Source organism: Pelecanus crispus, chromosome 12, assembly GCF_030463565.1.
Source record: "Pelecanus crispus isolate bPelCri1 chromosome 12, bPelCri1.pri, whole genome shotgun sequence".
In the NCBI taxonomy this organism is placed as follows: domain Eukaryota; kingdom Metazoa; phylum Chordata; class Aves; order Pelecaniformes; family Pelecanidae; genus Pelecanus; species Pelecanus crispus.
In genome coordinates, this window is record NC_134654.1 from 19,669,250 (window position 1) to 19,809,586 (window position 140,337).

The 140,337-nt window shown below is 52.1% G+C and overlaps 1 protein-coding gene across 1 annotated transcript; it reads left to right on the forward strand.

The window, feature by feature from the left end:
- The first annotated feature begins 29,701 nt into the window (after window positions 1-29,701).
- On the forward strand, window positions 29,702-103,712 carry SEPTIN9 (septin 9). Its single transcript, XM_075719480.1, has 11 exons — window positions 29,702-29,756; window positions 44,955-45,614; window positions 85,445-85,636; window positions 89,702-89,830; window positions 90,245-90,326; window positions 91,004-91,141; window positions 97,760-97,877; window positions 100,362-100,457; window positions 101,322-101,418; window positions 102,453-102,504; window positions 103,322-103,712. The coding sequence occupies exons 1-11, from the start codon at window positions 29,702-29,704 to the stop codon at window positions 103,455-103,457; spliced, it is 1,755 nt and encodes a 584-aa protein (XP_075575595.1). The 3' UTR covers window positions 103,458-103,712.
- The last annotated feature ends 36,625 nt before the right edge of the window (window positions 103,713-140,337 follow it).

Sequence of the window (140,337 nt, forward strand, 5' to 3'; positions counted from 1 at the left end):
CCGAAAAAAGGGACGGCCGTGACACGCGGATGCTAAATATATCCCGTAGTAATGGAGAGGGACCGGATTTCAGGTAGGCTATTGATCTTTTAATATGTTATATTCTGCCTCTGCCCTTCTACCTTTCCAGCAGCTTCTGCACTTTAAGAAGAGAAACAGCCACGTTCCGGGTGGATTTCAGCCGATTCCTTTATTTTTTTTTTTTTTTCCCCCCCAACACTTCCTTTCTGCATTTCTTCCCCCCCCCCCGCCCCCTCCCCCCCCCCCCCCCCGTCCTCCTGAGCCCTCTAGACAGAAGGTGGTTCCAGCAGAAGCCGGGGCGGGGGGTGGTGGGGGGGAAGAAACTGCTTTCTAGGTCTGGATTTCATTTGAGTCTCTCTCCCCCCCTGCTCTGCTCCCATGTGCTGCACAGCGCAGGGGGATGAATGCTGAGCCTGTTAGCTCAGAGCTCCGAGCCGGGGAGAGGGAGGAAAATAGCCGAGCTCTTGGCATGGAGACGCGTTTCTGCTCCGAAGGTTGGATCCTGAATTTGTGTGTGTGTTGTGGTTGAGCTTTCCTTGCTTGCCAAAGTATCTTCCCCTGTCTTTTGCCCTCCCATCCTGCCTGCCTGGCTGGGCAGGAGGTGCCAGCGTGTCCTGTGGCCGTTCCTTGCGTGGTGCCGGAGCTGGTGGCCGGCGACCCGCTGGCGTGTGCTTCACCTTGCTGGCCACGCGTGCGGGTGTTGGGGTAGGGGGGGGATGGAGGGCGGTAAGCGGAGGAATGAATAACTCCATTTAATTCCCTGGCTTCCCTGCAAATCCTGCCTAATGGTGCATGTCTGAGTGGTTCCAAAATCTGCTCCTGGGTACGTCGAGCTGTCGGGGAGCAATGTTGCAGCGAGCTGCTTCTGGGATGGCCGTGACCGTAGCCGTTTGCAGGCAGCAGGGACAGGCAGCGTGGCGTCACCCATGAGACTCGCGCTTTGCATGCATGAGCAGGACGGCCAGGATGAAAGAGGGGAAGCGAGGGAGGGGGTGTGTCGTGCCAAAATTGGCAGAGCTGGTGTGCTGCAGCCCAACGGTGGGTCTCTCTCCTCCCGCCCTGCGTGGCACGGTGCAGCTTGCCCTCTTCCGGCATGGCAGCCCTGGGGAGGCACGAGGCCTCTTCTCCTGGGCGTTCCCAGCCAGCTGCTGGGCATCGATGCTGGGAGGGAAACCACAGGGATGAGAGGAAACACTCAAGCCAGGGTGGAGCGAAACTGTGGCCAGAGAAAGCTGCTCCCATGGCTGGCCCATACCATACCCTCAGGGCCCTGTCCGGGGGCGTGCTGAGTGCACCCGGTGCCCCTGGATGAGGACTTACCTGCGGGATCATCCTCCACTCTCCGCTGCCTCTGGAGAGCGCAGATGGCACCTTCTCGTCCCTCTCTCCATCTCTTGCTTACGCTTTCTCCTCTGGTTTGAGCCACTTCAAAGCATTCCTGAGAGCTGCTTGTAACTCAGAGCCTGGCGGGTGTTTCAGCAGCACAGGGCTTTGGGCTGGGTAGCCTCTGCTGCTGTGTGCGGGCCTCCGCTAGGCGCGGATGGTTTGGTCCCACTGTGGTTTGGCTTTTTGCATCTCCTGTTACATCCTTAGTGGAGCGCTGGGTCCCTTTCCTCTGCGCAGAGGCAGCGGGAGGCTTTGCAAAGGGTCGCTGGTGAGAAAGGGGACTCCTTAGTGATGGGATCTGGGGCTCTTTGTTCCAGAAAAGCATCCAAGGTGGGTTTTTCTCAGCCCTTGAGCTGCACATTGTGTTCAGCTGCTGCGAGGAGGAGAGACCCCTCATGCCTAGGATGGCTGTCACCCACTCCTGGACTGTGCAGCACCCAGGGACCCCACGGGCAGGAAGACCCTGTGTGAGTGGTTTTGTGCAAAGATGCAAGAGCTCTTGCTAAACCCCGGGAGCATGTCTGCAAAACACTGATGTCAGAGTGCGTACGTGTTCCACTGACCTCTGCTGGAACTGGCTTTTCTGTGGGTGGTTCAGATGCGGCTGAGCTGTGGGCAGGGAGTCAGGCAGGGCACACGGGTGGTGTATGTAAGCATGGCGTATGCCTTCATCTAAGGCGGTTGTGCCTGGGGGCTTGGTGTGGGATGCTGAAGGCAACCCACTCCGCCCTCACTCAAGCATGAGTGGGTTGTGTGCTGTGAGGGACCCCAGAGCCACGTCCTCCATTTCGGTAGTGTTTCTGATACGCAGCTCCGGCTGCATATGGGGGAAATAGGTGGGCAGAAAGGCTGGTCTTGGGTCTTTTCCACAGACTCTGGCTTGGAGGGGTCAGTGCAGTCAGGGAAAGCCGCTCAGCAGGGCAGAAACAGAGGGAATGCAAAACCCTTGTGTGAGGGCAGAGGAAAACGGTGCTCAAGGAGATTTGGAGCACAAAAGTGACAATATCATCAGGTCATGCTGTTGGCTTCCAGGTCCATGGATTCGTAGGGCAAGCCACTTGGCTCACAGTGGTCCTGCTGCTGCCAGCTCGTGAGTGGGCTGTGCCAGCTGATGTACCTGGGGGTCTCGTGGGGCCACGGACTCCGGCACTGCTGCACTGGTGGAGAGGAGCAGGGAGCAGAGCTCAGCCTGCCCCAGGCTCCCCCCGCCGTGGCCTTGCAGGCAGCGGGACAGCTGGGGCTCTGACTTTAGTGACTAACCAAAAGATGACTCAGATGAAAGCAGATCTGTGCAGCCCTGGGGGCCATGTCCCAGTCACTGTTCGGGCCCTAAACATGCTTTTAATTAATACTCTGCTGTGGGTGGGAACAGCTGACTCCTGAGCTGAGTGTGTGGCTGTAGGATGGGGTGAGGGCACCCCAGGGCGGGCGGGAATTGGGCCTGGCCTCTTCTTTGAGGGCTGCTTTCCCACAGCTGCTAGAGCTTGGCCTGTCCCACAGGGTCCCCTCTGCCCAGGGAGAGCTCAGGCTTTCTTGCACAGAGCGGTGTCCCTGATCCAGGATCTGGCAATGACAAGCACCTCATGCTTCAGGGGAAGGCATCGAAGGTGCAAGGTGATGCTGTAGCTCTGCGCCTGGTTCACTGCCTGCTCTGGGGCAGCGAGGGTCTTCCTCAGTCTCGGTAGCACAGTACCAGTCTCAGGTGGTTCCTTTGGGTGCTCGGATAAGAAACACAATCTCATGTAACATGCTAGTCCCTTTTACTCTGGTTAAACCATGTCTCTCACATTTCCACAAGCTAATACTGCATGAAAAGCCTTAGCTCTAAATTAATTTATTTCCAGGCATCATTCTCCAATGATTTTGGGGCCAGGGAGCTGTGCTCTGGCGCTGCTGCGTTCCTCGCATCTGCCGCTCCTCTCTGCCTTGCCAGATTGCTTTGGTGGCAGCAGCCTGGAGATGGCTCTCCTGTCTTTCCCTAGCAGATGGCTCTTTTGACTAGTCCAGATCTTTCAACAAAGCCTTACTTGTTAATGCCATGGGGCTCTTTACATCTTCTGAAAAGAAAAGGAAGGGTCCGTAGCACCCTGGGCAGTGGGGGTTTGGTTAGTGCAATGATGGGGTGGCAGGATGGGTGCAGCGCTGATGGGAAAGGAGGTCTGATCTCCCAGGTAAATTATTAATGTTACCTTTAAAATTGTGCTGTGAAAACTCATTTTAAGAGTTAACAAATGATGAGTAAGTAATTGTAACATCTGACTGTGAGTGGTGTGTGTTAAGCAGGGCCCAGCAGCAGGCGGCTGGGAGTGCTGTAGGTGCTTGCAAGCAATCTGCTGAACTCCAGCAGGAAGCATGAGTTGTTTGTTAACCCATTGGTGATCATCCTTAATCTTTGTTATATATATCCACTATGGATGTGTTTGTGTGTGCATATTCGTACAGAGTTTAACATGGTTTTAACCATCATACTGCGCACCTAAATGATTCGAGCAGCGAGGAGACAGCCTCTGTTTGCAGCATGCAGCTTTTGGAGGCTGTGCAGGCAGCAGCTCTCAGACTAAATGCATCAAGGCAGAGCATCCTCAGTGGTCCTGAGAGCCGCCTGGCAAGTACCACGTGCCTGGACTGAGCACTAGGAACGGAGAGTAGGGACCCTTTATGTGAATGCTGGAGGTGTGAAGGGGTTTTGCAAGGCAATTTGCTTGTTTCTTAATTTTTTTGGTTTTTTTAATAGAAGTTAATCTTTAAAATGTGTGTAGCAGGGCGGAGGGGTTGGGGTTGCTTCTAATCACTCTAGCTATCTTTTATGTCTCAGGTTTCTTGGTGTCCCTGTTATTCCTAGGAAATGGCAGTTAACAGCCTGACATGTTTCTTTTTAGTGGTCTTCTCACAGCTTTGCGTCTTCTTTTACCAAACATTTTTCTTTTTTCTCTGGCTTGCAGCATGTCACACGTGTGGGATGCCAGATTGGGCGTTTACAGTCTGGATGGTTCTACCTCCTGTTAGACCCCACTGCATCCATCCAGGCCTGGCCCCCAGGGACACCTTCCTGTCTGTCCTGCTTTTGCTGGTAGCTGTTGGTCTGTCCTTAGTCCTCCCTTCTGCTGTCAGTGTCCTGCTGCTCGTGTCCCTACCTGGTGCTGACCCCCGTGGTTTGCTGTGGTGTGCGATGCCCTGTCCCCCGAGGCTGTGGGCTTGCATGCTATGCACTGTAAAAGCTACCTGCAGCTTTTTTCCCCCAAGTTTCTTGTTCAGGCATTTACCTTTATCCTAGACGTTGTGTAGTAACCTGTTGTGACTGCAGGTTTCAGCTCATTTAATAGTAGGTCCATGCAGGCCTTCTCTCAGGGAAGGGTTTGGGTTTCATGAGGCTGCGCAGTTGCCTCCGCAGACGGTTGTGTTTGCAGCATGCTCTGTGCTGCTCCCAGCCTGCTCTTGGCTGCCTGCTCCTGCCTGGCCAGTGGATGCATTCTCATCGTTGTCTGAGGCATGTCAAGGTATGAAGCATTATCCATTTCCTGATGTCTGCTCTTAAATCTGCTGGAATTTCTGCTCATCTCCATTAAATACAATCCTGTTGTGGGGCACAACTCATCTTTTGCCTGACAGCACAAGTAATGCTTCTTGACACCACTGTTGAACCTGGCTAACCCCGGGGCGGGAGCTCCTTTGCTACCTGCCCTCCTGCTTCATACTGGATGACTTGGAGCCTCCCAGCAGAGCAATTCCTATGCTGCTGGGGTGAGGGAGGACGTTTCTCATGCAAGTCAGGGCGCTTCCAAGGTCCAGCATACCATAATGCTGAGTAGGAGCAAGTACGTAGTTAGGGAAGTATGTCTGGGTCAACACATGTCTTCTGTTGCCTTAATGATCTCAGAAGCACAATATCTATGTCCTGTTGGCTTCTCCATGTGATACTCGCAGCTGGAACTAATGGACAGAAAAATTTGTTAGAGAGCAGTGATGCCTTGTGCTGGGACCACTGTAGTCAGGCTCAGGGCTCTGTGGCTGGACCCTGGCATATGGGCAGTAGGGAAGGTCCTGATGGGCGGCGAGTCCTATTTCAGGGACTGTCTGATACCTGAGAAAATTTAGGTGAAATTTCTTGCTCTGCCCCAGATTTTCTCTAAGTCCTTGGGAAAAGGCATTTGTGCTCCCATTGCCCATTGATTTTGGGTGAGCATCTGGTGTTTGGGTCTCCGTGCTGAAGTGCTCTGTAGGCAAAGGGGGGATTGGAGCAGTGCCTGCCAGCGTGGGGGAGCTCAGAAGTGCAGCTGGAAGCTTGAAGCTGTTCTGACACTGCAGCAAAGGGAGTTGTGATTCTCTAACACAGGTGCGTGCATGCGATCTGAAGCAGTTCCACCAGGAGTAGTAGTGCTTGATGGCCACTCTGAAGAGCTGATGGAGACAGCATCCTTTACATATGTGGTTAACCAGTGTCCATGGGTAATGACCTCTTTATGCTGAGTTTCTTGGGCTATGCCCACCGCTTCTTTCCAACGGCTTCTGTTTGCAAGGGCAGCTTCCTTGCCTAAGCACCAACACTGAAAATTAATTTCCCCATTGTCATCTCTGAGTGGGATACGGCATCCCCTCTGCCTCTTCGCTAATACTTCAGGCTGCTGTTGTTATATTTATTTGTCCTGTGCTAGCGCCTGGGTATGCGTCCCCAGCACAGGAAGACTCAGAGCCCTTGCTGCTGGATTGAGCTGCTGTTTGAGTGGGAGGTGAAATGAAATAGCCCTTCAGTGTAACATTCAGAAGAGCGATGGGATGCCGATTCTAAGAGTGTTGTTAGAGACTTATAAACAGCTCTGTTTTGTGGCTTGGGGGAGAATGGGCATGATTTTACAGGTGAATAAAATGCATTAGTTTTACAAGCAATAATCACGCAATAAACCTGAAAGTGCATTTTTTCATAGAATCATAGAGCAGCCCAGGTTGGAAGGGACCTCAAAAGATCACCTGGTCCAGCCTTTTGTGGGAAAGGGAGCCTAGATGAGATTATCTAGCACCATGTCCAATCACATCTTGAAAACCTCCAAGTGATGGGGACTCTACCATGTCTCTGGGGAGGTTGTTCCACTGACTGATTGTTCTCACTGTAAAAAAAAGTCTGTCTTGTATCAAAAGGAAGATTTTTTTTTTTTTTTTTTCCCCCTTGGTCTGGTCCATGTCTGTGTGAAGCTGGTGCTACATAAACAGGTCTGTATTAATTTTGTGATTACATCATTACCAGATACCTTATAAACTAAAGCAGTTGTTCTTGGAGCAAATTCTGGTTTCCAGTGAAACAAATTTGGGGCGCAGTAAGTGTGATTGGATACAGGATTTGTGAGGGAGCCTGCCATTAATTAGCTCTGCAACATCTCCAGGTTGCAGCTTTGACCACGAGCTGGCAGGAAGGTTGTAGCTTGAGGCTGCGGAAATAAAGGTTTGTTTGCATTTCACTCCTGGCTGTCTGATCCAGAAAATTAAACCGTATCATCAAGACAACCAAGTTTGATCTCTGGTGCACTGGAGCAGAGAAATACTTACATTTGGTTCTTTTGTTGTCTGAAATGTTGATTCTTCAAAGTCCCATTGGCTTTGGAGAAGTGGGGTCAAGGCACAGAAGTGTGGGCACCCTCTGGTGTGGCTGCTAGTGAAGGTATTGCTCCATATATTCAGAAATTACTCGCTCCCTGATTCCCCCTGTGCTGGGCCCTCCCTCTGTGGCTTCCCCACCTGGGGCAGCATCTGTATACAGCTGTGGCACCCCCTTGCTGGCAGCCCACCCCTCTCCCTTCCTTACTGATGAGTGCAGGACATGCTTTTTTTTATTGGTTTCAGTTGCTTTTTCTTTCCAGGGCTATGTGCTTCAAGTTCTTAGTCATGGTGCTGGAGCAGGGGTTGTGGTGATGTAGGCAAGACCTTGCTGACGCGGAGGGAGGCTGACATGGGGGGTTTTGGGGCCAGGGGCACGTGCTCGGTAGGCGCTGGGTGTTTTCTGAGTGCCTGATCCCTTGCAGTGGCAGGGACCACCAGGCCTGCCCAGCATACACGGGATGGAGGGATTCACAGTGGCTGAGCATCTCTGATGAAGCCAGAGCCTTTGTCGAGGGCAATGTGTGTTTGAGTCCATCTGGGTGGTTTAGGGGGGACAGATGGAAAGAGTTAAAATCCTGAATGCTTGGCAGGGATGCTTGCTTTGAGGGGCACCTAGGAAGCTTGAAGGCAGCTCCTAGGGAGTCGAGTGGTGTGAAGCTGCAGGTTGAGAAGACTGGATCAGGACTTGGATCCAGGCTTTGAGCCAAGGACCTGTTTCTGCTTTACCATCAGACTGGTGAGAGCAGCCGTGCTGGGCAGAGCTGCACAGCGGTGTGGGTAAGGCTGCTTTCGGTGCCTGGGTCTGGGATTTTGTCCCTGTGCTGCTGAGTTGTGTGAGCTACAGCAAGTCATGGGCTCCCTCTGTTTTGCTGTCTCCAAGATGTTTGCTTGGACTTTGAGGTTTGGGCAGGTCCCTATTTGAGATCAGGGGAACCGCCTGGTCCTGTGTGAGGGTCTGTATCTCTGCACTTTCCTCAGAAGCACCTGGTGCTGACCAGTCCATGAGCTGTTGTACCAGCTGGTCCCTGGCTCTACCCAGTCTATAAGCAAAGAGCTTTCAAGATCATCTTGTCTAAGCATATTGGGAAATACAGGGCATCGTACTGCATACCCCACTGCTTGGCCAGGTGGGAATCCTGGCTTGGGAGGCTTGTCCCAGACCATGGTCGTGCTTTCTCCTGCACAGGAGTGTTTTGGTGGACTGCTCTGTTACTGAACTACCTGAAAGGAGGTTGTAGTGAGGTGGGTCTTGGTCTCTTCTCCCATGTAGTTAGCGATAGGACGAGAGGAAATGGGCTTAAGCTGCACCAGGGGAGGTTTAGGTTGGAAATTAGGAAAAATTTCTTTATGGAAAGGGTGCTCAAGAATTGGAACAGGCTGCCCAGAGAGGTGGTGGAGTCACCATCCCTGGAAGTGTTCAAAAAACAGGTAGATGTGGCACTTTGGGACATGGTTTAGTCTAGTCTACCCTTGATTGGTTTAGAGTGGACTTGGTAGTGTAGGTTAATGGTTGGACTGGATGATCTTAAAGGTCTTTTTTCAACCTAAACGATTCTATGATTCTATGATGTTGCTGTGACAGTGCTGTTGGGACCCAGCTGTGGTCAGAGTTTTTGGGTGATGACTGCTGTAAGTGCACCTGGAGACAAGGTCCTGAAGACTTGTACAGAGACAGAGTGAATTGCCTGCGACTGCGCAAGGGATCAGCATCAGATCTCCCGCTTCCCAGTCCAGAGACCTGTTTCCTTGACTACACAACCTGTAAAGGAGAAAGAAGAGGCTTTTTTAACTGCTTCACCTGGCCTTTGCAAACCTGTACCCCTTAAAGAGTGCTCCAGAAACTCCTTGCTGCTTTTTTTAGCACATATGTGGAGGGGATCCCTGTGTAAGAAGCACCTTGGTTGGCTTCACTGACCACCTGAATGCCTCCGAGAAGTAGGTGCCTCCTGGGGCCAGCGGACTGAGGTCCCTGGAGTGACTTTACAAGACCCCAGCGGGGGTCATTCCGCATTTCCAGTGAGGTTAGCAGCAGCTGTATCCCAGCGGCCTTGGTCGCTGGTTTCCAGTGGGCTAAGGGCGGAGATCATCGTCCCCAGAGGCTTCAGCCTTGCATCTCTTCGAGTCTTTCGCTCCCAGTGACTCGCCCCCATCCCCATCCCCAGGCCTGCGTCGGGGCTGGGAGCGGGTGCCCGTGGCCGGGCAGCTCCTGGGGCCGCCGGGCGGGGCGGGGAGGCGCCGGGTGCTGCCCCTTTCCCTGCCAAACCCCGGCTCCGGAGGGGCCGGGCCGGTGCCGGTAGGGGGCGCTGTCCGCTGCCGGGCCTCGGGGGCGGGGGGCAGCGGGGCTGCCGGCCTCCCCCTGCCCTGCCCCGAACCTCTGCCCGCCGCCGCGCCGCTCGTCCCCTGCCCCGGCGCTGGCGGGTCCCCCGGGAGCTCCCTGCGCCCGCCGGCTTCAATTGCCCCTCGAAGCAGGCGTGGGACTGCGGTTGTGTTCAGCTGTAAAAAGGCAAATAGTTGCTGAGGGTTACAGCAGAGGATAATAAATTCTGATATGTGCATATATGGAGGGATTTCATTCAGCAAAAAGCGATAGTTTTTTCTTACTACATTGCTAAAAGCATCTGGTTGCCCCTCTCCTAAACAGATCAGCTTTTTGGCACATCTTTTATTTACCAATGAGTCAGGATTTAAGCTGCACCGGGAGGGAATGATCTCGTGGCAATTAGAAGCTGGGCTGTTGGAGTCCTTTTCCTGCTCTTCCACTAAATTGCTTTGTATCCTTGCGTAAATCATTTAACACATGTGCTCTAACTTCCTATATGGAAAATGAAGTAGATACTTTCCGCTTTTCATAGGCACTTCAGGATCCTCTGCTAGACAGCTGTGAGGGATTTGTCATGATAAGGCTGGGAATTTGACCCCTTAGAGACGCCGGCACCCCTGTGCAGGGCTGGGATGAGGCTCCTTACAGGGTGGAGGCGATGGCTGGTGCTAATCTGAGATGTGGAGCTGGGGAGTAGCTGAACATCAGGCTGGAGACTTGAATAGTTCTCACTGGATCCATTGCTGCTGGGGAGCATGGGCCAACGAGCAAGAACATGGGATTTATTCCCAGGCCGCGATGTCCATCCTTCAGTCACCGCTGGCATGGCAAGTGCAGGCAGAGCTTCTTCCAGTGGGACTCTGGTCCCAAGTGGTGCAATGTCACCTGCCAGTGCCATGTTCACAGCTAGAGCACCACCAAACAGCAGCTGATGTGTCTCTTCTCTGCCCCACTTGTCAGCAAGAGCCATCTGACTCTCCTCTGTTCACTGGGGAGGTGGAAGGGTGTATAAACCTGTTTGTCTTTCCCTGCTGTCTTTAAATATTGCCCCCTCTCCCCCTGGAGGTGATGATCTTCTCCTCGTATAGGCCTGCCATTTCCCCCAATTTGTCTCCCTGATTCCCCCTCCCCAACCCTGAAGCATTTAGCAGTTTTGCTTTCTTGCTTTCCTTCTCCCCTGTGGCTTCTCTCGGCTCTGTAAGGTCAATGGGACTTGGAATAACAAGGCTGGAGTGGCCACTCCAGAAACGCTCACCAGGAGGGCTCATGTTTAAGTAAGCATTCACTGATTTATCAGGATATAGGCAAAGAAGGAAGTCTTGAGAGCAGATGAACTCTTGGGCCAGGAAGGGGTGGTCTTCAGCACCTAAAATATTTACCATTTCTTCCCTCTGTTGCATTCTTGTCTTGGGTTTGCGTGGCAAGGTTTTGGTAACGGGGGGGGTACAGGGGTGGCTTCTGTGAGAAGCTGCTAGAAGCTTCCCCTGTGTCTGATAGAGCCAATGCCAGCCAGCTCCAACACGGACCCACCGCTGGCCAAGGCCCAGCCAGTCAGTGACAGTGGTAGCACCTCTGGGATAACATATTTAAGAAGGGGGAAAAAAAACAACCAACCAAACAAGGGGACACAAACTGCAGCTGGCGTGAGAACGTGTGAGAGGAACGACTGCAGACACCAAGGTCAGCGAAGAAGGAGGGGAGGAGGTGCTCCAGGCACCAGAGCAGAGATTCCCCTGCAGCCCCTGGTGAAGACCATGGTGAGGCAGGCTGTGCCCCTGCAGCCCATGGAGGTACCCGGTGGAGCAGATATCCACCTGCAGCCCGGGGACGACCCCACGCCGGAGCAGGGGGATGTGCCCAAAGGAGGCTGTGACCCCATGGGAAGCCCACGCCGGAGCAGGCTCCTGGCAGGACCTGTGGACCCATGGAGAGAGGAGCCCAGGCTGGAGCAGGTTTTCTGGCAGGACTTGTGACCCCATGGGGGACCCACGCTGGAGCAGTCTGCTCCTGAAGGACTGCACCCTGTGGAAGGGACCCACGCTGGAGCAGTTCGTGAACAACTGTAGCCCCTGGGAAGGATACATGTTGGAGAAGTTCCTGGAGGACTGTCTCCTGTGGGAGGGACCCCATGCTGGAGCAGGGGAAGAGTGTGAGGAGTCCTCCCCTGAGGAGGAAGGAGCAGCAGAGACAACGTGTGATGAACTGATTGCAACCCCTATTTCCCATCCCCCTGCGCCGCTCAGGGGGAGGAGGTAGAGAAAATTGGGAGTGAAGTTGATCACAGGAAGAAGGGGGAGGAGTGGGGGGGGAAAGTGTTTTAAGATTTGGTTTTATTTCTCATTACCCTACTCAGTTTGGATTGGTAATAAATTAAATTGATTTTCCCCAGGTTGAGTCTGTTTTGCCTGTGATGGTAATTGCTGAGTGATCTCCCTGTCCTTATCTTGACCCATGAGCTTTTTCATTACATTTTCCTCTCCCATGTCCATTTGAGAAGGGGAGTGATAGAACAGCTTTGGTGGGCACTTGGCATCTAGCTGGGGTCAAACCACCACAATTCTCCACTCCATTCAAGTGGAGAACTGGTCAAACCCAACTTCAGCTGCCTAAAAAGGGCTGGCTGACATCTGTATTGACAGCTGCTCTCCAGGGAAGGGGGCCCTTTTGGAAACTGCCGTGGTTGAGGAGCAGCTGGTTCTGTGTTAGGGTGGGTTTTTTTCCAGAAAATGTGAAAAATTCCCAGTGGGTGGAGAGGGAAAGTGAAATATGGAAACGGTGTGTCTCGTGCTCTCAGTTGAAACACACCCCAGGGAAGGCATATCCTCCATAGGAGGAACAGCAGTGCTGGCCACCAACCAGGAAACCCTTCCCTCCCTGCTCCCCTGTGCAGCAAGAGTTAAGTGCCGTAGGCAGCGTTTCCATCCAGAAGGGCTGTTCCTGGTTCCTCTTCTCGTACCTCTTCACCCCGTGGGACACCCACTGGAGTGGCTTGTTTAAGTGCAGGTTGTGCTCAGGAGCTTTCTCCCCTTTGCTCATCAGTTTTTCCAGCAGACTGGTGTTACAGGTAGGGCTGGGCTCTGTACTCAGGCTGTTCACTGGTTGTGCAGTGAGAACATGGGGAACATTGCTGCTTCTTGAGTAATGCCCTCAGTGTTGACTGAGGTACGTGGTCTGGATGCTTGCTCCGAAATGATACAGCAAGAGGTGTGTCACGGCATTGGTCTTCGCTTGGCTCGGATAGACACGTGCCCCCCAGGGCTGTACTGAAGCTGGGTTGCTAAAACTGGCCTTTTGTTGATCCCCAAACTGGTTCAGACCCACCTCTGGTGTCCTCTACTTGCTTCTGTTGCTGCTCCGCAGCCCCCTTGCCCTCTCGAGGCTGCTCAGAGAGGGGGCCCTTCCTCTGCAGCTGGAGGGGAAACTTAATCTTGCCATGTACAAAGGCAAGAGGGGGACAGCCAGCAGTGCAGGGGACCGAGGGGCGGAGGAAGGGGATGTGCAACAGCAGGCGGTGCAGCAGTGGCTTAGTTGTAGAGGCTGAAGGGCTGCAAGGCAACTGCGTGGATGAGAGCACTGCAGACCTAGGGAAAGAAAAAGTGGAGTATTTTGGAGACAAGGACTTGAGAGGCAGGGGGAGGGGTATCGGGAGGGCTTTGCAGCAGCAGGGGTGGGGACTCAGTCTGAGCTCTCCCTTTCTTGGCTTGATGCCTTCCTCCCCCCTTCCTCTTGCTACGCACAGCGTTTCCTCTTGCAGGACAGCAGAGACCGGGACCCTGCTCCATCTCTGGCAAAGCTCAGGCTTGCCTGCTCACCCAAGCTTTGTTCATCTGCCAGACCCTGTGCATACAAGAGGAGGTTTGTTTTGCTGCTGGTTACCCGCAGAGCGATGCAGGTCCCTCTGTGAATCTAAACAACGGGCAGACAGCATGGCCCCCATTTTTCTGCATTGAAAGAGTTCATCATACAGAACTAAGTAGCCATCAAAACTGAGCAAATTATTCCTTTTCTTTGATAAACTCTGTCTTGTACAAGGCTGCGTATTGTCTCAGTGGCCGCCCGTGCTCTGTTTCTGGTGGGAGCCCCTCTGTGCTGTGGCAGCAAGCATTGCACAACATAAATCATGGGAAATCCGGTTCTGTGTTGGACGTACTGTTCAAAGGCACCTTGGTTGTGCTCAGGACATTCTGCTGACAGATTTTCCCATGAAATAAAAAGTGCTAGCTGTTGACATACATTTGTATCCAAAGTGTAAGCTTTTACTGTCAAATTTCACTGCTGCTGGCTTAAAATCCAGAGGGCATGGCAGTGTAAAACCAAGGATAGCTTTCAGGGGACAGAATTTGTCTGAACTTTGGCAGAAGTTCACATTGTGTTCTGAGTTGAAATTGAGGTTGCTGCTTCTCCCAGCTACGAAGACGATACCTGCATCCCTTCAGGAGCTGATGCACAGTCCCATGTGCAGGAGGAGCCACATGGATGGGGAAGGACTGGCAGAAACAGGACTGTTCTCTAATTGCCTCTGGCCATCTGGGAGAAGCTGTTTGAGTTAGTTGAACTGTCTCTCACACTTCCTTCTCTGTTTAAGCAGTAGTAGGAATTACATTAAACTGTGTAGGCAGGCAGTGGCTGTGGGATGTATAGAGTGTGGCAATATGTGTGAGGATGGCTAAGATGGTGCATGAGGCTTGGAGGCATCACCTCAATCTGAAGCCCATGTACCTTTGCTGTTCCCACTTCTGCCTGTCCCAAGGTCCTCAGCTCCTAGTGACTGTCACACGTGTCCCTGTGATCACTTTAGGTCGTGGCTCCCAGGTCCCCAAATCCCCAAGAGTTGCCTCTTCATTGCCTCATGGATGGTTTAAGTCTTTTTTTTCTTGTCTTTAGGAAGTGAATTAATGTCAAGGGCTGCCAGTATCTGTAAAGCCACTCTCTGAGGCCGACTGTTGCTCACAAGCAAGTATGAGGGGTTTTGTTAAGCAGTTATGTCAGATCCATCATCAAAATAAGCCATCAAAAACATCCCCTTCATAGCCCTCTGATTCATATTGCATGAACTTAAACAATAAAGCCAAGCTGGTTTTCGGTCCTTTTCCTGGCTTGGAAAAGAAACAGCTAAAAAAAAAAAAAAAAACCCAAACAAGCCTGGTGTTTTCCAGCAGAGATGTGGCATTTGCTCTGTGGGGAGCTGGTCTCTCTCAGGAAGCACTGGAAGTGGCCGTTTGGATTTGATGCCTTGCTCATCAGCTCTATCTGTTGTGAACAGGAACATCTTACGTTGCAAGGACTTTACTATTTTCCATTGAAATAGGAAGTTGCCCTTCGAATATTAAGAGTTAAGAGCAGATTCTCGACTGACGTGGACTGTCAGAGCTCCACCAACTCCAGCAGCTGAAAGTGTATTCCCTTGCAATCCTGCTGTGCTTGGTGTTTTCCTAGGGTTATATAAACATCCCTGTTTTATAGATGGGGCCAGGACATGCAATCTGCAAATTGCTGACAGTCTCTTGCAAGATGCAGAGCTGCACCAGAAGCTTTGGCAGCCCCATGACAGCAGGGCGGGATGGGAGCCACCTTGGGCAAAGCAAAGCTGTTGGGATCCCACTGCGGGGTGTGTGCTGTGGCTCTGGGTCAGCCCAGCGCCTGCTGCTGCTGAAGAAGTTGTTAGGAGCTGATTCAGACACAGCAAGAGGCTCAAGTGAGCAGGCTGGGGTATCTGCACAGTAAAGGTCATTCTCAGGAGTTTTGACTTGCTTGTGTGGCTCCATCTGAAGCTTCTTACCTCCTTGTGCCTTCCTCATACCTTCTTGCAGATGCAACTGTCCATGGGTTCGGGATGCTGCAGGAGCTGAACCTGCACACCTGCAGCTCTATTATCAGAATTTTTCTCTCTAGGAAGGCGTAGGAGTGGAGGTTTATCTCCACGCTGGCAGGCAAAGGAGGATGCCACACCTCTGGGAGCTTCTTGGGGCTGGGTGGAGCGGGAAAGTGGAGAAGCAGGATGCGGACTTTGAGGAGCTGCGTTTCATGGGTTTGCCTTGAATCCAGGGCACTTTGAGATTGCCAGGGGCCCTGGGGAAGGAGAGTAGCAATAAATCTGGGTCATAAATAACAGCCCCTTGCCCTTCTAGTGATTTCTGATGCGCTGTGCTTTTTTGATAATAAATGCAGCAACAGGCTGTAATCCACGGGGGCTTTTCTTGGCTCTCAAGCTGAGAAAGTGCTTGCTCTAAGCAGGCTTGGCTGCAAGGAGCTCCCAGCTCTGGGTGTGAAGGTCAGAGGGGAAAGGAAGCACAAGCACAGATAACACATTGTAGGGCTCTTTCATTGCCAGACTGGGAGATTTTGTTACCCTCAAAATTGAGCTCTGGGAAGCTTGACGGGGTGATGCTGTGGCTGCTCCAACGGGACCTTCCAGTGCTGCAGCTCCAGGAGAGCTGCACAGCTCCCGCAGGAGAAGCACCTAAGGGAAATGCAGACCAAGTATATCCTGTAAATGCCTAACAGGTCTAACTGCTGGGGCTGGAAATTCATCCTTGGGTGACTGGTGTGAGCTGGGGGAGCCCTTGTGATAGAAGGTAAGCAGACATCCAGTCTCTCTTTGGATGTGACTGAAAGACAGAGTTATCGTGATGTAAAAGATCAGGAGTGGTAATGAGATGCAAAGAGGTCCTCATCTTTGGGATGGGAAACTTTTCAGGAAGCCCCAGACAGTGTGGGACATCTAGAATTTTCTCCCTGAAAGATGCCCAGTTCATCCCCTGCTAACCATCCTTCTGCTGCATAATGTAACCAACTGACTGCTGTGTCCCTTCCATCTCCAGTCAGACCTTCCCAGGCAAACCCCTGGCTGTGCCATTGTGTGTAGGTGCTGTGGCTGGTTCCAGTTGCTGCTTCCTTATAAGATAAGGTTTTTATTTCACTTTATCCCTTTGTCAGCCTTCCTTGAGTTTTGCAAGCTCTTCTCTCTGTTAGCTAGAAGATTGCTAGATGTAGAAGGAAAACACTGCATTCAAAATGCCTTTTTACTGCCTAATTTAGGAAACTAAAGAGAATTGTTTGATAGAACTACTCTGCCTCTGAGGAACATGCATCACTAGGGATGTGCGGAGGGAGACTGCCTGGTTCTCAGGACGGCTATGGGTTGTCTTCACATTCTCAAGTCCGGAGATGCTCAATACATCTGGCATGTGAGAACTGGGCTGCAGTATTTGCCTTCTTTAGTGACTGGAAGCAATCCAGTCTGCCAGTTCCTGCAAGCTCATCCTGTGGTTTAGTGGATAATACTGATCCTTGTTCAACTCCCACACTTTTATGCCTTGCAAGTGGGTAGGGAAGACTTTGCAGACCTTGTACTCTGCAGGGATCCCAGCTCATCGCTGTGGAAGGAAGCATGAATATTCATTGTGCTCTGGAGTGCTTGCTCCATAGTTTTAATAAAGTGTTTATTATTACACAGGAATGACCATGAAAATCATGGCAGGTTGTAGCTGGTCAGCATGTGTAAGTGATGGAGGATGGTAGCAATAACTGAGGAGGAAGGGTTGTTTCTCTGAACTCAGTGAAGTGTCTTGACAAGTGCACTTACAGGAGTTTGACTTCTGCTGATGTTGTCTCCTTCTCTGCCAGGACGAGTGTGTGTTGTCTATGTTCTTGTGCAGTTGTGAAGCTGACTGTAGTCAACACACGGTTGACTGAGCTCAGAGACCAGGAGCTACACAAACCTGCATTTTCTCAAGCAATCGGCAAAGCTGCTGAGTGAGGCAAATCAAAGTGACAGCCAAGTCAAGACTGATTGGCTAGAGATGTGCCTGCAGGCTTTATTCTGGGACTGCACCAACGTGACTAAAAGAAAATCCAAGTGTCCTAAACCTAATGTTATCCTCAGCAGACTGAGGATGATCTGATGCTGTTGCTGGTGTGTTTGTATCGCAGCTAATGAGCAATTTGGCGTGGTTGGTGAGGCTGTTCCTTGTCCACAGAGCAGAACTGGGACAGCCCGTCTCTGAGAGGTGCAGAGGGGATGTGGTGTGCAGGAGGGTCTCTGTGAGCAAGAGGTGATGTTTGGTGCTAGGATGTCCCCTGGCCTTTCTGTCCTGAGTGACAGCGGGGTGCAGATGTGTCCCCTGGGTAGGGTGAAGAAATGTGTCTTCATGTCCAAGAGTTTGTTTCAGATGGACCTCATCAAAGCTGTGAAACACTGAAGTTTATAGCCACAGGGTGAAGTTTTTAGCACCTGAAGGTGCTGTAGCTGCATGACACCACTGGCCTCCATCTGTGTATTAAACTCTGATGAAGACGTTTAATGAAGATGGGACGGAGGTTTCACCGAAGAGCAGAACAGCACAGAACAGAGTGGAATTTGCAAGCAAGCCCTGCAATTCTGCCTGCACTCTCGCTCCACCTAAATCCATGGATTTATAAAAAGATAGATGAGGTGAGCAGATTTTGGTATGAATGTGGCTGGCAGCAGACACAGATCATGGATTAAACATGTGCGTTGCAAGAAAGGGGCTTTCTTGAGGCAGACACAGAGGCCTGCTGTTGCCTTGCAGCCCTATTCATCTCCAGCTCTGATGCTAACATCATTATCAACATGTTTATATGAAGCTTGGCTGCAAAATGGCTCATCGTCCTCAAGTTTTTTCAAGCGAGTCTGTAGCTTTACTAAATACTCCTTTTATTGTGCTGCCAGGGGCTCTCCCAGAGGCCAGTAAAGGAGGTGGCCTGTTTGGCCACAGTGATATCTGGACCGGAGGTTCAATTCCCGTGTGTCTTAAATCTGTCTGCAGACTGGCAAGCAACCAAGTGGGCACCTCTTTCTCTGAGTAATTGACTGCTTATGTGCAAATCAGCCTCTAGCTGCTCCCACGATGCCTGGCTCACCAGAGCTGCATGAGAGCTTGCCTCTGTCATCATGCTTGCAGACCTCGCTGAGTGCCTGGGCTGGTGCAGGGGACGCTGAGGATGGGGACAGCCCAGCCCTGCTTCTGCATCAGGCCACCATCCTTGGCTCCCAGTGAGCACCCAGAGCTGCTCTGGGCTGTTAGCACTTCTCTGCAGTGTATAAAATAGCTGTCCGTCCTCCAGCTGGCAGGCAACGCTCTCTCAAGTTACAAGCAAGCATTGTGAAGAAGACTTATTTGGAAACCGCCTAAAGAAGTGGAGCCGGAGCTGCAGATGAGAAGCCCCTGGCAGGGGATGTGCAGACCTGCAGCCAGAGGGTCGGAGCTGGTGCATCTGCGGAGTGGTTAAGGGTCCTTCTTCTCGTGGGAGGGTGTCGCTGATAATTCGAGGCTCGTGTTTCTGCAGAGCAGCGCTCCCCAAGGACCTGGGCACTGGATCGAGGCAGCACGGCAGTTTTATTTGACTCTCAGGAATGTCGTCTGGTCATTAAACCAAGCAAATTGGCAGTACTGTGGTGCGGGGGGATTTTTCTGGAGGCTGGGGAGAGAAAGGAAGGTATGTAAAGACAGAGCTCAGGTCTGGCAGTTTATTCCCTTGTGTTAACATAAACATGTCTGTGTTGGTCTGCCCTGTGATTACTTGCCTGGGAATAACAATATCCCTTGAGCTTATAGACACTGCCAGTCCCTGCTGAACGAGAAAGGCTGATGCTTAATGCACGTAGCGCTTTCCTCCCGTCATTCCTTTATAAGGAAAAACATTTCAGATTTTGTTTCTACCTTATTTTAACTTCTTCTAAACAAGAGCAGTTTAATTCTGTTGGTGGAACATCTAGTCCAACACTCCCTGACCTGGTGTGGTTATTATAGGCATTAGCACTGCAAATTAAGGTGAAGTATTAACAAAAAGTCAGCATGGTGAGGCTGAGCTCACTGGAGAGTGTGCAAGGTGGGGTGGCGAGCGGCGACAGCTTGCCTGCAGTCTGGAGATGGCAGAAGCGATAATGGCAAGTGAGCATCGTATGAACTTCTTGTTGTGGCTTGGTGCGATGGCAGTGGCCACATCTGGTCAGAAGGGGAGTTTGGCCAGTTCCCCTCTCCCTGCTGGGCTTGGCCAAGGGTTAGGGTGCAAACAGGATGGGCTGTGTGTGGGTGGGCATAACCCAGCCCTGCCTGTCATTGGGAGGGAGCAGACCCAGCTCTGCTCATTCAGAACATTTGGACTCTGCAGTCCTCGTTTAAAGGCAAAAGCGGCAGAACCAATTGCTCGGCAGCCTGCAGCAAGATGCTTTGTACAGCCGCCCAGGGAAGGGCTGTCCCCCACAGCCGATGGCAACACAGATGCTGCTGAAGCGTCTCTGAGTTTCACCCTATTCCAAGACCCCCAAAGTCAGCCCATCTCCAGGGTTTTACTGTCCGTGCTTGTTGGGGGAGATTGCCAGTGAGAAGTTTTTCCCCCCCTTGTACTCCTCGCTGGAAATCTCCTCCTCTCCTGCCTGGCTTGGTGCCGTCTCTCTCCGTGGCTGGTGCTCTGCCCCCGGCGCGCTTGTGGGCCCCTTTCCCATTTAGGGCAAATGCTGGATGGCCCCTGCTTTTGGCCCGCTTGCAGCACATCTCCCAGCTGAATTTTTTTTTTTTTTTTTTGGATCCTCTTTTGTTTCTGGAGGCTGAAATCCCCAGCGTCCCCCAGCCACATGTGCCGGCTGTGGCTTGTGCCGAGACATGGCTCTTGGGGAAAGCCGTGCTGGGGCAGGTGGGGTGGGGGGAAGCCCAAGTGTTGTCCTGCCCTGGATGAGGCTTGGTGTTGACAGTGTCTTCTAGAAGGCAGGGTGAGCCTGAGGGTGGTGGTGACAGTGTCAGGTCCTTTCTGCAGCACTGATTTAATCTCAGGAGAAGCAAGTACCTTGCAGCAGGGAGCCTGCAGGCACGGGGCTGTGCACGGGCGAGAGCTGGGGCAGGCAGAAGTGGCTGAGCATGTGAAAGGGAGAATCGAAGGAAATTCCCCTAAAAGCTTGCATGTTGAATTAGGGCAGGGTGTTAATCCAGATTTTTAAATCAGCTGTGCAACTTCTGCATCTGTAGAAGAGTCTGAGCCTGTGTTAGCAGTGCTGGGTATCTGAGAGGTGGGGGCGGGGTGGGAGCAAAGGCTGGTGTGCTGGGAGCTGATGGGTGACCTGGTTAGAGGGGGCTTTGCGGTCCCCTTTGTTCTGCCCTGTTTTTCTAGCAGGAGAGGTGACTGGAGTCCGAGTGCCCGGGCTGCCTCCTGTATTTGGGGTAGATCCCTTGAACACGCAGCTCGGGGTTGCTGCTTTAGTGCTGCCCAGCACAGCTTGGATAGCTGGGTCCCTGGAGCCAGCATGATTATACTGGGATCTGGTTAGGGGAGATTGCCTTGGTTGTGTCTTTTGCGTAAGCCTAAAAGAATTGTAGTAAACTTTTCGAGAGGACAATTTAATGAGATGTAAAACCCAAGGCAGACCTTGCCCTCGCTGAAGGCAGCTGGTCCCTCCTTGGGTCCAGGCTGGACCATCTCTTTCCCATTTGCACTCTCCGAGCCCAGGGGTTTAATGGCACTGATCTTGCCTCATTTTATGTATGTGCCTGTGTTGGATCTGCCAAGATCTCCTGGGCAGCGGTGGTGCAGGCAGTGGAGCTGAGGGCATGCTTCCCTGGCTAGCCCATCACCCGGTGATGCCAGGGCACCCAGATTCCCATCTGCATGGAGACAGGAGTGCACAGCCCAAGGATTTGGGCAGCAATGCCTGTCCACTTATGCACCCTTCCCATCCCTGCGTGGTGGAGCTGAAGCAAAGGGGAAGCCATCAGCAGTGCTCAGCGCCACACGGACACCAACGCCTGCACCTTGGCATCACTGCTGGTGGTTTCGCTGGCATTTAGCAAAGCCTTTAAAAGGAAAGGAAAATTGCGTTCGTTATTCCTCTCCTTCCTTTCCGCCTGCCCTTGTGTCCTTCTCCCGCCGTGCAGTGAGCTCCCGTGCTGTGTCTGTGCTGCCCAAAGGAAGCTGAGTGGGTGTGGGGCTGTGGCTCTGTCTGGGAATTGTTCTTATCAAACTGGTTTATGTCAAAAAGGAATAATAATAATAAAACCTTTGATGGTAAGCAGGGAGATCGGGAGGTACAGCTGCTCCCGAGGCCTGACCTGCAGCTTGTGGTGCTTCCTGAGCCGTTACGGGGAGTTTAGGGTCCTTGTGCTGCAGCAGATTTTGCTGCATGCCTGAAATATCTCGGAGGAGCAGGGAGAAATGACCGGGGGCTGGTGCAGGGAGCACGAGCTGCTGGAAGTGACTCTCTGAGAAGCAGGGGAGAAGTATAAGAAAAGCAAGTTTCCTCCTATGAGCTGGTATATTTATGACTGGAAAGTTTTGGGTTGAAAAGGTCGTGAGCAGGCAGCTGAGAGAGCAGCAGAGGCAGTGGCTGTAAAAGCTGCTTTCCCCGCTCACACCCCGCTCCGCAGCAGGGACAGGAGGGTCCCGCGGGGGTACGGTGGCCCCATGTGATGGGTGAGGGATGGCAAGAACCCGAGGGGTGAAGGACAGTGCCCAGGGCAGCCGGAGTGTGCGTGGGGGTGTGGGATGTAGTGGGATTTGCACCTGCGGGGCTGCCGGAGGGGTGGACTCGGCATGGGGAGCCCACGCTGTGCCTGCCTCCTCCCCTTGTGCAGGGGTGAACTTTCCAGCCCTGCCTCGGACACCACGTGAAAATGAGACATGCACATCTGGAAGCGGAGTGCATGCGTGTAGCACTGCCAGTTTATTTATTCCTGCAAATTCTCCCTAATTAGGGACTGCTGGGAAGTTTGTAGTAATGGAAATAGCCTCTTTCTGAGGGGTTCAGCATTCTGGCTGACCCTCGCCTCCCTACTGCCGTAGCATGCAGACAGTGGAAATGAGGGGGAGGTCTGTCCCCACCTCGAGATCCAGGCACTGCAGTTTCTTCTGGAGTCAGATGCACCTTCAGCTGCATGGGAAGGCTTTGCAATGGAAATGTGCAGTGCCATGTGTTTGTTAAACACATTAGAGGATGAGCAAGGTTTCTGAAGCCTCTTGTTTCTATTAAAACATATGTGCTGTCACGCAATACTGGGTTTTGTGCCTGTTTTGGTCTTAATATTAAAATGTAATAATTAATATTTTTAAAATAATTAAAGTAATTAAGTCAGTTTTCTGCTTGGATCCTAAACTGCACCTCCCAGTTTCTTAGGAAAGTCTGACCTGAAATTAAATGAGAAGAACAAGGGCACGAGGCTGAGTTTGTTTTAACTGTGCGAGGTTCAGGCAGATGCAGTTCCTGATCCTCTTTCCACTTCCTTCCCCTGCAAGCATCCCCTGCCGTTTAATCAACACCAGGGAGTTGTGCTTCCCTTCCCTTCCTAGGAACGGGGGCTGCCAGCCCGCTCTGCTGGTGTGGTGGGGACCCCCCCCGCCCAGCCCCCCTGCCATCCCAGGAGCACCGGGACAGCTGGGTGTGCGCTTGGCTGGGGCTGGGGCAATGTGCCTGGCCCAGGCTCAGGATGGCTTTTCCCTTTCCAGGCTCTCGGCACACACAATAGGCGGAATCGCCGGCTCAGCGTGCAGTGCTTCAGGCTGGGCTCCAGCACTGGCATGAGGTCGATGGGGCCCGCAGCGAGCTCGACCCACGTGTACAGATCACCGGGTGAATGGGCAAATTGCTTGTTGGAGTTGATGAGGCTCGGAGTGTATAGGAGGGTGTTTGTGGGGGGCAGAGCTGTGCCCTCTCAGCCCAGCCATGTGCTACTGTATTCGAGCATTGGTGGGTGCTAACCCGCAGCATCCTTCCTGCTGGCAGGCAACGGGACTGGGTGCCTGGTTTGAATCCCACCTTAGCACTGGTGTAAACCCAGGGTGACTTCATCAGTCCCCACAGACGCAGGGGAGATGTTGGGGACCATCAAGAATTTGCACACGTGGGGTGCAGGAAAGACTGAGCTCTGTTCAGGTTAGCAGGGTGAGAGGATGGATGTTGGTCCTCTGCTTGCCCTGCTCAGTATAACCACATGCGATGCATTCCCTTATCCTGTTCGAGAGCAAGCCAGTACCTACTCTGCACGCTGACTTAACGGCGTTAAACCTAAGACGATGTTAAGCTCCCTGCTGGAGGTGGGGGAGAAGAGGCTGCAGGGACCTTGTCTGTGGTTGTTCCTCTGCCTGCCCCGCTCTGATGGAGCCTCTCAGCTCCAGGGTTGTCCCAGAACACCAAGTTTGCCGTTTCCCCTGTTTGTGCAGTGAATATCTGAGAAGCTGTAGGCTTGGGGACCATCTCCTTCCCCATGTCACGTGGTTATTTCCTATGAGCAGCCGTGCCCCACCTTGAAAACTGTTTGGCTTTTTGCTCCCTTGATTTCACAGCAGTCCCTTTATATCTCCCATCACTAGCTGTTAAAATCTTCCTCTCATTTCTAGCTCTTATCGACCTGTTTATACCGTAACCATGGTTGGGTTTGGATTGGGGTTTGTTTTGTTCCCTTGGCAATGGTGATCTTTGACCGCAGCAGCTCTCCCCTGTGGCGCATCTGTGTGCGATGCTTCTAGCAGTCCCATCCCCTCTCCACCTTCATTTCTGCTCATTTTTACTGATATTGGGTAGCCAGGATGACTCAAAACAAAGCACTAGTGATTCCTGCTTTGCTGCTGAAAGTATCTCACTTACTACATTTTAGGAACACCGTTTGCTTTAACTGCATGGTGTCGGTGGCTTGTGGTCACGCTGGACCCACCGGTGCAGCGAGGTCCTTCGCGCTGATACACTTGTCATGAGCAAAGACTTTATTGAAAGCCCTTTAGGTACTGACCTTCCATCATTCTTGCAGATTTCATCCTACTTCTGTTATCCAGTCTTCAAAGTTATCCGAGCCTTTCTGTGCAGTACCCTGGCTCTGTGTTTGTAACAGGGGCTGTGTAGCTCTGTGGCACTACAGGATGAGATCTGACCTCGTTTCCTTTATCAAGAAAATCAGTTAATTATTCAGAAATCTTAAATCAGCAAACCTATTTTGAATTTTTTAGACTTTTCCCATGATCTTAGTTTCCTTGCAAAGGAAGGGAAGTGTGACTAGCAGTGGAGTGCAGCTGTCCTCACTGTATTTCCTACTTCTTTGGAAGCAGGAAGAGCCTGAAGTCTTGGGACAGAGCCTTTTTTCATGACAATTCCTGCGTAATCAGCAGGGCTGGATTCATGCCGTCATCTACATGAAAGCATGGGCGGAGGTGATGGGAACTGCGTCTCTGGTTTTCCTTCCAGAGTCCCCTCTGTCCCCAGCCAGTAACGCTGTCACTTCCCAAGGAGCAGGGGGCTGGATTCGGCACTGCTCACCACCACAGCCAGGTCTGGTCTTATGACTTGCCAGCTCCCCGTTTCTGAGTGATGGCTGTTACACGCCTCAGTTTCCCCACCTGTAATATGGAGATCATTGCACCTCTTCCTGGTGGATTGGGAAGCAGAAATGTTTTTTGGGCAGAAGCACAAGAACTCAGAAGGTGCAGGGAGCAGAGGAGCAGAAGGGAAGGTAATTGCAACAGCCTTTTTTTTTGGCTTAGAAGGAAGACATGTGACTCGCCATTCCTTCGCCTTCAAAATCTGCCTTGTCTGGGTTGTTGTATCTCTGTTTCTACCTGTTACGCTGCATTGGTGCTGCCCATCTGACAACAGCTGAGTGGATGGTGCAGCCAGTGCTGCCCTGTGCTTCGGCTTGAAGCAATGCTGTGGGGATGCTGGACTGCTGGGGATGTTGGGGGTTGGTGTCGCATGGTGCAAGAGCCTCCACCCATGCACTGCACCTACCCAGAAAGGCTGAGAAGAATGTTTCATCTGTGATCAGCAGCAAGAAAAGATATTTGAACTCTCAATAGAAACATTAGGTGGTTAATAATAATATTTAGCTGCTCCTACATAGTACTTTTGGTCAGTAAGTCTCAAAGCATTTTATAGAAGAGGCCAGAATCAATAAAGAGTTTTGTTTTCTAATTAAAATAGGAGGACAAAAGGGAAGATGCTGTGGATGAATTACGTGCTTTTGTGTAGGAGATAATTTAAGATGCAGGTAGCCACAATGACTCATGCCACCTAGTCTAACCAAGCCTGATGCTCATGACTGCAGCAGATTGTAGGACCGATAAGAGCTGTGCAGGTTCAGAAAAACTTTGACTTGTGGGAGGAAGAAAATCTGCCTGAAAAACTACATTCTTAGCAGCTTGCAAGGAAACTGTATGGTGCTGTTTAAAATTTGTGTGGATAGGAAAGTCCCTTTTCTGCCTTAGCCTGTCTTAAGAGATCTTCTAACACGGATACCTACCATCTACTTGGGGTTTTTTTCTCTCTTATATTTTTTTCTCCTTGAAGTGACTTTCTAGGTCTGCTCTGCATTGTGGTCCCCCCACACCTATGTCAGGGTAGAGGCAGTGATCAGCACTGGCTGCTTCTGGAGGAGGTTGTGCTGTGATCTGGAGAAGCCCTCGAGTACGTTGCTGCCTGCAGGGCAGGAGAGCCCAGGGATAAGGTACCCGGGGGACAAGAGTCAAGGTTTCTTGCATCTGCCAGCTATCGTGGCATCAAGCTAGTTTTAGCTTAGTATCTATAACTAAGTGATCAGCAGATTTTTACAGACTGCCTTTTTGGGGGCAGGAAGTCACTTCTAGGCCAACAAAACAACTTTGCAGGAAGTTCATTGCTCATCTGAAGAGCAGAGTGATGGTGAAGGAAAAAGAGCTGGGCAGTCTGTGCCCTCGGTGGCCTGGGTTAGTACAGAAACAAGAAATACTTCCATTGTAATGTAATACAGCAAAGAAAGTAATTTACTTAAAACCCTCCTGCAGCCAGTGGTTTGCAGAACAGGGATTGTGTCTTAGATAGCAGTTGCTATGTACGGTACCCTGAAGGTCTCAGCTGACCAGGAGCTTGAGGTGAGTCCTCTGATACAATGAAAACAGTTAGTGAGACCCTTGGTTGTGTAAGCAAGGGGAGCAGCAAGCAACAGAAGAGATGTGATCTGCTCTCTTTCTTTTGAAAAGTGAGTTCTCTCTCTTTATTAAAATAAAAATAGAAATCTAATGACAAACAGTTGTGAAATGCTGGGAGAAAGGAGCAGGAAAGCCAGATAAGTGACTAAGAGACCAAAGAAAATACCTGACACGAAGGACAGAAGGAGCAGAACCTGATTAGTTTATCAGAGGGAATGTAGGTGACGTGATCAGTGTGGGAGATCTTTCATCAGGAGAAGGCTCAGGGTCCTTAATCTCCTCGATCTACCAGACAAGGACAAAGCCAGGCCTGTGCCAAAACTGCGTTGGGATGAGCAGTAGGACACATGCTTGTGCTATGCTGATGGGGAGCCCCAGAAACAAATTCCAGGGGAGGTGGTGGATTCTCCATCCCTCTGGGATGGGTGCTCAGCTTCCCAGGGTCGCCTGCCTTTCTAGAAGAAGTGTTTAGCTAAACACAAGCTTTTGGGTTCAGGGTGCAGGTAGAACGCCAGATGAAATGGTGTTTAGTTGTTATGTGCAGGCTGGACAAGTGAATGATTTTTTTGGTCTTACACTCTTGTAAAGCCATGCCTCTGACCGTGGCTAAATCAGATAAAGGTGCAAGAAAGTCTTCAGGAGGGAGAAGGATGGGCTTATCTCCCCGGAGAAAAGCTTGCTCCTCCTCTACTAGCAGGCGCTTGGGTTATGTGCTGTGGGGTGAGTTGTTTACATACCTTCCTGCTTTAAATATTTACTATTAGAGCTCTGGATATTCTTGTTATTCTTTACTTGCTGTAGTTTTCCATCTTCCTCTCCCCCTCTCAGTGCCTTAGGTGCACATGGGTGCAATATTAACCACCTGGTTTTAATGAACTCCTACTTACAGTACGTATATTTTATTTCGCACTTCTTGGGGCTCTCCTCTAGGCCTGTTGATTTGCTAAACCTTTATTAGATCCAGGATGATAACATCATCTTTGCTTAGGAAATGCAGAGTGACCCAGGGAACTGGGACTAAACCAAACAACCTCAAACTCTTCTGCTGAAGAGCTTTGAGCTTCTTCACCAGCTTCATGAGACCAGTGGATGTCATTGTGACACTCACTACTCGTAATCCAACAAACAATGGGTTTTTTTTTCAGTGGTTTACTTCTTCTTGCCTCTGTTTGACCTCAAAAACAGAGTCCCCGTCACAGTACCACATTGATGGCCACGTAACCTGGTTCAGAGAGCGCCACCAAACTCCAAGCAGTGGGTCTGACACTGAATCTTACGGGGTTTGCAAGGGGGGAAACTCTGAACATCAAAAAATGTGCTCAGTCCTTCCTCAGATTGACCTTATCACTGCTTTTTAATCTTTTTTCCAATATTGGTTTTTAGTTTGTCTTGCCGAGTTCATTTTTTCCCCCTTTAAACCCATTCTCCAACCTTGCTATGAGAGTGTAATGGGGTGTTATGATGCTTAAGAGCCTTCCTAAAAGGCTAGTCTAGGTGCTGCTCCTCCAGCAAGGAAGTCATCGACAGTTTTTAGCTTTTTTCTTGCTTAGTAACTAAGGTTAATTACTGACAGCTAGGTTTTTACCTGCTTGAAATGGATTGCGGATGTGACCTGCATATGAGCACTTGAGAAAAAGCAAGCCATTTTCTTTTGAAAATCAATGCCGCCAGCGTGTGATGCTGTGCAGTGTGGCAGTAGCCACTGCTCCCTGCAGAGCACGTGTGGATGTGGGGACGGCAGGGACCTGACACACGGGAGGTGAGCCCAGCGGCACAAGAGCTGCAGGTCCGCGTCCGTTCCTGGTCTCCTCTAAGGCATCGGGAACAGGTAATGGTGTTCAGGCAGTGGGGCTGCCAGGGAGACGTGCACCGGTGGCTTTACAGACAGTGTATCACATGGGGAGGTATTTACATTTCTGTATCGCGATTGCACAAAGGTGCAAAGCCTGTTCCTCTCTGCAGTGTTGTGGTATGTTGGTTTCTGACATCGCTAACAGTGCAAGAAATGAAAGACCTGAGCACTGCTGGCTGTGAAAGGGGAGGAAAACCACTGTATCTACCTTAAAATACCACACTTCTGTTTTAAAGGTGTGTTCTCAAGACTATTTAAGCAGTTCTCATGTTTTAAAGCAGTGCCTTTCCTTGGATTAAAACCTCAAGCTATTAACAGTGTGGAAAACCTGGAACTTTCTGAGTCTGGGAAATTGGTGCTGTTGGTTTCGTTTTCTCATTCACGTACACTCTTGAGGAGTCTGTGGTGTTTGCTGACTTTGGAATTGTAAAATTAAAAGTGTGACATAAGCGATGAAGCATGTACTTTCTACAGTAACAGACAGTAACAGTAGCAGTGTTTTGCATAATTTTTCTTTATGGTTCACCTAAAGTGGACTAAAACCCCGGCCCATTAATTCTTCTTTTCCTGTTGATGTGCTTGGACACATTTCAATGGGTATCATCACTTTTAAATGATGCTACTAAAACACAGGGCGGGGAGGATAAAAAGAGGGTCAAGAGGGCAGGATCTGAATCAACATGGGAAGGGAGAAACATCAGATAACGAGCGGAGAGATGCACAAACGGAGAGGGTGTGAGAGGTGGAGACGAGGCAGCAGTGCCGTGGAAAGGGCTGGCGTTGATGCCCAGAGCTGGCACTCGCCCCGCTGGCTCTGGCCGGAGGGATGCGAGCCGTGGCGGCGCGGGGCTCAGCACCGGCGTGCCCGGCTGCGCGCTGGGCTTTGGGGCAGGTTTTGCAGCTTCGGCGGTGGTTTTCCCCAGCTGGCTGCAGAAGTGGCTTGGATTTGGTAGCGATGGGTTAGCACTGCTAGCTAGTGCTCTGGTTGGATTTTGAGAAATTATAAAAATGGAGCAGGGTGGCCGAGCTGCTCCCTTCCAAGCAAGGGCAAATTGAGAAGGGAAGGGGCTATCGGTGCTCGAGAACATCGGCGGTGTAACCCACCCGTTGAGGCTGGTGCCATCCCTTTCGTGGGGCGTCCCTGGGTTGTCACCCAAGGCTGTCACCTCTCAGCGGGGGGCTTCGTGCTGAGCAGGCACAGATGCGGGACGGCAGGCACCGGGCGCGGCGTTCAGCCCCGGCCGGGGGGGATGCGGGACAGGCCCCAGGCTGCAAGGTGCTGCTTGCCCCCGGGCGGGCTCCGCGGGTGCCCCTTCCCCCCCCCCCAAAGCCGCGGCGGTGCGCGGGTCCCCGCCCGCCGCTCCGCGGAGGGGCCGGCGCCGCGCAGGGGGCGGCGTGACGGGCGTGGGGAGCAGCCAGTGCGCGGCGAGGGGGCCGGGCCCCGCCGGGCCGGGCCGGGCTGGGCTGGGCTGGGCCGGGCTGGGCCGGGCCGGGCGGCATGGCAGGCTGCCCGCCGGCGCCGGGGGCGGCCGCAGCCGCTCGCCCTCCGCCATTCATTCGGCCGCAGGCGGCGGCGGCTGCGCGCACTCGCCCGCCCGCGCCCCGCAGAGCCGGGGGGCAGCGCCCCGCGCCCCGCCATGGCCGACCCGGCCGTCAACGCCCACCTGGAGGGCATCATCTCCGACTTCGAAGGTGGGTGTCCGCAGGGGGGTGTGTGTGTGTGTGTGAAAGCCCCGGGGTGTGGGTGGGGGGTGCTGCTTTTTGGGCTGCGCTGGGGCAAGAGCGGGAGCGGCGGCCGCCGCGCCGGGCTGGGCAGCGCGGAGCCGCCCGCGCCCCCCGCAGGCACCGCGCCGGGCTGGGGGGGCCGCGGCGGAGCGGGGCTGGGCCCCCCCGAGTCCGGCTGGGCCCCCCCGGGTCCGGCTGCCCCCGCCTCTCCCCGCCGCTGCCGCCCCGGCGGTGTCTTTTGTTCGGAGCAGCGTTGCGCCCGGGTGTTATCTGCTCAGGCAGGATCTTACGGGATGTTTTTCCTTTCCTGCCTTTCGCAAATTGGTTTACGTAGATTTTTAGGTGAAAACGCACGCCTGACGCGACTAAAAAAAGTCTGTGAAACGCCAGGCACCGGCCCTTCTGTCGATTCCCAGATTCTGGACGCAAGCCCAGCCCTGGAGTAGCTGGGAGATGGCTGCGAACCCAAGTTTCAACTATGTCCATAGCGGGAGCTGCCCGCCCTGGCGAGCTTTGCAGCTGTCCCGTGGCAGAGCTCCAGCTGCCCGATAGCGTTGCCTTGCTCTCCGGTGGAGCATCTCTTTGCAATTCCCTTGGTGTGCGGACGGGGATGCCTTCCCCCCGGGTGTCTGCGGCTCTTGCCCAGCGTGCTGGCTTTTTCAGGCAAGAAAATAAGCTAGCGGAGAAGCGTGCTGCTGCCAGATGGGTACGAGAGGCAAAGACAGGCACAAGAGGGGTGGGGGGTTGTGTCTGAAGCAGGCGTTGAGAGATCGGCTCGGGGGAGCTCATCTTCCTAAGCGGAGTTTTTGGAAGAGCAGCTCCGTCCCTACGCACTCGCATGTCCTGGCAGCGACCCAAACTTGAGCTTCGTGCAGTGGTTTCTAGAAAAAAAAAAAAAACCAACCAAGAAATAGTGGAGATCTGGGGGCGGCGGTGGAAGCTTATCCAGGGGCTGCGTGTGTAGCTGTAGGCTGAGACAACTTCACCACCTCCTGGTGAATCCAGCCTTGCCTTCGGGAGGGAGCGCGGTGGTGTTTTTCCTGCTGGGTAGCTGAGGAAGCTGAGAGCGCAAGGGTTCCTCTTCCAGGTCAGGCAGGAAACGGGTGGCAGAGCTGGGGTCTCTGCAGCCCTTCTCCTAAGGTTTAGCCACTTTCATGTTCTCTTTTTCCAGCCCCTGGGCTTTCTTCAGCTACAGTTGGGAGCGGAGGGCTTAGCAGGAGACTGAGGGAAGTCATGTCCCTTAGGAAGACTGGGACTAACAAGTGTTGGGGCACAGGGAGCAACCCAAATACACCATCGGTTTGGCACTCGGGGTTCAACAGCGCCTTTGTAACTGTCCTTTGGGGACTCGTGACCTTCCCCACTGCAGGGCTCCCGAGTGCTGATGTAATTACAGCCTTTCCTCTCGCCTGCCCCAATTGCATTTAAATCTCTGAAGAATGAGTAATTCCCTACTTGGATATGATAAAGGCTCTGCTGTGAGCCCCAGGGCTGCTTGTGCAGGCTGTGTGTGCTCCTTGGTGGCACCGAGCCGCTCCGCAGTGCGATATTTTTCAGTCCATGGAGCGCTTTATAGTTCCTGCTTGTGCAGAGGGAGAGGCTGGGGAAAGCTCTGTGCATCTGCAGCCAAAAGGTCTGGCCTTGCCCTTGAGCAGGGATCCGGGCTACTGTTTCACTATTTAATTAGTTTTCTGGGTTGGATAGCAGCTTCCCAAGGACAAGGCAATTCATTTCTAGCCTGTAGGGCAGGAGATGCAGTGTTCGTGTCTGCTGGGTGGGTATCTCAGCCCCAGGCAGCCTGTGGCCAAGCAGGAAAGATCAGCCAAAAATACCATGGAGCAGAAACACCAGATCACCCAGCAGCTAGAGCCCTCTTTGTTCTTGCTGGTCACATGCTGCCTGCCCTCCCAAATCACCCTGGTTGTTCCCCTGCTTTCCTCGTAGCATCCCTGCCTGCTTTCCTCATAGCATCCCTCCCTGGTGTAGGACCGACAGGTTTCTTGTACCTGCTGGGTTGTAGAAGTCACAGGCTCGGCTGTGGGCTGCTGGTGTGGGAGCTGCCAGCCTCCATGAGCCCGAGGAGGATGCAAGGGCCCTTTGGGAGGGGGAAGGAGTTTGAGATACTCAGTTCCATATTTGTTTCCAAATCAAAGCAACACGTGAGAGGGAAACACAGCCCAGCAGAGTGCGTTCTTCCTTGTGCCCGATGATGTGATGGGGATGGTCGCGTCGAAGCAGCAGTACGTGTGTCCACCTCGCACCAAGCCAGCAGGTCTGGCGGGGAGGGCATGCTTATTTGACTGGCAAGACCTTCCTCGTCCCTGATGGGGGAGAGCATTATTAGGTCTGTGGTTTGCCAGGATTTACAGAGCGTAATAGTTCTGCCCATGGATTTATAGATTTTGGCAGGTTTTTGGAAGCGTGGCTGGTTCAGCCATGGTTGCGGCAACACTTCCCAAGCTCGCTTCTGCCTCGGAGGGGGCTGCAGGTCACTCAGCTCCCCAGAGTCTCAAACATGGACCCCTGAGTGGCAGGGAAGGGAACCTGTAGCAGTAAATCAACCCAGGTGGTGGGATGCTTGTGCAGTGTGTTAAAATTGTGTAAACCCCAAACCATCCTCATCCTGTTCAGGCTGGGTGATACGGGAGTGTCAGTGTCGGCAATATTCGACTGCAGAGAGGGGTGGATGTTCCTGCTTGCAGCTTTGGTTGGTTGTGCTGATGCCCAAAGATAACTCTGCAATGTGGTACTTGTCTTCCTGCTAAGGATTTCAAGCACTGTGCACTCATGATCTACTGCCTGGTAGTAAGACAGAAGAGATCTGCTCCAGCCCCTCATCCTGGTGGGATGAGGTTGCTACCAAGCAGAGTCCAGGGTAACCGAGGCACATTTTTGCTGGCCATCGCTGATGGTGAGTTGGCAGCAGTGATGCTGAGCGCTCTTTGCCTTTGCTAGTGCTGTCAGTGAACACCAGCTTCGTTTCCTCGTAATGTTGAAACACAAAATGTCATAGTGGGTGCAAGCTGCGAATGATGGTAAATACTGAGTGGGTCTGTAAGTGCATGGAGAGGCAGGGTGGTGCTGAGGGGTTCAGTGTGGTGTCCGGAGCTAGAGCCTGGGGGGGGGCACAGGCTTGCAGCTTTGCTCTGGCAGAAACCACGAGACAGCCTTCGTTGATGGATCTTAATCCCTGATTTACCCATTCCCTGTAGCCCAGGTTCCTCGGTGAGCACATGCTTGCTGGTGGGCGGGCGAGCCTTGACAGTGCTGTGGTCTGAGCGGTCGTGCGCTGTGTGGAGCTGGGCACTGAGCGGCAATGAGCCTCCAGCCCTGCCAGGTCACATTGGTGGTGATAAAAAGGCTTCTCTGGTTTTTTTAATCTTTCCTTTTTTTCTTCTCCACAACTGGACACTTTCCCTACAGACACATACTTCTTGCACCACCCGATGCACAGTATTTCTAGTATTTCAGCCAAAGACTTTGTCTCAGTGAGGTATTGAGTTGTGCTAAGTTATGTTGTAGTTTTAAGGGTCGTTAAAGACAAAAAAAAACATCAGCCAGGTTGTTTTCAGGAGGGGGCCGTATTAGAAACAGGCTTTTCTACATGCATGAATCTCATGGGGTCATCCTTAAAATTTACTTCAGCAAATGCCCGGGATGTCTCTGGGACACGTGGCCATGGTGCGTCCTCTGGGCTGCTCGGGGCTTGCATGCCTACTGCCGTGGGGAGCAGCTGCTGCCCGCGTGCTGCAGATGCTGGGACTCAACCCTGCTGCTAATATTAGCAGGAACGTGCCGGAGGGATGGTCACAACGTTATGTGGCTGATGTGGCTTGAATTCAATATGGTGAAAAGCCCCAGAGAGGGGTTGTGCTTCATGTTTGTGTAAGCATCTCACTTGGATTCAGGGTCTCTCCTGTAAGGCCTGCCATGGGTCTTCAGGATGAGTGCTCTCCTTGGCTTATGTGCATGGGAGTGGGCTGAGAGACTGGGTCTGTGACTAACGGTCCCACATGTGTGGAGGTTCAATGCCTGGAAAAGGAAATGCAAAAAGATCTCTCAGATTGTGTCTCAGATCATCTCAATCCTAGGCATGAAGCAAAGCTCCTGAATGTCAATTGTTGGATTTCATGGGCTGTCCTCAAAAAATTATACTGCAGCTAGTCTCTTCTGGTACTCTTCATCACCGGCCCGGTGTGGGTAGAGCCAGCACCGCTCTCCCAGCTGATGGTTGTAGCATGCTGCTCCAAGACACTGGGTCACCTCTGATGTCCTCAGAGACAAGCTTTACAGGCACTTTGGAGAGTTTTCTTTCTTTTCCACTCTTCCTATCTACGTTTCTGAATCTGAGACAAAAGGATGGGGTGGATGGGAGTTTTCTGCCAAAGCAGCGCGTGGTGGGAGAGGCAGGAGCTGGGGGAAGGTGTCTGTGAGAAGGCAGGAGTTGTGTCTTCCCCAGCAGAAGTTGCATCTTCCCCTGCAGAACTGGCCTTTCATGTGCAGAGTGGAAAAAATGCATCTGCCTGGCTACAGCAGTGGAGACCTGCCGTTGTGGGTTGTTTTTTTCCCTATGTATATTTAGTTCCTTGGGAATAAAAAGGTTGTGAGGGAGTGGGAAAGGGAAGAACAGGACGTGGAGATCTCTGTCCACGTGAGCTGGGCTCTGGGGATAGCCTCTGGCCCCGGTTAGGATGTAGGATCATCCAGAGGTCGTTGTTTATAGTCATCTTTTGCAAGGAGGGCTGGGATGCGTGTCCTTGGGGACGGGCAACTACTGGAGCATGGAGCAGAGTGTCCTTGGCTCTGCGTCAGCATGGAGGGTTTCCAGTGTTGGCTGGTATGGGCAAGCTCTTGCTGTCCATTTGAGATCAGTCTTGGGCCAAGTGAGCACAGTGTTGCGCTAGTCATAAACCTTTCGAAAGTGGCTGGGTGGGAAGGGACAAAGAGTGGATGAGTCTTTACACCAGGGCCAGGGTAGCTACTTTGGCCATGCAAGTGTAGTGCTGGTGCCTGGAGGTAAGTCAAGGTTTGGAGCATGTACACCGTACTGGCTCTTCCAAGTACTCACCAGTCTCTGGGATCTTGGTAGCATCTTCCCCTTAGTAAGAAGCTCACCTAAAATATAATGATTCTCCAGCTTTACTCTTTGCTCATTGCCTGTTGGTGGTTTATGGCAGTGGAGTGAGTAGGAAGCACCTCTAGAACATGTTGGGTCATGCCTAATACATTTGAGTGACCATGTCTGAATCTCTTAGCCAATAAATGCCAGCAAACGTGCTGCTAAGTGGGAGTCCTGGCACCTCTGGGTGTCCTGTGGCCACACTGTCTGGGTGCTGGTTTATTTTCTGTTTTGCAGCCTGTCCTTGCAGGGAGCTGCTCAGCCCGTTTTCCCAGGAGCCAGGACCCAGACAGCAGCCGCAAAAGCCTGGACTGGGACTTGTCATAAATCCAAAGACAATAATGGAGACTTCAGAGCCCATAATCACTCCAGATATTTGTGTTTCTAACTCTGATATTTGATATTTAAGGCAATGTCTTTCTGCAGGACCATTACGCAGGCTCTTTCCCTCTCCCAACCTCCCTCCCTCCTCCTGCTGCAATGAGCTCTGGCACCTTCATTATTAGAGGTGGGACATGAAGGCAACAGGCCAAGTGACCCTAAATCCTGGTTAGGCTTGTTTAAAGCCTGTAAAATGAGTTAATGGGTCTGAGTCCAGTTCCCGATGGGGATGTGCCTGTTTGGTGGGGGTCAAGGTCCAACAGGGGAACTCTTTGCGGGACAAGGGTGGGCTACCCTGTCATGCGTTTTGGCAAGGGGCCAGAGTTGTGTCCTGGCCACCTCCTGTTTCATACCTGTAGGGTGCTGTTTGGTCCTCGTACCCCTCTGCTTTGCCTGTGGAGAGGTTGGCAGTTTGTGCCCACTTGCTGTGCTGGTGCAGGAGAGCCCTCCTCTCTCCCTTCCCCGCTGGGCAAATGGTGCTGGTGAGGAGTAGCTCTTGGGCAACGAAGGGATTTATCGTTACCCTCAAGTTATACTGAAAAGCAGCCCCCAGGTTAATGAGAGCTCTTATCTCCTGATGGTTCTGACTCAGGCTTTTACCATGATTGCTTTTGTGAGGTTGCTGGACAGAGCTCAGCACTTGGGTCTCCTGGGGACACCTTTGGAGCGGTGACCCAGGTGCAGGGTCCGTCCAAGTTGGCTCTCGGCTGGTTTGCATGCCGAAAAGTGAGACATCATGGGTGTCAGGGTGGTCCATCCCCCCTGCATCCTCCCAGCGCTGCAGCAGATGTCCTGTTGCTGGCAACCAAGTTAGGGCAAGTTGGGATGGGGTACCAACCTGTTGCCTGGGTGTAGGCACCACCGATGTCAGGCAGCCTCCCATGGATTGCAGGGCAGGGAACACCATGACCACATCGGTCTGTGCCACCATCCTCCCAGCAGTAGAGGTGGCAGTTTGAGTAAGCATCACAAAATTGTACAGTCCCTTGCTCCTGGTGAGTTGGGTGCTCTCCAGCTTGTCCCACTCTGGGAGTCATGGCAGGGGTTAGTGGTGAGGGCATCAGCACACAGCATCATGCTGGCACTGATCTGCTGGACTGGTTTGGGAGGGAAGGGGCATGGTGAGGGCTGGAGTTGGGACTTCAGTCTTTTTTTCGTCTGGTCATTGGAAGTGCAAATATGGGGAAATGTGAAAAGGATGGATTTTTTTTTTTTTTTTTTTTTTTAAAAGCATGTTTAGTTTACCAGGGAGGAGGAAGGAGGAGTGGTCTGCTCTCTGCCAGCCTTCAGGACATTTGGACAACTACTCACATTGTGGAGCTGGGTGTCCCCTCCAACAGAGATGCCAGAGCTGGCTGCAATGGCACCAGCAATCGGCAGGCAGCATGGGCAGGGCTAGTGGGCAGCCCAGCCAGCGCTACAGGCCTTAATGGCTCCCAGGTCCCTCCTTTAGCCACTTTTACTACTTTACCGTTTTCTGTAGCTTTTTAACCAGCATGTTGCAACACCACGCGTCAGAGCGTCTTCTCAAGCGGAGACTTAATGATCTAATCACCCAGTCCCCGCCACCGAGGCTTGTCACCCACCTGAGTCACTCTCCATGTCCCCTGCGTGGGTGCTGGGAGTCGTGACTCGTGGGGATGGCATCGGGGTGCTTATGGCTTCCTACGGCCGGTGCGGTACCAGCACCGAAGCTGGTAGCACAGGATGGTCTGGGGTCTGCAAGACCATCTGCATCATACTTTTGCCTTCTGGGTAATAATTTTAAGGTGTTTTAGAAATATTAGTGAACCAAACCAAATCTGAAGTCCCCTGGGAGGCGCAGGGAAGATTTATTTCTCTCCTTCCTCCTCCCTTTATGAAAGGAAACGAGCACAGACCGGAGGCCAAAGCTCCAGAGAGCCTGCGGCAGAGCCAGCAATGCAATCTGCTGGGCTGGATACCCTGTATTTTATGTAATTTTCTGTACAAGTATGAAATGAATATAGGGGATGTAAAATATACTGGTCTGATCTGGAATCATTTTGCTGAGGGTTAATGGTTATATAAACCAAAGTGTAATGGAGAATCAAAGCTAAAACCTTTCTAGAACTGCAATATAGGGACTGGAAAGCTGGGATTTTGAATTAATCTGAGTGTGGATTTTTTTTTTAAATTTTTCTATTCTTAGTCCCAACTTTGCTTTTGCGTGTTCATTTCCGGTAAATGAGGGGTTTGCTGCATTGGTCTCAGGCTGTCTTTGTAGCTTACTGCGTGTGAGTGAAATGCTGCTTGAAAAGCAGATAATGTCAGAGCCCTGAACTTCCATTTATCCCCAAACTTCCTCCATAACTCAGCTCTTGGTACCGTTTGCACAGTTCAGGAAGGCACTGCATATTGACAGCGCGTTGCCAACGTTACCTCCTACATGTGATTTATGTGTCAGACCATACAATCTATTGCAACTTCTTCTGAATGTTGTTTGTAAAGTCAGAAAAAAGATTTATTTGTGCATAAACCATTTATAACCTGACCCAAGATGCGCGAGAGTCATGCTACAACAGCAGATTGTCGTTATATATATATATTTATATATGTGTGTTTATATATATGTATTGCAAGAAGGTTGGTTTATTGGTAAAACAAAGGTGTGAAACCTTCTGGAGCAAGCACAGGGAGGGGATCCAGCAACCCTGAGTTCTCTTCTTTCTTGTGTTGGATGACTGGTAGCTTTGGGAAAGGTGCTTTTAAAGTTTCCTGCCTTCATTTCCCCAGATGTAAAAGGGGATCCTAATTTCTCATGCCATTTTGAAGCTGTTGGTGTCCTCACAAAGCCCTGCCAGCGTAGCATTGCTTGCTGCCCGCACTGCCAGTGAATTTCCCATCTCAGCCCTGTGTTTTTGATCCCACTGAGGGGCTCGGTGTAGTTGGGAGCACCTTATTGTTGAGGATAGGGTAGAGGTATCCTGCTCTGGCCCTACAGCAGGGTTGCAGCTCCCTCCCCCTTCTGATGCAGAACCTTTAGGTTTAATACACAGTGTATATACACCCTATAGATACATGAAAAACATCCTCTTTGTCCCTGTAACTGAACCTTTAGTTCACTAAAATGCATCCACCTCTGTTACGGAGGGTGGAAACTATTCAGTGGCATCACAGACAGTGGGTTCGGATAAGCCAAACCGAGGTGGCCCCAGGGTGACGTGGGCAGACATGCTCTTTGCGCTATGGTTGGGCCAGAAAACCACCATGAGCATCCTGCTGCCTGGTGACAGGGGTCTGGGAAGCTTTAAGGGCCGTGAGCAGTTAATGCTATGTTGGGTTTCCAAGGGCTCCTTGAAAGATGAGACCTGCAGCCTCCCCCTCTTTCCTCCCCGGGAACAGGAGGTGACCATCTGGTAGCAGTTTAGAGAAAGTCAGCACTCTCAAACGGTACCATTGTATCGTGTGAAATAACGGGGCGCCTGGCTGCCCTAGTCCCATAAGGCTCTTATGTGTCGAAAAACCCAAGAAAAGCTTTCTGTGCTTAAGCAAGCAAGCAAACGTAACTCCTGGGTTACAGAGACCACGTGAGGGGCAGAGGATGTTTAATGGGAAGCAGTTGGGCGCTGCGGCCGTGGCAGAGGCCGAGGCTCCAGTTGTGAAGCAGGTCCTGGAGGAGCCAGCATCCCTCGCTGTTTATTTTGGTCTCCTCCCGAGCTCTGTGCATAGAGGTTTCCTTGCATAAAGCATCCTCTCAACTGTTACGCAGGGTATTCTGTTTAAAAAGGGAAGAAAGAAGGAGCAGATGTTCACTCAACCCACCCTGGGTCCCATGGGGTGCCCAGAGCCGGACTGCAGAGCAGGATGAGCTGCAGTGGACAATGTGCCGTGCAACCCTGGTGCTTCCCGCCAGGAGATGTGGAGCCCTTGGGCAGGAGCCAGAGCCCTTCTCGGCACCTGGGTGCTCTTGGCTTGGCTGGGACCCCCATGGAGGGACTTGCCTTCTGGGAGAGGAGCGTGTAGATACGAGGTCCTGGCCATGCCACTTGTTTGTGACGTCTCCGGAAAAATCTTGGCTGTCATATGAGCTACTGGGATTTGAACCAGACCTCTGCCCCCTCTTCCCAATTTGCAAGATCCCTAAAAAGCAGCTTTAACTGGTGGCGTGTGACCTGCTGGTGCCTGGCCATGGAGTGACCGGGAGCACGCAGTGACCGCACCGAGCAGACATCCCCAGTGCTGCAGCACAAAATAGAAAGACGTATAAATATTTTGCTACTTCTCAGGCCCTGTGCTTGCTTGGGGAGCATTTGAGCCAGAGATGAAGGCATGCGTTCCTTGCCCCAAAGTGCCTGGCTGGCAGGGACCACATTTGGGTCAAGACTGTGGGTTTACAGGAGCTGCTGCCGTTCTGCACAGCCAGCAGAGCTGCCTGCAGCAGGTGCCGTCTTGGAAAACCCATGCCTCCCTCATCTGCCAGGGTCAATATTGGTATTTTTTTAATGCCGGCCCTGCCTGGCTGGCTCTGCAGAGCAGGGCCATGGCTGCATAATGCTGAGCAAAACACTGCTACCTCAAGAGGTTTGCAAAGGTCTGGTCCCCAAAGGAACACCACAGCTGAGCAGTTCCCAGCCCAGGCACGATGGCTGTGGGCAGAAGCTGGCAGAGGCAGAAGTTGCATCTGAAAGGAAGCACTTGGAAATCTCATTTTAGGGGATTTTGGGCTTTCCCCATTGTGGGAGGGGATCCGCTGCCCTCAGCAATGGTGGATTGAGCCAGAGCTGGCTGAATTGGTTTGGAATTGGTTAAAAGGAAGCATGTGTCGATGGTAACACTGTTCTGTGCTCACACCCCACTGTGCACGCACCTCCAGAGGAAGAGGAGGAAGGGCGATGCTCAGCACCTCCGCCTCTTTCCCTGCCAGCTGCCTCCGACACCAGCCAGCAGATCGGATGCTGTTGACGGGGCTGGGGAAGCCCCGCTAGCGCCGAAAATCCCCTGGAAAATATCATAGTGGGGATAACCCTGCAGCGTGGCCATCCCGGACCCTGCTCCGGGCAGGGACACCTTGGCCCAGGATGTCGGGACATGTGGACCTGGAGCCTCACAGGGACCTGGAGCATTAGCCACGGCTGCTGGTGTGGGACCCCGGCACCGTGCGGGTGGGAGCGGGCTGCAGGGCCCCGCAGCGCGGCCCTGCCTTTGGCTCCTGTTGTTGTAATGAATACGCCAGCTTCCCTGCAGGAAGCCGGGAGGAGGGTCATCTGGAGCAGAGGCTGTTTACTTTCCTTTCTTGGCTCTGAGTAGGACAGGCTATTTTTAAGCTTTTTCTCTTTTTTTTTTGAGAGTTGTTTTGCTTCCTGAGGTCCTTGTCTCTTCTCTGTGCAAGGAGTAGAGAGACGATGCTGAGCAGGGGAGCTGCAGCTGTGCTTGGTCCCACTGAGGGCCACCATTGCTGAAGGTGGCATCCCTGAGGATCACGCTCACAGCAGTGGGTCTGTGTCTCAGAGGTGGAAACACAAACCCTGTGGGTCACAGTCCCTCTCCTTTCTCGTGCCCGTTTGACATTTTCCAGACTACACTGGACTCAGGGCACTGGCCAAATGTGCCAGCAGGACAAGCTGGGTAGCAAAATCCCCGTGCAACCAGAGGCACGAGATGGACATCGCATCCCGCAGAGAGCCACGGGTGGGAAAGCTCTTGGCTTGTTCCCAGGTAAATCAGTGACACCACTGGGGAGGGAATGCCCCAGGGAACTGGGGGTCCTTGTGATTTTGCTGTCAGAAACTGTGCTGAGCCGTTTCCAACCCTCCCTTGGGGTGACGGTTCCTTGCCCAGCCCCTCGGTACCCCCTTACTGCCCGTCGGGATCACAGTGCTGGCATGGGAGGTGTTATTGGGATGGCTTGAGTCTCCTGTGGCTGTAATCATGGTTTTACAGCTCTTCCTTAGGCTTTTTGACTCCCTTTGTGTCTGGGCTTTGACCTTTTTCTCCTTTTTGCAGTGGGACCCAGAAAGACCTGGAGAAAAGCCATTTTTGGGTGTTGTATTCAGTCTAGCCCTTCAATAAGGGCAGAGGATGGCTGTGCTCCAGAAAGACTGTGCTGGTGGCATTGCCCCTGGGCTTGGGGCACTTCGAGAGGTTTGAGGTCAAAAGAAGGGACCATGTGCAGCAGCTCCAGCATTGCCATCGAGTGACCCACCACCCGGTCGCTGATGCCACCGTTTCTTTTGGCAGTAGCAAGTGGCAGGGGGACTGAAAGGAGCTGAGATGATGGACGTGGTTCATGCAACGAACCCTGCAGGTCAGCAGGGCTGTTTGTATCCAAAGCTCGTTATCGGGTCAAAAAGAAATCCCCAAACCACTTGGTATTGAGAGATTGCCAGAGAGATGTTCATTAAGAAAAGATGCTCGCCAGCATTTCCTTTGCTATCGGGTTCCTTGAGAGCATTTACTTTCAAACTGTTCTTCCAGACACATCTGTCACGAGGTTATTAGGCTGCTTTGTTGAAGGGAATAAAATGAGGCTGAGCTGGCTGACTGGAAGTGTGACAAGCAGGTTTTAAAAGCCTGACATGGACAAAACTGAGATCCCCTCCATCAGGGAGCTCACAGTGCCTGGCCGGGCTGTGTCTTCTGCTGCTCTTGCCTGCCCAGCTTTGTTCGAGGCCTGGGAAAGGCTCCCCATCAGGTTGTCCCTCCCGCTCCCTTTGTTTTCCTGCAAAATGCAAACTGGGCTTGACTGGTGCATTGTTTTAAACTTGTGAATTTGGGAAAAAATAGCTAAAATGTTCTTTTCTGGATTACGGGTGTGATGGAGAAGGAAAACGATAGAGAAGTCTGTGCTGGAGAGTCTGAGCTCCAGCTCAGTTTTGGAGACCTGAGAGTTTTGGACATGTTGGAACAGCTCTCAGGTGTGGGACTTTTTCTTAGTTGTTCTGGGGGTGCTGATAGCAAAGACGTATATGCAGACCTGCAGTGCGCGAGATGTTTCAAGCACAGACCACGGAGCAGAGATTGCTGCAGAGAGCATCTCGCCTCTGCAAGTGAGTGGTGACATGGCTGGGAGGGCTCCATGGGATTCGGAAAACAAAGCAGATAAAATGGAGGAAAAACATCTTTATTTTTCTTTACTGCCTTCCTCCTTCCTTCTACCAATGCCTTAATATTTTTGAGATGAAGGACAGACCATTTTGTCACTAATTGCACTTCATGGGGCCCTTCCTGGGTTTTCCATGGTGGATGTTATATGTTGTGCTTAGGTGCTTTCCTCTCTTCATAGCCATAAAGTGGCCACGGTGCTGTTTCCATCTGGTTAATATTGAGGGTGAATTGCCCCGTGCATCCCTCTCTGCCCACGCCAGCCGGGACCCCCTCACCAGGAGCTGTGGCTTCCCAGTGGTTCCCGTGCCAGGGTCTGAACCAGAGCTGGGGGACATGGATGTGTGTCTATGCCCATGTCTGTCTGTCCCTGAGCACGGAGGGGCTCCTGGGAGAGACTTTTGCAGGGTCACTAATTGGAGCATCCTGGGGAGGATCCCAGTCCCAGCCTCTGCAGCGCCCGTGCTGTCTGGTGTTGCAGCCTGGCGTTCGTATTTAGCAGTTTTTGGGCATTGCCCCCGAAAAAGGGAAAGCAGCCCAAAGCCTGTATCCTAACACTTGAACCGCTGTGTGCCTCCCCGTTTAGTGGCTTGTCTGACATGTGAGCCCCAGCTCCGAGGGTCTTGCTTTCCTCTCCAGCACCTTTGGGACCCCCTCGGAGAGGCCATTGCTGTCCCCAGGACGGAGGCAGCCGCATCTGCTGCCTGCCCTGCCTGGAGCGGGGGGTGGCGGGTGTCAGCAGCTGCGTTTGCAATCTGCTGGCGGAGGAGAGCCGGGGCGGCTGCCACGTGGACAGCCCCCCCATCCCGCCCGCTGGACCCGGCCGCGCCAGATGGCTCCTCTCCGGCAAACGGATGTGTCCGAGGGACAGAGGGTCCCCAGGTCCCCAGGCCCCCTGGCCCTGCGCCGGGGGGTCGGAGCAGACCCGCGGAGCAGAGGAGGTGCTTCCTGCGTGCTGGCTCTTCTCCAGCGCGGCCCCAGGGGTGGCTGGGTGGACAACCCTGGAAGAGGGAATGCTGTGCTCCAGTCTTTCCCCCTGCTCCCGGCATCCTGTGTGATCTCAAGTCCAGGTTTTTAAAGGCTGAACCTTGCTGATATTGTCCTGTTGATGTGAAGGATGGGCGAAGTCATTACTGATGCTTGTGCCAGTCGTTAGCAGCGTAGCTGCCCCACGTTGAGGCTGTGACCGTGCTGGCTCAGCCTTGCTTCATGGGGGCTGCTTTGGGACCCTGGGGCTGTGCCTCGTCCTGTCCCAACCCCACGCCTGGCTGGGTGCTGGGGGGGATGGGGGGATGGACAGCCTGTGGAGTTTGGGTGGGATACATCAGTGGTTCTCTGCATTTCCCCCCCTTCCCATGAAGCTCAGCCCTTTGTTTCCACCTGGCTGGCTCCGATGTGGAGCAGGGGGTCTGACGGGCTTAAGGGCTTCTTCTCCTTTAGTGAGGTCTGGCTGGAGCGGTGTGGGAGGGGCTGCATGGGGGACACGTGGCTGTCCAGGTGTGAGCCAGGACGTGGTCAGGCAGCTGGGACGGGAGCATCGCTCCGCAGATGGAGGCTGCCTTTGGTGATGCTTTGTGACCCTGAGCTGAGGGGTCCGATGCCAGCGTCCATCAGGTTTCCTTAGACACACTCCTGGCTCGGGGGCTTGGGGGTTTCGTTCTTGCGTAGCCTGCCTGACCAGGGAGCCCTGCTTGCTGAGGGGCACCTGTGTGATGGGCAGAGCTGAACGACGGGCACTTGTCCGAGTGCCGCTCCGCTGTGTGGGGGTGACCTGTGTGTCTGCTCTACGGCAGCTGGGAGCGCGGGGGCAGATCCTGCGCGGTCCTGGAGCTCGATGAAGGTAGGACTCTGCTGCCTTTTCACGTATAAGTTGGAATATCCAATCTGGTGTTGCATCTGTCCCTCTTTGCCTCCTGACTTGCCCGATGGTAAAATGGGGATGATGATGTTCAGGTTTTAGGTTTTAGGATGTCCCTAAAACAGTTGGCCCCTTCCTTGCATTGGGGTCTCATGTCGATGTTTTGAAAACACTTCAGTCTTTGGCCCAGGTGATCTCTAGGATTGTTTTCAAGGATATGAGCTTCTGTGGCTGCCACCTTTGTTTTTGTTGTTGCATTTATATGGATTTGATGCTCTCCTGGGATTGTTTTCATGTTCCTGACTTGGATTTCACTGTCAGCACTCACCAGGAAGCCTGTGTTTATTTGCTCATCCTTCAGATGCGAGGGGAAAAGGGAGGTATTGGGAGTCAGCTTGTTGGCTGCACCAAGTCCTGTGCCATGCTCCGCTCTGCTGTGCTGCCATGGGGCCCTCTGCTCCCCTCTGAGCATGTGTGGGGTGTGGGTGGGATGGAGGGCAGTGCGGGATGGTTCCTACTTTGGGGTTGAATTTCCTGGCTCTGGTTCTAGTTTTGTTACTGGGTTTGTAACTTGTCTGAAGAGGCAGAGCCTGGCCCTCAGTCCCCACCTGCTTTAAATGGGGTTATGAACCCTCAGGTGGAGGAGCAGGAGTGGGGTTACGAGCCTCAGGCAGTGTCTGTAAGCCTCTCCTAGATGTTCAGGTGGGTGGTAACTAAATTCTGAACTCCTTTTCATGTTTTTCAGCTCTGAAAAGATCTTTTGAGGTCGAGGAGGTAGATCAGTCTTCAAATTCCTCCACCCCACAAAGACGGACACCAAACCCTCTCCTCAGGTCCACCGTGTCCAGCTCCACACAGAAGTTTCAGGAACTCGGCGCCAGGAATTCGGAGCCATCCACTCGACATGTGGACCCCGCAGGCCAAAGATCACCCAAGCCCTCTCTGAGGAGAGTGGAGCTCTCTGGACCCAAACTGCCCGAGCCGGTGTCCAGAAGAACAGAAATCTCCATTGACATCTCATCCAAGCAGGTGGAGAACTCCACCTCAGGGTTGTCGAGGTTTGGCCTCAAAAGAGCAGATGTACTGGGGCATAAACCCCCAGAGCCCACCCCAAGGAGGACTGAGATCACCCTTGGCAAGCCCCAGGAGCCGGGTCTCCGGAGGGTGGAGGCGCCGACATCAAAGATCCCCGAGATGCCCCAGCGGAGAGCAGAGACGGCCAACACTGCTGTGCCTGACACGGCCACCAAGCGCGTGGAAATTCAGGTAGCCAAGGCTGCCGAGGTCCCAGCCCCACCGGCGCGGCAAGTGGAGAGCTCGGAGCCTCCCCTGGCCGCCCAGCCTCCCCAGGCAGAGCCAAAGCTGCAGCCGGTGCTGATGGAGAGCCTACCAAAGAGACAAGAAGGTGAGTACAGCTCTGGGCAGCTGCTTGGGTGAGATGCTGGCTGATACCTGCCTTCGTCCCTTGCTGTGGGCTCAGGACCTGTGTGGGGACGCCGAGCATTGTGTGCTGCTCTTTTGGCTCCAGTAGTGATGCCTTTTGAGGCTGGTCTTGGATCTGTGCTCAGATGTGTCTACATACATGGCTGTTATCCTTGGGTTTATCCTGGCTGAAAGAGCTGTCCGTTTGAATAAAAAATGCTATCAAGCCTATAAAGAAATAAAAAAGAAAAGGCCAAAAGCCTTGGGTGCTTGCAGAAAATGACAATTCTGCCAGCTCAGGCCCTGTGTGCAGACCCACCCACCTGCACAGCATCTAGAAAAGCCTCTGAGGTGCTGGAGAGGTGGTGGTTGCGGAAGCGTTGTTGTGATGGCTTGTTGTTTAGTGTTGTTGCTTATGGTTGTGGGGCAGAAACCGCCTCTTCATTAGCAAGAGTCAGGGTTTTTTTGGCCTTGGAGCCAAAGTCTAATAACATCATGGACCAGAGCCACTGTTAAACTGGAGCCCTGGCTTATATTAGCTCTACCTTCTTTTCAGTTAATCCCGTATTAAAGCCAGCTTCCCTCCTCTGCCAGCCGTCATTTATTCTCCCTAACGTTTTGGAGATTTTTTTTTTTTTCTTTTTCCTCTTCTGGCCTGTTAATTATTTTTCCGCTCCCCCTCACTCACGAGCTCTCTCCTGCAAGGGATGCAGCAGTTGGTCAAAGGGTACCACCTCCCCACTCCACCCTGTGCCTCTCCCCAGGGGTTGTGGGATGGCGTGTAGTGGCCGAGCCACGACCGGGGAGGTCTGTGCCTGGTCCCAGAGCTGGACCACGTACCCTTGTCTCGCCCCACCATGGGATGGTCCGCTGCTCCATCTCCTCTCCCCAGTTGCATGGCAGTAATGGGGTCTGCAGAGAGGCCAGATTTTGGGGGGGGGGGGGGGGGGGCGGGGTGCGTGTGTGCATAGTCTAAAATCAAATCAGGAGTCAGTGGTGGAACTGATATCGAACCCATAGGACTTGAGTGGGTTTCTCTCACTATGCATGTGTATGGTTTAAGTGTGGCTTTTCTGAGCTGGGTTTTAAAGTGTGGACAAACACCTCCAGCAGGGAGTAGGTTGGTCCAATTCCAGCTGGGCGCAGCTGAGCTCTAAGACCCAGCCCAGTGATGAGGTTCGGCCTGGGTCTCCCTTCCAGGTCTCTGTCCCCAGCTGCTGTGTGCGTGGTGCCCAGGAGGCCCATCTTCTCCTGTGGGCGGGTGCTTGGCCTCACCCTGCTGGGTTTGGGCTGCTCTGAGCTTCTTCCCAAGCTCGGAACCGTGGATGGTTGGGCACTTTAAGAGCAGAAGACCATCTAAGCTGCTGAATCCCCCAGCTGCCTCAGGGGAAGAGGGAGGGCCTTTTGCATCAAAAAGGACTCCAGAAGCCCAGGACAGCTGCTGGGGATGAGTTTTATCCAAGAGCCCAGCTGTCTGGGGTCTGTCTTGAAGAGTGAGCCAGCCCTTGGTACTGGTACAAAAGAGGCTTTCAGTCTACGTGCCTCCAAGAAGAGCCAGGAGACAAAGTAGAAGGGGTAGGGAGAGCTCTGGCTCCTTCTTCCTCCATATCAGCATGGACTTACAGCCCAGAGTCACTGCCAGAGCTCATATCCCCTTCCCAGTCATCTCCAACCTCCTCCATTACCATGACTTAAGGTTGCCCCACGCTTCTCTTGTGCAGGACCCTGTTCCAGGGTGCTCCTCCCTGTGGTCCACGACACCCGCCCTGGGATGCTGGGCGGGTGGATGGCATTTCTTCTTGTCACTGGTGTGAGCACATGGAGGAGTTTTGGGGAGGCTGCACAGGAACCCTCAGGGAGCCCTGTTGATGGGTGCAGGCACATTGCCAATGCTTGCCAGCTCCACTGCAGCTCTGGCCCCACCACAACCCCCCAAGTGAAAACATTGGTTCTCTGATGCCTGCAGCAAAGGCAACACGCGGCATGAAGTCCTGCTCCCTCTCGCAGCTCCCAGGGTTTGGGGCACCTGAGAGATACTCCCGTGGCACTGGATGCCCCTCAGTCCCCTTGCTCGGTGGCTGTCCAGTGCAAACAGCTGGGCAGGGGATGCAGGCAGCTGCCTCCAGCTGCCCTCAGCCCTGCACTGGGACTTGCCTTACCCCAGCTGCCGGGGCTCAGCTGCCTTGCCCTTAACCCCTGGTCCTGCTGCCAAAGCTATGCAGGAGAGCGTGTTGTGCAGGAAGAGGCCGGTTGGAGGAGAAGAGGAATTGCCAAGAGCTTGGCAGTTCAGAGCAAACCACAAAGGAAAGGAGTAATTACAGCGCTGAACTTCGTTAGGGTGGTGTGGCTGGTGGCGTGTCGTGAGCCCGCTCCAGAGCTGTGGTTCTCAAGGTGGGAGGAGGGCAGGAGGTGTCTTTGTGGGGCAGAAGAGCAAGAAATATTCCTCCCCATCCCTGCTCTCATCTCCGAGTCCTTCTCACGCTCTCCTGCACTCCCTGGGAAGAATTGGCTGCGCTTCTGTGGGTTTAACGCTGAGTTGGGCCATTGGTGGTAGGGAGACAGGACACGAGTGCCATGTACCACTGCACCAGCATCCTGGGCAAAGCTGGGCTTCATGTCCCCAAGGTGGCTGGTGCTCCCCAGCTGGGACAAGGAAATGTGATGGGGTGACTGGGTGACATGGATTGCTATAGTCAGAGTCATCCAGAGGAATCTGAGCAGGGTTGTGCAGTGGGTGTAGGCAAGGGGCGGAGATGCAATGGCAGAAAGAGGCACAAGCAATTAAAAATAAAGAAAGGTGAAGGGAAGTGCTGTTTCTGAACCCACAGCCTCGGAGACTGCGAGAGTCTGTCTTCACTGTGTAGGACTTACCAAATTTTAATACCCAAATATGACCGCCCATGGGTGGTGATAACCTCTCCCAAGCTCCCGCCGTGGGCAGCGGTTCACTCCTAGCCCTGGGGCACTGGCCCAGGCTGGAGCTGGCGGCCGAGGCCGTTCCTCCCTTGTGCTGGCGGGGCAGGTCTGAGCAGGGCGTGCAGTGCCTGCACCAGCATGGCCAGAGCTGGTTCCTCCCCGTAGCACTGTGCTGCGGAGCTGGCGTAGCAGGAGGAGGCCGAGGCGGATGGCTGTGCACCCGGCTGCCCGGGCTGCTGTCCCACTGCCTTTGCAGGACCGGTGTAGTGGATGGGTCCTGCTTCGGTGACCCTTGCTGGTGTTGCAGCTGGTGGGGTGCTGGCTTGCTCAGCCCCCATCACCTCCTGCTTCTGACCCTCTTCTTCCTCCCTGGCTTGCTCTGAAGCAGTGGCTTTGCCTGGGCAGCCCTGGGCGGGGGGGCAGCCCCACCGGGCTCCTTTCCACTGTGGCAGGCTGAGCATGGCTGCCCAGGAGAGGAAAGGGGAATCGTTGTGAGAGCAGCAATACTTCATCTGGAGACATCTGCTGGCCCTGCGCAAAGGAGGAATCTTGAGGGCTTCCCCTGAGCTGGATGTGGGACAGGCCAATCCTCAGAAGAGCCTTGTTGAGCCCGTCATGGCTAATCCTGCCACATCCTCCTGCTTTGAGCATCCCCTTCCACTGGTGCTTCCCGTCGCTGATGCTGTGCATGTGTGATTTCAACTGCCTGTTGGTGCCATGAATGCCATGTTCTCCTGTTTTTCCTTGCAACCCGATGGTGGCTGGGGTCAGGGGGCACTACATTGCCGGTCCCAGAAAAGTGAATGTTTTCCACGTCAGTTTAATACTTCATCTCTGCTCCCCCCAAAAGTGAACCTCTTTGTATTTGTGGTGAAGACTCAGTTCTGGGATCTCAGGTGACAGATGAGAAGCAATCCCGGATGAGAAGCGGAAGCCGGTTTGATCTGATGATCCTTTTTGTCTCTGGCACAAGCTGCTGTGGTCACGTTGCCCAGGGCCCTGGGGACAGCACGCTGCCAGCAAGGCACGCTCTCCACCACGGCTCTGCTGCCTGCTCCTGCCCTCGACCGATATTCCTGCTCTTGGCAACTGGTAGGGCCACAGTTCTCCTCCCCCATAGTCCTTTCTCGCAACGATGCTCAGGAGCTTGGTTAGATAAATCGAGGCAAATAAAATGAAAAACGGGAACCTTCGCCTAAAACAGGAACTTGACCTTCCTCTGCAATGTCCCATCCACCAGCCTGGACAACGTACGTCTCTGCGCTGATCTGTGGTGACGTGCAAAACGGCGTGAACCATCTCTGAGCTTCCAGCTTTTTGGAGTCTTTCTCCCATTGCTGCCTGATGCCCCCCTTTGGGACAGTCACACAGGGTGCCAGGCGCCTAATAAAAAGCAACAGGGTCCTTCTATTTTGCTGCAGAAGAAGCAGGAGGACATCAGGAGAGTGAAGCAATTAAACTTTTTCACTCTTTTTTTCCAGCCTTGGACCCCTATGGAAAGCCTTTTCTTTAGAACTTGCTATTTTAGAGGCTCCTGTAGAGTTGAGCTAATATTTAAAAAACAAACAAACAAACAAACAAACCAAAAAACTTTCAGATCCACAGAGCTCCTTGCGAAGGCCATGTCTGAAAACGAGCTGTGTGCTGGGGAAGCTGTGGTGGAGGCTGCAGCCCGGTGCCCCCCCAGCCAGCAGCAAGCTTCCATCCTGCCGTGGACACCCAGGGATGGAGAAGCGAAGCTGCCTGAGCTTTGGGGTGACTTTTCTTCTGTGCTGTCCTGCAAGGGTGATGCCAAGCACGGGGCTGGGCTGCCTTGCTGGAGCTGGGGCTTCAGAGGGATTTGGATGACTGTTAACGCTCCCCGCAATGAAGAGGCCAGGGCTGAGTGGAGACGCAGTGAGTAATCATTTCCAGCTCCCCGAGCTGCACAGCAATTTAACTGTACAAGGAGATTAAAGCTGTAGGGAAACGTTTCCTTAAAACCAGCTGACACATTTGGGCTAGATTACGGGTAGTCTTTTTCTTTGTTGTTGTTATTTTTAATGGGAAAGCGCCTACAGCCTGAGATACCAAATGGAGGGGCAGGGTGAGAAACACAGAGTCCCAGTTTGTGAACTCAGGTGCCAGAAATGACATAATCTGGAAAAATGGAGACCTGCAGCGCCAGTGACTTGGAACGAAGGAGCATGTGCGGGGGAGACGATCGCGTCCCATTGCAGAGACGCTGCCTGATCTGGGGCGCCACGTGCATGGCCTCCTGCCCGCACGGGGAGGGCAGCGGGGGGGCCCGGCCCTTTCTGCTTTCCCCCTCCCACCATGCGCTCTGTCCCCAGCTGTGCAGGGAGCGGCCAGTGCACCTCAGTTCCTTTTGGGGTGTATTTTGGGCACTGAGGATGTCAGGAAGGAGGCCAGGTAATGTAGATGTGATGGTACTTCTGCTGCACATCTTTGCCCCCCAGGAACGCTATTTCCAAACTCATTACATCGTGTTCAGCTCCGGTCACATTGGCATTCACATGTCCCCTTCTTTACATCTGCATGGGCACAGTCTATATGGATGCCATCACATCCCACGTGGGTGCTCTAGCCACACAGGATACACCCCGGGCAGCGAGCCTGCCTGCCCTCAGCGCAGGCAGCCAGACCCAGACGCAATCACACAGAGAATTTGTTTGCCCTGTTGGAAATCCCTGAGGGCCTGTAGGAAAAGCAGTGATCTCCCCAGTGCAGATTCATTATGCTTAGGAATGGTTTCCCATAGGAAATGTTACGGTTCCCACTTCTCTTCCCTGCCTTGTGTTGTTTGAGACCAGGAGAGGGCAAACCCCGTGGATGCTGAGCTGTGGAGTCCTCCTGGTGCTGGGTTTAACAACCTGGCAGGTCTGTTCCATTGCTAGGTTGGGTCTGTGGGCTAGGTTGTGCATCAACGTCATTGCTTCCTGAACCTTAGAGGAAGCAGCTAAGGCTGAACATGTCTCTGTAGGGGTCAAAGCCTCCTGTTCCAGGCAGAAGGTGACCAACTGCATGGCACCTGGACTGATGGCTCTCTGCAGGCTCGTGGTGTCTGTGCTCGTTGTGTTGGGGTGTGAGCCCTGTGCAGCTGCAGGACCCTTCTGGCTCTGCGCCTCTGTGCACGCAAACCGGGGCAGCCGCTGCCTTCCAGGCAGCGCCTGGGCAGAGAGGGGCTGAGAAACGCAGGTAAGCGCTCTTGCCTGCCCTTGGATTTGTGTATATATAAGTGACACTGGAAGGCGATGGGAGATGCAGCCCTGGCTGAGGGTGGCGTGTATGAACCAGACCCAAGCGTTTCTCTGTTTAATCTTGCGGTATCTGCATGTCTGGAGCCCGTGGCAGTCGTGCTGGGGAACATGCTCCCCACCCATCAACTCCTTTGGCATCTTCAAGCTTTCTCACATTTAGGTTAATCATCCTGCAGGCTGATAAGACAAATAAAATCCGTTATCTTGACCAAGATAAAACAAAGAGTTTGCTTTGATCTCCCCCAGTAAGGCCTGGTCACTCATTTGGTGACTTCTCTGCTGTCTCCTGGGGGAGGGAAGCAATGGCAATGGTGATGAACCTTCTGTAGTTAAGAATGAATTTTCTTCTAAACTATTTCTGGACCTCTGTCCCTGTCTGAGATGTTTCTGTTGGCCAGTAGTAGAAGGGACACCATAGGCTGGGTATGGTGCCAACTCTATAAACTGTGTAAGAGGACTTGAGGAACTGAATTGAGATTATATAGAGATAACTTTGTTTTGAGAAGATCAAACATTGTTGTGAGCAAAAAAGATAACTTGACAGCAAGCCAGTTGTGTCCTTTACTCCTCCAGCAAACAAACAGGCACACAGACACTTCTGTATTGTCCAAGATGCTGCGACGAAGCTAAAGTGAATGTGGCTATAAATGGAAGAAGCAGCTGGTCTTGGATTGCAGCCTGTGCTCAGACTTCTTTGGGCCCAATTTTTCTTACATCTGTTACAAGTTTTAAAGGAGGGACTTGGGGAGAGGGCTGCTTTCCATCAGGTTAGTTGAATTTGGGCCATTTGTTTCATTGGTCTTCTGAATGGGTCTCTGTGTAGAAGTTCCCTGGATTTCTGTAGGGTCACACACATAAATATTTCACTCTCTTGATTGTTTCATTTTATTTTGGCATGGTACCGGACATATTGAGAGACAAAGCTGGGCTGAAGGGTCTGGTCCAAAACACTTTGCAAACAACAAAACTTTGCAGATGTTTTTGCATTTATGAAAAGCAAATAATTTTAACAAGCCATCTAAGGTTGCTGTGCCAGCTCAGGAGTGACAGCACCGTGATTTTTTGTTGCTTGGCTCCTTCTTGACTCATGTTGTCTGCAGTTCCTTCTGTTTGGAAGCAGGGGGTTGGTTTTTGCACAGCAAAGGCAATTTGTACAACAGGGATGAAGAATGACTGAAACGAAGCATCTTTCAACACCTTGGAGTTCAAAGATTGTTGATGCTTTAGCAAATATGAGCATAACCTTGGATTTATGTTTAGCTTTTCAACCCAAGAGACTGTGTCCAGGTTCTGTCCGAGTTGGGTGTTCTTACCAGCCCCTGGATGTTCTCTGAATGCTGGGTCTGCAGAGGCTTTCCATGGTGCATCTCTAGCGTGGTCCCTGGCTAGTGTTTCCAAGGGGTCCAGAAATATTTAGTGGGAGTTGAGCACCTACCTCCTTTTGTCTCTTTGTGAATTCAACCTTTGTCCATCTATGAGCAAGATCTCTGCAGGGAATGCTCCCAATGGATCCCTTGCACATGGCTTCATCCATACGTACTGCATGGCATTCACCCTGTCTTGCTTGAGATGTCTGCACTTGAGCTGACCATCTGGATGTCTCCCTTAGCCTGGTGTGAATTGTGCCCTCAAAGGGTTTATTTTTTGCTGCTGAATGTAAAGAGAGCCTATGCAATCAGTTCAGCTGGAGATGTCTCCATTTGGGTGAGACAAATTTTACCCTCCTATATTATTTCCAAAGTCAAAGAGATGGAGCTGAAAAGGGATGTTGCAGCAGGACAGAACTGTGCAAGGCACTAATCCCTTGTTATCAATAGTGCCTGACAGCCCCCCAGCAAACCTGGTCCCCTTGTGTCAGGTTGTTCTGCAAACAGGTCTCTGTGGGCAATCATTTACTTAAGTGCATGGGTCAGACTGTCTTTGATGCTTATCGATAGTACTTTAACTTTTTATGATGGCTCTGTCTTCTCCTCTCTCCTCTTCTGTTGCTGTGCATGGAGTGGGACAGACATTCCTTCCCTCTCTCAAAGAAAAGCTCAGTTTGGGGAGATCTCAGGGAAAGAAGATTAGATGGGAATCCAAAAGGGTATGTTGCCTAGGAGGAGGGGGCAGTGATAAAAGTTAATGATACATAAGCTCTTGAAAGGAGCTTTCTCAGTTACAACTGTATGGTGGCTCGCAAGTCTTAAATTGTAGGGCATTGCTTTCAACTCCAGCATGAATGCACCTGGGGCGTATTTCATGTGTGACAGGTAGATCTGCAGGGACATCACAGGTATTGCCCTACCCAGCTTGGGCTGGAGCCCCTGCCTGTGTTTGCTTCCCCTGCATGTTATGACTCTGGATGTGAATTTTTGTTTACTCTGTTGTTTGCTCTGATCTGGGAGGCTGTGCTGCTTTCTACGGGTGCACCAAAGTGGTGGTGTCCTGTGAACCCTTCTCTGCAGCTCTGGTACATGGAAATACAGGATGAGTCCCTGGTTACAGTTTCTGAAGCTATGAATGGGCAGGCTCATGCTGTTACGGCATAGAGGTTGCTGTACTCCATCACATGCATGGCATACTCGGGGCATTCACCGGCAACTCACTCCCATCTGTAATGGAAGTAAGTTCAGGGACCGAGAGCCAGAAAAACACTGAGTCGATCGCAAAAGGTTGGATGACAGGAGAGCCTGGTCAGGATCTTGCCTTTGCTGTTCACTTGCTCACTGTCCTGGGTGAATCCCTCTACCCACTTCAGTTTCTCCTTTTGTAACAGAGAGTTGGTGAACGTGGCAAGATGCCTTGGGTTCGGTCCTTGTTTTGAGTCCTTTCTTCGAGGTTCAGCTGGTGATAAGGAAATTGCTGGTCCTGGCTGCAGAGGCGCTGTGGGGTTGTGGCAGTGGGGTTGTGCAGGATGGGAGGAGCTGCTCTGCCCAGCTTGCTGGAGTGGCTCTACAAAGAGAGAGGTCCTCAGCTGTCCGGGAGGAGAGGGAGGGTATCAAACGGTTTCTGTATCAAAACCTTCTCCAGTCTACTCTGCTCTTCATTCTACTTTCTCCTAAATTTGAAAAACCTGTAGTTTGGAGGGGGAAAAGGGATTTGGAAGGCAAACTTTGGATGTGTGGGGAGCAGATGTGGGGATGGATGCTGCCTCCTGATCCGTGAGCGATGGAGACTCCTGACACTGAGGGAGGTGGAGCACGCACCGGCAGGGTGTTTGGATGCTCCTTGCCTCATGTCTTCCTCCCCTGCTTCCATCTTGTGCAGATAGGAAGGAGAATGGAGATTACCTTGGAGTTGTCCAGATTTGTCCTGGGAAAAAAGAGTAGATCTGAGCAGCTTTTCTGATAAAACGTAATTGTTTAGACAAACTCTGGCTGAACTCGCTTCCTCCTGCAGCCCAACATGCAGATAAAGGGGGTGGAAGTGGGAGGCCAAGTTCACAGGCCGCTGAGGCCCTCGCTGGGGTCACGCCGCCCCCGAGATCCCCTGTCCACCCGTTTTGGTGGCCTTGGAGAAGACGAGAGGATGCAGTTGAGTGCTGAGGATGATGCCCAGGCTTTAGGTAGTTCAGTGCTCTGAAATGTGGAGGAGACCTTGATAATGCAGCACATCAGTGCTGGGAGCAGGGAGAGGGGTGGTCCTGGAGGGCAGCGTTAGATCCCTCACGGTTCGCCTGCAGAGGATGGACCTCAGTTGTGTGTTGCTCTGTGGGATGTGGGAGGTGAATTTGCTCCAGCCATGCTCTCTCCAAGCCTGGTGGTCCTGGGCATAGGGTGGCTGGGCAGAGCCGTGCCCTAGAGAGATTCCTGTTTGGACTGGAAACAATGAGACAAGCAGGACTTGGGTGGGATGTGGCCACAGGAAAGGTGTTGTCATGCCCTCTGTGGCTTCTACTGAGGTCTCCGGGAGTCACGTTGTGGAGTCAGATTAAATCTGAGATCCTGCCATAATGCTGATGTTCCTCCCACTGTCCCTTGGGGAAACAGTTCTCCTTGCCCTACTTTGTGTAGTAAATAAAAATTTATTTACAGCCCAGGAACCCACGTTGAGATTGGGAGGTGAAGGGTTCCTGTGGGGCCCTGAAGGAGCTCTGGGGTTTCCTCTCTGCTTCGTGGCTTTGGTTCCTGGGCAGAAAAATCTTGCAAAGCTCTGTGGTTGGGAGCTTGGTGAAGCAGAGGCCTTTGCATGGGCCCTGGGGCTTGGCTGTATTTCCCTGTAGCAAGGCCACGTGTCCATACATGTCACCTGGAGAAGAAGAGCTGGGAGGAGATAACCAGTGCTCACGTGTGGCACGTGGGCTGGAGCAGCCAGGGATGGCAGCAGGCGATGGGCTGCCATCCGTCTGCCTCCCCCCTTGGCCACCGTCACCCAGCATCTCCCCAGAGCCCATGTTTGCGTTGGATCCTGGGGGATTTGTTTTCTTTTCTTCTGTTGGGGCTGAAGCTAGTCCTGCTGTCACCAGCAGCAGCGTACCCTGCTCTTCCAGCCCCAGGGCTCTCCATCACCATCTGGCACCTCCCTGCCGTCCCCTCCCCGGCGGCGCCTGGGCACATCTCTGAAGCTCAGACAGTGCAGTAAAACCAGCTCCTTATTTAAATCCCCGTTTGGTTAGAGAGGAAAGCAGTAAGGAGCATGGGTTATGAAGGAGAGGAGCAGAGGAGGAAGAAGCGAGAGGAGGGCCTGGCTCTGCTCCCCTCCTGGCCCCATGGCTCCCAGCCCTCTTTGTGCTCCGTCTCCTTCACAAAGCCATGGTGGTGTCCGAGGGGATCCCTGGGCTTGTGCTGTCAGCTGTGTCTGTCCTTAGCCTCAGAGCAAGCAGAAAGGAGAGCATTTACCTCCCTCCTCTTCCTGGCTGCTCCTGCTTGGCACAGGCTCTGTCCAAAAGCCTTCAATCTCTGTCCTGCTCTGCCCAAAAACCCCTGGGCAGCACGGCCAGGGTCCTCCTCTCCGGGAAAGGGTCTCTCTGGGATGCTGCGCAGGGCTGGACCCTTCCTCTGCACGTGCAACGTCGGGCAGGGGGAGAACGTATAGGGCTGACTGCTCCTTGCTGAGAGGGTGACGTGGGGATGGGGCTGAGCTCCGCTGACCTGGGTCTGTGAGGTTTCCAGCTCTGCCCTGGCATGGCCCAATAATTACTTTGCGGAGCTTCAGGGAATGAGCGTTCGTCTTTTCTGCTCGGAGGAGCGGGAAGGGTCTCTTTGGGGTTATGTCAGCCCATTTGTGGGACAGACAGTCTATGGGATGGTCATTTGAAGAGCAAGCAAACCAAAGCCATCATTTGGGCTCCACTGAAAGAGCAAAGCTAGGAAAGCCTCAAATTGCAGGCGGCAAAGACAAGGGGGGACATGGCTGTGGCTTTCTGCTGGGGAACAGTGCTGTGTCCCTTGGGAGGGACACAGAGAACAGTGTTTTGAGTTTCTGCTTTTCCTTCTCATTTTTAGATGTGCAAAATTAATTTTTCTCTTTTATTGCCTGTGGCAATATTTATTTTACTGCTCTGCGGCAGCAGGGACTGGATAGGTTTCGCAAACTGAATTTTCCCTTGACGAGCCCCTCCTCTGATTTCGCACTTCCAGCTGCCAGGCTTGGTTTTTAAACAGCTTGCACCGAGGCTGAAAATATTTGAAGGGCAGAGCAATGCCTTGCAGGAAATGGCTTAAGCTTCCTGCTCCCAACATGGTGTGAGTGTTAAAACAGAACTGGAGAAATATTAGACATCCTACATCCGGCACGGCGGAGGAGAGCGACCCTGGGGTGATGTGATGGAAAGCCCGTCCCCCCCCGCTGCCTGTGCCCGGCAGCTTCCGGCAGGATGAGGGGCCCTGCTGGTGCCCCCCCGAACCCCCACACCCCTGCCTTTGTAGAGGGAAAAATGGGCAAACTGTTTCCTGCTCCGCTGGGCTTTGCTGTGTTTTGGTTTTGTGGGAAATGTGTGGGGAGAGCTGGTCGAAGGTGGGGGGCAAAATGTCAGCGGCGTGACTTTCCAGCAGAAAATCAGAGTTGGGAAAGCACTGCTTTTGATGAAATGTTTGCTACTAGTTTATCTGCCACCTTCCAGCCCGAAGTGAAAGGCAAAAGTCTAATACAGATGATTAGGATCTGAGCTGGTCCCATTTGTTTGGGGCTGGAGCGGGACCTTCTGCATCTGTCAGGGGAAGCCACGTTGAGTTATTGGGTTAATCAGAGGCAACTGAATTCTTCCAGCCCTGATAATTTCCCTCTTCATGCTGGCTGAGCACCATCTACCTGGCCAGGCAAGGAATAGCAGCTGGCTGGCTGGCTGGCTGGCCAGGACAGAGATGCACAAGGGTGGAAGATAAATGAGAATATTTGTGTGCAGGCAGCATGGGGAAGGGCAGGCAGTGAGGAGGGGAGGGCAGTGATTCTGCGGAGTGCGGTGGTCCTCACTGGAGCTCTCTGATGGGTGTCGCATCTTCAGATCTAATTCAGCTCACTGGGGATTACTGCCCTGTTATGGAAAGCTTCTCCAAACCCCAGTTGTTGGCTGGAGCATGGAGATTTAGGTAATTTTATTCAAAACGTTATCAGTTGGCTAAAAAGTACCTACCCCATGTGGCTGGGAGCCCACAATTGCAGTGGAGGAATGAGGTGGGAGCTGCAGGGCTGCAGGCAGAGCAAGCGGGGTATGGTTTGGAGCTTTTCTCTGCAGCACCTTGGGCTGGTCTGAGCTCACTCACACTGTCATCCTCCTAACAGTCACTGAGAATACTAAAATTGCTCATAATGGAAGAAAAAACTAAATTTCTTTTTAACGCCCGTGCCGGGACCTGAGTCACTTTGAGAGGCGTTGTTCCAGCCCCAGGAGCAGAAGCAGAGCATGTGGGTGCCCTCTGGGGCGGGTTTACCATGAATGGAGCATTATGCTGTGCTCCCAACATCCTCCTCCCCGGCTTTCCTCCTTGACCCCTTCTTTTCCCGCAGCATTTCATGTGGGGCGGTGGGAGCCCTGGCCGCTCCGCAGGAGCGAGGATCAGGAGGGGGTAAGTACCATCCTCAGCAAGCAGGCGTGTGCCTGGGGAGATGCCGATTGCTCATGCTCACCTTTCACCGTGGCACATCCCCCCCCCCCCCCCAGCCCCCAGCAGCGCAGCCCTTGGGGCTAGGGATTTGGCTAGGCACACCCTGTTTGTTTTCCCAGGTTTTTCCATGGGGCGCTTTTGCCCGGAAAGCTTTGGCCGGCAAACTTGGGGGAGGGGAAGATGAGGCTGATTTAAATCCCCAAAGTAGTTACAGCTGGCTGAAAGCTGTGCATGCAGCCCTGTAATACATCAGCGGTGCCCGCTGCTCTTGCACAACATGCTGTTGCTGGTTAAAGCTCACGGGGGACGGGGGGTGCAAGCCAGCCCTGGTCCCAGCATTGTTTTGTGCAGGCAGGACTGGAGGGGAAGATGCTGTATCTGTTTTGGGACAGAAATGCAGTTATTTGCCTCAGAGCCTGCAATGCTGTGTGGGGACGAGGAAGGTGGTCACACAGAACGGGGCGGGGGGGTGCGAAAATACTTTGCTGTCCCAAATGGTGCTGGGTCAAAGCCTGCTGCTTGCCCTGCTCGCCCCATCCCGGAGCAAAACCTCGCAGATGGAGTCGGGTGAAGCAGTTACCCACGCAGCGTACCTGGGTCTGTGGGACTCTGGGCGCCCTCGGGGAGGGCAGATGGGGGGAATTCATCGGAAAAGGAAACATGCTTCCACAGAAGTGTCCTGGAGCCCTTCAGGCAAGTCATCATCACCGGTTTCTGCTGAGCAGCTGTGGTGAAAATGTGGGTCTGCAGGAAGGAGCAAAAGCCGCAGTGTAAATCTCTGCGCTGTTGATTTATTTTTCTTTTTCTTGTTGGCTGACCCCCAGGGTCCCCCTCCCAGCCCTTCACTCCGTGCAACTGTGGGCTAGTGCGTCCCCATACAGGACGTGCCCTCCTTCCCACGGCTCCTGCAGAGGGATGCGGAGCCCTGGGGCTGCAGCAGTGAGAGAGGCAGGGAAAGCTTTGGGAAGAGGTTTGGAAATGGCTTATTGAAGGCTCCGCACAGGGCAGAGGGCAGTGCTCGTCTTGCCGGACCACAGGTCTGTAGGGAGGCCAAAGTTGATTGCTCAGCTTGTCTTAAATCTGAAATGAATGGGCAATTTGGGGCCCAAGGAGGGAGTTTTAGCAAGTCTCTGTGAGACCCTGTGATCCTGCCTTGCCCAGATGTTGGGAGCAGGGTGGGATGGGGAGGGCAGGGTTGTCCATCCTGCATCAGGCAGAGTGGGGCTGCGCTGGACCTGCCTGCAGCCCCCGAGGGCTAACACCAGCACCCAGCCTTTGCCCTCAAAAGAGCAAAGACCAAGAGAGCTTGGCCTGGCCAAGCTGTCGGAAGTTGGTGCGCCTTGGTCCTCAAACACAAAACCTGTGAGATGAACAGAGAAAAACCAGATATTTTCATGCCTTGACTTTGTATTACTGTTTCTCATGCCTTAGGCTTCACCTGTTTCCCAGTCCTGGCAACCTGGGGGGGTATTAAAGTGGTTATTTTAAGGATGCTTTCCAGAAGCCCCAGGGTCTGCGTGCTGGGGCTCTAGGAAGAGTCTGGTGGGACATGGCTGCTGGTCCCTGTTCACCAGCATACAGAGCGAGGGAGGGGTGCTGAGCTGTGGGGTTTTTGACTCTTCTGGTAGACACAGCAATATGTGGTGTGTAACCTCTCTCCTACTTGCGGGGACCCCTTGCTGGAGCCAAGGTGCTTCATGCATCGTTTGGGTGGAGGTCTTGCCAGCAAATTAATTACTAGGGCCATAAAAGACCACAGGAGCATTGCGGTGGCTTCTTCTCCTAGCCCTTCTCTCCAGCAGAGTTGTTTCCTAAAATTCCCTCCCCTGCATGATGGAGCTGATTTATAATGGAGGTTGGAGGAGCTTGAGTTGTCCAGTGTCCTGGCAGGACATGTCTTTCCTTGGGTAGAAGGCTTTTCCTTGGTGAGGTTGGAGGCACAGCTGGTTTCCCCATTGCTCTTCATCTAAAAAATAAGTTTGCACCCCAGCCCTTGCTTGAATGATCCCAAACTCTGGATGTGGGGTCTGTTTTTGGAGCCCTCAGTGACTCTTTTCCTTCAGGACCAAAAACGTGACTGACAGTTCATGCCCCAAGAGTGCTGCTGGTGCTGGGGGAATAGCGGGGGGACCTGGGCCCCCAGGGACATGCCGAAGTCGGCAGTGCTCCCTGCTCTTGGCTACAAGTGTCAGAAACGAGAGCTGTATCCTGCAGAGCCGAAAACCTCAAGCGTAACGGGGCCCATGACCTTTAAGAGGCTGCGAGCATCGCAGAGCAAAGCTGCTGCCTTTATCTGCAGATCGCAGCTGCACCGCTGCCTGGGGAGGAGGGCGGCTCTGAGCGGTGCTTGGGTTGCTGTGGGGCCCTTCTGGTTTTATGGGGTGATGGGGCTCAGCTCGGCGGCCGCTTTGTGCTGGCCGTGTTGAGACAAGGGTTTGGGAAGCTGGCATGGTGTGCAGTGCCCGGTGCATCAGAGCCAGCGACACATGTTGCTGTGGGTCAGTGGGTGCTGCCTCCTCCCTTCCTCAGGTATTTGTGGGGGACCCTGTGGGACTTGCAGTCTGGAGCATGCCCTAGCCACGTTCTGCAGTCCTTGTAGGAAATGGAGACAAGGCTGGGGGGACCCTTCGTGTCCTCTGGGTTTGTGTCCAGGGGAGTTGCTCTGAATACATCCCATGAAAGGATCTCCTTCCACTGGACGAGAAAGTGTGATCTGCTGTTACGACATTAGCTCTGTGGGGGCTGTAAAGCTGGGGATTAGGTGTAACAGAGCCAAACAGGTAGTAACAAACCCCAGAATCAAAATGGGAGCCAGGCATGCATGGTAGGTCTGACAAAATGTTTCTTTTATTCACACCTAAAGCCAAGCTCTGCTTTCTCAGAGGCAACTGTCTCCCCAGCAGCTCCTATGATGGTTCCTGATGATCCATTGAGGGCTTATTCAGTAGCAGCTACTAATTTAGGTGCCCCACCTCTCCCAGCAAATGCAACCATCTGCCTTCCGGGCCTCTGTCATGCATACGTGGGCACTGTGTTTGGCACTGAGCGCTGGTCTTGGTCTATGTAGACATAATGCTGCATAGGATGGAGTGGTGATGGTGAGACCTGGGTGCAGGCGCTGCGCACTCTGTTCCTCACTCGGCTCCAAACTCCTGGTGGGATCATGGTGCAGGTCTGCCTCAAATGTTTCTCAAATGTTGGTGCTTCTATATATACACTGAAATTTCTCAGGGGGAGTTACAGCCACCAAAATTGGAATTAGGTGCCTAAATACCTTTTAGGATGTATGTTTTGGCTCTTCTGTGTCTCTGAACACAGCACTGCCCCATGACCCTGATGCTGGAAGAACATCAAAACCCAAGACTTGCCCTGTCATGTGGAGTGGGATGATGGGAGTAGCTGGGGCGAGGGAGGCAGGGACTGGATGCTGCACTGGGGGCCTGGGAGCTCCAGTGGAGTTAAGTGTCCTTATTAATCTTTAGAGAGCCTCAGGGCCTGTCTTGGTGTTGGTGGTGCTGGATGAAGGTGCCCAGCATGAGCGTTTTGGACCTGGGGTAGGAGCTTGCATTGCACCTCCAACGCCATCAGTGGCTGCACCCAAAACCCAGCTGTCCTTCAGCAGAGCTTGGCTTGCCACAGCTTGCCCACGTCCTCCCGCTGCCAGGAGCACGCAGGGGCCAGGCCAGGCACATCCCCTTGCCGTGTGCGCGTGGGCGGGGGCAGAAACACCAGAGCCTTTTCCAGGAGAGGACTGTGCTTCTCCCCAGCAGCTTGTGCACAGATCGTGGGCCATCATGTGCCTGTTCCCCTGGCCTGCTGCTTTTTAACACCTCTAGGTATAAAAGGAGGGACTTGGAAGTATTAGTGTGGCTTCTTTCATGTCGTGATGGAGACCATCACAGGCAGACCTCATGTTACAGCTTAGCATGGATGACTTGGTAGCTAATTTGCTGTAGGCACCTTCTGTAGTCAGTAAGAAGAGAGGTGTTTCTCCAAACAGCAGGTTCAGACATCTCTGATCGAGCTCTGCCACCCCACCTTTCCTCTGTCTGTCCAGCAATTAGGCAGCTTGAATCCATCCCGCCCCTCTTTCAAACTCCTCCTTGGGCTGCAGGATGTCCTGTGAGATTATCAAGCACTTAAATGAGGGGCTTTCTTAGCTTGGCGGAGGCTAAACAGACCCCAGAGGGCTCCTTTGCTGGGGGAAGAGCCTGTTGCCAAGTCGTAGGAGGAATTCCCACGTTCCCGTTCCTTTCCACTGGCTGCCAAACACTCGTCCTGTCCACGAAAGCTGATGTATTTGGTTGGATTTAACCTTTGGTCAAAGAAGTGAAAAACAGAGTTCTTTTACATTTGGTTTCTGGGTGTAAATTCACAATTCAGCGATGGTTTTGTATGCACAACACAAATCTGCAGTGGGAAAAGCTGGAGGAGAAACAGAGAGAGACTTCACTTGGGTGAAGTCCTTTATAGCAGGGACTTTCCGGGAGCCTGCAGAGAGATTACCCTTCCTTCCTCCTCTAACGAACCCCCCCAAACCAGGCTTTAGATGTCAGCCAGGCCTTACTGTTTCAGTAGAAACAAAAAGGCAGCCCCGTGGGACGCAGGATTTCTCACGCCCGTGGTCGCTGCAGGTCCTGCCTGGGCACATGGACACGCGCACACTTCCCTGCTTTCCCTGCCGGCAGCGTGTCCGACTCCAGCAGTGAGGAGCGATGGAGTTTCAAGGAGGGGAAATGCTCTTTTTTGTTGCTTCTTTTTATGCCTATGGCAGAAGGCACAGCTAGCACTATTTTCTTCTGCCCTGGACCCTAATCTCTATTTAATAAATAGACCTAGTTTCTATATAATAAAACCCCTAGTTTTTAGTCTCTAGTTTGTCTCCTATGGGATGAGCCCTGGTGACACTGGTGCTAGTGATTGCCACCAGTCATATAATCAGCAGCACCCAGCTCTGTCAAAGTGGTGTGTGAACCACAGCCTGGCCACCTTTCTGTGGTTTAAGTATGAAGTACGGGGATGCCCTGGTTTGGGGAACCTGAGAATGACCCAAACTTCAGCTCCGAGCTCCCAGACCCAGGCAAAGAAGAAAAGAGAAAACCAGCAGGTCCTGGGACTGCCTGAATTCATTTTCTGAGGACATCAGCCATGGCCTACACGTGGGATCAGCCGGAAGAGTGCAGGGAAGAGACGTCACTGAAGTGCCATGGTGAGGTTTCTGGGCCTCTTATAGTTCTGCCATGCTGAAGATGCCCCAGCAAATTCCCTCCTGATTTAGACCTCAGTATTTGCCGGTTCAGCCTCTCTATGCTCGCGGAGCCACGGTCTCCGGGTGCGAAGCTGCAGGGAGACTTTGCTGCAAATTCTGCTCTGTGGCCGCTCGGCACAGCGCGATGCTCGCCCTCCTCGAGCAAGCTTTGAGTTGCATCCCGCTGGAGATGGACAGGCTGCCGGTCCCAGCTCCACTCACAGTGAGCAGATGCACCCCGTCGCCTTGCACCCAGCAAAGGGCCAGGAGAAGTTGCCCTGATGGAGGTCAGCTGTAGCTGTACAGCAGGGCAGTGTGTGGCCTTCAAAAAGTTGGAATGACCCTGTCTCCAACGTGATAGGATTTGGTTCTAATTAAACGGACGCCCATGTAGGTGACCCCAGGGCGCTCCTCCCAGCGGGCAGCCCACAGGGGTGGGGAGAAGCTGCTGATGGAGTGAGGCGCTTGGTTGGGGGGGGGTGTGCTTTGGAGTGGGCTTGCAATGGGACCCGGGGGAAGCAGCATGGAGAGGTCGAACCTTATGAGTGTTTGCTGTTCCTGTACCAGCAATTCCCTCCTGGAGAGCAGCAGAGGCAGGGGCAAAATGGAAATCTTTTTTGCTGTGAACACGTGAAAATCAGAGGCTTGTGACCCACTGAAGAACAGGAATAGGAGTAATTGCCCCAAAAATGACAAACTGTTGATTATAAGAAGTACAGCCCATGGCATTGCAACCAGCCCAGGGGTTATGACCGGTGCCATAACCCCATGGGCTTTTTTTTTTTTTGTGTATCTATGTAAATCTCTGCTCTCCTCATTAGTGCCTGCCCTCAGCACTCCCTGAAAATTGCCCAAAAATTCCATCTTGGTGCAATTTAGGATATGCTCCAGCCTGCCCCGAGAACATCTGGTATCTGTGCATCGGGTGATATTAATCACAGCATGAACGCGGCCAAGTGTTAAACGGCAGAGCCCTTCCACCTCCCCCCCTGCAAGTGAAGGTTGTTTCAGTGTTCCAGCAATAAAATTAACCTAGCAGCCCGGGCAGGCGGTGATCTGGCAGAAACAACTGCTGTGTGGGATGAAGGGATGAAGAACGTTCTTAAATGGGCCAAGAAACCATGTGGTCCTATGACTTTTTGAAATCCCTGTGGTGTTTGAAGCTATTTTCTAGTCCTCTTCGTCTTCTGAATCCACGGCCGTTACTGCTGTGTCTGCAACTGCTCCCTCTCCCCCAATGCTTTGTGCTGAGGCTGTTGTTGGTTTGAGTGTAAATGCTGCTCCCTGTTTCTGGGAAGGTAAACACCCCTCCCTCGCCCTGCTTTGCTGTGGGGATATCAAAGTGCTTCACAAGGAGGGAGAGATGTTTCTGTTTTGCAGATGGAGTTGCAGAGGCTGCTGAGAAATGCATGTGAATCTGCTCGCTCAGAGGGTGCTTGTGTTTTTGTTCCAGGACACTTAGTGGCTTCCTTTAGTGTTAGGCAATGAGCAGACAGGACTGGCACAGGGAATATTTTTATTCCCCTTTTCCTCGGATGACCGCAAGCAAGACAGGAGGCAAACCCCCATCAGCATCATGCTATTCACGTTGCCCCCAAGGGAAAGCTTGGCTCAGATTTGCCCCAAGTTCTCCAGGTTGCGGCCAAGTTTAAAAAGAAAAACAATCAAAAGAAGACAGAAAAAAATCAAAACTATGTCTTGAGTGCAGTTGGTGCCTTAACCACCGAGGCTGCCGCACTTTCAAGGGAGGCAGCCCCAGCACTGCTGCATGGGAGGGACGGGGTGGGGGGATAACTCGTGTGGTGCCTTTGATGTTGGAGGCTTTTACCCGTGTTACCCGGGGACAAGCTCGAGTGCTTTTCATGTCTGCTGGTGAAGGAGGCAGACAGCCAGGAGAGATTTGCTTTGCGAGACCTTTACGAAGGGAAATTGAGCAAAACTTTTCAAAAGCTGGGGGGAGAGTCGCTGAGGCGGTAGCTGAAATAGGTGCTGAAGCATCCTTGGCTCTTGCAGACACCGGGCAGCGTGCATTTTCCTCCTCGTAATCCTTGGCTGAGTAAGTCTCTCTGTCTGAGCTCTCCCCAGCCTCAGGGAATAAAAAGCCGTAGCAAGGGCAGTGCTGGCGTCTCCACAGCCATACCAGAGGGGAGTCGTGGAGCAGGTAAGCTGGAGCCCGGGCCATGTGATGAGTGCAAGGGAGGTTGAAGGGTAAGGAGGGGAAAAAGAGAGCAGTGGCTTAGCAAGGGGAAAATGCCAGGGGCATGATGCAGGCATGGGTGCAGGGGAACGCTTTGTCAGGGCCTGTGCTAAGGGAGGAGGCAGAGCCAGCTGTGCCGCCCGCTCGGGTTTGCCGTGGGATGGGGATGTGCTGGGCTGTGTCTCAACGCCGGGGCCGGAGCAGGCAGGGAGCGGGACGGGGGAGTCAGAGCGGCCGGTGCTAGGTCCTGGGGGTGAAACGGGGTGGCAGTGGGGGCTCCCTGGGGTGTCAGCTCCCAATGGGCCGGGACCCCACTGCGGGCAGGCTGCCCTTGCCCAGCTCCCCCCGCCCTGCAGTGAAAAGGGACCCTGGCTGCTGGCGATGCCAGGCAAGGGTGAGAGTGCTGCCTGTGAAAAGGTTCATACTGAATTTGGGAGCCCTGCCCCAGCCAGAGGGGCCAGGCGTGGTTGTCTGCATCTGCGCAGGCAGTGGGAAGGGGCTGCCGCAGCCTCGCCTGCCTGGCAAATGTGGCTGCGTTGGCTTTGTTGGCTGCATTGGAGATGCTTTTGCATTACTTCCCCTGGGAAACACATTTCTGTAGCGTCGTGGGGAGCGTATCTGGTGACGTAAGGGAGGGCTGACAGCCCGTGGTTGTCTCTCTCCTCCCCTTCTGCTCTGGAAGTCAGTTGTGAAGTGACGGGGAAGGAACCTCCTGGTGTTCAATGGCCCCTTGTGCTGATGAGCAATGGGGAAAACCCATCTCCTGAGCATCCGTGTGAGCGCTGGTGGGTGGTGCAAGGCGCCAGGCCAAGGAGCCGGCAGGGGAATCCTTCTCTCCCAGGCCCTTTTCTGTAGCTCTCAGTGCCCGTGTGGGAAGTGTTCCCCAAAAGCAGCCTCCTGCTTTCCCCTCCTCTCGCCTCTCCTGCCCCAGCGCACATGCAGCAGCCCCCCAGCGTGAGCTGCAGCCTGTGCCCAGGACACGTGTGCCCGCCTGCGCGGGGGGGTGCGCTGCGGGGTGTGCTGGAGGCACCCAGAGCCCTGGGGACACCCCTCACCCCCCCAAAAAAAAGGCAGGGGGGTGAGGATGCCCAGCTGCCTGCGGGGGGGTGGGTCTGATCCCTTCCAGGGGGTGAGATGTTTGGGCTCTCGCCCCCGGGACCCCCAGCACCGCCGCTGCCCACGCGTGGGCCAGCCCACGAGGAGCGGGACTCGCGTCCCCCCGCCCCGAGAGCGTCTCCCCGGGCTTTTCTCTTCAACTGGCTCTTTCGAACCAGCCCCGTCCCACCCGCTCCCTCCCCTCGCCGCCCCCGGCCCCGCGCGGGAGCTGCGGCCGCCCGGGTGAGTGCGCGGGGCTGGGGGGTCCCTGGGGGTCCCCGGGGCCGCGCAGGGCCCGGCCCCGCGGCGTGAGGAGGGGATGCGGGTGCTCCGTGGGGCCGGGGTCACGCCGCGCTCCGGTCCCACGTGGGTGTGCTGCGTGCGGGCACCGCGGCCCCCACCCGCGGTTTTGTTCCGTGCAATGTCGCAGCGTTGCAGCTATGCAAACCGTCCCAGCTGGGAAGCTTGCTTCCACCCCCTCTTCTTGTTTCTTTTTCTATTTTCTTTTTTTTTATTTTAACGGCACCTCATTCTTCTCTCACCAATCGTGACAGCTCTTTGCACAGTGATTGTGGAAGATTGGGAACATATATGCTTAAGTGACATGGTGGGAACCCCCTGGACTTGCTAAGTGCACGGTTTTTCTCACATGCCTTAGTCTGGCAGAGGCAGGGCGCTGGGCACAGGCAGCCCAGGCCGGGTGCAGCGTGTGCCCGCAGGCATCGCTCCTCTCCCCTCGCCCCCCAATGACCCGCTGGCACTTTTACACCCCTCGGAGGTTTCCGCTCCTGCCTGTGCTGGAACCCACTGGTCCTGCTCGCAGGCAGCCTCTGCGCAGGAAAGGCTTTATGCCAGAGGATTTCGGGCTTTTTATATGCATCCCTGGTGCGACCACACTTCATTCAGGGAAGAAGCATCCGGGATGGATCTGGACTGATGTATTCGGGGCTGAGACTATCCCTGTCTCTGTGAGGGCAGATTGGGGCCAGGGGAGCATCTGGGCTCCGATGGGGCCAATATTGCTGCCCTGTGCCGTGGCTTTCAGCATACACTGAGCTGTTTATATAGGGTTTCTCAGAGATTTCATAGTTTAGGGGCAGAGGGCACTGACAGAGCGTTGTGTCTGCCCTTCCATAAATCGCAGGTCACTCCATCTTGCCCCTAAACCCCTCCTCGGAGCCACGGACGTCCAGCCCTCCACAAGCTGAGCAGCCACGTGCCCTGCACAGTGTGCTGGGCTCGCTCCCACTGCTTTCAAGGGTGAACTTGCACGAACGCACGGACCAGAGGAGCTCAGGAACATCCTGCTATACCACCAGGCAAGTTTTGGGTTAAATATCGCTTGTGTTAAGCAAGTTGCTTAATTTTATTGATTCCCCACTGTCACAGATGTTGGGTGCGGCAGCTGGAGCAGACCGGTGGTGCAGGTCTAGTGTGGGAAGGGATTTTATGCTGCTGTTGGAGATGCACTGGCTGAGGGTCCTGGGTTCCCTGGTGCTAACGACCGTTAGTTCGTTTGACCAAATTCCCCTGCAAGATAGGCGGGCCTGGGCTGGGTGATGGGAGATTTGCATGTGCAGGCAACGCTTGATTGAGCTTTGGTTTTGAGAGGAGCGGCAGCTCAGGCACCACCCTCAAAAAAACCAAGAATTACAATTATATGTGAACCCCTAAGTGCCATTGCCCCATCCAAGTGTGATTCCAGATTGTAGGATGTAGCATCCAGGAGGAGTACAGCCGTCGAGGGCATGTGCCCTGCTTACAGCCCTGCTGTAAGGACATTCTGAGTGCAGAAAAGGACGTGTCAGGATAGAAGAAATATGTTTGGAGCACGTGGAGGAGTGTGATAGCCCTGGGACCTGTGACCCCTTCCATGCTTTTGTAGTTGCAGCCCATGATTTTCCATGTTGAGAGCAAAATACCTGTGGGGCGGTGCGGCTCGTGGGTAGCTCGATGGTGGTGTATTGAATATGTTTAACCTCACAGCCATTAAGCGCGTATATTCTCACTAGTATATGCTAGCCATAGTTCGAGGTATGCAGATGCGGCGGGGTCTAATGGCTTGGTAGCTAATAACCCAGAAGCGGCGGTTCCTGGATGCCTCTCCATAGGGAATCCAGACTTCCCCTCTCTGAGCACGGTGGAATTTTTATAGCCTATGGTTTTAAATGCTGTGATTTCCGTATGGCCATGATGCCGCATCCAGCCCTGTTGAAGCTACACTGGGGCTGGGTGAAACCCACGCTGGAGATGTTGATCCTTGGGTAATGTGTCTGAGCTTTGCTCTGGTACGCGGGAAAGGCTGGGCTGGGAAAGGGAAGGACAGCTCTCCTGGGATTATGCCTGCTGGGTGCTGTGACTTTATGTCTGAATACAACTAGACTTTATTTCATTTATCTCTAAAATTTGGTAGGTGCTTTGTGGAGAAGTTTACAGTAAAGCTAGCTTGTTCATTTAAAAAATAATAACAAAAACTGGACTGAAAGAGTTAATCTTGCAAATAACAGCTCAGCGACATCCTAGGAGTGCCTGTCCAAAACCCCATGGGGAGTGGGCACGTGGGGAGTGGGCACATGGCATTTCAAAGTAACGGGAGGGCATGGGGCTGGGGAGGTGGGAAGGAGCCGTGGCAGAGGGGCCAGGCTGGCAAACCCCATTTGCTGCAGGGGTGTCGCTGTCAGGGCCGCACTGTAACGCGGGGAGGGACGCAGCACCATGGGACGTGTGCCCGGGTGTTGGCTGGGAGATGAAGGTGAAGACAGTTTGTCCGCATCCGTAGCAGGTGTGAGCACCGTCTGCTGCCCAGCAGCATCCCTGGCTTTGTTCCCTGGGGTCCCCATCCTTGCGGGAAAGAGGCAGAGCTCTGTTGTTAACACCCTGAAGCTCTCCGGCTCATGCTGGCTCACCCTCATCATCCCGAGATGTGGTCCCCAAAATGCCGGGCAGTGTCGGGATGCTTGCGGGTCCCTTCCCGTGCGCCCTTATTGCCATTGGTGATCGCTACGGCGGGGTGCAGCTGAGCATCACCCAGTGGGAATTCACCAGTGGTGCTTTCTCCAGTCCCTGGTAAATCACATGAGAACTGATGCCGAGGTCTGGCTGCTCTGGGGCTGCTTCAGGGCCATCAGACCTTGCCAGGATAAGATGTCCGCGTCCCCCTGTGTCCTGCTGCAGGGGAGCTGCGTGGGTCCAGCTGCCTCCACCCGGCTCTCCCTTCTCACAGGCTTGTGGAAAAGTGATTTCTCTTCCCATTTTCTGGCCCCTTCCCAAATTGGGTTAACATTTGCCATGGATGCAAAACTTGCTGAAGGGGCCTGGTCAAGTGGGGCTGTAAAAGCCACATTTTCTTTGGGAATCGGATTAAGGCCCCTTCTTCTTCCTGGGCAGATGAGGGTGACATTAAGTCTCTCTTTGTCCTGGATGCATTTCTGGCCCAGCTGCAGCGGGTTAACCCTTTCTCATCCCACATTCATCCCTGGTGATGAATGGCCCTTTGCTAAGCAATGGGGACCTTTTCCTAGGGCAGCCGTGGGTGGAAGCAGGGGCACTGCGGGCTGTGTCCTCCCCCTGCGCAGCTCGGGGCTGAAGTGGCAAAGCCTTGATGCCTGGGTAGGGGACTGCGTTGGCATGCATGTGGGACAGGGACCTGCCCTAACGCTGCTTTATGCTGCCTTTCTTTGGCATTTTTTCTCTCTCTTTATTCCTTCAGATAAACTGGTGGAAGGGGAGATGCCCCCCAGTCCTGCGCTGGGACCAGAGCCCTCTCCATGCTGGGGCAGCCCCAGGCTGCCTGGATGGCACAGAGGGACGTGGGTGGGACAGGGAGGGGACAAAAGTCACAGTGAGGGCAGAGGCTGGGCCAGCTGGCGAGAGCGGGAGAGCTGCTTGTGTGCTCCTGGGAGAGCAATTGCCGTGCCAGTGGTGCTCCCTGGGGCGCCGGTGCCCAGCCAGGCGCTGGCACTGGGCTGGGGGGCAGGAGCATCGTTCTGTCAGGAGAGCTGGAGGACTTAATTTTACCAGCCAGCAGCAGGGCGATTGCAGGCAGAAGGCGCCTGTACAGCTCCAGGGAAGCCCTCGGCTCCCTTGCCCAGGGTCCAGGGAGGTGGCTTGGTTTGGTACTTGGTCCTTGGCTCTAATCTGCCGTGGCCGAGCAGAAATGAAGGTGATCTCCTGGCTGTGCCCTGGGGACTGGTGGCTGTTGGCATCTCATGCCGCACACCCAGGGCTTGGGTCCATTTCACCTTTTTTCCTCCACTGTGCCGCATTGCTGCATCACCTTGGATTCATCCACATTGCTCTCAGCCTCGGCTTGGCTTATTTATTTATGCAAAAGCCAAATGGCAGCAGGGACCATCCCTTTCTGGTGGCCTGGCAGAGCTGGCCGGGGCGCCCAGTGCCGGCTGCCTGCAGTGCAGATCCTGTGCTGTTATCAGGGTGGCTCCCGGTAAGAGCAGAGCAGGGATTTCCCTGCAGGGGGGTCCTGGACCACATCAAAGTGGCACCAGAAGGAGCTTGCCAGGCCTCCTGGCAGTGGTGGGCTTGCAGACTACAGGTCTGAATTGCCCCCCGTGCCCCGCTGCTCTGCTGAGTGTTAGGACGTGATCGCCCCAAGGCTGATGGAGGGGTGCCGCCATCTCCCAGATCTCACCCCAGGAGCAGATGGGGACCAAGAGGGACTTGCTCACAGCACCAGGAGCTGCGGGGAAGCAACGCATTTCCCTCCCCTCCGTCCTCCTCCCCCCCATCCTCCTGACCTTTCCCCGTCAAAATACAAAGCACTATTATTCGTAGAAAAGCACCTCCATCAGAGGAGACAGCTGGCGCTGCAAGCAGCTTGCTGGGGATGGGTTGCTATTAATTAAGCTGCAGGAGACAGCCTGGCAGCTTGGCAGTTGAATGGAGTTTTCCTTCTTTTCAAGGTTAGGGTGCCCTAAATTCTTTCTTCTTTACCTCCAAAGGGAATTTATATGTTTGAAAGGGGAAGCACACAAAGGACAGAGAAAGGCCCTTTATGCGCAGCTTGCACAGACTCCTATCCATCGCACTGCTGACGATGAGCACGTATGTGCAGGTCTGCAGGGACCCTTAGGACACCCCAGCACCCACTTTGCAGCTTGGTTTGTGTCAGGTGGATGCTGTGACCCCCAAGGCTGTCACTGCCTGGGCAGTGCTGGAGCATCCCCTTGCCCAGTGCCTGGGCACCTTCCCATCTAGAGAGGAGATGCCACTTTGGGGTGAAACAGAGTTTAAACTGCTTGAGTAAGTTTGCTTGAGGTGTGGAGTGACCCAGGCAGCCGAATTTTTCACTCCATACCATTTCCCCTTGCAAAGGTGATTTATTTTCACCAAACTCATTCTCTGCTCCTGCTGCTGAGTCCGCTTTGACTGTGCTGCTGGTGGTGAGAGAAACAGAGGGCAGCGGTGGAGGAGCGCTGGACCCCTGCGAGGTGCCCCTTGGCATGCGAGACCCGCAGAAGGTCCGCCTGCCCCCCCTCTCTCCGCAGGGCAGGATGTGGGGATTTGGTGGGGTGGGGCTCTGGGATACTAGCGGGGTGATGTACAGAGGGTTTTGCTTTACCCTTTAGAGGGTAACTTGTCCTTTGTGATAGTCTGGCTGGGGGTATCCGGGGAGTAGATCATGCCCTTGAGGAGGAGGGATGAGGATTGCTCCTAAAGAAAAGTCAGCAGCTGAAGGAGCAAAGTGCATTTCCTCCAGCGGGGCCAAGCTGTGCCACCTGCAGAGTTCTTCTGGTGACTCTTGAGCTGCAGCGTTTCAATGCCAAGGCAGACTGGTCCCCGCTGAGCAAAACCTGTGCTCAGAGCTGTGGTGTGGGGGGAGTTGCCTGGAAGATGCTGTGTGTGCTTTGCATCTGTCCGAACTGGAACATCGTGGCCAAACCCCGGCAAGGAAGGGGGATGTTGGAAGGAATGGATTTTTTTTCTTGCTTTTTTCCGAATATTTGTGACCCCAGAGTGGCTTCTGAGCAAAGCCCATTGCCTTCTGGAAAATGATGGACTACTCAAGCACAGCAAGGACCCTTCTGCCTTCCCTGCTCAAGGGAGCAAATGCTGCAGATCCCCTGCGGAAGAATGTGCTGGAGGAAGGGACACTGCTGGAGGGACGCTGCTGGGATGCAATGCCGGGAAGTGAGGCACGGCCTCCCTGGGGAGTGGGATGTGACGGCAGGAAGCGAGGCACGGCCTCCCCAGGGAGCGGGTGACTCACGCTAAGGACATGGTGCCAGCTGTGTGCGCTGGCCGATGGCAGCATGTGAAATAATTCCTTCCTTCCTTCCCTCCTAGGGAATGGGAGTGGGCTGGAGGTGTCTGGCTGGAGGAGCCTCTGGTTCCTGGTGCAGTGGGAGCGGGAATGGTCCTGGCGCTGTGTGTAGCACGGGTTCAACAGAACAGCCACGGTTCAATGATGCTGGCAGGCTCTGCTGCCTGCTCCTGGCCAAGGCATGAAGGAACTGGTGGGATGCCTGCAGAGATGTCTCTCTGACATGGGCTGCTCAGAGAAGCTGCTCAATGCCAAAAGCCAGGTAGCTTGAAAGAAAAAAAAAGAACATCTTCTATAGACTTGGGAGTCCAGTACAACCAGAAGGAAGGAAATATCATTGTTCTGTAGGTCTTACCATTACAGACCTTCTGGAGAGTTACCCTGCGTGTTCAGGAGGGACCACGGTGGCTACGTGCCAGAGCCTTTCCTGGGTGGTGACACCTGCAGACCTGCAGCCAGGCTCTGAGAAAAGCGTTGGGGTTGGTTTTAAATGTTCCTGGTAATGGGGGATCCTTTCTGCTCCTGCTGGAAACGATGGTGTCTCTCAGTGTTAAAAAATTAAATTTTGGTCTTCTGGTCTGCAAGCCCACATCCTTTTCTTGGTCATGCTGCCTTCCATTGAGCTTACTGGTGCTTTACGAAGGTCTCTAGATGTGCTTTTCCTTCTACTATTGATCTGAGATTATAAATATAGCTGGCAGGATTTCCAGCTGTCTGTCAAAGTCATTGGGGACTTGCAGGCGGTCAGCATTGCTGCACTATTAAAACAATAGAAATTATTTACTAAGCCCTAACGCTGCACTTTTAACTGGGGATTGGTGCGATGCAGTACAAATTAGGAATGTCCCTTCAGCGTTCCTGTGAGAAAAGACATCCTGCTCGTGCTCCCCGCATTCAAGGGATTTGACGTTTTCTTAGAGTTGGGCAGCTTGGGGTAGAACATTTTTGTTGGCAGCCCTGGAGGTCTCCCTTGCAGGCAGGCTAGTCCTGGTTAAGCTGTCTTCATTTGCAGATCTCAGTTATTCCTCAAAGCTGTGGTTGGAGTTGGAGCACGTGCTGGCCAAGGGCAGAGTATGCCCGGCATAGGCAGGAGCCGCGGCGCTGCTGGGGTGGAGCAGGGCTGACGCGGCTGGGTGCCAGCCCTGCTGCCAAGCAGTTTTCTGGTGCAAGGTAAAGGACAGTGGTTTCCCCAAAACTCAGGTACTATGGAAACCATCGCTGGTGGTCTGCTCCTCCCGCTACCTCCCAACCTTTCCTGAGCGTCAGTGCTGGACCACTTGTGGACCACCTTCTCCACGGAGCCCTGCCAGCCCTGCGCTAACGCAGGGGCTCGTCCCCACTGCCCTGTGCAGTGTGGCTGTGACATGGGGACCTGCTTTCACCTGCAAAGATGTCAGCTAAAGTAATACAGATAGGACTGCATAAGGCAGGCAGAAACCTTATTTTTTTGGATTAGTTGTAAGCCCAAGAACTGGATCTGTAGCTAGTTCAAGTCCCTTGGTACAACTTAGAACAGCAAGAGGGCCTCGCTAGAATTGCTCCTAACCCTGATTATTATTTTTTTAAAGAGAAGAACAATGTCTTTGTGATTTTAAAACTCTGAATGGGGAATTTCGATCCAGTTCTTGGCTCTGTTGTAAGTTTTCTGCATGACCCTGGGCAAGTCACTTAATCCTTCTCCCATTCATCTGCACTGTAAGGGTAAGGCTGCTTCCTTCCTCCGCCGCTCGGTCTTGCCTGTTTGCAGAACGAGCTCTTGTAGCCAGAAACATGCAGTGGGAGAACAAGTACAGTAGAGCTGTGCTCTCCTTGCAGGAATGGAGAGATGCTCCTGTAATAAACAAATCCTGGAGGTGGCCGTTTGTCACTCTGGCAGTGCTTTCTCTGTGCAAACAGCCCCAAAGCCACCCGACAGCCTTCATGAGGACAAGCACGGTTAGCAAAGCCCAATGTACTTGTTTGCTTTGAGGCCAAGGATGCCACTTTATTGTCCTTCTGAGCTGCTCGCTCCCCCACCTCGGGTTGTTTCTGGGAAGGATGAGATATGAGTTGAAACAAAGTATTTTCTACAAATTAATCTGGAAAACAGCTTACATACGCGGTGAGCTCTCATCCTGCTTCAAGTGTCTTTGCAGAGCTTCAGGGACCAAGGCGGGAACTTTTCTATGGGATTTTTTTTTCCCCTCACAGGCAAAACTAAAACACAGCCATGGCTTTGACGTGTAAAAACAACACAGAGGAGCAAGGTGTTGGTTCACGTGGCTGAGCACCCTGTGCTCACCCCTCTGCTGCCACTTTGGTTTGGGCGAGTGAACTCCGTGCTGGATGCTTAACACCTGCACAATGTTACAGATGTGGTTAATTTAACGGCATGGACAGGAAGAGTGGATCACATCTGTGAAGCCCACGTGCACCTGAGATCCCCCCTTTATTCCCTGTGCAAGCACAGCACCTGAGTGAGCACAGTGGAGCTTTGCAGAGCCAGGCTGAGCTGCTTTCAGGCTCTGCTCCTGCCTTTTTCCAGCTAATGCAAGGCTGGAGTGACTTGCAAACAGACCCAGCTGCTACTTGGGCAAGCCCGGTTTGGCATCTAGCATTGGATTTTCCTGGAGATTAGGGAGATTAAAACACTAATGCCCATTGATAGGGGTTAAAGCTTTATTAAGTCATAAAAAGTGGTGTAATCCAGCAGAAAGCTACGCACAGCTGCGGTGTAAGCAGATCGAGGCTGGGTTTCCTGTGTGGGTGCTGAGGTGGAGGCTTCTCAGAAATTGGTATTTGTGCCGCTTGCTGAAGTGGGGGGATGTGAGTCTTGCCCCCGCCTGAGCACCCATCATGTCCAGGGCAGCTCACGCCAGCCTTGCCGGGCATCGCAGCAAGGGGCTGCTGCCAGCCCGGCACGTGGCAGCTGCGCTGGGTAGAGGAAGAGCCGCCACTGCCGGTGGTCCAGAACAGGAGAAGGAAGGTGACAGCCACGCGAGAGCCATGGACGACGGCAGGGCAGAGAGGGCTGCGGTGCTGCTGGCATGGGCGGCAGGGTTTGCCTCTGGAGCAGGAGTCTGAAAGTGGCCGGTGATGCTGATAACATGTCAAAAAGGATGGATGTCAAAAAGGATGGACAAGTACTAGCCCCTGGCTTGTGGGCTGTGCATGGGAAATGGAGTCCTTTGGGTATTGAGGACTGCAAACGAGCAAATCTGTCTTAACCCTTTCATCGCCTGCAGGCCTTTCTCTGGGAATGCAGATCTTCTGAGAACTGCAGGGAGCTGCGGCAAAAAATGTTCTCAGATCATAGGATAGGTAAAAGTAACATGTCAGAACCAGGGGTCCAAAAGAGGCAGGTTGGCTGTGAAGGGAGGGAGAGCCCCTGCTGCCCAGGCTTCCTACCATCACTGCTGAACAGCACCGAGGGGGCTTGGACCCACATCAGGACTGGCCGGGACCTCGCGCTGCCGGCGGGAGCGGGGCCGGGGGGTGCAGGCCTCCCACTTGGCCCCGCGCACATGGCTGCCTCGCCTCTGCTGCTGGGGCCCTTCTTTCCGCTGGCGGGAGAGAGGCGGTGGTGAAGCTCTGGTGATCAAGATAGAAGGCAGAAAGGGCTTGTGGAGACAGATAATATCTTTATTAAGCTTAACTGACACCATTTTAGAAAGCAACCAGGCTGGCGGGTGTAGGCAGCCGTCTTGTCCCCCACAGATGTGATGCATCCCAGGGGTCTTCAAGCAGCTGCAGAGCAAAGTGAGCCCACGGTCAGCGACGTTAACACCCACGGGAGACCGGTTTCGGTCCCTGCTGGGAGAATTTCAGGATGCTTGAAAAAAGGCAAGTTTCAGCCCGGAGCGCTGAGTGCCGAAAGGGCTGTGCTCAGCGCCTGGGGACGTGCCGCGTCCCTTCGTCCCTGGAGCAGTGGGGTGGCCGCGGGTCTGCTCGGCATGGGGCTGCGCTGGGGCTGCGCTGGGGCTGCTCAGTTTGGCCCAGCCTCGCTCTTTCCCCCGTGGAAGTCCCCAGCACTGACACACACCCCCCCCCCCCCCGCACCCCCTGCGTGGGCCCGGGAGTGACCACGGGTGGGGGGACGGGGTGGGAGGTGCTGCTGCGCATCGTCCCCAAAACCTTCCCCCTCTTAACCTCTACGAGCCCCCCGGCCCGGGACAGGCTCGGAGCGGCTGGGGGATGGAAACCGCCCTGGGGCGAAACAAACTTCCCGTGAAGAGGCTCCATCCCCCCGGGCCGGGCTGGAGGGGGAGGAGGGCAGTGGGGGAGGAGGAGGTGGCAGGGTGATGGGGGAGGAGGAGGAGGAGGAGGAGGAAGGACGATGGGGGAGGAGGCGGAGGGCAGCGCGGGAGGAGGCGGGGAGCCGCCGGCTGCCGGAGCCGCCGCCGCCGCGGGTGAGTCGCCGGTGCCCGGGGGCGGGGGCTCTGCGGAGGCGGGGGGCAGCGGAGGGGGCCGTGATGGGGGCGAAGGGCTTTTTGGGGGGGTGAATTGTTCTGGGGCAGGGCCTGAGAGCGCGGTTTGTCGGGGGGGGGGGGTCCCTCCGGTTCCCACGGAGGGCCCCGGGCACGGGCACCCGAGCGCGGTGGGGGTGCCGGGGCAGGGGTACCCGGCTCGGCCGGGGGGGCTCGTCCCGCAGCCCCCGCCCGGCCCCTCTGGCCCCTGCGCCCCACAAGAGGGGCCGTTGTTCGGCGGCCGCCTGGCCGCGATGCCGGCATTGTCCGGGGATGAATAGCGGCTGTGTCCGGGGGGCACCTCCCGCGGGGTCCCGGCGGCCCCGCCCGCGCTGCTGCTGCCGCTGCCCCCCATACACGGGCTCTCGGGGCGTCTGGGGCGCAGTTGCCCTTCGTAAAAAAAAAAAAAAAAAAAAAAAAAAAAAGAGAGAGAGAAACAAAAAAAAGCCCCTACCCCTCAAAAAACAAAACAAAAACCCAAAGGAAAAAAGGCAAAAAAAAAAAAAATTTGAAAAAAGCTAAACTAAAAGCCTCAGGATATAAATCCCTCCCTGAGCACTGGTTACTCCCGTACCTCGGGGTGCTGGCAGCCCCGGCGCTGCTGGCTTGCTTGCTTTTTCGTGCCGTAGTGGCAGAAGTCAGCGGCCGGGGCAGGCGTGGGAGGTCAGCCCTGGGTTTGCAGCGCGGCGGTGGTGGGCACACGCAGCCGTGCCAGGTGCCTGTGCCGAGGTGCCCGTGCGGGGCCCACGCCGGGACGCGTTCCTCCTGCAGCGCTTTTTGGGCAAGCTGAGTTTGCGGAGCGCTGCCTGCCTCTTTGTTTCCAAAGCATAGAGCTCTGCAGAGAAGCGGTGACAGGGGTGAGAGGTGCTTTCTCTTGCCCAGGGGCTGGGAAGGGTCTCCGCATCCCTCCTGTGCCGAACACCATTGTCCAGGATGGACAGGGGGTTGGGAGGGGGTCCCCCCCCCCCAGACCCACCAGAGAATCAGCTCTGTGTGGGTCCTTGGACCCCCAAACACAGGCACCCCAAGCCTGTCTGTGGGGAGCAAGGGCCGCCCTGGGCGCCAGTGTTTCGCTGCGCGGGGTCGGCTGATGGAGTAGATTTTGCTGGCATTGGTGTGCGGGAGAGTTCCCCTGCGACAGGGTTGTCCCCAGCGAGGCAGGGCTGGTCTCGGGGTCAGCTCTCGCTCCCCTTCTGGGGGAAGCTGCTTACGGAGGGAGATGGTTGGGACCGCATGGCCAGAGAGCTCCCTGGGCCCGAGGCTTGGGGCTTGGTTTGCAAGACTGGAGCAGGCAAGACTTGGGGTTGTTTACAGTCATCATCTTCCATTTAAACTTCTCGGGGCAAACAGAAAGAAAAGAGCGTAACAACTCCTTGCAGGTCTCTGTAAGTGGTTTAGAGCTGCTGCCTCACGTGGCTGGAGAAATGAGGATGTACGACTGCCGTCTGGGCTGCAAGGGCTGGCACGTGTCTGAGCTGGGGAAGGGCGGTGGTCAGCCTCGCGCCGTACCTGGGGTGCGCCGAGGCGGCACGGGGGCTTGCGCCTGAGCTTGCAGGCAGCAGTTCACAAGCGCTGGAGGTTGTGTCTGGGCAGACCTAGCACCGTGGTTTGACCTCTGGGATGAGCTTGCTGCATCCCAGCCCAGAAACGCCTGTGACCGGAGCCTGTGGCAGCCAGAGGGTTAAGCAGGGAAGGGAAGCAGTGACAGGGAGCCCTGGAGCATCCATCTCTTGTAAATGAAAGAGCGAGGGGTGAGCTGTGGTGGACCATTTCCGGAGCAGTGAGCAAGAATGGAAGCACAAGTGGCGAGTGGGGATGGCTCGACCTGTGCAGCTGCGTACAGTGCATGCCCATGGCTTGGCACTGTGGCCCTGCCTGGTTGTCTACCGAAGCGCTCGGTCCAGAGCAGGAATTGCTGCCTCCTTTTTTGATCTCTGAAAATGGATTTATTCCCCCTACATGAGTAAAAAGCTTCAAGCCTGGAGCATCTTGCATTCTCAGGAGGCACCTGGCCACTTCTCTGACAGCTCTTGGGTGGATTTGGTCTAACAAAGTGTAGTTAAGCATCCTCTGCTATTTCTGGGTCATGTCTGTTGGCACCTGGCTGGAAATGCAAGCCGAGAAGGAAACATAACTGGTTGGTAGGTGGGCCTGGGCTGGTGGCCAGCCTGAAACCATAGCCTGGTGCCCAGGGATGCGAGGGACAGGCTCCAGCTTGGGCCTGGCTGTGCCAGCTGGGCACAGATGATGGCAGTTGAGTAATAGAAATGTCCCTTAGTTACAGTTTGGTGCTGCAGGGCCTGCGACGGTGGCTCTGTGTGCCAGGCTGAGCCCTCCTCCGGGGTGCTGGCTGCCTCCCCAGTTCTAGACCGAGCCATGCCTCATATTCCCTGGTACTCACGCATCCCTGTGGGACCAGCAAGGACCTGTGCGTTCAGCACCAGGGGATCCCGCAGTGGCTCTGACTGGGCAGCTGAAGAAAGCAGTGGTGCCTGAGCCACACTGGGTTTGCATCCAGCCCTGGCTTTGCTGCCTCCCTCCCTCCTGACTCCTCTGTCCCCTTGGAAGGGAAAGCTGTGTGCTTTGCCACCTCCTCCACAGGTTGGATCCATTTCCATAGCTCATGGTCACCAGCTCGGTGTGCAAAGGGAAGAGGCCCTGGAGGCTACCTGTGCTGCAGTCCCACTGGCCGGCTGTAGTTAACTGGGAGTTATAAATTCACTCTTTGGTTCTAAAAACATCTCTGTTACACCCTACAGGCACAATTTTGTAAGATTGCTGCTCCCAAAAATTGAAAGGTTAGTTGATCTGTGCTGCTCCCTTGAAAACATCTGTGGATGTTCAGCTGTCTGGGAAGTGGTTGTGTTTTCACACCCTGATATACTGCTGTTCGCTGCTGTAAATCTTTTGTGTTCACTTGAACCCATCCAAAAAATTTGGAAGCCCACGGTGTTTCCAGTCTCTGCTGTGTGGAGGGAAGGGGAGTTATCCCCACCGCAGCATCCTGGTCTTCTGGGTGCTTGTAGCTCTGCAGAACCGGCTGCTGAATCACCAAAAGGCGACAAATGCTTGGTGCTCCCTGCATCCGAGGACGTTTCTTTGATTTACCCAGCAAGTGTTAGCATTTCTCCATTGGTTGCGCGTGCATCTGTATAGCGTGCGAATGGCTTGAGTCTGGCGGCTGGGAAGATGGGGCAGGCGGCAGTGGCAGAGGTGCAGCCTCCTGGCCTCTCTCCAGCAGCTCCGTGCAGCCGCTGAGCACCACCAGGTCCGTGACCAGCCCCGCTCCAGGATCAGCTCTGCCCTCCCGATCACCAGCATCCGAGCCCTGTGCAACACCGGAGCAGAGCGTAGAGCTGCTGGGTCTAGCTGGGAGCTGGGGTACGCAAGTCGTTCCCAGTTCAGCTTCTGCAAGGGTTATTTAACTTTTGTGTATCTGCACTGGAAACACCAGTCTCCTACGGATCCCTTTCCCAAGTCCTCGATGAGGACTGCCAGCCCCAGGGTTCGGGGTCTTGGGCAAGCCCACGACCTGTGTTTGCATCCCCTGCCCGCAGCTGATCTGGGCTGCAAGAGCAGCCGCGTGGCATCGGTGCAGCATTTCTAAGCCCTCGGTTTGCTGGCAGCCCCTCGCCAGCAGCGTTTCGCAAAGCCCATCCCACAGCAGCCCGCGCACGGCGTCCAGCTGGCTGAAGGAGCGGGGGGCTCCCCGGGGGGCTCCCTGGGGCTCCCCTCCCTGCAGGGTGCCTTTCATCTGCTGCTTCGCAGATGTTGGGTTTGGCTCATGTCTGACGCGCATCAATTACAGCGCAACAGCCCGGAGTCTTTGGCAAAATCAACTTTGGAGCAGCTGTCCTGAGTCAGCCTGGCGCCCGGGCTGGAGCCGTGCGTCTGTTCCCGCGCGGTGCAGCGCTGTCCTGGCGGTCTCGACATCTCCCGTGCCCGCGTGGAGAGGGTTTCCCTGGCAGGGGAAGTCTAAATATGGCACAAGCACATGTTCCCGCGTGCTTCATGTTTATCCAGGAACACGCGAGCTGGAGGGAGCTGCAGGCCCTGGGCGCTCTGCCCCCGTCAGCAAAGCGAGCAGCCCGCGCTCTTCCCCAGCCTCCCTCCCTGTGGGAGGGACAAGCAGCTGTATTACGGTGGCACTGGTGAAGCAATGGTGTGTGTGTGACGTCCGATCCTGCTCTTGCCAGGGACTCGGCCATCAGGGATTTCTGACAGTATTGCGTGTTTTATTAATCCATCCCTCCGTGCAGTGCTCTGGAAGGGTCAGCTCGGCGATGCTGGCACCGAGAGTGCCGCAGGTCTGGCACCGTCCCCACAGAGAGCACAACGGGTCAAACAAGTACAGGATCAGCCTGTGGCACATCTCGGGCAGCCACTGCTTCTGCTCCAATTTATTTCTAGGATCTTTCTATTTTAGACAAGAGTCTGCCATGAGCGCTCCGTGCCGCCCGGCACAGCATCCCCCTGTGCCTGTGCCATGGAGTGGTCCTGTGGCTCGGCCGCATCCTGCCTCTGCTGGCACAAACCCCTTGGAGCCAAGTGGGAAGCTGGAGTCCTTGCTAAGCAAAGACCAGCTCAGTGCCGGGAAGCTAAAAAGAAAAGTGAAGGTCTGCGTTGCAGCATTTCCCTTGGGAGTCTGCTGGTGCCGCCGGGGCATTTGTGTCTTTGCATCCCTGCTGTCCTGCAGACGCTCCTAGTTGCAATATATTCATTTTCATTTTATTTTTTCCCAAACAGGAGCCAAGTGCTAGAAGAAAATGTCCTTTAAATCCCTTTTTCCCCCCAGGCAAGCCGAGGCCGCGTGGGCCGCGTCCCGGGTGGCAGCGCGCCTGCGTGCTCGGTGGTGACGAACAGCCGCCTGCCATCACCCCGCGCTTCCTGTGGCTTTTGTCTTGGTGGGGGCTGGGGCGTCCCCAGCCCTCCTGGTCGCTCTGAAGGCAACGTGGCGAGGCAACACACAGCATCTGCTCCCTGTGCCGGGGACAGGTTTGCCTCCATGCCCCCCTGCCCAGGGAGGGGTCAGCCCCTTCTGCACGCTGCTGGCCGCTCGTTAGCGGAGCCTGATAGATGAGCAGCAGCCAGGAGGTGCTGAGGTGCTCCTGGCCTTTATTGCAGGCGGGGGGTGGCTTTCTGCTCCGCTTGTTTAATTTCTCTGTGCATGCTGCTGGACCTTACCTACACCAATTTCCCAGGCTGCCCTCCCATCCCGCGGGGCCAGTGCGCTTCGGGCTTTCCCGTGTGTGCAGGCGGTGCCTGCAGGAGTTAAAACCATTGCATAACCCAGCACTGCTGCCAGTGGCAGCATATTTTCCACGTGATTTAGCCTTTTTTTTTTTTTTCCTAGTGGTATGTAGAGATTTTTTCCACTTTTGGCTTTGCCGTTTTGGAACGGGGCTAACTGGGGATCTGTGGCGAGACCTCAGGCGCGCTGGGCAGGTCAGCTTTGCAAGGAGCAGTGCGGCAGTGCGTTGCCAGCTGTGCAAAAGCCTGAATCCGCGTGTGCCCGCTGCAAAGCTGGGGAGGAGTGTGGTGCTACCACGCATGTCAGCTACGGCGTGTTTGCTTTCTAGCAGCTCTGTGAGTAACGCTGGTCTGCACAGCTCGGGACTGAGGGTTGGAAAAAAGGATTCAGAGTGACACAGTAGTCTTTGGGATCAGTTCTGGGTTTGGTTTTTATTATTTTTATATATTTTTTCTGCTTGGCCTATGTTTGAGCACGTGGAAACGTGCTGTGCTCGCAGGAAATGAGCGCTTCCGCCTTGCACACCCTGGCAGGCTCCGGTCTGATGCTGCTCCCACAGCTCCTGCCCATCACTGGAGGAGAAGGGATGACGGGCTTGTGTTTGGAGGAGCCCCTTTGGACCAGCCACGTTCCTACAGACAAATCCCGAGGGAGGGAGGGAGGGAGGGAGGGAAAACCAGGCAGGACCTCATCAAAGGCCAGAAATAACAGTGGGGTGAGGCAGATGAGCTGAGATCCGTATTTCTGTTCAAACAGGAATGAGGATGAGGACTTTGCAATAAGTCCTTTGTAAATAAGAATAATATTTTAAAATGAATAATAACCAAATAAAAATTAAAAAATAATAAATAAGCTTTGCAAAAATAAAATGCTTACCTAGGCTGGTGGCTGCAGGGACCTGGGCATTGATCAGCAGCAGCCCAGGGTGGGCAGGGCTCTCAGAAGTGTGTTTTTTCCTAAAACCTGTCTCTCCATGCCTGCGTTAGAGGAGCTTGCCCTGCGCGGCTGATAACTCCAGGAGCTTGCAAGGATGAGGCTGAGCTTGTGCATGCTCTGCCTTCGGGATATTTGCTGTGCCTGCTGCAGGCAGCACGGAGCAGCTGGGGCAGGGTGGGAGCAGACTGCATCGCCCGGTAGTGTATCGAGGGCAGTTTGCCCTTCCCGGCAGCAGATGCTCTTGGCTGGTGCCTTGGGGAGTTGGTGGTTCCTTGATTTTTGTTATGAAGGTGTTAAATGAGGCAGTAGGTGTATGTTTGCTTCTCCTGAAGTGCTTTGCTAACCTGGAGCTGTCTTGCAGGGGAGGCAAGCGCCCTGTCTCTGCGGGAAGTTGAAGGGTTTGGGTTCCTCAGTCAGATATTGGCAGAATTAGAGCAGGATTGCAAAAGCTGCATGGGTGTTCTCTAGCGTGACCCGTTTTGATGCAGATGCATTGGTTTTTGGTTTTTTGGCGAGAAGCGAGCTGGGGCCAGCAGCCTCTGCACCGCGTCAGCTGGAGCTCAAGGAGGGCACGTGTCAGCAGACGCCAAGGACTTCTCTGTGTCTGCAAAGCCATCCAGTTCCCTGAAACGTGGCCGCAAGGCATTCTCACCAGTAATCCGCATAGCACTGTAATTACAGTGGTACGGAGGAGCAGGCAGGCTGTGTAGGTCTGCAAGCCTTTAGCGGCAGCGCCTGGGCACAGGGCCGTGTTGCTAAAAGCCTTTGTCACTCACTAAATAAACTCCTGGGCTTGTGCCGAGGACTTTTCTCAGTGCTGGGTCCCGCTCCACAGCGGCGGATCGGCTGCTCATGGGACCTGGTGTGCCTGCTCCCTCCGTAGCAGCATCCCTTTGCTGTGGCAGGCTTGGTGATGTGGGCAGGGATCAAGGTGAATCCAGTAAGTTAAGAAGGGGAACCCCAAATTTAATGTAATTACAGGGGAAGGAAGGTCCAGTGTGCCTCCTTGCTCTTAGCCTCCTGGTGCCCTGAGTCCCTGCACGTGCTTTATTCCTCCTTCGGTTGCAACAGGCAGCTCCTTTCATTCCCTGCCAGGAGCAGCATCCCGGTGTGCTTGGCACTGCCTGCCACCCCTGACCACTCTCTCTTTGCCTCCGCAGGTCCAGAGGCAGTTCCCAGCCACGTACCCAGCATGACGGACGCTCCACGGGATGCCGGCCCCAAGCAGCCGGCGCCGACACGGCCGGAGAAACCAGCCGCGGACTTTGGCTATGTGGGGATAGATGCCATCCTGGAGCAGATGAGACGGAAAGCCATGAAGCAGGGGTTCGAGTTCAACATCATGGTTGTGGGTGAGTTCTCCCCCTGCACCAGCTGCCCGCAATGTGCTCGGCAAGTTGTTTTTGTTCTTCCGCGATGATGTTTATCCTCTCTGGAGCCTCCTCAGGAGCAGCAACTCAGGCTCAGCATTGTGGTCTTTGCCTTAGGAGTCAGCAAACCCTGCTCCTGAGGAGCTGGCTTGAATCAGCTGTCTTTAAAGCTGGTGATGTGACGTGACCCATGGTCCTGCTCTTCTTCCTGCATCTTGGGGTGCATTGCCCATAGGCATGTCCCGGAGGGGAACACCCCGAGAGGTGTCGGGACTCACCGAAGCCTTGCAGAGAGCTCCCTTGCCCACTCTCCTGGGAGCCCTGCACTGGTTTGAGCAGTCAGAGGGCATGTTAGGGGTCAAAGGGTTGCACTGCTGCTGGTATGCCAGAGCCCTGATCTTTGCTGGTATTTCCAGCAATTTAGCTAAAACTCCTGCTTGTGAGTTTTCTTGTATTTAAGAGATTGTGCTGAGCAGCTCACACAGCAGGTGCAACTGCGCTACAAGTACGAGGGAAGAAATGCCTTGTGTGATTTACTAGTGTGAATTAAGAGCAGCGAGAGGGTTTGCACGGCTTGGTGGTTTGGTTTGAACGGCTTCTGCTACCGGTGACTCCACTGTGGTCCTGCAGTGTGGCACGGGGGGAATGAGAGCGTCCCAGAAGTTGTCCTCATGCAGGGAGGGAGAGCTGGAAGTTGTGTGTCCAAATCCCGCTGCCTGCAAGCTCCTGTGCATTAGCTTTCTGAGTCTGCAAGGTGGATGGGATGAAGGAGCTTTATTTCAGCTAGAGGCCACTGGCTGCATCGCTGCTGCTCTGGCTGCAGCTTCTGCTGTAGGGGTCTGCACTCCTGCAGCCCCTGGGCTCCTGGTGCCAGGGACTGCACCAGCTGCTCGCCAGCAAAATGCTGGGGGTTCTGGAGAGCTGGGTAGGCACCATGGGAGGCTGTGCAAGGGTATAAAAGGGGAAAGAAATGAGGCTTTTCTGCATTTTTCCAGCTATCAGTGTCTGGCCTGGTCCTGTGAAGCCCCTTGTGTGAACTGGGCTGTGCTCCTCGGGGCCGGGCTGTGCGGGCAGCAGCTCTCCCTGCCTGAATCTCCCAGGGGAGGTGGCATGGTGGGGGGGTCTTGCCATCCCGCTTCCTCCTGCAAGGAGTTGTGTAGGGCTGCACGTTTGTGTGGGGATGTCTACCGGGTAGGAGCCCACACAGCCCTGCAGGGCTTTCTGGGTTACAGGAGGGCCTGATCCAGAGTTTGCTAATACTGTATGAGATATTAGTGTGCTGTAGCTTCCCAGCAAGCTCTGCAATGCTCTGCCTTTCCCATTTTGGTATTTTCATACACAAATCGATCTATGGGGAGGGCTCCCCGGGCTGGGAGATGACTGCAAACCCGGTCACTGCAGAACCAGTTCTTGCAACGTTCTTTAACAAACTCAGCTCTTTGCTGCCAGTGGAGCAGCATTCCCAGGATGGAGGGATCGCAGCACCGATCCTGAGAATCTGCAAGCAAGATTGCATGAGCTGAGCCCCCATTTCCCTGCCAGAAGAGGCACCCGTCTGTCCGTGAGCAGGCTGTGCCACAGCAGCGCCTCATCTTTCTGCTTTGCAAATGCCGAGGGATGTTCAGGAAAGGGCCTGGCTTTGCCTTGGCAGCGCTGTGTGTGGTATGAAAGCCTGTACTGCGGCGCGGCTGGAAAACATTGTTCTTCCCTTGGCAGGCTCTGGGCTGACTGTTTACAGGCTGGGGAATTCATGGCAGCATAAACAAGTCGAGCTCTGGCCCTCCCAGAAGACGCAGGGAGGCATGCGGGAGAAGCAGCACCTTGTGGGGTGCCCTTCGGGGAGGGGATGCGCTGCTGAAGCTGGGAGGCAGCAGCCAGCCCTCGTCCTGCTGCATTTCTCCAGGGGACAGTTGAGCTTCTAGGGTTTAGTTTAGCTCCTTTATTCCCATCCAGTCTAAGCTGCGAGTCCTTGCATTGAAATCATTGCAATCCCTGTTTCACAGATGGGAGATGCAAGGAGGGAGATGCAAGGACTTCTGCACGGGAGGTGGGAATTGAGAACCGCTGCTGGCATGGGGTCACTCTACCTGCACCGTGTCCTTGTGATGGGGCTTTTTGAAAATCCTGTACCCTGTGTATCAGGTTCCCTGTTCAAAAAGGTTTCGCCAGCCTAACCGAAGCTCTGAGAGGAGGCTTCAGGCTGAGGTCAGCTTTGCCCTGTGTTGTCTAAGGCTGTGGAGATGAGAAAAAAGGTCTGCGCTTAAAAAAAAAAAAAACAAAGCACACCTTTTGTGTTCAGGTTTTGGTGCAGAGCAGTTGGAAGGAGAGGAGAGCTGGCTAGGCACAGTGAGGCTCAGCCGCTCTTTCCCTGCCTGATTTCAGCTCAGGGAAACACTCTGGGCTGCAAACCAGGGGAGGTGGGAGCGGGTCTGCCCTGCGCTCAGCCATCGGGTCCCCAGGGTGCAGCCACATCCATCACTCAGTGGGTCAGCCTGCGGCCGCGGTTCAGAGACACATCGCATCCGTGGCTGCCAGCGGCTCTCGCCTCTGGTCCCTTTCCAGGCAGTCCGGCTCCGGCGGCTTGGACAGGCACAAACGCGGAGACTGACTGCCAGGAGCTCTAGCAGCGCGTCGCCCCGCTTTCCCCCTCTCCCCACGTGCTCCATTTAATGGTGAGCAGTTCTTCACTTTGGCTCTCTGCATTTGCAGCTCCAGACCTGTTTGTGCCTGGCCTCACGTGTTTTCAGGCAGCAGAGGACCGGGAGCACCAGACCCCAGTTTGGTTCACATGTTTCTTCTGCAACCCAGCTGTGATAGTGGCTGGTGAACAGGGTTTGCCTGTACTGGATTGCAGCATGCCATGGGTAGTGTTGCAAACTCAGCTCCCAGTTGCTGTTGGATCAGGGAGCAGCCTGGCCAGGAGGTGATGCCCAGTGCTGATGTGCTGGTTGACCCTACCATTGTCTTAGTGTTGGGTGCCTTTGGCAGCCTGGATGGGTCAGGGACCCAGAGGACATAGGTGAAATCCTTGCTGGCTTCATGCTTAGAGATACTTTGTGGTGCTAGGGACATGCCGGCGGCGATGCCGCGATAGCTGGCTGCAACATGGCTCAGCAGAATGGGGCCAAAGGGGCCCCTGCGGTGTGTGCAGGAGCTCTGCAGTGACTGCAGGGGGCATGGGACATCTGCTCTGAAGCCAAGTGTCTGCTCCCTGGGTTTTGAGGAATTTCTCTGTTTCCTTTGCTGTGGAAAAATTGTTCTCTGAGCTTGTGGGACAACAGCTCTGGAGAGTCGAGAGCTGCTGGTGTCCTTTCTGTGTGGATCAACCTCAGCTCTGGGATACAACGCGTAAAAACGCTTCTCTGTAAAAGCTGTTTTTTCTGAAGTTGTGGAATCTGATTGATGTGCTTCCTGGGACATTGTTTGTGGAACTCAGATGAGCTCCTGGCCTGGACCTGCCTAAAAGGGTCCTTGCAGCCAGCTGGTCCAATTGCAAAAGCAAGTCCGGCCAGGAAGCAGCAGTGGATGCTGCAGGGCTGAGGTTTGGAAGGCTGTTGCTGCAGTTAATCCTGTCCAGCTAAGAGATTGCCAAGTTGCTCCTAGGTCTTCCCTGTGGAGCTGGACAGGGGAGGCTGCAGGAGGGTAAAGGCACAGACGTGTCAGGATGCTCCTTCCTGGGGTTCCCTAGTCCCCGTGCCCTTCTTCAGGGCTGTTGAGTATCACTGCAGCCCTTAAAACATCCTCGACGTGTCTGCCTGTCCTCGGGGTTGCTGTGATTTCAGCTGGATGCAAGGAAGCGGCTCTTGTCCTGCTCGCTCCCAGCAAGCTGGCTGCTTTGGAGCCGGGGAAGGTGCTTGCTGCCCGCAGCATCCTCCTGGACTCCTGTTCCTTGAGCTAGGGAGGCTGCAGGGGAGCAGCTGCACCTCTTGCCTCCCTCCTGCAGATCCGGTGCAGGCTGAGTCCATCAGCATCCCCATTCTCTGGCCCCTGAAAAAACAGCCCGGAAATGAGTGAGTGCTGACTGTGGTTTATCCTGCTCTATTCCAGGTCAGAGTGGCTTGGGGAAATCCACGTTAATCAACACCCTCTTCAAATCCAAAATCAGCCGGAAATCTGTACAGCCAACTTCTGAAGAGCGGATCCCCAAGACCATTGAAATCAAATCCATCACTCACGGTGAGGCTCTGCAGATCCCACCTGGTGCTTTGGCTTTTGGTCCTGCTCTGCCTTGTGTCTCTGGGGGCTCGTGGGGATCGTGGACCTCCACAAAACTTCCACTCTCATCTCTCTGAAGGGGCTTTTACCATCCAGAGATGCTTGCAGGGCTGAGAAAACACCTGTTTTTTCTTTATCCACTAGCATTGACTTAATTGTGATGGAAGGGAACAAGTAAGGTGGCCATGGGGGGTAGCATTTCAAGGCAGATGTGGTATTACATCCCTTTGGAGGGCTGATTTGTGCCTGAAGCTGTGAAGGTGCGTTTCTCCCCTGGGAGCAAGCTCCAGCCCTGCAGCTGATTTTGGGAGGGTGGGCTTGGCCAGCGCGCCCGGCGACACTTGCCTCACGCAGTGGCTTTCCTCTCTGTTTCAGAGATTGAAGAGAAGGGGGTTCGCATGAAGCTGACGGTCATCGACACCCCGGGCTTTGGAGATCACATCAACAATGAGAACTGGTGAGCTGGCTGTGCTGACATGGGGACTGGTGCAGAGGGAAGGCGGCCGAGCCCTGGGGCATCCTGACCTGGAGCTGGTGCTGAGGGCTGTAGCCTGGTCCTGTGCCACCCATGCTCAGTGGGGAGCAGTGGAGAGAGTTGTTGTGGGTGGCAGCACAGTGCCATGCTCCCCGGGGCTGATCCTGGACCTTGTGAGATCCCACAAACATCCTGCTGTTCCAGGCATGAGACAACCTTTGTTCAGGGCGGGAGCAGCTGTGTGCTGGCATGACCAGTCACCGGACCTCGCTCATGTGGCTCTGAAGGCTGAACCCTGCCAGGAGTCCCTGGGACAGTGGCTGTCTGTGCAGGATGGCCCCCTGGGCTGGGGCAGGGCTGGCCTGGCCGGCTGGTGGAAGGTGCCTTCTCTCCATGAGCTGGGCTGGGCTTTGTGGAGTTTGATGCTGCTCTTGCTCCTGTGCCATGACGGGGTGCAAAGAGCTGAGGGACTGCCCTGCTCAGCAGCTGGACATTTGAGTGTGGTTTGAGTTTGTTTGTTCATTTTATGGGATTCTGTAAGATGCTGAGCAACCCCAGCTCAGCAGGCTCTGCTTCACAGAGTCAGGCCAGTTGGGAGGTTCAGGGCGGTCCAGATCCCTCACACAAACCCATCATCCTGTGTTCCTCTCTCCCTGCAGCTGGCAGCCCATCATGAAGTTCATCAACGACCAGTATGAGAAGTACCTGCAGGAGGAAATCAACATTAACCGGAAGAAGCGGATCCCCGACACACGGGTGCACTGCTGTATATACTTCATCCCAGCCACTGGCCACTCGTATGTACCCCGCCGTCCTCACTCAGACCCTTGGGGCTTCCCTCTCCTGCGTTCGGTCTCAGGCAGCTCAGCCATGAGGGTTCTCTTTGGGATCCTCCCGTGTTTCCTGGGGACTTGAGGAGCTTGAGGACAGCATGAAGCTGTCCTTCCTAGGGTTCTAGCATCTGGAGCCTTCACCATAACGCAGCAGAGCTACTGTACCCCAGAGAAACATGGTGTTTCCTCTTCCGAAGGGCCATCAAAGCCTCCCTGATCTCCAGTTAGCTGTTTGCTTTACATTGGTCACCTTGCTTGCTTGACCAAGGATAGACACCAGTCACTGAGCTCTCAAATTGGACGGAAAGGCTGCCTTTGCAAACAGAACATAATTTTTTTTTTTTGCTGTGCCCCTGCCTGTGTAAGGGGAGAAGCCGGTTTTCCTTGTGCTACTGAGGGAGCAAACACCCTCACCCGTTAAGGGTATTTTGTAGGTTGTTTGACTAGTCTGCAAGTGGGATGTGGTTTATTCAGTGCAGAGCTCTCCTGGCTCTGGCACTTCTCAAGTGACAGCATCAGAGGCCCAGATCTCACTCTATTTTTTTTCTTTTTTTTTTTTTCCTAAGCACATAGCCCACAGTGAAAATCTGGGGCGCTTAAAAGTGTCTTGCAAAATGTGACTTAAAGTATCGCAACATAAAACGAGACCTAAGTTTCCTTTTGATTTCTGTCAATTCCTTCCACTTCTGGCTCTGTCTGCATGGGGATTTTTTTGGGTCTGTTTTCAAAAGTAAAGCTAAGCCGCCAGCACTGTATTAATGTCAGCCTTTTCCTCTTCCCCATGTGGAGCTTTATTCCAATAGAAAAGACTTTGTTTTGCTTCTGTCAGTGGGTAGACCAAAAATGCATCCTTCACTGGAATAAAATGACTGCATGGGTCAGTTATGCTCTTCTTGTGTAACCGGCTGTCGATTGGGAGCAGAGGGGCCAACAAAATGTTTATGGTTTAATACGATAAAGCAGAAAACGTTTCAAAGGGAGATGACATTTTTAGGACAGCCTAGCGTGTTGGTCCCACTTATCTCAGCCCCGATCTGCAGACCCTGCCTTGGCAGGTCGGGGTGTTGCAGCATTAGCTGTGCTTGAGCTTTTTCTCATTGCTTTGGGTGTTTAACCCTTAAAAGCATGTCCGATGCTTGGATCCTGCAGATACCGCACCCGCACAGAGGTTGCAAATTTTGGGTGGTGGTGGCTGCCCTCCCCGGGCCGCGCAGGCGGTGGCATGCAGCCCCATCCCCATGTCCCCTGCTGGAGCCTCTCCAGCCGCGTGCTCTGGTTTCTCTCACCCACCAGCTAACAGGAATTGCGTGGAAGTTCAGCTGCTTTTTTTCTTTCTCTCCAACGAACATGTGTTTCCAATATCCAAGCAAGCCCGGTGGTTGGAGGCTGTTGCTGAGCCCTGTGCTGATCCTCCTTCCCGGTAGCCTGATAGCCTGGCGGGGGCTGGCACTCAGTCCCTGGCTGCGGTTCGGGGGGCTGCGCTTTCCTGCCCCAGTGTCAGAGCCAGCCTCTGGCTCGTGTGTCCCCTTCTGCCACGGGATGGAGATAAGCTGGGGAATGAATGAAGGGGGACAGACCCCACTGGGAGGGAGAAGTCAGTGGGAAATTTTGCTTCTCTGAGAGCTTGAGCAGGCATTGGGTTTCTTTTCTGCTCCCTTGTGAAGCCCAAATTACATTTCTTATCATCGCGGAGAGGCTTTCCCCGGTGCTTGCTGTGGTCTGTGGACACAAATGGATGGCGTGGCCACCTCTCCTGTGGGGTGGAGCTGCTGCGGCGGCGCTGGTAGCAGAATCATACTCATTTTGGAGGACAAGGGTTTGGGAGGCCGTGTCATGGGGTTGTCACACAAGGTTGAGTGCAGGTTTGTGCCCCTGCCAAAGCAGGTCATCTGTGGCCCCACATGGAAGGGTATGAGAATGGAATCCGGTTCCTTGCTTTGGCGCTTCTGGCTTCACTGGGAGGCAATGGGGAGCACGGCTGTCGAGGGCAGTGGTTCATAGTGCTGCAGGGGATTGCCCTAGGGACAACCGCAGCCAGCTGTGGAGGACCCCACCGTTACTGCATGGCACCATCCATGCGCTTCCCGTGCCGCTTGCCATCCCGGGCAGCTTGGTGCTGTCTGCCCCGGGATAGTGATTGCACAGGGCTTGTTTGCGTTGCCTTCGGGGAACTGCAGCCCTCGCCATGTGATGCAGCCAAAGCAGCGGTGACTTGTGTCCGTGTCTGTCCCTCCCCGCTCGCTCGCACGGTCAGGCACAGCACAGGCTAGGCATCCCTTCCCTGGCACGTGGCCACTGCAGGCAGCTTGGTGGGTCATTGGGTGAGAGCTGGCTTTTTTCTTAAATATAAAGGGAAGGAGAGGGCGGGGGAAAAAGCAGAGTTAACCAAGTGCATAGATTCAGAGGCTGGAGTGCAGGGTTGCTCGGCTCCGTTTCAGTCTGGCTCTCCTGTCTAGGCAGCTCAAGGGTTAATCGGCGGAGAAGTTTCCGCTGGTGTCTCCCTTTGTGGAGAGTTCAGGGAGGCTTTGCAAGCCATCTAGTTTGCACACCCCCTGTCCTTCTTGTAACACTCCTGTAAAACCACGTTTGTGAAGGCTAAGTAACGTGCTGGCAGGGGCTTTTGGCGGCAGCCGCGCAAGGCCGGCTCTTTGCCACCCAATAAATATCTCAGTTCTGACCCCTGTGAAGCACCGCTCGGCTTTGAAGAGGGACTCTGAAACACCGCCCCAGCCTCGCAGCCCCTCTTAAGCGTGTACCAGAGCTGCTGGCTGACGGGCTGACACCCGCTGCTGCTTTCCCCACTAGGTGCCCTTCTCGGGTGCCCGCCAGGTCCCTTGAGCAGGCTGGCGGGTCCTGGTGATGGGGCTGGGCAGCTGCTGGGTGCTCGCTGGTATTTGCTTAACGCATGGCTTAAATTCTTGATGCTAGTTTGATCTGGGGCACAACCAAAAGGAAATAACTTCGAAGCTCACCATGAATTTTGATTGCTATAATGGCATTTCAAGGGAACTGGCGGGAATGAGCCTTTGCTTAGATCCTGTCCATACCTGCTGGCTGTGGGCAATGCAGAAATAGCGTGTGCCCAGCCATCATGACGTGTGCCCATCCCTGGTAATGTGTACTGAGCAGTGGAGCAACCAGCACTGGCTGGGGTGGGCTGGAGCCTTTCCTGCAATTCCTGCTCCAGCCTATCCACTCCCCTTAGAGCTCCTCCACCCCCTCCCAGCAAAGCCCAAAGTGCGTTTGTGTCTAGTTGCACGTTAATAATATCGGGGACCATTTGGGGAAGGGGAAGAAAACAGATGCTTTTTCTTCTTGAGCTCTACCCTCTCTTTTGTGATCTGCTTGGAGCAGATTGCACGCACCTGAAATGAAATAACTCTCTTTCTCTTGCTGTTTTGCATATTTGTATATATATAAGGGTTTCACTGCTAATCCTCACCAGGTGCTGGCATTGATGTTTCGTGTGGGTGAATCAAGTTCAGATAGCCAGTGGAGGCCAGCACTGCTCTGTGCCTGTGGCTTGTCATGGGGTGGTGGGGGTTAAACACCAAAACTGGTCCCTGCAGATACCAGAAGTCTCTGCTGTCCTGGCCTGTGCCTCACAGCAGGAGTTTAAGAGGAATTAGGTTTGGGCTTGCCCCATCGTGACGTTGGCCACGTCTGCCTGGGTCTGTACAGGACTATTAGTGCAAATCAGGCTCTTTGCACTTGTAATTGCCTTAAGCCATTTATTCTCCTTGGGTGTCTTCACATGAACGTGACGTCTAGTGACAGGGCTTGTTCTTAGTGAAAAGAGTAGCTTTCTTTTAAATACTTAAGGGGTTTTGGGGCTACCCAGCAGGAATTGGTAGAATATCTAGAATCTTGCAAAATACCCTAAAAACATACAGTTTGGTCTTCTGGGGAATCCCTTGGTTCCCTTCCTGTTCTCCAGGATGGTGCAGGGAGGTGCCCATGGGAGGTGACCTCCATGGATGAGGCACTTGCAGAAGCCCATTGGAGCAGAAGGTTGTGTTAAAGGTGCCTTGGGCTCTTCTGGCTTTGGGTGCAGACTGGTGTGGGACACGGTCACTGCGCCTCTGTGGATGCTGGTGGACACGGGCAGGGGTCGGGGCTGGCTCCGGCTCTGCCTTCTGCTCTCAGGCTCACTGCCAGCATCCTCCATGTATCAGTGAAGGCTTGGTAACGGGGCTTTTATGTGTCAGTGGAGCTGAAACTCAAATGTCTGGCTGATTGTGAATTCATCTGCATCAGCTACATATGCATCCGGGTCTTCAGTCTAAAAGAAAAGCTGGTGAAAGAGGCAGGAACACAGTCTCAGTAGGGAAGAGGCTTTTAGAGGGGAAAAATTGTTTGAAAAATAGCAAAGAGAGAGGAGGGGAAAGAAGTCTGCTGGGAAAGGAGCATAACTGCATTACTTCCTTGGAGGTCTGGGAAATACATTATGCAGAGCTCCAAACAATGTTTGCCAGCAGCAAGTATGCTTAGATGTGTCCATGGGGGTTTCCTTGTGTTTTTTCTTTTCTTTCTTTTTTTTTTTTTTTTAAATAGCCAAACTCTTTCTTTCCTGGGGCCCAGGGTGATCTGTGACTCCTGAGTTTGTGTTAGGAACTCGTTTGTCTGCACGCTAACAACACGCTCTGGGCTATGCGTGCCATTTGCATGTGGGGAGAAGGTCCACCTGGTGCAGTCCAGCTCAGTCCCTGGGAGAGGAGTGGGTTTGAACAGGGAAGGGCTCAGCTGGGTCACCAGTGCTGGCTGTGCTGGAGCAGCCTCAAGCTGCTTGCTGTTTTTGGAGCAGCCTCGAGCTGCCATTTTCAGATCAGCCAGAGCTGAGTGGGTCTCTCTGTGGCTGGATGTCCCTCCCTTGCCACTTGAGCCTGGCAGGGGTGGCCTCGTGGGATGGGGGTGCTGCCTGGTGACTGCCAAGGAGCATGATCAGCCCCTTCCCGTTTGCACTCGTGTGACTTGCTGGGTTTGTAGGAGGGGGTCTCTGAGCCCTTCGTAGGGCCTGAGAAGACCATGGTGGGGTTTGGCTTGACCATGTTGGCAGTAGGTGCTCTCTTGGCCATGTTCTCGCCAAGTGCTCTGCTCTGCTCTGTGTTCCCCCATGCAGGGCTCCTGCTGGGTGCCTGCTTGCACCTGGGCCTTTTAAGTCACCATCCCATTTATTTTGGTTTCTTCCCTGTTGCCATGGGCTTCTGGTTTGTGGCACAGGGCTGGTCTGCCCTTGGGGAGGTCTCATTCTTGCCCCCATTTCTGCTGCTGAAGTCTATGGCTCCTCCAAAAGGTGACTTCACCGCTCTCTGCCCAAGTTTCACCAAAGATGAGTTGGGTCGTGTCCTGCTGGCACATGCCACCACTAGAGGTCATGAGGATGTTTGAGCAGCAGAGGTGTCCCTTTGCTTCCGGGGCTCTGGCGTTGACCTTCCTGCCTCTTCCCTGCGTGCTTTCAGCGAGGGCTTGTTTCAAACAGGCCTCTTAATGCATGAGCACCCCAAAGGTGTTCATGTACCCTGATCTCCTCTGGGAGCTCCAGGTTTCCTTTTTCAAGGCAGCATCTGCTCAACTGTCCTGCATGGGCATGTGTCCCCATCACCTCCAGAGCCACCAAGGGGGACCTGCAGCAAGTGGAGGTGTCCCAAGGAGGGCTTTCCTCTAGCTGGCTTAGGAACCCCCAGCAGTAAAAATACCTTCAGGGAGGACTGAGGAGCAAGAGAGGGTCACAGCCAGGCACCTTCATTTGCTGTCTGCAGCTGGACTGCAGCCCTCGGACACAGAGCAGAATGGCACTGGAGGTTGCGTCCGTGCTGTCAGCGGGAGCATTTAGCGGGGAGGGATTTTGCGAGGAATTTCGTGAGGGGCTGATCATTGGGGTTATGCAATCTCTGCAGCTTTCCTCTGCTGAGACTTTCATTGTAGAGATTTTCTGACATTTTTGCCCGCTGGAACAAGCAGCATCTCTTCTGTGCTGTGTGAGTCCCTGGAGAATTAGCAGAGCCTTTTTTAATCTCAGCCAATACATATGAAATGCAATCCTGGCTCATTCACGACAGCGGGCTGGTGCTCAGCGCAGGAGGGAACGTGAGCAGGGATAGTCACCTGTGGCCATTTCCACATCGTGCTGTCCCTGGATGGTGGGTGACAGCTTGGATAGGGCTGGAGGAAGTTTCACACTGTGGTCTCTCCCCAGCTTGATTTGTGCATCATCCCTGCTCTTATCCCAGCTTTGCCAAGGACGTGTGTAGCTTTGGGCAAGTTCCCGCAGTCCTCTGTGGCCGAGCATCCATGCAGAGATAAAAGCCCTCTCCCACTTCACGGGGCTTTGCGAGGGTTTGCAGGCGATAGCGGGGCGCTTTGAAAGGGAAATGTTTTAAGTGTCTGCAAACCTCCTCTGAGACGCATATGTGCTGTCGTGCTTTTAAGAAAATGTCTTTATTTGTCCTATCTGAAAGGAATTGATTCCCCCTCTGTGTCTAGTCTTTGAATGCCCCCCCTCTGCCGGGGGATTGCAGCACCCCCACCACCACCACCTTGCTAGCAGTGTGCAAATCCCCTTTTTTCTGCTATATTTTTCAGGCTCCGACCGCTAGACATTGAGTTCATGAAACGCTTGAGCAAAGTGGTCAACATCGTCCCCGTGATTGCAAAAGCCGACACGTTAACGCTGGAGGAGAGGGACTACTTCAAACAAAGGGTAAGGGGCTGGCAGCTCTTATCCAGGCTCCCATCTCTTGTCCCCCATCCCCTCCTGCACCTTTCCCCCTCCCCGGCTCCCCCTGCTTTCCCCCGGCAGGGCTGGGAAGGCGAGCGCCTGGCCGGGAGCCCAGCGCATTCCTCCGGCTGCAGCTCTGAGCGATCCCATGTGGCCGGAGGAAAGGCCTGTACTCCAAGCAGTTCCTTGTGTTTCTCTTGGATCTTTGTCAGTGCAGGATAAGTTTCGAGCTCTAAGTCTTGGGGCCTGATTCTCCTGCCTCCTTTGTTACTGTTGTTGTTATTTTCAGGCTGGTTTCTGTTATTTTGGGAGGTAGATGGTGCTGCACATAGACGCTGGAAAACCCATCCTGTGCAGCATCATGCACTGATACAGGAACCAGGCAAAAAAATGTGTGGGTTTGCTGAGCTCAGCTGGGCAAGATTTATGGGGGAAGCAACGCATGAAATTCCCTTGGTCGGGAGCTGGCAGTGGGAAGTCAAGGAGGGGCTGTCTGAATCCACAGCGAGGCATGGGCTTTCCTCCAGGCACACATGCCTGGTGCTGCTGAGAGGTGGAGATGCCCCACTTTGGGGTTCAGTAAGGGGCTATAAACCCGTTCGTGTAGCTGATGGATGTGGCTGCCGGCGTGACAGCCTCAGCGTTCCCTGCAGAAGTAAGCAACCCACCAAGGTCATTGGTCCATTAGTCTGAACTGCAGGAAAGTGAAGCAAAGGGAAAGGGGGTCTTGCCAAAAGGGCAGTTTTAGGGGTCACCTCCATTTATTATGGAGAGGACAGCACATTAGCCAGGGGTTGTTTGATGCCTCCATGCAGAAGAGGATGAACCGCCCCTTCCCACACCAGTGTCTTCCCAGTTCTTGATGAGCAGGATCAGGCACTGAAATATCCAGTCTGGTTTTGGGGGCTGAATCCAGACTCTGCAAGCAGTTCCCTTTGCAGTGAGATAGAGGATAGCTGGAAGTGGAGCTGAGAGGTAATCCAGGCTGGGCTTGATTGGCATCTCAGCCTGTTTGCACGGAGATCTGCGAGGAGCTGGTGTGGAGATCTGGGGGTGTGAGTCCACATTGCCACATCTGCTCTCTGCAGTGGCTTTTGCAGACTGCTGGCTCCGTTCAGAGGTTACGAGTGCATGTATCCAGGTGTCTGCAGGTGGCTGGCTGGCTCTGGGACTACAAAGTCAGTCTGGGACCTAAAATTTCACCTGGGCACTCTGAGCTGCTGCTGCTATCCTTGTGTAATGAAAGACCATGGGGAGACTGCCTGGCTCACCCGCTCTGCACCGGCTCAGTGCAGGATGAGCTCGCCCTATCTCTAATTACATTCCTGATTGTAACCAGACTCCCAAAATCCTTCCAGATGGACGGAGAGCGTGTAGCCACGTGGCGTGTTTGCAGTGCCCCTTCTGCAAGGGGCTCATCTTCCTTATGCTCACGGCTCCAGATCCACTGGTACAAACAAGAGGGCAGGTGATCAGTCTGGGTGGGCACAGGCTGGGACCTTTTCCCTTTGCTCCAGAGCACCTGTGTACATGCTTCCAAAAAGCAGAGCTCTGTCTGCATCTGGGGGTGTAGTTGGTTTGAAGAAGTGATAGGTTTTTGGGTTTGGATTGGGGTGAGCAGGTGAAGCACCAGCCTGGCTGCAGGCTACCTAGGCTGATGCCAGTGCTGTGCTGAGTTAGTGGAATGGGCTCCAATGCCCTGCGGAGTTGGCTTTGTTGGGTTGTTCCCCTAAAAATAGTGTGCAGGTTTGACTGGGAGGTGGGAGGCTGGCTGGGGGGTTTCTCTGGGCTGGATCCGCTTCCTTTGCCAGCCTGCAATGTAGGGCTGACACAGAGGAGTTTATTTTCATAGGAAGCGGTGGGAGCAGGCACGCAGGCTGGGTTTGGGTTTGCAGCTTTGTTGGAGAAGGCTGATCGTCCATGCTCCCTGTGAGCTGAGCCTCCACCCAGGAATCAGATTTCAGCATCTCTTCCCCTTGCACAGAGGCAATATCCTTAGAGGCTGCTCTTCCAAGCTGTCTGTGTCCCTGTCCCCTTTGATCAGGCACTGCCATGACTCCTTTTCCAAGGAGCATAAGCAGACACCAGAAAGCAGCTTCTTAACTTTGGATTACGTGCCTGGCAGCTACATTCCCCATTGCTTGCTGCAGTTTGTATTGTCTTATTGTCTTTTTCAATCCCAAAGCAACACCCAGCTCATATAACTTCATCTTACTCTCAGCCTGAACCGTGTCTTGGCACCAGGTTCTTGCAGAGATTCCAGGGCAAGTGCTCGGTAGGTGTGTAGCAGGTAAACACAGGTGTCTCTCCCTAAGATGGGCAGTGTTTAGGATGGAGAGGGAAGATGTTGCTGCTGGGCATTGCTCACAGGAGCCTCTTGGGTTGGCTGGGAGCTGCTGGCATGGTGGGAGTGCAGCTTCTCTGCCTGTGTCTCCTTCACGTGTTCCTCTGCTCTTCTCTCCCTAGATAATGGCCGATCTTCTTGCCAATGGGATCGATGTGTATCCTCAGAAGGAGTTTGATGAAGACTCTGAAGATCGGCTAGTGAATGAGAAATTCAGGGTTAGTGCGTGGTGTTGCGGGTTGGGTGTGTTTGGATGGGCCCTGCAGCTCTGGGGGGTCTCCTGCAAAGGGCTTCTATTTCCTTTCCAAGCTGCTGTGCCCCCATCCAGGGGGTGCGCCCAGGACCAAGGATCCTGCCAGAGCTCAGAGCAGGGACAGAAAGAGGGTGAGGAAGGTACCTGGGGAAGGTGTCCTCTCCTGTCCATGTTGCTGCTCTTTCCCCCAGCCCCAGTTCCTCAAAGGTGCTCTCAGCAGCCAGCGGGCAGGGAGGTCCCATGGCCCCTTGCCCTGCTCCAGGGGCAGGGAGTGCCAATGTCTGCCCATCCCTGGTGAGGGGAGCAGCCTTCCCGGCACCTGGCGGTAATTTGCCTGTAGGCTGCTCTGCTTTCGTGGCTGTCAGTTCCTTGCTGTAGGAAGTAGCTAACATTTTTTTGGCTCAATAAAGTGGTTTGGACAAATTCAAGGAAGAAAAGAGACTCTAGGGACTCTTAAGTACAAAGATGCCACCTTGGATCAGGAAACGACTGAGCCATAGGTTGCCAGATGCTGGGGGTGATTCCCAGGGAAGCATCATTATACCTTTGCCCTGACTGTGCACTCGCACCTGCCAATGAGGTGCTGGATTAGACTGGTTTTGGGCTGACTGGTTTTGGACTGGGCACGCGTGCGAGAGATGATGCAGCCCGGGTTCTGGGCTGCCTGCGGTCCCTCGCAGGCAATGCTGCTCAGGAGTATCAGGGACAGACTAGCTCATCCCATGAAACTCTCTCCTGAAAACAGCTTGATGTAAGACTTTGCCTGCCAGCTCGGTTTCCTGACTAGTTTTCAGGAGGAAAATGTGACCTTTTTTTTCTCTTTCCTCAGGAAATGATCCCATTTGCAGTGGTGGGCAGTGACCAGGAGTACCAGGTTAATGGAAGAAGAATCCTTGGAAGGAAGACCAAGTGGGGCACCATTGAAGGTACCTTGTCCTTGTTTCTCTACCTTTGGAGCCCATCTCCCTGCCCTGACAGAAGGTAATGAGGTCCACAACCAGCAGCAGAAGTCAAGGTGTATATAGTGCATCCCTGCCCCTCCAGAGAAAATCACTTCCCCGGTGTTTGGGGACTGAAAACACCTTGGCCAACGCTCCTGCACCAAGTTCCTGGGCTTTTGTGCAGCTCAGGGGGCTGCAGAGTGCCAGAGGGGATGCTTCTGGGTTTCTTGTGGCCTGGCTTCTGCTGGTTGCACAGTTAAATGCCTGATGGGTGGATTTGAGGGCACACGAGTGCAGTGCTGATGTCCCTGTGTGTCTCGAGCCCAGACTAGAGCCTTTCCCTGGCATCTGTAGGTCTCTGCACCCTCCACCACACATTTGGCTGGTGCCTTTGTGGGATCTCTTCCTTCTTCCATCTTCATCCCATCAGCATCTTCCTTTTTTATCCTCCATTTTAAATCATGGTTTAAAGGCTAGATGAAGGCTCCTGGCTCCAGTGCATCTACACATTTCTCTGTCCCTGACAGCCAACTGGCACGTCTCCAGTGCCACCCATCTTATCTTCCTCCCCTTCATTTCATAGGTTTGTTCTCATTTATGAGTCTTTTTAATAGGAATCCTGTGTTGAGGGATGGTTTAACAAAGATGCCAGAAAAATCAGTGTATTTTAAAGCTCTGCTGCCCTCTTGTGCTCTGCCCTTGGAAGCTCTGAGTTTAATGGGGCTCATTAAACCACTCACCTTCTGCATGTGGCATCTGCCTTCAGCACGGGGAGACTCCAGGACCCAGCCATGGCCACGGGCAGCCTTTGGAGAACAGTGTTATTTGTTGTCTTGCCATTTCTGCATTATGTTCAAGCCTGTTTGGGTGGAAAAAACTCAAAAAAAGGGAGTTGATGCTTTAAATTCCCCATCTCAGCCCGCCACATGCTAGTGAAGCTCCATAGGGTCCTCCTTACCCCGAGCGGTTGCCATCATGCTGTGGGTACACACTGATGGGTTTCTCTTTCTTCCTACCAGTGGAGAACACGACACACTGTGAGTTTGCCTACCTGCGGGACCTCCTCATCAGGTCGGTAGGACTGTGCCCTGTCCCTGTAGCCTTCGGTCACCAGGTGGCATCCAAAGAAAGCAGAGTGCAGCCCAGCTTGAAGCAGCCACTGCTTCACTCTGCTCATCCCTCCCTCCCTCCCTCCCTTCCTCCCTCCCCTCTTCCTTTTCTCAGCTATGGTGCTGAGTTAAGGGAGGAAAGGAGCAGTGGATGGGTCAGGACAGACTCCAAGATTGCTGGCAGCGTGCAGTGTGGCTCCAGCTCACCTGCAAGCAGCCGGGAAGCCTTTTAGCCTTAGAGATCCCTCACCAGACCCAGGTCCTGCCCCCAGTCCAAAGACATCACCCTCCTGCATCCCAGGATCATGCCATTCCGTGGGGGTCTGGGAGATCACCAGTCCTTCTTGAAAGAGGCATCCCTGCTGCAGGGGAATGGGATGCTGAGCCCCCTTGTCTTGCTGGAGGGGGCACTGGGCTCCTCCTAAATTTGGGTGCAAGATAAACTCTGCACATGAGCTGTTGCTGGCAGATAGTTGTGTGGGGCTACAAAACCTGATCCCAGGGACTTTGCAGAACTGGGGTCTTCCTGGCTAGGTTGTGTACCCAAGCACAGGCTGTTGGTACCAGTGAAGGCTTCTGTTCTCCACTGCCCATAATTTCTTTGCTTCCCTCCTGTGCCCTAAAGATACCATTAAGCAGTAAAGCAGGAGGAAATTTGGGCTGGAGGGGGTGTTTGAAAAGCAGAGTTTGGGGGGGGGCAATGGTTGGGGTGGCAGAGGCTAGGCTGGCCAAACCTGCGCCCAGTGAGGTGCGATTGCCCCTGTCTCCCTTTCCCACAGGACGCACATGCAGAACATAAAGGATATTACCAGCAACATCCACTTCGAAGCCTACAGGGTCAAGAGGCTGAACGAGGGCCAGAGCTCGCTCTCCAACGGCGTGACCGACAAAGAGCTGGTGGCTAACGAAATGTAACCGTCTCGCTCTGTAGCCAGGACCTTGCTCGTTCACGCTCGCTATTTCTCCCCTCTTCCCCCTTTATTTTTATATAAATCCTCTGCCACTGTCCCTCTTCCCATCCCCCAACCCCCTGCCAATGTTAACTGACCAAATAACCAGATGCCGTCTCTGTCGTGCGGAGCGGGGTGACCGCTCGTCCCCCCTGCTTTGTGGCATGGGTTTTCTTCTCAGCCCCCGGTCCAGCATCCCTGGGCTGGGGACAGTCCCCCCACGGAGGTCGGGCTCTTGCTGGCCCCCAGCGCTGGCCCGACAGCCAAGCTCAGGGGAGCAGATCCACGGGGCCAGCGGGGTTGGGGTGCCCGCAGGAGCCCTGCCTGCCCCTCTGTGCAGAGGCTCTTCTCCGTCCATTGAAGGCAAGGGTTTCTCCAGGTGAATGTAGCCTTCGGAAGCAAGGTACGGTGGTATGAAGAGAGCAAGACGGTGCCATCCTTGTCTCCTGCCGCCTCCTCTGAGCCCTCTGCAGCCCTCCAGGACCCGCCAGCCCCCAACCCAACCCCTCTACCCTGCTTACATGCAATAAACTGGGAGTGTTTAGGTGTCACCTCGCCTGTCACCAACCCCCGGCCAGGCAGAGCGACCTGCTTTGGGAGAAGTGCCTTTTCAGACTGTTACCTTGCAATAGTGTGGGAGAGGAGAAGGAGGGCTTGCCTTGTCGGTCTTTGCAGCCTGCAAAAGGCCTGCGACACTTTGTAGAGACTCCTTTTCCCTCTCCCTTGGACCATAGATGTGGCTGATGTCCTGGGAACACTTGCATATTTATTTTTCATTCAGGTGGGTCGGTTTTTTTGCTTTGGAGGCTCGGAGTATGTTTGTCCAAAGGGGGCTGAGAGTGGAACGTCTCTGCAAAGCGGTGGTGGGGGGCAGAGTTGTCCTGTCTGACCCTTGTGATTCTTGGGCTTTTCCCTACGTCAGAGGAGGCTGTTGGGTATTTTTTATTATTTTTTTTTTATTATTTTTTGGATCCCCTGCGTGACGTGTGTGTATGTAACACGCTCCTCTGTTTTGCTAGTCCTTGTGCAAGGGGACTGTGCATGTGCGGACCGAGCCCTGCAGCCATGGGGAGGGCTGGGGCAGTGTTTGTGGGTGCTGTGCCCCATGGCCCTGCCTGCTCTGCCCCCCCCACGCCTCCTCTTTCAATGGTAAATAAGTAAATAAGACCCTGCAAGGGGGTCGGTTAAATAACGCCGTGACACAGGAGCGGGTGGTCCTGGAGCAGAGCTCTGCAGTCCTGCCCCCCGCCCCAGCTCCGCTTGCCTTTCTGTTGTCCGCTCCGTCAGTCTCCGTATCCTCTCTAAGGGATAAAACTTTCTGCAAATCACCCTTTTTTAGGGGGACACATACTAAAATGGCAGCGTGTCCCATCCTCTAGCACTGGAAGGTGCCTGCAGAGCCCACCTGATGGTCTCCATGGCGGGCAGAGCCACCTTCTTCAGCACAGGTGACCAGGAGGAAGGAGGAGGTTGCTCTCGTCTTGGTGGGGATGCCCAGAGAACATTGCTCAGCAGAGGGTTTGCAGGGGCTCCCCACACATGGCCCCCCCCCAGCAGCCAACGGGGGGGGTGTGTATGTGTGGGGGTGCATCGCAAGGAGAATCCGCTCACCCCCTTAACTCATGTTTCCCCCCTGCAACAGCGTGACAGAGCTGTTGGGGAAGAACAACTATCTACTTGCTGACTTGCTATATTTTAGCAAAAACAAAACCAAAAAAAGTGTATTAATGAAAAAATATATATATTTCAAGCGTTAAAAAAAGACTATGAAAGGGGAGAAAATCTCTTGTGTGAGGCACTTCTGCAAATGTCATCTTAAACTTTTTTTTCCTCTAGTCGATATCTCAAGCTGGGCCAAGCAAGACACGCTGCTTTCTCCTTTGTAACCTGATTTTTTTTTTTTTTTTGGAAGAAAAAAAAATAATACAATAAAAAAAACTTCATCCAGATCTATTAAAACGGCCATTTGGGGGTTATAAGCATTATGACAAATTTAGTCCATTTTTGTATAAATAATAGTGTTTAATATGTATTTCCCAAAATAAATGTTTCGAATGCAAATAGGAGGAGGCTTGTTTGGAAATGTCTGTTCCCAGCCACAGTGTGATCATTACTGCATGGACCCTGTGGGGCTGAGGGTGATGGGACAGTCCAGCTCCAGAGCTGCTGTGCTCTGCCCAATTTTGGGTGAATGTTGTATTTATTCCTAACCCCCTTAACTCTTCCTACCTCAGATATCTGCCCCAGGTACTCTACAAAATGCTGTAGCTGCTGGCGCTGAGTGCCCTGGGGATTGTGTCCTTGCAAATCCCACGGGTGGGTCCCCTCCCTCTGCTCCCATGATGAAGCTGTTTCCACTGCAGCTGCTGGTATTTTTATTAAGAAGTGGGTTGCACCTAGTTCAAGGGCAGGCAGCAGCTTGCCTTTCACACAAATGTGGCTTTGGCTTCGCAGGCAGATGGTCTTCAAAACGGTTCGCGACTGCAGGGTTGCTCTTGGGATGCCCTTGGAAGTTGGCTTCACGTTGAGGACTCGCCTTTCTGACAACCGTGTTTCTCCCTGGTGTCGCAGATAAGACACCGTCTAGTCTGGTGTTTTAATCTGTATCTTGCATGTCTATTGTATTTTTTCCCCCAAGTCAGTTGAACTCAAAAGCCATCTGGACACGGTCCTGGGCAACCACCTCTAGGTGAGCCTGCTTGAACAGCAGGTTGGACCAGATGACTTCCAGAGGTCCCTTCCAACCTCAACCCCTCTGGGATTTTGTGGTTCTGGAACCATATGAAAACAGCCAGCAGGACAGAAGTCAGGTTGGGTTGGGTTCCTACGGGTGTGCAGAGTACAGGACAGGCTTATGTAAATTTTTTCTTCTGCTTTTCTGCTGGCACCTGGGTTTCAGAGCTGTGAATCAGCTCATCTTGTACAACATCCAGTGAGGTGTGCAGTAAAGTTTGTTGATGGGTCCCGCCTTTGCCCCAGTGCTAAACGCATCCCTAGCAATACCTTTTTTTTTTTTTTTTTTTTTTTTTGTGCTATACTGCTGTTTTGTGGTTGCTTTAACACAGACACTCTTCATGCCCACAGCTCTTCTCTACCAAATGAGTATTGGGGAGAAGCAGTGAGATCAAGGTGTTCTCACTGTTGTAACCAGAGAAAGACCCAGAGCAAAAGCTCTTGGGGGGATGGGGGGGTGGGGGGGAATCAACATGTAGTTGTACTAGTTACAAACATGGACCATGGGCTTTGCTTCTGGACAAGTCTGCAGCAGCTTTTCCCCATATGGTGTTTTTTTCTTGTGCTGGTGTCTGGTTTTTGCAGCTTTCCTCAATGCCAGCACCTGACCGTGTCCATGGAGGGAGATAGGGCAGAGGATGCTCCAGGTGCTCTCCAGGCGGATGCTCTCCTGGTGACAGATTGAGAAACGGTTTGTGGCTGGGGCGAGGGCAAGGCAGGCAAAATTCCCAAGCTCAGCAATGAGGGCGGCTTTTGTTTAGCCCAGAGGAGGAGCTCGACAGGTCGGAGGTCTGTTCATGGGAATGGTGTGGGGAATGGTTTCCAGATGTTATGAAGGTCCGGAGAGGTGGGGTTGGGGAAGGGAGAGCAGCAACGCCAGATGCTCTGATGGAACAGGGGTTTGTGTGGTGCTATGGGAAAATCCCAGCTGGGGGAAGGGATTGCCATTGCAAAATCCTGCCCCTCTCTCCCCAGAGCCTTGGCTGAAGGGCAGGAGTGACCTGGGAAGGGGGCAGATGGGATGGGGAGGGTTTGGGCAGAGGAGGAGGCAGGCAAGGGGCTCCTTCCCCTGCCCGCACCCTCCTGAGCTGTCTCAGAGGGAAATTTGCCTAACGATGCTGTAGCTCACAGAGAGGGCCTTGCACTAATGGCTTATTGAGTGGCCTCACTTTAACAAATGAGGGAAATGAAGATGAGTGAGAGTTTAATTACCGATCAGAGCAGGGCTTTCTGCAGCAATGACGGGCGCTTGCTCCCCTTTGCCTGGCTGCGGGAGGGAGAGGAGGACCCCCGGCATAGTCAGGTTCTCGGGGTGCCTGGCAGCATTGGAGGAGACAGCTGCTCAGCTGGGCTGGGCTGGAGGTGGGTCCCAGTTCCACCTGACCAGCCTGACCCAGAGAGCATCACCATTCAAACAGCATGACTATAAATAATAAGAATAAAAGGGAGTATAAATAATTAAAGCAGCTCATAGTGAGTAGTTCCTGAAATGCCTGCCTGATTTAAAAACTAATTACTTGGAGGGTAATCACCACCAGAAGCGCATACATTTACCCACAATACTGCTCTTCCCTCCTCTTCCTTTCGCTCACCCTCTCCTGATTCCTATCCCAGGCATCGGCGCCCAGACTTATCGCTCATCCGCAGCGCACAATAAACTGTGTTGTACTTGTCCATCTCCCTGATTAATAATGTCATTGGAGACCTGTTCAGGGAGGAATAAATCCTCTCTGGGTAGGAGGCCAGGTGCCAGTGGGAGCGGAAGCCATGGGTGCGTGGTACCCACAGAGCCCAAGCCGTCGGAGCTGGGAGCCCGCTCTGCCCCAAAGGGCCACCCCCTGCTCCAGGGATGGTCCCTTCAGATGAACCTGTGCTACCCAAAAAGCAGGACATTGCCGAGTCACCATGAGCCCGGGGTACCCGAGGGATATGCGTCATCACCTGCTCAGTATGAGCTGCTGTTAAGAGACTTTTCTGGATCATCACTCTTACACACCAGCACATAGTGCTCATCAAAACCTGAATTCGGTGACGTGGGACCTGTCCTCACGGGAAACATCTCCTTTTGATGTGCAAGCTGGGCTGCAGCAGGCATAGGCAGAGCTGGCGATCTCACGCTTTAATTACTGTGAAGCTGCTGCACTGCAGTTGAAAGCCTGGGGTTTTTTGATCATCTTCGCTGCGGCTCCAGCAGAATGGAGGATTTGTACCTCCATCTCCGCCTCTGTGCCACCTCCTCGTGCCACCTCCATCGCACAGGGTGCTGGCCCCAGCCTGCCTGCTCCTTCTCAAAACCACAGCAAAAACTTTTCTTCTGTGCCTGCAGCAAGTTGAAGTTTGTAACTCTTTGCTACACTTTAGTTTGCATTTATTTGGCTGAGCTTGTTTCTGGCCCTATACAAATTAATAAATAGTTCTCACCATCAGCCTGATTTAGGAGCAGTATTGCACTGCATTGCTTCATTTAGGAAAACAGCATCATTTATGCCTAACTTACGGGATTCAGGAGACTTCCACCCACAACCCATGATACTTTCTCATTAACATTACCCAGCTAAGCTAAAAACTGCAGTTTCGTAAGTCATGCTTCCTTCAAAGGTGCATTACCAGCTTCCCAGTGACTCCAAAAGTTTACTGAAGCTTAAAGACATACCTCATAGCATGCAGTAATGTACCAAAGTCCCTCTTCTTATTACTACTGAAACCATCTTTTCTGCAAGTTTCCCTCTCCTGAACTATTCCCAGTCAGGAATAACCCTGCAAGGATGGCACTGTGTGCCCAGCCCTGCCCAGGGGCCGGTGGTGATGAGCCCGGGCATCCTGACCAAGCCCCTTACAAAGAGCAGCACAACACAACATCTTGGTCATTACAATCAACCCTGCACTAACGAACCAATATGCCAAACCAGAGCCTCTTAGTCAGCAGAGTTCTCAGCAGCAAAATTTGTTGTAGACACGTGTGCAATGCAATGGAGGTTTAAGCACGTGATATTGTGCAAAAGAAGAATTGCATTAAGTCATTCTTTATCAAGAAGGTAAAAAGAAGAAAATATTTAGCTGGAAAACAGAAGAAAGGGCAATTGCTGTGTAAAGGAGTTTGTAGCTTTGCCCTTGGTGCCCCTCGGAGCTTGGCCAGGGCTGCTGCGGGCTCGTCTCTTGGTGAGCTGGGCAAATGGGTCCAGGGCTCCCATGTGGCTGCAGCCGGTCCGGAGTGGGCACGTGCACTGACTGTGCCTCCTGCAAGAAGGAGATGAGGCTCACAAGGCTTGTGCGGGGACTATACAGGTGTGACGGGATGGACCCCACTGTTCCCAAGGTACGTAGCCCCCTGCACACCCCCCCCAGCAGCCCACAGTAAGAAGCCGGTGTTCGGTGCCCACCTCGCTTTCCTGCAACAGCTCCAGGAGAAAGGATGCGGTTTTTTACAGGCTGCCCTGCAGAAACCTCCTTGCTCCTGCAGGTCCTTCACCACTGGGATCCCTTGGGCTCAGCCAGGCTGCAGGATGGCAGACGAGCCTTTTGGGGGGCTCTGCCATAGCTCTGAGTGATAGCAGTAAGACCTGATTTCAGGAGAAGGAGTCAGGCCATAGGAAGACAGATACCTTTTGTCCTTTATCCTCCCTTCTGGGCGTTCTCTGAAAACCATATAAGCCAAAACGTTTCTTTTTTGTAGTTTTTTGGTGCTGCAGACCACCCGCAGCGACAGTTTGGGCTGGAGGGGCTGGGATACAAGGAGATGGATGACTCTGTGTGAGCTCCTTGTCACAAAGAATCATCCGGACCCAGGGCTTAGCAGTTATTTTAATCTGTACACCATTTTAAAGGTGGCTTGTTGGGTGGATTTTTTTTTTTTTTTTTTTTTTTTGGTAATTCACAGCTGAAAGCTCTTGCTGGCAAAGTTTACAGACCCCATTTTTTTGTTTGTTTTTTAAGTAAAAATTGTAGCCTTTTAAGAACTGTGTCCTGAAATAGCTTTGCAGAGGACAATAACAGGGAAGCAGAAAGAACCTTAGTCCCTTTGTGCACATCCACACCATATTATACCACATTAGCCCTAGGCTTAAATTGCTGGGGGAGCAGAGGAGTGCTTGGTGAGCACTGCCGCCGGTGATCCCCCTTCCCTGCCCTTCTCCTCTTCTGCCACCAGCCTCAGAAGAAAGTCGAGATTAAAATCATATTCCTAAAGCAAAATTACACATTGGAGACTCCACAGCCCTCCCGCGAGGATCAGGGCATTCCTCTATAAATATCTGTCTCGATCTGTTTAATTTGCAGATGAAATTAAGCCTGGGAAGAAAGGGAAGGCTGTCTTTTCATGTGTGGGCTGTCCAGCTTTGCCTTGAATATCAAAGTGAGATGAGTTACAAAGCACCGACTCTCTGGGATTATCTAAGAAACCTTGTAGGTCCCAAGTGACAGCGGTTACGGGATCAAAAGGTGTGGTACTTATGCAGAAAGCCAGAAAAAGCCAGCGTGGTTCTTAGATCAGCCCCAAATCTCGGGTCAGTTTGCAGAGTTCAGGAAGTAGGTGAGGAACCAGGAGAGGCTGAGCTTTCACATGGACTTTGGATTAAATATTAACTCGCTGCAGAGGGTTATGAGGATAAGTATTTTCGTTAATCATGTATGTGCTCATTATTACAGTGAGAATAGACAGAGCTTCAACTGGATGAGCATTTCAACACTAAACTCCCATTTTCTGCTCATAGCTTTCTGTAAGCCATCACCTTTTATGCTTTTTCTCTTTTTAGAAAACTTTTTCCCACAAGTAGTTTTATTGGTTTTGACATTTTATTGGTTAGGCTTTGAAAACATCAGCTGAAAAGATTTAGTATAAGGATGAAGGGACAAGAGAAAATGCACCTCTAGCCAATAAAAACAAGGGAAGAGGAGCAGGGTGACGTTTCTGGGACAGCCCTTGGAGGTGGGAGCCTGATCTGGGGTGGGAAAACAGCGCTCACCAAAGGGATCTGCTGCCAGGTACCAGTGAAAACTCGTGCAGACATTCAGCATGGTGTGATAGCACAGCCCCGGCGCACTGGAGGAATTTTGAATGGGATTTTCTTGCAAAGTACTTTGCTAGGCAGAACTGCGGGCCCAATTTATCTGCACAAATGAGAAACAGTGCAGGATAGTGCAATAGGCCTGCATCATAATTATAGCCTGTTGACATTTTTCATATTAAAAATACTTAGCTGAAAAAGGCCTTTTTCATCATCCATTTTGCTAAGAATTGGAATTTTTCCTTCTTTCCTCCAATTTTATTGAACTTTTCAATCATCATAACTTTTTCCAGCTTTCCTTCCCTTCTGTTGTTAGCTGCTCATTTCAATTATTTGGTGCTTTCCTTTTTATTCCAGTAATTTTTTTTAAAGACTTAAATAGAAGGAAGAGGGAAGATAGATTAAAATTTATACTAGAACAGAAAGTGGATATATGGGCGAGAGTCTAAAACCCTATCATTAGCAATATTTAATAAGGAATGAAATGATTGAGCAAGCTGAGATGTCTGCAAATGACTTCTGAAACTCTCCAAAATGGAAGGGATCTTATGTAGCGGAGGAGAAAGCCAACTGATGGATGAAGATACAAAGCATTTGGAAAGAGGTTGAATGAGCATCTCTAATGACCATCCATCCCACTATAAAGATTTATGGATATTGAGCATGGCTGCCTCCGGAGGACCTGTCCATGGGTGAAGGTAAGACCAGGGGCAGCATCTTCGAGGTGCCTTCTGCACCCGAACAGAAACCCCTCTCCTGCTGGCACCCACCATGTCACTCTGTTCTCCTTCCCCCGGGGCTGGCTGCAATGGCTTGTCTGCACCAGCGTACACAGACAGAGGCACCAGGCCCATTTTCAGCCCCATTGAGGAAAAGACATGGGGCAGATGCTTGATGTTTCCTTTTCTGAGCACTTCTGCAGTCTGACGTGGAGGAGGAGTGGGCAGATTTGAGGTCATGCTGGCAGCCATAGCTGGGACACTTCCCACTGTTTTGGAGGCTCTGGTCTTGCCTCCTAACCCTACCTCAATCTGGCATCTTTGTTATTTTTAGCAGAGCACACCACACTCTTAGTGCTTCTTGCTGCAGGAGAAAGCTGATTTAAACAGCTTTTTCTGCTGTTGTCAGCCAGGCCAGTGTGCTAGATCATAAATGCCAACTCCGGAGTGTGTGCCATGTGGGCTTTTGTAGGCCAACAAAGCTGAGTGCTGCTGCATTGCCATAAAGCACGCTGGGCTGTGCAAGGTTTGCTGGAGAGACACAGCACAAAAATAATAGTTGTGCTATGGTAAAGGTGCCCAGGGACTCTTTCTGAGTCTCCTGTGCTTGCAGGGCCACTGCAATGCTTCCCTGCTCCCACTGCAGGCACGGGCAGGCTTGGCTGGGCACCGAGGCACCGCTGGGTGCTGCAGCAAGTGCCGGTACCCGCCTGTGTCGTCTTGTCATAGCGCAAGGACTGAGGAACTGCAGGTGGCCTGATGAGTGGTTGCACAGTTGTCTCCCCTCCTGGTGCAAAATTAGCTTAATTGAAGAGCAGTAAGTGCTATCAGCTGCCAGTGCAGGTGCTCCACTCCTAAACTTTCTGGAGGGCTTAAAAGCAGCAGCTGTTTGCTATTAGAAGTGATGGGCCTGAGAGCGTGTTGGGTCAAAGCTTTGCTCTGAGCTAGGATGTGGGGGGGCTGGTCTGACCTGACCCAGAGCTCCTGAGATGGCTCTGTCTTGCTCGCAACTTCTGTGAGAGCTGGAGCTGTGGTTAGGAGCTGCCATGCATGAAGAGGTAGGTTCAGTGGGTTTTTATTCTACTTTAAATATAAATGTCACTTTTTGCGCTATGGGCCATCTTTCTCCAAAAGCCCAGGGCTGTGCAGGTACCTCGCTGCATGTGCTTTGCCTTGAGTAGGAATGAAGCAGTTTTTGAGTGTTGGGTTTTGATTATGCAAAGTGGGATATTTAGGGGGAGGGAAAATAGGTGGGTTTTTTAAATCTTGTGGAATATTTCTTATCTGCAACTTTAGCTCAGACTAAGGGTTAGCTCCAGAGCAGAAGTGGAGAACAAGGAGACACAGAGGAAAAAAGAGGCTTTGAGCACTGGCTGGAATGACACAGTTTAGATCTCCGCAGCTTTCCAGGGACCGCGGTGTGTCAGGGCTGAGTGATCCAAGTTTGATAGCAGTTTAGCTTTGCAGGCAGTATGCCAGTTCTTGCTGTGTTGGTTACAGTTTGGCAGAGACTGGATTAATGGGTGGCTTTCATTCCTGCTAAACCAGGGTGTATGTATATGGTAGACAGGGTCCTTTAGCAGCCAGAGCCCACACAACTACACTTTTATTTAAGCACACCTTATATATACACACACATATTTCATCCAAATTTTTTTTCCTCATTAAAACCTCTGTGTAAAACCTGGTGCAGGTGGATGGGAGAATTTGTCTCTAAGCTCCTGCAAGCCATGGTCTCTTGATGCTGGAGTACTTCTTGGGCATGTTGGTGGGAACAGAAGCTGATCCCAAGCCAGGTCTGTGCATATGCTGAGCCAGCATGGTGTTAGCCTGTTCCCTTTTCTTTGGGGTCATGGTCCCCTATTTCTCTGTGTTCTGCACCATGTGGGTCAAAACTACTAAGTGGCCAGACCTTTTCCCACTGAGCAGTGAGAAGATGGTAACTGAAGTTGCACTATTGATGGGATCTGCAAACCTGCAGAGATGACTGGTTGCTCCAGACACAGGACTGGGCGGGAAAATCCTGTATTATAGTTAAAAGTACCATATCTAAAAGATGTACTTGGAGGACTCTTGTACCTCTGTTTGCTCTGCTGCCATTGCTCTTACCTGGGACACATGTGGTCGCTGCTTGGGAGCCAAGTGTGCGGTTGCTTAATGCTGCTCCCTCTGTCATCAGGACAGGGTGGTTAGCACCCCTGCTTCAGGGTTACTGTATTTCCCATCGGTTATTGGGGTTGGAGCTGTGACAGCACATCAACATAGTTGTTGCTATGAATGTCTAGGGTCCAACTGCCTGCAATGTGAATAGTTATGTTTAAATTAAGCCTGTTAAGCAGAGCCACGCTGGGGTGGGTGAGCACTAGGGCTGATGGCCTGGAGCAACGCCTGGGCACTGCACAGCTCAGCACCCACCATGGCTCTGCATCCTCTTAAAATAAAAATGTGGTTGAGCTTAAAACACAAATGCTGCATTGGTGATGCTAAACCCCCCACCAGTCTCCGCAAAGCGTTTTAAACATGGGCATGGTGGAGCAGCAATGGTCTCTGCATCCCTGGTGCAGACAGGGGAGGTGGCCTCTTTCCCCAGGTGCAGGCAGGGGTGGTTGACCCCAAGTGACTCTCTGGGAGGATGAACGCACACCCATCCCTTTGAATCCTTTGCTCATGAGGAGTGATCAAAGTGCAGCCATTCAATTTCATAACCCAAGTAAACGTGCAAAAAAAAAAAAAAAAATCACTCCCTAAATATCACGGGGAAGGTATTTTAAGCCTTGGCCGCTTCGCCTGGGAAATGGTCTCTTCTGATTCAGCTTGTTCAAATCATCTTAACAGTTCTTAGCAAGAAAAAACCTTCTGTATCCTCAAGGCAAGTATATTTGGGCAAAGCAATAAGAGAGACTTTAAGAGGTTTGGAGGTTACAGTGGGAAATAGCAGTTATTCCCAATAAGCAGTGTTAAATGAAGTGCTGCTGACAGTAGCCTGAGGCAGGTTCAAGAGTTTCAAGATTTGCAACTAAGAGATTAACCAAAATATTATTACAGGCAAGTTTGTATCTAAATCATTTAAAGTGCCTTTAGATGCTGTAATGTTTTTCCTCCTAAGTGCTCATAGTATATCTGCAGCTTCCTCCTGGCTTTCGGGAACGAGCAATGAAAGGGCCCTTGATCTTGTCAAGTTTAAGACCATCTGATGAGGGAAGGAGGACCCAGTGGATCCGCAGGTTCTCCTTTGATGAGAGGCTGCTTTAGCAGCTCCTATTTTACACAGAGGAGAGATCCTGGCCCAAGTCCTCCTTCCTGTTCCCCATTGGATGCTCTGGTTTGTGGCCAGCTAACAGGTACAGTCCAGAGATGATGCACCGAGCAGTGGCTTTTGCCAAAGCTCTGGGTGTAAAATGCCTCTGAAAGAACAGCAATAGCGTGGCCCTGAGCTGGAACAAATTGACTCTTAATCTGTAAAGGCCACACGATGCTCAGGAGAATAAATGCTGTGTTTAGAGATGTAAATGAGAATGGCTGCCTCTAGGCACAGGTGAACACAAAACCTCTTTGTCTCCTGGGTAGTGCCATCCATGCCAAGCCCAGAGTCTAGCTGCTGCTATCAATTCCCTGTCATCCTGCAGGACTTCTCATGCGCATCTGTCCCCCAGAAAACTGTGTTTTGAATGTGGGATATTGAGTTCTTTCTTCTGTGCTGAACTGATGCTGGAAGGAAATTCGGGGTATGGCTGGAAGCAGGGGGTTAATGAAACAGAAATGATCTGCCATCAGCATAGACAGTCACTGGCACTAGATCTTGGCTGCAACCTAGATAAGGTAAATTTAAGTTTGAAGGGTGAGGAATCAACAGATCCAAGGGAAATACCCTGCAAAAGAGGGGCAAGATCCATATGCTGAAAAAGAAAGGAGAGGAGAAGGACAGAGATGTTTAGAGGGAGGTGGTCTAAACCTGGGGAGCAGCCTGGAGTGCTGACACTGAGCCAGGAAAATGGGCATTTGTTATTTGGGTGAGATTTCTGTGGTCCTTGTGTTAGCACACAATGCAAAGTCAGGAGCAGTTGATTTCTGGAAACTCTCCAAAGTTGGGATGTCAGTTTGCTCTGGCAATTGCACATTCCTGTGGAGATGAGCTGGACACACAGGGTGCTTGCAGGACTGGGAGCCCTAGAGAGGGATGGGCTTTTCCCAGTGGGGTGCTTAGGGGCATCAGCAGCTGTGCCAGGGATGTTGTGCAGATGGATCAAAAGGTCTGCGAGAGGAAGGTGTAGATCTCCACTGAAGGAACACACCAGCAGAGTTGAAACCAGAGAAATAACTGGAGATCCAAAGAGGTTTCCAGCTGTGAGGGTTCAAGATGCTGAAACCATCTGGAGCAAGCTGGTGAGGGCCTGGCAGGGGCTGGGTGACACACCATCTCACGGGGTTACTAAGTCTCAGGTTTACCTGTGGGAAGATGGTGTGAAATACCCAAAATGCCCTCAGGTCTGGGAAATCAGTCCTTCTGTATGAGGTCAGCTTGAGCCGTGCCAGAAATGTGAAATACTACTTTTTCTCTTTTTCCTTGCTTGTTTCCAAGTTCTAAAGATGAATGACACTTCTGTGTCATGCAATAAACCTGAGATTGCAAGTTTTTCTCCATGTGAACAAGAAAAAATGTCTCCAAGTGTCTTGGCAATGTTACTTTTTTAAAAAAAGGGAAGAAATGGCCCTCTAGGGAATCAGATCTTCATGGTGACCTGATGACAGTGTAGCCTCCCCTGTCCAGCAAGCATATAAGATGTCATTTTGAAGGCAACATAAAGCAAATGAAAGTTAAATTTTATTTTCTGTCTCGCATGTTGAGTCATCTGGTGGCAGTAACTTGCCATGTATGGGCGGATTGAGGTGGCAGAGTATGGCCTCACATCCCCTCCAGTGCTAATGGTTTTACCAGGGGTTGCCAAGGAATTTTGCAAATGTCAGGTATGAATTATAGCACCTTTGTGAGCTGAGGAAGGGTTGGGTTTTTTTCTTGTTATTTGATATGTGAGGGAACTGTATCTTGGAGAGGCTCTGGGCTGCCATCAGCAGTCATTTTCTTTTTCAATAAAATGGAGAGACATTGGATGCCGTGCTTGTCAGGGCTCTTCCACAGTACTTGTGATGGATATTTGGATGACAGTTATCTCACAAACCCTCTTTAAATGTAATGGGAGGTGCCGTGTAAGAGAGGATGAAGGAAACAATGCTGAAATGCATGATGCATGTTCTGCTTTTGCAGAACTCGGCACACTTGCCAGTTTGAATGACCAGGTTGCTCCAGCCTTTCATTTCCTGCCCTGAAAGTGCAGACTCCAACTGTTAACGGCAACAGATGGAAACCCAGATTTTCTGGAGTCTTTTAAGGATATACCCTGATTGCCATAATCACCACAGGTCTGTGAGCCAGGAGCTCCCATGGGCTTTCACTGTCCAAGTCCCTCCTTTGTGCTGGGTCCCACAGCTGCAGGGCTGCCACCTTCCCACGCTGAGGTCCGGCGCCCTGTCTGTATGCCTGCCCTGCTCATGGAGCTAAGGGTTTAAATGCACCGAATAGCTGGAATAATCCTGTCCTTGAGGCCTTCGAGGAAAGTGGGGGAGTCCACCTGCCTTGTCCTGTTGCAGCAGACAGGTCTGTGATGTGCAGGGGGATGAACCCAACAAAAAGCTGAGCTTGATCAGGCTTTTGATTTCATCTGGCCCTGAACATGTTCTGCATCATTGTTGCTGCTGCTATATTTATCAGGAGTCTTGTGACACCTGTTTTTTTTTTTTTTTTTTCATTTCTCCTGGAATCTGGTGGTCTGATAGCATCCTTCCTTCCCCGGTGAGCCTTTCTAGCCCTTGAAGAGGCAGAGAGGCACTTTGGCACGCAAAGCCTGGGCCCTAAAACACTTGCTTTCTGCAAATACAAGGAGCCCAAGCTTATTATATCAAAATATTATTAAATTAGCTGTAAAATTAACTATTCGGAAATCCTGTTTTATTGTTTGGGATTGCTTGGAACAGGAAGACAGAGCCTGGCACTGCCCCACAGAGACTCTTCAGTGCTGCTGGCAGTGCCCCTAGTTTGTGTGTGCTGGAAGCATCGAAGCTATTGTCCAAGGGCAGGCAGGGATGCAGGGCCTCATCCTGGGTGAGTCCATTGCAGCAAACCCCTCTGGGGTGCTATAGTGATCCCAAGCAGGTGCTGTGCATATGGGACATTTGGATGCAGAGCAAAGAGAGCAAAACTGGATGTGCAGAGCCATGCTCAGCCAGCTGGATGCTTGCTGCCGGTACCATCATTGGCGTTCTCCAAAGGGAGCCTCAAGTATTTAAATCATGGTCTGCTGAGAGAGGGGCAGCCTGGGAAAAGGCAAGTCTCGGTCTCTCTGAAATGTTTCATGAAGTATGTGTCTGGCTGGATTTTTGGCAAGAGAGACCTTGATTTAACATGAGTTTTTAAAAGTGGGAAATGTGAAACAGCTGCTATGGTTGTAAGCAAGCCAGGAATGGAGGGGAGGGCAAGGCCTGCGGGTGTTTTGCTTACAGACCTTGGCAAATGGGAGGCTTTCCTTTTTTTGTTTTAATTGGCATCAGGAAGATCTTTGAGACCTTGGAATCCCCAACACCAGTCAGGAGATCTGGGTGGGTCTGAAAGGTGCCTCTGCCCTGTGAAGGCTTGACAATGATGTTAAGTCAGGGAAGGGGCAAAGGAAACTGCAGGGCTTTGAGAGGGACATGGGAGGAGTTGGTGAAAAAGGAGAGAGGGAGACTTCTACGCATCCTTGCCCAGACTTGTAAAGGCTTAAAAATACCTGAAGTACTACAGCCCATGGGTTTCAGGGAGGTGTATCAGAAGCACAGCTTGGTGTGGTCCCTAGGCTGGGGCTGGAGTACCCTGACACATCTCCCATCCACATGTGCTGCCTGGGGCAACTCATGGTGCTGGATCACACTGAGGCTAGCCCCTCATGAGGGCAATTCACTCGATTGCATTTGGGGTGAGATTAATCTCTCCTGTGAGGGCTGGTTTTCTCAATGAGGTGCAAAGACAGCTGAAGGTAACTCATGTAGACCTCAGTGTCTCACTGGAATGCCCACGGTAGAGTGGGAAATTCCCTCCTATAATATCTGCTAGAGGCCTGACCTGGACAGAAAACCTGAGAGAGGGGCTTGTCCAGCCCAGGCTCTCCTTTCTGGCCATCAGCAGCAAATGCTTTGGAGGAAGACGTAAGAAACTTCCTGCAATCTGCCTGGAAGGGAGGCTTGTCTCAGTAAGGATACAGCAGGTTTTATCCTTTGCATTAGATGAGTATTCAAATAATTTAATGGTGAATGTTCTCATCCTTCATATACTGATGGAGTTTCTTTTTGTGTCTCTAATGCTCTCATGACCTCAATAATGTCTTCTGCGAGTGTGTTTCTCAGGTTAATTATGCATTAAGTTTACATAAGGCTTTTTCTTTTTTAATCAGTTCTAAACCTGCTGCTTTCAGATGTGCCGAATGCACTGACACTCGGGTGCTGTCGAGAGGACTTACAGGAGTACTGTACCCACCTTTCTACCCTGCCAGTTCTTTTGTACACCTTGATATGTCTCCTTTATTTGTCACCTTGCTAAATAAGCACTCCTGAGACTTCTGGCTTGATTTTTTCCTGTACAGGCTTCTCTGCTGTGCCCTATGGTAACAGAGCACTATAAAGGAAGATGTGTACTGCTGTGATTGAGATATGTTGTAGTCAGCTCACTTTCCTTTTTTCTGGGCTGGAGAAGAGCCTGCTTTCCTTCTCTCTTCTGGAGAAGAGCATGCTTGAGAGCTGCTGGGAGGTTTTTTTTCTTAAACAGACTCAATCTTTCCCATGTGGCCTTTGAGTGTAAGAAAGCAAGTAGAAAGCATGCCTTGCACTTGATGGTGTTTTTCTTCATTTTGGAGATCTTTCTTTTCTCTTTCTCTTTGCTTTCCTCTGGCTTTCCTCTTTGATTTCTTTGCAATCTCTTTTGAGCTGGATGAGCTTTCCTTCTCTGAAGTCTAAGACCTTGAAAGTAAGGGTTATGGTAAGATTGCATAGAAGCAAGATGGATGACGTGGTTCTTCCTTCAAGGCAAGCATTTCTGTTTGCAAAGTAACTTGGCAGTCTTGTGTATTTTGGATTTAGGCATCCTGGTGTATAAGCCAAAGCTAACAGATATTAATTAGTTGGAGGAATGGAACTGTAATGAGGACAGTCACTCACATAGGTTGGCATTTTTATTTTAAATGCAAGTAATTAAAGAAAAAAGTGTGTTGAAAAAGTCAATGTTAAAAGATGTTATATAAATAACACACCCTGGGTGAGAGTTAGAGAGGAAGTCGAGGGAAAGAATAACAGCCAGGTTGCTGGTGCAGCGGCTGCTGTGATGCCTGGCTGTGGAGGGATTATCCCTGTAGCAGGGAAAAAGGAGTAAAGGAGAAGTGTGGTTTTAAAATCATGGCAGAGGAGAAGGACTGTGAATTGGAAGAACTTTTCCAGTGTATTTAGAACCGCACAGGGGAGTTGTGTCTTTGGAGGATCCCAAAAAGCTGGTCCAAGAGGCAGTGATGTAGGACTTGTGTCTGCAGTGTAGACTGTGGGTTGGAGAAATAGCGCAAGGTCCTGAGTGTGCAGCCTGCTGTTTGAAGGGGATCCTATAAAACACCTCCCACCCCATGACCCCACTGAGCTCCTTCAGGGCAAGGTTTGTGTGGAGGAGAAGCTCCGAGTGAGGCCTGTTTGGCTAGGTTAAACACTGGCATGATGCAACCTGGGAGGCAGGGATGCTTGGAGACCAAGGGCCAAAACCAGGGATGAATCTATGGAGTGGCTTGAAGTATAGCCATACCTTTGGGTTGTGGTCCCAGGAGTGTGTATGTGTGTGATGGGAGGAGGAAGAAAACAGTCACCTCCTGGATTTGAGATGTGGCAAAGGTATGCCAGAGATGCCCGGAATGTCTCTGAAGCAGGGAGTGATGTTACCTGTCCTGTTAGGCCAGGAAGTCCCAATGGGGTCTGCAGCTGAATTTCTCTGACCCTGCTGTTGGTGAAACTAAACCATGGTTATCTCAGGGGTGGCCGTCTCCAGCCTCAAGAAAGCAAAACAACCCTGGAAATTGCAGCCTGCCCACAGGAGTTAGGAAAAGCTGCAGTGCTGAGCACTTCCCATTGCACGTGGGCTCTGCAGCCCACAGTTCACCCGTTCTCTGCACCCCTGCTGCCACTGGCCAAGCCAGGCTTGGCAAAACAGATTTCCTATGGGACATCCCATGGTCAGGGTCTGGCCAACCTGGGCTGCTGTGTATCCACCCAAAATTCATCTTGGAGCAGGTTGAGCTACCCCAGGGGCTTGCATGATGGGGACTGTAGCTTCTATCTGATGTGCCAGCCCCATGGGGAGGCTGGATGTGCCAAACAGTACTGGCTACCATAGTCATTTATGGGTTTTTAACCATTTGTTTCCCTTCAAGACCCAGCTGTCTGTAATGATGGCCAAGTGCTTCCTCTTCTCTTGGGTGGTGTACAGTGAAGGAGACTGTGGCTGGGGAATACAAATCAAATCTAAACAATGTGCTTTGCCATCTTCTTTTGTTTAAGAAGCTTAATATATTAGCTAATCATGTGTATAAACAATCTCGATATGCAAACTGAAAAGTAGTGTCCCCCCTGGCATCAGCTGCTTTGAGCTTCCCCATTAACCTCTCCAGAGCAAAAAACCTTCCTGAACAGCCATTTCAGAGTGTGCAAAATTGATTTCGTATTCGGCCTCCGCAGTGGAAGAAGATGGCGGCACGGAGCTGCGGGCACCTCTTCCGCTCCCTCATCTTTTTTTTTTTTTTTAACGATCCTCTTCCCCCCCGTACGTCTTGGTGATGGAGGACGGGTGGCTCCAGCACCGGCGCTGCTGCTGCACCACCAGGTGCTGGTGGGTTGGTCTCACCGCCTGGGCATGCAGGTCCCTCCTGGTGCCTTCTGGTGAGCAAAAACAATAAGAAACAAATTTACAGTGGCCCCTCCTCAGGTATTTTCCACACTGCAAAGACCCCCTGCCTCCCACCCCTTTCGTGTGCATCTTCTCTTAATTAATTAATACTGCATTCATCACCGCTTAATTCCCGTTTCCGTAGTACCCGAGGAGGGGGGCTGCTGGCAAAGGCGGGTGCCGAGACAGTCTAGATCTGCTGTCTTACTAGAGGAGCTTAATTAGCCCCTGTGACAATATGGGATCATTTCCCACAGCCCTGTAACGGGTGGTTTCAAACTGGCTACTTGTGCCCAGCAAAAGCAGCCCTGTGTCCCTGTGCAGCTGGGCTGTGTGTGCTTGTGGGGAAAGGTGATCTGCTGCAACAGCTGCTGGAACTTCAAAAAGAAAAATCACAAATTGGTGGGTTTTTTTGAGCTCGGTGAGGGACAGGAGACAGAGCAGCTGGGTTTGGTCTGTCCTGGGGTCTTGGTGCCGGGGGTGGGCAGGCTGGATGCTGGGGCTAATCCACGTTGTGCTGTAAAGGGTCCAGTACACCTCTCTCTGCTCATAGCTGTTGCTATCAGCGTTACAGTGCTCCTAGTTGTCTCTTCTTTCCTTTTTTTTTTTTTTTACCATAAACATAACCTGTTGGCATTTGTGGTGCTGCCTCTGCTGCCCTGTGCTGCAGCCCTGATGGGCACTGTGGCTGTAGAGCCAGCCAAGGTGGCCACTTGGTGATGCTGGGGCAAAACAGCAAATAAACCAAGAAACATTAACTGCCGTGGTATTTTTAGGAGGACAATACAACTTCTTGAGGACTGTTTGGAAAGAAAGCTGATGCGCTTGTCAGCATTAGTTTTTTGGCGTGCATTGGAGTTTCGATGGGTGCCTTTATTTTTTAAGGTTTTTATGTCCCTGTCTTCGAACTCTTCTGCCCTCTACAAAAACCCCAAGGAGAAGGAAACTTCATGTGCCCCCACAGCTCATTTCTCAGCGGGGTGGTGAAGGCGGGTATGTGTGCTGGTGCCCGTGCAGATCCCATCTGCCCAGCACTGTGTTTAAGATAAGATGGAGACACCCAGAGCGCGTGTGTGAGGAGGGAAAGGGACATGGGGAAGATGGAGGGGGAACAAAAGCAGCAGATCCACCGCGGTGCCGGGCTCCTTGCCAAGAGTGGCTGCGGCACGCAGCCCCGGTTGGGATGGCGGTTCCCCCCCAGCCGACATAGCTGGCAATGGTCCCTCCCGCCCCTGCCCTCTCCTCCCTGGCGCAGGCTGCTGGCAGGCCAGGGCGTGAAGGCGGCTCTCGGCTGGGATGCGGGATGCTGTCTCGCCCGCGCCCTTCCCACTGCTAGACGGGACCGCGGCATCAGCGCTCCGGCAGCCTGACGCGCGCCTGTCCCGCGTGACTCGCATACGCAATGCAGCCATGCTTAACGAGCGTGAGTAATTATGCCAGGCGGAGGGTTGGGGTTTGGGGGGTGATCGGGGATGGGTGTGCAGGTTTTTTTTCCTTGATACTTTTTTATTTCAATTTCTCATCTCTCCCACTACCCTTTCCCCCCCTGCCCAGCCTGCAGCATTGAAACTTGGCCTCCTACTTGGCGGTGGCTTCAGGAGGGCCAGGGACGTGGGGGTCAGTTGGCACAGCAACTGCTGTTTGGGGACAAAAGGAGGCTTTTTTGCAGCGACAGTAGCAGCTGCCAGCCAGAATAGCAAATCCGTGCGACTTGGCACCACTCCAGCTTCCTTGAGGGTTGCAGAGGGATGGTATGTTGGAGGGTAAGACTAGCTAATTAATCTTCCGGCAGGGAACAATGTAATATCAGACAATTACAAAGACAGAATGAAATTACTATAGTGGGAAGGCTGGCATACAAATTTCTCAAAGGGTCCATCCCTCAGCCTGCTGCCGTGTTACTTTATATGTGGGAAAAGCACCGACTGTACATGCGCTTTTCTGTTGTGTGGGGTTTTTTTGTATGAATTGCTTTATGTGTTTGGAGGGAGGGGCAGGGGGATGTGGGCTCGATCGCAGGATAAGCTTTTTGAGGAGTAAAAAGGAGAAAGAAGAGTCGTTCTAAGCAGAGATGTTCCCCATCAACCCACTGTGCTGAGAGGGCAGACCTGGCGTGTCACTGATGCTACGGGCTCACAGGGTTGGGGATGTTTTTCCTGGTTATTTTTAGTGAGTGCATGGTGATGCCTGATGGCTACAGCTTTTGGGAGGAGGATCTGACTGCTGGGCAGATGGGGAGTGATTTACTTCAGCCTTTCTGTGTGAAGAAGCCCTCAAAGAGCTTTGGAGCTGCTGAAAGTTATTGGGGAAACACACCTACCAGCTCAGCGGTGGTAATTGCCAATAATTAGCTGTAATCACTGCTACCTGCAGTTGGGACGTTGTGATGAATAGGGCAGTGCAAACTGCATGGTGCAGGCTCCCTGTCTGTTTATTTGCAGTAGGGAAAGAATTAGGAAAGTCTCATTTATCCTGGAGCACAGGAAAGCATCGGTGGGAGATCAGCATGGGTAGAATTAGCATAAGAAACCCCTCCTCCCTTCTCCTCCTCCTCCTCGCCAGGCATTAGGGATAAGCTAATGACTCTCCTCCCTCTGCATCTCCCTCCCTGGATGAAACTTAATGCGGTGAGATCTCTAGAAGTGTCATTAAAAAACAACATGAAAACAGTATCAGTCAAATTCTCTGCAATGTTGTGTGTGTGCATCTGTGCACAAGGCCCATGGAGACGTGGCCAGGAGGCGCTTTGAGCCAGGAGGGGATTTGGAGCAACTCCAGCTCAGTTGCTCTTTCTCCTAAGGAATTTGAGTAGGTTTTTGTTTGGTGCCTGCATAGATCAGATGGTGCAGAGACGATGTTTAAAAACCACTGCAAGCCCCTCCTGCCTGCCTTGGCTGCTATGCTGGACTGCCAGTTGTCACTGAAGCTATTGCAAAACTTAGGCTGAATAAGTGGGTTTTTTAAGGGGGCAGCAATGCCAAGTGTTGGATTGGCAGGCTGGGGCCCTTTTTTCTAGCTGCGGATTAGGAGGAGCTGCACACAGCCTAGTCCTTGTCCGGTGCCCTGAAAAGCATCCTGATGGGCGCTCGTCCATGGGTATTTGAATATTTCTCAGGGATGGCTAGATATTAGAAACATTTCCCATTGGGTTTCATCAGGAATGAAGGTCCCATCCCAGGTTCCCATCAGAAGTCCCCTGGTGTGGTGTATATTGACGTGCGTAGCTCCTTATCTGGCTGCATATACTAGCTCTGCCCCAGCCCACGCTTCCTGCACTGACTTCAAAGCCTTCTGCTGAAACTTGAGAGACAAAAAAAATTCCCTGCACAGCCAAAAGAGATGGATCCCAAAAGCCAAGTCTCTGGTCTCACCATCTGCTGTACCCACCCTGTGTTTGCTCTGAGGGTCCACCAGCACTTGGGTACACAGTGGGTGTTCCTTCCCTGGATGCAGAAAATGTCCCCTCCCTCCAGAGGAGGCTGAGCTTAGCCCAGCTGTCCCCTCAGTTTCTGTCCTCATCCACCAACCTGCAGCCAACCAGACCTCTGGGGCCAGAGTTTTGGGGGGAAACTTGCAAGCTCAGCCTGGCTTGTGCACCTGCAGGAAAAGGTCTCGGAGATTTCCCATCCAGGTAATAATGGCTCTAGTTACAGATGCTGATGAGCAAGAGAGGATGAAGAAACTGAAATCAACCCAATCATTTAATAAACAGCAATTCAGTTGGACTCAGGCTTGAGTATTGCTCCTAATTAGAAATTACGAAGTTCAGTCCCTGTTCTGGACTGTGTCTGAAGTCCTGCAAAGGATGGACCCTCCCTGTTCAGGTCTCCTGTTCAGGCCCAATGCTGCTTTTGGCTCTGTATAAACCAGTCCTGACCCAGCAGCACTGCTCCTGCATGGAAGTGGAAGAGACAATCTGAATCGTTTCATATTTGACGATTGACATCAGAGATGTTTCTGTAAATTAATGAGTACATCTTCTTGACTATACTTCAAAGTTTTAATTTTATGAATGTTTTATGGATTTCTCTTTACACTGGAAAAAAACTGCAGTACTGAAACTTTACCTTTTAAAGCCATACAATAAAAAAAAACCCCAAAACCCTGACGTTTCACAATCAGTTGACTCAATGAAAGTTACCCTCTGGGTCCTGCTCACGTTCACACTATGGGGCTGAATTTGCCCAAATGTGCTAAAGGGCTAGTAATGGTCTGGGCACTCTTTGACCTGAAGACATGAGCTTTTATGCTGCTGAAATTCCTTCCTTGCAACAGGGTGTGTCTTTCCTTGAGTCCTGCTAAGCCTCTCCAAGTCAACCTCTGGAGTTAGGAAATTTAATTTGTAATAAATCTGCATTACAGTACAAGTAAATCTGCTTCAGTGGCTATAAAAATTAATTCCTTATCCTAAACATTATTATATAGCTTTCAAAATGAATTGACTGTGGTTGGTAGCCTAGTATGTGCCATTATTGGTAATTAGTGTAACAAAATAACATTGCTGTAATATTTCCTGTCTACCCCTCCCCCAGTTGGGAGCCATTTCCTATTACAGAATCAGAATTGCAAATGCAATGCTTGTGTGCAAACCGCTTGCTTTGATTTTTTTTTTTAAATATTTTGTGTGTGTTGGAAGTTGATCTGTTCCTTTCTGTGTCTTGGTCTGAGTCCTTCCGGGAGCATTTGCTTCTGAAAAAGCTTTGGCATCGCACAGGGCACCATTAGAGCCTGATGCTGGAGGGTACTGGTGGCCACCTGGAAGTGCCCAATGCTCTTGGATCTCCTCTGAGCTTTAGCTTGTGTGCAGTTGCTGCTGAGGTCACTTACCATCTCCCAGGATCTGGCCTTTGTGCCATGTCTTGCAGGTGATGTGCATCTCAATAGGTTTTTACAGTGATCCATCAGACCCCTGTTGTCTTCATCCAGAAGCTCAGCTTGCCCTAGAAGCCGTGATGGATCTGCCCAGGGAGCTGCTTGGGCAGCTCTGTGTCTGCCAAGAGGTGGAGGGAAGCAGAAGCTTCCTTTTCTGAAGGAGATAATAAACAAAGCACTAGGTTGGGGCAGCGATTTCTGGGCAGCTGAAGGTGTATATAGCAGAAAGATACACATGCATATAAGGCTGAAAGGACCTGAGAAACTTTCCTAGGCTTTTGTAACTGGACAAAGCAAGTTTCCACACCTTACAGTCTTGGCTTGACTAAGAAACTGGAATGGGATTAAAAGCAGGGTGGAAACACAGGAGTAACAAGTCAGAGTTTAGTTTATATGTTTCCACCACTGTGTGAGACAGGAGGACAGCATTGGGCAGCTTGGCTCCACAGCCCCGTTTTCAACTTATCCGATGCCATCCTGCACTGGGCTGCCCCGCCTGCTTCTTCCCACTGCGTGGCCAAGGGTTATCGAAGCCCGGTGCTGGGCCCAAGTGTCCTGGCATAATCTCTCAGGAACACTTGAGCGATGCTGACCAAAACAACTACTGGCATGTGGATTTTCCCATTGGATTATTTTCTTCACCATCATAAGGTTGGGGGGGGACACAATGTATTCCTGAATTTGCAGCCTTCAGTGTTGCCTTTTGAAATATTCCTCTGCAGCCATCAAGGTTAGAAATCTGATTCTTGGGAAATGAAAGTTCAGATTCTCCCGTAATTTTCCAGCACTAGGACCTGGGACTTTTATATGAAATACCCAATTTAAAACTTAACAGCTCTGTAATAAGAACCCCGGACCAGGGAAATAGGAAGCTGGGGGGAGGCCTGATTTTTCATGCTGTCCCCAGCATGGAGTTATTTCTTGACTTCTGATGACACGACAGCTTCAGAAATCTGGATGTATGCCCTGGACTCAGTCACCCCATATATCATAGAGCTGAAAAATGCAGAAACTAAGCAGTAAAACTGAGTGGGAGATATCTTTGCCTCCCTGGAAAACATTCAAGATTTAACTTCAATAATAATAATAATATCAGTACCGTTCTTGGCCCGGATGAGGATGGTAAATCGTAATTCCAAATTCCAGAGAGTTACAAAGTGAATAGGCTGTGCTAGCTGAAACCTTTGATTTGGTCCAAGCTGGTTTTGGTGGCTGAGCCTGGGGTTTTGTGTTTCGGTTGGAGTTGCACAAATGCAATTAGCTTAAGCTTGAGGATACAAATTTACTCCAAGCTGGGGGAGAAAAATAAATTGCATGTTGAAGGTGATATAATAATGACTTCAGGACTTTCTCCAACTTTTTTTTTTTCTTAAGTCAAAGGATATTGAAGTGATTCAAACCAGGATTTTGCTAGGAATGAACTGATGTATTTTTTTCCCAATGGAAAACCTCACACTGATATCAATAGGGCCACTGCAGTACTTTGAAGCTTCTGTCCCCATTGCTCTTGCAGGATGAGAGCAGTGCTTTGAACGTTGTCGGTACTGGCCAGAAAAAACAGGATATTTTCATCTTTTTAGTTTCCTTATGGAAAGGTCTGTATCTCAGGAGTTTGTCTGGAATGAAACGTTTTTAAGCCCCTTGACCAATTCCTCCTGTCCTCTTGCTTTTGAAAAAAAAGTGACTTTTCTGTGATGCCAAACATATCTTTCTAACTGGAAGCCTTGGTTTTGTGTGGTTTTTTTTTTTATTTGCTGCCCTTCTCATGTCACTGACAGACAAGTTTGCTGAAGTCTTTGTGCATAGACTTCAAAATGTTCAGATTTTTCATCAAAGTGGAAAGCGTCTGTTTTTCTTCGTATGCATATTTCTGCATTTCTTCTCGGTTCTCTTCCTCCCAACCCCAAACCTCTCCTGCACCACTGCTATGCTGATAGTTCAGCTGTTTCAAAGCACACCATCAAAGTTATTTCAGTTTCGTTCTTGGTGTGAGCCCAGAATTTCTTGTATCTTTTTAATGAACCATCTAATTCTAGAGGAGAAAAATTAAGAAAACAAAAACTGTAGCAAGTCAGTATGGTGAATGAGTCCTTACTGAAGCTAGGCAGAAATCAGATCTGTTTGCATGAAAACCTTTGCAATTCTTGATTTGTCAAATGAAACCAGTCTCAAAGATCAATAAAAAAGTCTGAAAAAGTGTTTTGGGTGAAATTAAATATTTAATTTCAATAAAATCAAAGTATTTCAAATGTATTTCTTTGTTCATTTAATATTTTATGAGATAAGCCTAAAATTAAACATAAAGTTGTTTCCCAGTGGGGAAAAACAGAGGTTGTTTTGTGTTTGATTTATTTTTTTCTTAAAAAAAAAAAAAAAAAATCTGATAAAGTTTTTTTTTTTTTTAACTTTTCCCAGAGTAGATTTTTCTTCACACTGTGAGAATTTCTGTATAATGTTGTGTCACAGCAGCCTTTTCAGAGAGATGGTGCCTCTCTGGGTACTGGATCTCCTGATGTTCTGGGGACAAATATGAGCTCCTGCTGCTGCAGTGTAGTTTGGAGAAATAGGTCTTCTATTTTTTTTTTTTTTTTCTTGTATGGTCTTGCTGGAATAGATCTTAGTAGAAGGGTAAAAGCAAGGTGTGATAATCACTGTAGCATCTCCTAGCACCTGCTTGGAGGGTTGAGTAGAACTCACTTAAGGAACAGCGGCATGTGTGGCAAGAAACCTCCCAATTTGTCTAATGTTCAATTGTGCAAGTGTTTTTCTTTGTTCTCGTTGCGAGTACCTAGAAAGAGAGGCTTCTTATGAACTCTGAAACACAACAAGGCAAGGCTGGGGCATAACATCATAATTTGTGTATGCTTCCAAGGAAAAGCTCTACTGCCTGGCCTGGGTTTATATATGCATAGATTTGTTTGCTTGAATATTTAAAACAAGGAGGTTATGCTTTATTATTATTATGTGGGCTGCTTCCTAAAATCATGTTCACTTGCAGCACAATTCCTGATCTCTTGTCTAGACTTTCACTGTGGCAACTAAAAAGCTTGGCTTTTTGGAGTAATAATAATGGGACAACACAATGAAATGCAGGACAAGCACAATGCAGATCAGTTCTCTTTAATGTGGGTCATTTATGCATGTGCTTGTCTGGTGGTATTTCTCCTCTGATGTTTGGCATATGTGCTGTTTATCTGTTTTCTTTGACCCTAAATCACTTTGCAGCAAGCTTCCACTTCTGCTGGGAGATTTGTGGAGGGAAAGCAGCTATGCTTAACCCTTCATTTTCTGCATCAGATTTCTGACAATATAAATAGCTTCTTGGTCACTAGTAAGATTGTTGCACTGGCAAAAGTAATCCTGTTTCTATCAGTTATGTGTCCTCAAACTTTTCTCGCTGTTTTCCCCTGGTAGTTACTAAAATGGGTGCAGATCTCCCAGAGAGTCAGCAAGTCCATGCAACTGCTCCCATTGCAAAGCTGGCCTAATTGCAACAGGCACGTGTGATCCAGGATGAAAAACATGTTTATTGCAGACCCGTGTCTCATAAGCACTGCAGCTTCTGCTGTAGCTGGCAATTTCAGATTTGGAAGGAAAATAATCAGGTTTAACTTCTGCACCCGTTTCAGCTAACCAGCAACTTCGGGCAGGACGCTTCATGTGATGCTGCTTTTGCTCCCTTTGTGCAAGGGAGCAAGACATGAGTGTGCTCCCCTCTGCTCAACAGCAAGGTATGAGCATCGAAAAGGAAGTGATTTCCCAGTGTTCTTTGCCAATGCAGAGCAACCCACCATTACTTTGGGCAGTTGCAGAGCACATAACAGCGCCGCTGGAACGAGGGTAGGAGCAATACCAACAATTTACTATCCTGCTGCAAGGATGCTACAACAAGGCCCTTAAATGGCCACATAAAGGGAATCTGGGCGGGAGCTGGGAATACACTGACAAACACAATTCTCCCTTAATTTAATAGAATGGTCCATTCAGCAGAGAATATATTGTAAAGCTCTCTCAGGTTGGATGGCCTCCTATTGTGTCTGGCCTTTGAAGTGCTGATTAGCTGGGCTGGGAACATGCTGATAAAAAGTTAATTTCTATTTGCTGTTGCTTTGTAATTGGATGAACACGAAAGCAATTAAATATTAAAACATACAAACAAATAACGAAGTCACTGTAATTAGCCAAAGTTTGATCACTGTCATATTTATTTAGGAGGAGATGATACGTCTCAGCAGGTGACATTTTAAATACCCTTGGCTGCTTTGGTGTTGTCTTCAGAGAATGCTGAATAATGTACGGAGGATTTAATTAAACCCCATTGTAAATCAGCTGTGATGACAGGGAACTGACAGCCACATGTTGAAAAGAGAATTAGGCCACAGCAAGAGAGATTAATTAACTATTTTCTACAGAGTTCAACCTAGGCATTGTGCAGGGAGTTTGTCCGAGGAGAAGAACTTGATTTTTAAGTTGTTCCACTTGAGGTTGGAGCCTGGTGTGGAGAAGGATGCTCTGCACCCGGAGATGTCACAGCCCCTTGAAATGCAACCTTTTGTACACCTTGAGAGAGGGAAACTGAGGCACACAGTGCTGCAGCCTGTGGCAGTGGGTGCTGCTGGGTGGCTCTCACTTCCCAGCACTTTTGCAGCCCCTGGGCAGGACAGTGCCAGCGGCTCCCTTGCCACAGAAAAGATCCTCTGTGGTGAATTGCAGGAATCCTGAAAAATCCTGAAAAGCTTCTTTGAGCCTTGAAGCAGGAGGGGAAGGGAAGGTCCTGGATATTTGCTCAGCTTTGGCTGCATCAGAAAACCCCAAACTTTATCAGCCAGAGTTATCCGAGCTCCCTGGTCAAAGCTTTTGCAGGACATGTTTTCTTGAGGTCCATTTGCCACTGCCAAACCTAGTGAATGTCAGCATGTTAGTAGTTACAAGAAATAAAGTTAACCAAACTGGTGGGAGTCTCCTGAATCCAGTTTGGTGAGTTTTACGTTACTGTTTCTCGATGGTCCTTGCGTTTGGCAGCTCCTCCCTATTGCTTGGTAGATGTGCTTCGGGTGGTTGTGCGTGGTGGTAAAACTTTCCTTGCCCAGGAAAGCACTGGAGGAAGGTGTCAGTGTATCTGAGAGGGTACAGTGTTGGGAGATGAGCTTTTCAGGTGGGAGGGATGGGAAGCACAGGCAGAAATTAGGAAGGAGCCTTCAAAACTCTCTGTGACTCTGCTGGGGGAAAGAGTCAGGAAAATGGGAAAAGCGGTGTGAGATAGAAATGATAGAGAACGCAGGGATGAGGGAAAGAGAGGAACTGAAAGGGCAAGGAGTGGGGGTGGAGGGGAAGTGGACAGTGTGTATGGTTAATCAGCAGCTTTCACATTTGAAGATTATCGAGCCTGTTGTGTAATACTCCTAACTAATTTGCCCTTTTCTAAAAGCACTGTTGCCTTCCATGTGCATGGGCTTCAGGGAGAGGAGGTAGTTCAGCTCTTGTGCAAGGCAAGACCTAATTGCTGGCCAGGTCTGGAAAATAATTTTATTTAAAGCACCTACAAGGAGCTTGTTAGGGGTAGATCCAGCACCGGTTGCCACCTAGAAGGAGGTACTAGACCACACCAGGCTTTTCCTCCTCTCTTCTCCCATTGAGAGAAAATATTTCCAGTGTTACGTGAGAAAGAAGACATATTCCCAGCTGCCAGTGAGGGACAGGTTTTGTCCATGTTTAAACACTCAAGAAAAAAATAAAACAAGTCTAAATATAAGGATACAGGAGGAAGTTGGGCTGAAGAACCTCAAATCAACAAATTAGACGGAAAACCCCCAGTCAGTCCCCATGCAAGGTTTTACTACTGCTGTGCCTTGTGTTGGGGATGTGGTTAAGAGCCTTGCAGTCTCGAGCTATGAGATGAAAGTTTAAAAATAGAAATAGGCTGGGCAGCGGGGCTAACAGGAGCTAATCAGAGAGGGCCTTGAGAGGGGAATGTGAGCCACACGGCCGGGGTTATGGGATGCTGCTGTGCTTCAGGAAGGCCCAGGGTAATTTGGTCTCTTATTGAACCATCCCGTGCGTCTCCTTTGGCAGGGCCATCGCTGAGCACCAGGGACCCAGGGTGAGGATGAGCCTGGATGGCTTGGTGTGGGCAGGTCGGCACAGAAGAGGCAGCAGTCCTTCCTGCACAGGTAAGGTGCTGCCTCACCTGGGATCACAGCATGTGGGTGAAGCTTTCACTGCTGGAGATGATGATTTGCACATATGACTTTGCATTTCAAAGCCTCATTCTCTCCTTCTTACCAGTGAAAACTGGGAATAATTGTACACATTGCAGGAAAAAAATTCATTTTATTTCCAGAGGTGTCAATTAATTGATTCAGCCCAGGAGAAAGACCTGGGCACTGTTACAGCCAGCTCCCTGAAGGCATCTCCTTGGTATACAGGTCTGATCAAAAATGCAAATAAGATCTTAGGAATAAGGGGTGGGAAAGGATGGAAAGTAATAAGGAAATACAATATTGTCATGATGGAAACAAGTAGTGTTTCCTTCTCTGAATACAACACAAAGTAATGATTTCTGCTCCCCAAAATGGTCTTGCAGTTCTTCTGGGTGTGCAGAGCAGAATGAAAATAGTGGTTGGGGGCTGGAAAATCCCACTGTCAGGGCAGAATGAATGGCTGGTTTTGCAGAGCACTGGGCTGACATGATGCACCAGCCCCAGAGGAGAGGAATTGAGGCTCTACCTCTGCTGAAAAGGCTGTGGTGATGTGAAACAGCTCACTGGGCTCCAAACTCATGGGCAGTTGCTGACTGCAAGCTCTTCCTTTCCTGGGTGGCTGTGGAGACTACAGCCTGGTGTCAGGGCTGCATGGGGAGCAGTAGGTGTCAAACAAGGGTTTTATCCTTTTCCCTGTCCTTATATGACTTGCCGATTGTGTTTTGGGTCTCTTTCCCCTCTTCTAAAGCTTCAGAGAGAGCTGCTGTGACAGACAGACTGCACTTGTGCGCATCCCGGCACCAGTTTCTTGGGCTGGGGTTGGTGTAACTGCTCACATGGGCCAGGTTGTGCTCCCTGCTGGATTTGGGAGTGGGAGGATGTGTTTTACCCTGTACCAGTTGGGCAGGCAATATGGATGGGGATTTTGCTGTCTTTCATGGTGCTGTTTTCATGGGCTCCTTCAAATCCACAAGGACTACTATTCACTGGTGGCAGGATCCCAGTGCGTGTGTGATGCTTTTGCGCTCCCCTTCTTTGGCATGTTTTTGCTGTGATTTTTGGTCTTCTAATGTAAGTCTTCAGCTCACCAAAAGTGTATGAGGAAGTGTTTTGTGGTGGGTCGTGTTACGAGAGAGATGGTCTTTGAGATGATCCATAGTAAGCATGTAATTTTAGCTGCCCCAAGCTTGTGTCATTGAAGCTATGTGTAATCTGTGGTGAGGAATGGCAATCCTAGAGGGAAGTATCCTGGAGGGCTGTCTCTTTGCAGACAATAAGACAGCCTGGATGCCTGCAGCAGACTTCCTGGATAAGATGCTAAATGCAGAGAAACTTCATTTCAAATTAACCCCAGCACTGCTGGGCTCTCAGCTGCTATGGCAGATGGGATTGGGCACAACTGGGAAAGCTGTGGGCTCACAGCTGAATGTGGGGGCTGTTGGACCAGTGCTCTAAATACTGGAAGCTTTGACTTGCAAAGCTCTGAGAAATGGGTCCTTTATGCATCTCAAATCGAGCACCTTCTGATTTTAATTTGGCTGTGCCTCAGTTCCCTATCTGTACAAGAGTAATTCCACCCTTCCATGCAGGGCTGCTGTAAGGCAAATTAATGTTTGCAAATTACTTGGATACTATGATAATAAATACTGTGAAAGCCCAGGAGAAAATTAATACCTCATTACTTAGACCAGGACTTCGATAGCATGCCATACACAGGACACAGGGCTACATATTGAATGATGAGGATAAAGAAAAATGTTGAATAGATGCCATTAAGAGAGCACTATCCATCTGGTGTACGAAAGGGGGCCCTTTCCTGCAGAAACAGTGGTCCATGATCATACTATTACAACATGTGTTGCAATGCATCTATGCAAGGAGAGTGGGCTTGGGTTATGTGTGCAGTCCAGATTCTGGCATTTTTCAAGTGCTTGACTGCAGCCTGACTGCTCTTTTAACACTGGGGTTGGTTTTAATATATAGCAAAGAGATAAAAATGCCAGTAGATGGCACTCAAGAATATGGAGCATCATCCCCGGCTGTGTGAGACCAATAAAATGTGTTGTTTTGTACCACAAATGGCTTCCTCTGCACAGCTCTTTATGTTGGCTTTTTTCTTCTACCTTTTCTGGCCTGGAAGTTTGGTGCACAGAGCAAAGGAAAAACAAGTGTCTGAAACAGCAGATGTTGTTAGGTGGTCTGTGTGCTCTTCTCTGATCTCAATTTTGTTTCTACCCTTTGGGTTTAAATTACTTAACAGTCTAGAAATCCTGGGCCGTGCTCTCCTCAGCTGACCCTTTTTTATGCTTTGCTTACAGCTTGTCTGTAAAATGAGATAAGAACTAATTTGAAAGCTGAAGTTAATTGACCTAAATAAACTAAGAGCCTTCTGTTGGCTTTATGGTAAAAAAGCCCTGCATAACCCTAGCTCTCCTCCTTAAATGTACTACAGAGGAGAATGGTTTTCCTGGTGCATTTTCAAGCTGCTGCTGTTTACTAACTGTTATTTGTGGCATAGAGAGCCCTGCGACCAGAAAGCTGTTGTACTCGGCACTGATGTGCAGAGGTGGGGAGGGAGCACCAACCTGGAGCAGCTCGGATTGACTAGGAAAGATGGACCAGGGAAGTGAATCAAAATCAGGAAAGGGTCTGCTTGCAGACCCCCTGGGCTATGTAGAAAGCAAACCCTAGAGCTGCAGGAAGGTTTCTTCATGTCTGCTTCGATGCTTGAGTTGGCCACAGAGCAGAGCCCTTTGCAGCCAGATTTCCTCACTCAGTTCAGTGTTGCAGGGTTGACAAGGGCAGTTTCAAGCTGGGCTGTCACAGAAATGAGGGATGCCTCATCTGGAGGACACCCATTGCTAGCTGGGACAGGTGTTGGAAAAGCATCTAGTTTTGCAAATGCAGCCTAAGCCTGACCTTTAAGATCTGTGATAACCTTTCTGATCTCTGATGCCATCTCCCTGCTGGGATTGCAACCTCAGGCTGCCACCTCCTCTGCTTTCCCCAGCCATAGCTGCTGCTCATTTCTCCCACTGTGTCTCACTGGTATGCTGTCTGAGCTCTGCTTTGAGAAAATCAGTCTTGGTATGACTCCATAACTCTAATTACCCTGGGCAAGTAGACACTCTTGTGCCAGTTTAGCTTGATTCAGTACTAGCTGAAATAGCTGAAACCAGAATGAGGAAGACTGAGTCCATATCTGTATCAGTGTAGTGATTTAAAATGCTTTTTGCCTGCATTCAAACCATTTTTCTAATCTAGGCAAGTCTCTGGGCTAGGCTGAAGGATGTTTTTCCAGGAACTGCAGAGAAGAGGGTGAGAAGATAGAGGGCACAGTGTTAGCCTCTCTCTCAGCTCCTCCGAAAGTATTGACTGTGGGGCTGGGCTCTGGGCACTGGACAGGGATGGGAGACCTTGGTTTCACCTCTGAATCTGCTGGAAACCCACCATATGAGCTTGGTCAGACAGGGGTTAGCCGCTTCCCTTCTCTGTGCTGCAGTTTTCCTCTTGTGAAATAGTTTTGGCAATAGCCCGTCTCCTTTGTGAAAGCTATTGCTGCTCTGTGAATGAAATTTCTCTACTTTACACATTCTTCAGGTGATATATTCTGGGGTGGGGGAGCAGTCAGAATGAGACAGTAAAATGAGCTCACGGATTTAGATCCAAAACACAGAGACGTTTGGGTATGACATTTCAGAAACTTGTTTGTTTTCAGCAAAACCTTTAATCTTTAGCCAATTTGCAAGAACACGGTGTGGGAGGGGGCAGCTGCCAGGCTGCTGCCTGCGGCTCCGGCGGTGGGAGCCCTCTTGTGGCAAATGCTGAATATGCCCGAGATCTTGGTAGCGCGTTGGCTTGGGTGTAGGGTCAGAATGGATAAACTGATTTAAAAAAAAAAAAAAAAATCTATAGAGATATAGATGTGTGTCCAGAAATAACCAATTCAACGGTGATTTGCTGTTTCAAAAGCCCTCCTTCAGTGCAATGCAGTAACAGCAAATGACATTTCTTCATTGGGAGAGGTCACAAGTTTGTCAAAGAATTGCCAATGGACTTCTATGGCTAGGGTGGGAGAAGGGGAATGACAGGGTATCCTGAGTTGGAAGGGATCATCGAGTGTAACTCCTGGCTCCACACAGGGCAACCTGAGAGTTAAACAGTACATCTAGGAGTGCTGTACAAGTTTTGCTTGAACACTGACAGACTTGGGGCCATGACCACTTTGCTGGGGAGCTTGTTACAGTGCTTGACCACCCTCTCAGTGAAGAGCTGCTTCATCATAGCCAATATGAGCTTCCCCTGATGCAGCCTGAAGTTGTTCCCTTGTGTCCTATCACAGGACACCAGAGGTAAAGATCAGCATCTCCCTCTCCACTCCCCCTCATGAGGAAGTTGTAGACAGCAATGAGATCACCCCAGTCTTCTCTTCTTGAAGCTGAAGAAGCCAAGTATCCTCAGCAGTTCCTTATAAGTCATGTCCTCTAGTCCTTTCACCATCTTTGCTGCCCTCCTTTGGACACATTCAAATATTTTTATATCCTCCTTATATTGTGGAGCCCAAAACTGCACATAGTATTTGAGGTGAGGCTGCACCAGTGCTGAGTATAGTGGAACAATTTCTTCTTTCCACCGATTAGCTATACTGTGTTTAATGCACCTCAGGATACAGTTGGTCCTTTTGACCCATACTGAGCTTCCCATCAACCAAACCCCCCAGGTCCCTTTCTGCAGGGCTGCACTGCAGCCTTTTGTCCCTCAATCTATATGTACATCCAGGATAACACAGTCCCAGGTGCAGAATCTGGCACTTACGCTTGTTAAATTTCATACAGCTGGTGATTGCACAGAGCTCTAATCTGCCAAGATCTCTCTGTAAGGCTGCTCTACCCTTGAGGGAAATCAACTGCTCCTCCTAATTTAGTATCTTTGGCAAACTTACTTAGTGTGTGTTCAACTCCTGTGTCCAGGTCATTGATAAAAACATCGAAGAGCATGGACTCCAAAATTGAGCTTTGGAGAACACCACTATTGACTAGCCACCAGCCAGATGTTACCCCACTTACTACAACTCTTTGAGCCTGACCATTCAGCCAATTGTATTGTGCACATGTCTAGCTGTATGCTGGACGTTTTGTCCAGAAGGTTGCTGTGAGAGGTAGTATCAAAAGCTTTGTTAAAGTCCAAAAAACCCACACCCACTGCCTTCCCTTTGTCCACTAGGCTCATAATTTTGTTATAAAAGGATATTAAGGTAGTGTAAGGCATGACTGTCCCTTCATGAACAGATGTTGGTTTTGTCCAGTGACTGCATTGTCTTTCAAGTGTTTTTCAATAACTCCTAGAATAATCTTCTCCATAATTTCACCAGGCACTGAAGTGAGACTGACAGGCCTATAATTACCAGGGTCTTCTTTCTTGCCCTTCTTGAAAACCGCAATAATATTTGCTAGCTTCCAGTTGAGTGAGACCTCTCCAGGTTCCCAGGACCATTGGTGGATAACTGTGAGAGGTCTCACAATAGAATTGGCCAACTCTTTCAGTACCCTGGGATGAATCTCATCAGGCCCCCATCGTCTTATGTGCATTCACTTGCAGGAGCAAATCCTGTACAATTTCAAAGTCAGCTGGGACCTTATCACTCCCCTGGTTATGATCCTCCAACCTGGGGCTCCAGGCATCCCACGGTGTATCACTGGTGTTACAGAGAGAGGTGAAGAAGGAATTAAATGTCTTTGCTTTATCTTCCCTATTTGTGAGGTGTCCAACCCCATCAAGCTGTGGACTGATGGTTGGGGTTTGGAGAGAAAGCAAGCACAGAGCCCCGGTGTGGAGGGGGTTGCGAGGGTGCATTAAGCTAATCTGCCAGTGAGGTCACCTCAAACCTCCAATCTGCTCAAAAAGCTGGGCCAGGACTGGTACCTGTTGCTGCAGGGAGATGTCCCTGCAATGGTAATTGAAATAATTACAGCCCACTGTAACAGAGGGGAAATCGCTGGCCGGGGAACATCGCATGAGCTGGCAGCAGAAAACAGATGTTCCCCACTACATTTACTCTCTAAGTGAAAGTACAACAGATGCAAAACAGCATTAAAATGGTAGCAAGGCTGTAAATACAGCTTCTAATTACTGCACCAGGTAATGTCAATTGCGACAATCCAGATTTCTCCCAGAGATGCTCTGCAAGCAGGTGGGATGTATAAAGTCCTTTAAAAGATGGATTTTTGGTGTGTGGTTCCCCTCCTCCCCCTTTAATGCAATGTATATAAGTTTGCTCACTTAGGGTAGCAGAGTGTTACAGCCTTTCTGCCTGGTGTATCTTTGGTACATACTGCTGAGAATAACCAAGGGGATGGGAACAGAGCATTAAATGCAGAGATTTGGGGATGGGGAGAGGTGGGTGGAGGAAGCTGCCTGGTACGGGAACAGCGTGAGCAGGAAGGGAAAGGAAGGAGCAGAAATGAAGAGCTACAAGAGACAGCGTGAGCGACAGGGAGAGAAAATAGCACTGAGCAGCGTGGCCCCAGCTGACTTCTAAGAAGTTACAGCATTTGCTATGGACAAGGAGGGATTCAGGATCCTCCGAGCTCTGGCAATGCCAGGTACAGTAAAGGGTAATGGATGGAAATATTCCCCCTGGTTCTCTGCTAACCACTGTCTTCATCAGTCTGATTTGGGGTTTATAACCCTGCCGACCACAGAAGCAGCTCAGCATCTCTTACACGTTAATAGCACCAGCAGTTTCCCCTGCACGTTCTGTGGCCCCCCCCTCTCCAATCTGGGGCATGCAAGTTTGAAGGAGGTTGGTTTGCATTTCATTTCCTTCTTCTAAACCAGGAATCATTCTTTTTTCAGAGGTGATTTGTTTTGGAGGGGGTGGGAAAGATACCTTGTATCAAGATGGTGTAATTTTTGAGGTGGAAAGGCCTTTTCAAAGAGGCTATCGCACTTCTTCGTGAAGCTGGGTGCATTGTGACTGCCCAGGTCTTGTGAGCCATAGCTCTTCCAAATTTCCTCTTGGCTCTGGGATCCGCCTTCTCTCTTGGAGACACAGCTGTTGGGTTCTTTGCAGCTCCAGATTTGACCTTTCCTGGGGCTGGGTGTTGGCTGTTAGACATTCAGCATTAGCGTCATCCTGCTGGGACCTGGGGCTTGTGGAGGGACCTAAACTGTGGAGCCAACCTAAGACACAACTCAATGTGGAATGCCAGCAAGCCATAGCATACCCTGGAAAGGATACATATGTTAGCAGAGATACACCAGTGTCTGCACTAACAGCCTGCCCGGACTGAGTGATCGCTTTTCTAACAGAGAGCTG

What these genes read in the sequence shown, in the direction of transcription:
- SEPTIN9 (XM_075719480.1), top strand. Translation starts at nt 29,702, where the DNA reads ATGGCCGACCCGGCCGTCAACGCCCACCTGGAGGGCATCATCTCCGAC. An exon ending in CATCATCTCCGACTTCGAAG is followed by an intron (nt 29,757 to 44,954) that starts GTGGGTGTCCGC and finishes CATGTTTTTCAG; the next exon opens with CTCTGAAAAGATCTTTTGAG. An exon ending in CACATCAACAATGAGAACTG is followed by an intron (nt 90,327 to 91,003) that starts GTGAGCTGGCTG and finishes CTCTCCCTGCAG; the next exon opens with CTGGCAGCCCATCATGAAGT.